The sequence below is a fragment of the Salmo salar genome, chromosome ssa01 (assembly GCF_905237065.1).
Source record: "Salmo salar chromosome ssa01, Ssal_v3.1, whole genome shotgun sequence".
NCBI lineage: Eukaryota > Metazoa > Chordata > Actinopteri > Salmoniformes > Salmonidae > Salmo > Salmo salar.
The window spans coordinates 87,816,940-87,928,328 of NC_059442.1; the positions used below are offsets into that span (position 1 = coordinate 87,816,940).

At 43.3% G+C, this 111,389-nt stretch overlaps 4 protein-coding genes and 1 non-coding gene across 10 annotated transcripts; 2 read left to right on the forward strand and 3 right to left on the reverse strand.

Annotated features, from left to right (window-relative positions):
- Window positions 1-5,655: 5,655 nt before the first annotated feature.
- On the forward strand, window positions 5,656-13,755 carry LOC106609027 (cerebellar degeneration-related protein 2). The gene is made up of 6 exons (XM_014207370.2): window positions 5,656-6,040; window positions 7,668-7,780; window positions 9,856-10,004; window positions 10,262-10,432; window positions 11,501-11,726; window positions 11,865-13,755. Exons 1-6 carry the CDS (start codon window positions 5,959-5,961, stop codon window positions 12,528-12,530), a joined length of 1,407 nt encoding a protein of 468 aa, XP_014062845.1. The 5' UTR covers window positions 5,656-5,958; the 3' UTR covers window positions 12,531-13,755.
- Window positions 13,756-13,843: 88 nt separating this feature from the next.
- Window positions 13,844-30,903, forward strand: LOC123744633 (NACHT, LRR and PYD domains-containing protein 8-like). Of its 3 annotated transcripts, XR_006771030.1 has the most exons (7): window positions 13,844-15,312; window positions 16,676-16,780; window positions 16,897-17,010; window positions 24,991-25,164; window positions 25,262-25,419; window positions 28,270-28,316; window positions 30,130-30,903. XR_006771030.1 is itself a non-coding variant. In XM_045723824.1 (5 exons), the coding sequence occupies exons 2-5, from the start codon at window positions 16,713-16,715 to the stop codon at window positions 25,407-25,409; spliced, it is 504 nt and encodes a 167-aa protein (XP_045579780.1). In that variant the 5' UTR covers window positions 13,844-15,312; window positions 16,676-16,712; the 3' UTR covers window positions 25,410-25,675. The 3 variants fall into 3 exon arrangements, 1 of the variants encoding a protein (XP_045579780.1); XM_045723824.1 differs by lacking the exons at window positions 28,270-28,316; window positions 30,130-30,903 and having other exon boundaries at window positions 25,262-25,675; XR_006771031.1 differs by lacking the exons at window positions 24,991-25,164; window positions 25,262-25,419 and having other exon boundaries at window positions 13,847-15,312.
- A 2,348-nt stretch (window positions 30,904-33,251) lies between these two features.
- On the reverse strand, window positions 33,252-60,538 carry LOC106609017 (RNA polymerase III subunit E). 3 transcript variants are annotated; one of them, XM_014207354.2, is made up of 20 exons: window positions 60,321-60,538; window positions 51,809-51,906; window positions 51,619-51,669; window positions 51,430-51,507; window positions 48,711-48,826; window positions 46,658-46,740; window positions 46,364-46,521; window positions 46,100-46,219; window positions 45,919-46,004; window positions 44,427-44,471; window positions 44,246-44,337; window positions 43,942-44,062; window positions 43,654-43,735; window positions 43,407-43,466; window positions 41,274-41,431; window positions 41,099-41,160; window positions 40,532-41,013; window positions 38,632-38,709; window positions 34,906-35,031; window positions 33,252-34,666 (listed from the first exon to the last, which is right to left on the reverse strand). In XM_014207354.2, the coding sequence occupies exons 2-20, from the start codon at window positions 51,845-51,847 to the stop codon at window positions 34,610-34,612; spliced, it is 2,094 nt and encodes a 697-aa protein (XP_014062829.2). In that variant the 5' UTR covers window positions 51,848-51,906; window positions 60,321-60,538; the 3' UTR covers window positions 33,252-34,609. The 3 variants fall into 3 exon arrangements, with proteins under 3 accessions (XP_014062829.2, XP_014062821.2, XP_014062836.2); XM_014207346.2 differs by lacking the exon at window positions 60,321-60,538 and adding an exon at window positions 60,012-60,294; XM_014207361.2 differs by lacking the exon at window positions 60,321-60,538 and adding an exon at window positions 60,012-60,244 and having other exon boundaries at window positions 51,809-51,901.
- Window positions 60,368-60,449, reverse strand: trnal-aag (transfer RNA leucine (anticodon AAG)). The gene has a single exon. It is a non-coding gene; the product is annotated as a tRNA-Leu (tRNA).
- Window positions 60,539-76,680: 16,142 nt separating the features above from the next.
- On the reverse strand, window positions 76,681-103,489 carry LOC106609006 (eukaryotic elongation factor 2 kinase). 2 transcript variants are annotated; one of them, XM_014207336.2, is made up of 18 exons: window positions 102,519-103,489; window positions 101,726-102,009; window positions 101,118-101,186; window positions 95,659-95,759; window positions 88,680-88,740; window positions 88,464-88,501; window positions 87,540-87,711; window positions 81,336-81,485; window positions 80,952-81,084; window positions 80,701-80,828; window positions 80,226-80,448; window positions 79,829-79,893; window positions 79,615-79,728; window positions 78,415-78,549; window positions 78,149-78,337; window positions 77,927-78,051; window positions 77,537-77,715; window positions 76,681-77,417 (listed from the first exon to the last, which is right to left on the reverse strand). In XM_014207336.2, exons 2-18 carry the CDS (start codon window positions 101,972-101,974, stop codon window positions 77,308-77,310), a joined length of 2,241 nt encoding a protein of 746 aa, XP_014062811.1. In that variant the 5' UTR covers window positions 101,975-102,009; window positions 102,519-103,489; the 3' UTR covers window positions 76,681-77,307. The 2 variants fall into 2 exon arrangements, with proteins under 2 accessions (XP_014062811.1, XP_014062806.1); XM_014207331.2 differs by having other exon boundaries at window positions 102,470-103,488.
- Window positions 103,490-111,389: the final 7,900 nt, after the last annotated feature.

Sequence of the window (111,389 nt, forward strand, 5' to 3'; positions counted from 1 at the left end):
AGATTAGGGCCCAATATATTCATTTCAATTGACTGATGTCCTTATATGAACTGTAACTCAGTAAAATCTTTGAAATTGTTGCATGCTACATTTGTATTTTTCTAGAGTATATATTTATTTTCCGGGCTCTGACATTGCTCGTTCTAATATTATTGAATTCCTTTCTTTGTATTGTTAGGTATTACTGCAGTGTTGGAACTAGAAACATAAGCATTTCGCTACACCTGCGATAACAAATAGAAAATGTGTATGCGACCAATTAAATGTTATTTGATTTCACTTTTGCTGGATCTTAACTGAAATATTGTTGTTCGCTGTCTAAAGGCGCCTACACATCGCACTGAATGTGGGTCTAGCGTTCGTCTGTTCAGCGCGATGTGTTTTTAGGGACCACCAGCTGTAGATGTCCCATTGCCAACATCGGTGCGCAAATTACGTTTAGAGGTGCTAAGTACTATCGGCCAGCAAACGCTGTTGGTTTGTTTGAGCCCAAACAATAAATGATCTAAGAAACAATAGAACATTTCTGGGAATAGGTATCCCTGCGATGCGTTTAGGGACAAGAGTTGAAAATAATACAAGCTATAAACACTCCGATGCAGCGAATCGGATGGTGATTTAGTCAACGTATTTGTTTTTATCTATCCTCATTCAAATAAAACCATGTGTATTTTGCTGCAGATCCCTATTCACCGCTGGAGGGAGTCGGTAATCTTTCTCAATCATCCATTCACCCACATTTCACTGAATGTAAGTGGATGGGAACATGATTTTGGAACATACTGTACCTTGTTTTTGTCAGTCAGTCAGAATAAATTGTACATTCTGAAACGTATGGTGAAAACGATATTTCCATTTATTTATTTTGGGGGTTTTGTATGTTAGAGAAAATGGAGAGAAAATGAGGGCAGCGTCTGTTATTGAACAGTGATTGTCAGCAGCATCACATCACAAATGTGGCGTTCAAAGTTCAAGATGTTCAGGGGTTAGTAAGATAAGGCTCTAGCACTGTATTATATATAGGCTACTGTCAGATAGATACTAGACTAGTATAGGTATGCTATAGTGTAGTATATTCTACAATGGAATTGTTTTTTCCGCCAATCACACCCAAAACATTTTGTGCTATAATTGGTCCCTATGAGAGCCCCGGGCCTGTTCTCATGCATATGACCCACATAGACATCAATTAAATAATCATGTGCACTTGTTTTCACAGACCCTACAAAATGTGTATAGTCCAGTAGTCTGCAAGGATGACACAACTATTCATACTCCATAGTCCTCTTATAAATCATCCAATAGCGAAAAGGTATTTATCTTGGCTACCTACGCCACATCAAATCATTAGCAAGTGTAAAAGGGAGTGTGCGGTGTGAGTACACTGACGGTGCAGGTGTGGTAACACAGTGCCACCGACGCGGCCGCTACCAAGGACTGTTGGCTCTCCTTCTCCGTGGCCGACGTGAGTAAGACATTTAAGTGTGTTAACCCTCGCAAGGCTGCCAGCCCAGACAGCATCCATAGCTGCGTCCTTAGAGCATGCGCAGACCAGACCAGTGTTTACGAACATATTCAATCTCTCCCTATCCAGTCTGCTGACCCCACGTGCTTCAAGATATCCACCGTTGTTCCTGTACCCAAGAAAGGAAAGGTAACTTAACTAAATGACTATCGCCGTAGCACTCACTTCTGTCATCATCAAGTGCTTTGAGAGATTAGTCAAGGATCATATCACATCGACCTTACCTGACACCCTAGACCCAGTTCTATTTGCTTACCACCCCAATAGATCCACAGATGATGCAATCGCCATTGCACTGCACACCGCCCTATCCCATCTGGACAAGAGGAATACCTATGTAAGAATGCTGTTCATTGACTAGCTTCAGCATTCAACACCATAGTACCCTCCAAGCTCATCATTAAGCTCGGGGGCCCTGGGTCTGAACCCCGCCCTGTGCAACTGGGTCCTGGACTTCCTGACGGGCCGCCGCCAGGTGGTGAAGGTAGGAAACAACACCTCCACTTTGCTGACCCAACTCAATCATCAAGTTTGCAGATGACACAACAGTAGTAGGCCTGATTACCAACAATGATGAGACAGCATATAGGGAGGAGGTGAGGGCCCTGGGAGTGTGGTCCCAGGAAAATAACCTCTCACTCAACATCAACAAAACAAAGGAGCTGATCGTGGAATTCAGGAAACAGCAGAGGGAGCACCCCCCCATCCACATCGAAGGGACCGCAGTGGAGAATATGGAAAGCTTCAAGTTCCTTGGCGTACACATCATAGACAAACTGAAATGGTCCACCCGCACACACAGTGTGGTGAAGAAGGCGCAACAGCACCTCTTCAACCTCAAGAGGCTGAAGAAATTTGGCTTGACATCTAAAACCCTCACAAACCTTTACAGCTGCACAATTGAGAGCATCCTGTTGGGCTGTATCACCACCTGGTACGGCAACTGCACCGCCCGCAACCGCAGGGCTCTCCAGAGGGTGGTGCGGTCTGCCCAACGCATCACCGGGAGAAAACGACCAGCCCTCCAGGACACCTGCAGTACCCGATGTCACAGGAAGGCCAAAAAGATCATCAAGGACAACAATCACCCGAGCCACTGCCTTTTCACCCCGTTATCATCCAGAAGGCGAAGTCAGTACAGGTGCATCAAAGCTGGGACCGAGAGACTGAAAAACAGCTTCTATCTTTTTTTATTTTTTTATTCACCTTTATTTAACCAGGTAGGCTAGTTGAGAACAAGTTCTCATTTACAACTGCGACCTGGCCAAGATAAAACACAGCAGTTCGACACATACAACAACACAGAGTTACACATGGAATAAAACATACAGTCAATAATACAGTAGAAAAAAAGAAAAGTCTATATACAGTGAGTGCAAATGAGGTAAGATAAGGGAGGTAAGGCAATAAATAGGCTATGGTGGTGAAGTAATTACAATATAGCAATTAAACACTGGAATGGTAGATGTGCAGAAGATGAATGTGCAAATAGAGATACTGGGGTGCAAAGAGCAAGATAAATAAATAAATACAGTATGGGGATGAGGTAGTTGGATGGGCTGTTTACAGATGGGCTATGTACAGGAGCTGTGATCTGTGAGCTGCTCTGACAGCTGGTGCTTAAAGCTAGTGAGGGAGATATGAGTCTCCAGCTTCAGAGATTTTTGCAGTTCGTTCCAGTCATTGGCAGCAGAGAACTGGAAGGAAAGGCGGCCAAAGTAGAAATTGGCTTTGGGGGTGACCAGTGAGATATACCTGCTGGAGCGCGTGCTACGGGTGGGTGCTGCTATGGTGACCAGTGAGCTGAGATAAGGCGGGGCTTTACCTAGCAGAGACTTGTAGATGATCTGGAGCCAGTGGGTTTGGCAACGAGTATGAAGCGAGGGCCAGCCAACGAGCGCGTACAGGTCGCAGTGGTGGGTAATATATGGGGCTTTGGTGACAAAATGGATGGCACTGTGATAGACTGCATCCAATTTGTTGAGTAGAGTGTTGGAGGATATTTTATAAATGACATCGCCGAAGTCGAGGATCGGTAGGATGGTCAGTTTTACGAGGGTATGTTTGGCAGCATGAGTGGAGGATGCTTTGTTGCGGAATAGGAAGCCGATTCTAGATTTCATTTTGGATTGGAGATGCTTAATGTGAGTCTGGAAGGAGAGTTTACAGTCTAGCCAGACACCTAGGTATTTGTAGTTGTCCACATATTCTAAGTCAGAACCGTCCAGAGTAGTGATGCTGGACGGGCGGGCAGGTGCGGGCAATGATCGGTTGAAGAGCATGCATTTAGTTTTACTTGCATTTAAGAGCAGTTGGAGGCCACGTAAGGAGAGTTGTATGCCATCTCAAGGCCATCAGACTATTAAATAGCTATCACTAGGACCTAAGAGGCTGCTGCCATATGTACATAGACTTGAAATCACTGGCCACTTTAATAATTAGAACACTAGTCACTTTAATAATGTTTACATTATTCCTTAATAATGTTTACAACATTCCTCATCTCATATGTATATACTGTATTTTATTCAACTGTATTTTAGTCTACGCCGCTCCAAAATTGCTTGTCCAAATATTTATATATTCTTAATTCCATGCCAATACATAAAATGTGTGTGTATTGTTGTGATATTGTTAGATATTACTTGTTAGATTATTACTGCACTGTTGGAGCTAGAAACACAAGCATTTCGCTACACCCGCAATAACATCTGCTAAAGATGTGTATGTGACCAATCAAATTTGATTTGGTGAGATAATGCTGCGCTCAAGTGCTAGTCGGAACTTGGAAATGTGATACTTGCTATCTGGTTGTAGTTACACACGTGCCACGTTCAACCAGTTAGCAAGTCGGAAATGTCTAAGTTTCCTAGTTCCGACTAGCACGTGAATGTGGCATAACCCGATCCGATGGAATACGACGATACGAACGCTTATTTCAAAGAGCGCTCAGTAAGCCACGCCCCAGTGGGCAGAGCTAGGCATGTTGCACTGGAACACGTTTTAATACAAATAAAGCCGGAGGAAGCATGGCTCTCGACCTTCGCCTTTACCGAGTCCGTACGGGAGTTGCAGTGATGGGACAACACTGTAACTACCAATTGGATATCACAAGAAAAAGGGGTGAATTTTTTTAAAAATATTAAATGTTTCATTTTACTATGTGTCTGTCCATAGCTACTCCTGCCTCCATGTAGTTTAATAGACGTTTGGATACTGTATATCAGGATTTTGTGGCCATTTACACAGATGGTCCAAAACAAACTAATTACAGATCACCTGGCTGTATATACGGTGGAGCTGATGGCCGTACTGTTGGCCTTGCAGTGGGTGGAGGAAGTCAAGCTAGACAGAGTAGCTACACCACGTAACCAAAAGTACGTGGACACCTGCTCATTGAACATCTCCTTCCAAAATCATGGGCATTAACATGGAGTTGGTCCCCCCTTGGCTGCTATAACAGCTCTTCTGGGAAGGCTTTCCTATAGATGTTGGAACATTGCTGCGATGACTTGCTTCCATTAATCCACAAGAGCATTAGTGAGGTCGAGCACTGATATTGGGCGATTCGGCCTGGCTCGCAGTCGGCATTCCAATTCATCCCAAAGGTGTTCGATGGGGTTGAGGTCAAGGCTCTGTGCAGGCCAGTCAAGTTCTTCCACACCGATCTCAACAAACCATTTCTGTATGGACCTCGCTTTGTGCACGAGCCTTGTCATGCTGAAACAGGAAAGGGCCTTCCCCAAACTGTTGCCACAAAGTTGGAAGCACAGAATTGTCTACACTTTAAAAAGGAAACGTTCCTTAAGGCACCTTTAGGGATTCCTCAGATTGCAACACAGGCAGAACCCACTAAAGGTGCCTCCAGGAACCTTTTGCTTGAAGCACCTTAAAATATATATATCTATATATAGATTGCGAACTGTCTGGGACTCGTTGTTTCCCTGTTTACTAATCAAATATATTTTACTTATTGAGTCAAAGACGAAAATTAACTGTAATACATTGGTCTCAAATATATTAGCATAACTAGGCAACACAGAACCACCGTGGACACATTTTAAAATGAGAGGCTTTTCTCCCTATTTAAACGTGTCCCAGTTGAACATGCCTAGCTCTGCCCACTAAGGCGTGGCTTACGGAGCTTTCTTTGAAACAAACGCTCGTATCGTCATGTTCCGAAAGACAGAGATGTTTCACCACACCGAGTGGTAATATGTGCTGTGGGATGGTTAGGCAGTTTCATGATACTGTAGTTGTAGCCGGTGAGTAGACATCGGCTTTGGACAGCGCCAGCTGATGAGGGGAAACGCACTTGGTGTATTCTTTGTTGCAAACTTGAACACCTCAAAGGCAGATTAATGCATTTTCCGCTAAAATAGCCTCCTATTCCAGTGAAAGCTATTGATGTCGGTGAGTTATTGTGAACGAAGATGCTTACAGATATGATTGAGGTTGAAGAATTCGAAATCAAGGAGGAAGAACCTTGGTATGACAACCAGGACCTTGAGCATGGTAAATATTATTATTCTATCCATGATGACCGAGACTGTGAAAGCGCGGACTCACCTGTGCTGTGCGTATCAAATGACAGCTACAACCTGGCAGTGACCACAATTTGACACTCCGGCAGCGTTAGGCTAATAAATTATTTTCTAGCAGGTGTGGAATCAATGAGCGCCTGGTGCACCCCTTTTTTCATAGGGCAGGTGCAGGTGTCACTAACGAATGTATTTTACAGGACACATTGGTAGGTTTAACTCTAGGCTACTGTACTGCGGCAGAAAACACTGTCGGACTTCAGCCAAATATTTCAAGGTTATCTCAAGCAGAATTGGAACACCCGAGGCTACCATTCCACTGCCACGGATGTAACCAACCATTTGAAACAATGCATCCTTTGTCTTAAATGTTCTACAGATTTTCAATGTTCTTCTCTGCATGTAATCTCCCGTGGGCAGATTCTGCATGTAGACCATGCGTACGTGCTATCCGGGACCCATGGGACGTCCCTACCCTATTGCAGTTGAAATGTTAAATGGTTTAGGGTAGGGACATCCCAATGATTCCGTATAGCACTGACCGTATACCAAGGGAGTTAATTATGCACTTGACCAAATTATGCGAGATTTTACTTCTAGGTTACCGCCATAGAGAATGATAAAGGCATCTAGTGGCCAAAATGCCATATTTGCATGGGCAGCACCATTGAGGGCTTCCACCATTTTATTGTAGTCAACTGGTTGGGACTTCCAACTTCATTGACTGATCCCTCCTGGTGACCATGTTGGAGATGGACCACTGGGTCATCAGGAGGGATAAGACAAGCGTGAAGAAAATTGACTACTTCAAAATGAAGATTGCCTCAATGGTGCTGTCACAGGCACTATAATGGCACAGATCCAAAGATGAGTCCTATCATTTATGGTTAACACACCACACCCTTAGCGGCGTTGCCAGCAACCTGATGCATCCGGTTTTCAAGGCAGCTAGTTTCAACCTACAGTAGCTTTCTTTTCCCGCTGAAAACCAGATGTGGGCAGACTCTTTTACGCATGCTGCAGAGATTACTCTGCATATAATAAGGTTTTGTTCCACTAATTTGCATAGTTCAAGATCTTTTATTGACCATTTATTAACAAATTCTGGAATAGAAATCTAAGGAAAGGAAATCGGGGCATATATACTGGTGCTCTCTAGATTAGAAGATATTCAATTTATATTTCATGCTTAGAGAGAAACTCCCCGGCACACATCCTGTAAATGAGAGACCATTTCACAACGCATGAATTAGGCCACAGTGATTAAGGTATAATTATTTTTTTACCTTTCTGACATATCTCAAATATATTAGAGGTGCGCTTGATTTATCCCTTTTGGGATCATGTTCCATTGTAAGCAAACTACTGTTAATCAAGGACAGCACAAGTAACATGTATTTGACCCACAAATGCAGGTAGGATGTCTGCAAGATCGGTTTGCCCACCTGACATTGAGAATTGAGGCACATGCACAGACACAGCCGTAGATGCACTAGATGTCTCTGCAGGTCTTGTCACACTAATGGCTTCATCTTTCCCCAACCTTTAATTTGAAGTTATTTATAGAGCCTCTTCTGTGATCTCTCTTTCCTCCCATGCAGACCTCCACCTGGCTGCTGAGCTGGGGAAGACCCTGCTGGACAAGAACAGAGAGCTGGAGCAGGGTCATCAGCAGATGTACTCCACCAATCAGGAACAGCAACAGGAGATAGAGGTAAGAGTTTTAACCAATCAAGCTGTAACTAACTACCAGGGTAGCGGTAACTCGGTTTGACCAATCAGAAGTATGTGGACACACAGTCCCTAACTGCAGCTAAAGGCACTTTCGGGGAGCTATTGTAGTGTTTGCAGGCTTTTGTTCCAGCCCAGCAGTAGCACACAATATCCACTAGTTGGCAAACCTGAGGCCTTTCCGTTAGGCATCAGTGTGTTCCTTGCATGTTGAAAACAAGAGAAACTCACCTCAGATTTGTGCTCCTTTAATTCCTAAATAAAATTCCTAAAAAAAATTAAGTGTTCCAGATTTACAAAAGACAGGCTTCCATTTTTTGTTTTACCTTTATTGAACTAGGCAAGTCAGTTAAGAACAAATTCTTATTTTCAATGACGGCCTAGGAACAGTGTTCAGGGGCAGAATGACAGATTTTTACCTTGTCAGCTCAGGGATTCGATCTTCAACCTTTAGGTTACTAGTCCAACACTCTAACCACTAGGCTACCTGCCACCCCATTAACTTCCTTTTGAAGAAGAGATTAGTGGGTCGGATCCTGATGAATTACTTAATCTCTCTGCTGGACGTGTTGCTTACCATGGGTCCATGTAGGGTATGACCCTAGAAGCACAAAGGTAATGGAATAGAACGTGAAATGTATAATGCAGACGTTTTGACTGAAACACTTTTGTCAAGACTGCAAAATCTATATACGAATCCTAGTCTTTCGATACTGTAAAGCCCCAGGGAATAAGTATTTTGTTTTTCCATGTACAGGATTACAACACCACCATTATCAAACAGTAGAGGAGCAGTGGGGATCTCACTCCTTTGAAAACAACATACTTCATTGCTTTTCACCTTGTCCAGTGAACTTTCAGAGGACCAGGAAAGATAAAGATGGCCCATATCAGTTGTCCTCTTTTTTGGGGGGGGGCATACCTTTGACACACTCACATAGCCACCATTGAATTGTTGTGATTTATAGTAACTAGAGATTAAATAGCCTCTCAATGCTAGAGAATCTAAATATTTAACCAGTTGTATTTAAATATCACATTCAGACTTTGTGGTTTCTCTGTTATATCACCAGTGAAACCATCTTGTATGGTCAGCAGCAGCCACTCACTTCCATATGAGCTCTGGATTTAATTTCCTTGAGTAGGGTCAATTCCTAAATCCTTCCCCTCATCTTTGAAACGGCTGACTGACAGAATGAATCTCTCTAACGTCGCCATCCATTTCATGACCTGACTGCATGTAGAAACAGCACAGGAGGAAGCTGATGCTGTAAATTATAATGTTATCTTGTCTTTAGGAGAACATTGACCTCTCTCACTCTAGGAAAAAACACTATAGATAATTGCCACTTTTTTATAATTGTATGATTAACATGCAGAATTCCAAAGAATACGTTGTTCTGTAACTGAATAGCATTGCAAGATAAGGTACAGCTCCCATTTAGTGAGTAGTATTGGTTTGAATTGGTGTTTTTAGTTTAACTTTCTGTGACTGATCAGGATCTTAATGAGCTTAAGGTTCACAGCGTTCTCCATTGATAGAACAGTTATATTGTCTATGGCATTCTCCCTGTTTTACCCTGATAAGATTGCCCTTTTCCATTGAGAACAGGTTGAGCGAGAGAAGAGAGGGATAGATGGAAAGAAAGTGATGTTATCCCAGCACCACTGTGCTCGTGTATTTAGCACCTCAGTCTGAATCAACTTGTCTTAATAAGACAACTTTGTGTTGGTGCTGTTCTATATTCCTCACCAGAGGTGTTGCGCTCTTACAAATACTAATTTGGCCCTGCAGAGGCTAGTACAGACAGGTTGCTATCAAAGCAATAATAGTCGCCCAGACAGGAGGTACTTGTCATTGATTCTTGCAAGTTTGATCTCGTTCATGGTTCGATAAGCAACCAAAATAAATCATGTGTATGCCTTGGCTTAAAACTAATCATATTGACTTGAACAAGTACAATGGAGTAATCTAGATTCAATGTCAAATTGTGAAGTTGAAGGTGGGTTATGTGATGATATTGAGTTCTGGTTTTCTACTCCATCTTCCTTCTCCAGTACCTGACTAAGCAGATGGACCTCCTGAGGCATGTGAATGACCAGCATGCTAAGGTCTACGAGCAGCTTGACCAGTCTTCCAGAGAGCTGGAGCAGAGCAACACCCGCCTGGTACAGGACAACAGGGTCGCCCAGCACAAGATCCAGGGGTAAGCCTGTTGTTGGGTTTAAAGCCTGAGGCTGTGTCCCAGTTCTTCACCCTTCTCACACACTTTTCTCACATGGATCTAACAATGGTGGAAACTCCCTCCAGCAAATGCTTATGCTAATCCTATTCATCTAAATCCATGTCGGTTTGGAGAATCGGGACGCAGTCATTCTCCAGATAATTAGAGATGGAATGGAAAACAACGTGTGTTGGTGAGAGGAGAGCTAAATGTGTGAGGATTATTTTCTCTCTCTTCAGGCTGACTGAGATGATCGAAGCTCTACAGACCCAGGTGGAGGATCTTCAATGTCAGGTAGAGGATCTGAAGACCGCCCCTGCCAATCCCCATATGAAACCCCTTACAGAGGCATGTCGGCCCTACGGGGCGCAGAGTGTGTACTTCCTGAATGACCTGCAACCCACACAGAGGTGAGATCACTGCACTCATGAAATACAAACATAACTCAACGCACAGATGTTAATATCTGGACAATCTGTATTGTTCCTTGAGCTGGAATTGACCCATACTTTAACAAGTGGGCCAGCACTGGTCTGTCGAAGATAGAATCTGTGCTATCCTCTTACTGGAGCTGGTGTCTGGCTGCTCTCTATTACTTCCTGTCTGAACTGTCCTCTACACCCTCTCCTTCACCTAATCTTCTGACGTAATATAAAGCTATATAGATCAGTCAGGTCTGCATGGGGTTAAATAGACATGGCACAATAAGGTCAGATTCATCAAATGGAAAAGGATGCTAAATTGATTAACATTTTATGCATTTAGAACTCAATAGCTTGTGCATTATTGATTGTTTTTAAGCTGTAGGTAAAACATGTTTTTTGTTGAAAATGCATAGAGAAGACTAGCCCACCCGAAGTTGCCATTAGTTCTGTTCTAGATGGCCTAAGGCCCTAAACCCTACTCTAGATGGCATTCATTCAATTCCACTTTGACTTCCAACAGTCCCTCTTGGCCCTGCTCTAGTGGTGTGATTTGGCTCTCTCTGTGTGTTACCTCTCTTGCCGTTCACACTGGTTAAGGAGACTAGTACTACTGCTAGTACTCTAGCCTTCTTCCTGCCCTCTGAGGCCATAGCACTTCAGACTGTGTAATCCAGTTAGGGTTTGGCCCCTCCTTTTAATCCAGGCCAAAGCTCGTAGGTCACTGATCAAAACACATGCCAAGCAGACTATAGTACTCTCTCCCTACTGACTTCACTGAAACGTGGTCACAGTTGTCACCCAAAGGTCATAGTCCACTCGTAAGGACACTAATCTCTGCCCTGCACGAAAGATCACTTCTGATTAGTCTGTTTGATACAGGATGTCTTGCTACCAATTCATCAAACGCATGCTTGAATAACTTGTTGACAGTTTATCAGTAACTTAATAAGACTAATTAGGTGTGTAAGTGCTGGTCTGGACTGAAACAAAAGTTGTTTCCCAATACTTAAAAAAAATATATATAAAGTTAGATTTTCCTCTGACCCCTCTCAGGTACTCGAGTTACAACTCTGGCGACCAATCTGATGACTGCTGGTCTCCCTCTGACCTCTCGTTGCTAGAGGAGGAGCAGGAGTCGCTACGGCAATCGCTCCGCTCTCTACAGACCCAGCTGGCCAATGAACGTGCTCGGAGGGAGGGGGCGGAGCGAGATGCAGACCTGCTAGCCAATGACAATGTGGTGCTGGAGCAGCGCTTGGGAATGATGGCGGGGTGCCAGGTGAGGAAGAGGAGCAACTCACACAGAGCATAATTTTAAGCCAATGCAATCTGTTTTCTCCTCCTATGTAGTGAAATGGTAGTTAAGAGTTACATTACTGAATCCTCTCTGTCTCTCTCTGACTCTGACTCTGTCTAGGCCAGACTAGCGGAGCTGGAGTGTGAGGCTGAGGAGCTTCGTCAGCTGTGGAGAGCCAACAATGCCACCAAAGCTTGGAGGTCAAGGGTCAGCCTGACAATGCTGCCCAATACCCTCTTCTTCCCCCTGAACCAGGAGAGTGGGATGGGGGAGGATGGCGAGAGCGAGGAAGACGTGATGGACGTCAGCTTCCTTTCCAACCCGAAAGGTTGTGTCATCTTGAAGAGATGCAACAGCGAGAAGCAGCTGAGGTCACCGCGGGGTGATGGGTCAGAGGTAGACGAGAGCCAAGAGCGTTCGTGCGTCCGCCATTCAGAGGTGGTGAAGCAGCGTGGGATCTCCCTCCTCAACGAGGTTGACGCTCAGTACAGTGCCCTGCAGGTAAAATATGATGCGCTGCTGCGACTCTGCCACCAGGGGGAGCTGTACCCAAACCAGCAGCACAACCACAAGGAGGTCCAGACACCCATCGTAGCCCCCTCGGACTGCCCACAAAGCCCAGCCCCAGCCTCCATTCGCAAGGCTGCAGGCACAGACATGAAGGGCCAGGAGGATGAACTTAACCAGCCTGAGTACAAGGCCCTGTTCAAGGAAATATTTAACTGCATCCAGAAAACAAAAGAGGACCTGAGTGAGAACAGAAGAAAACCCTGGCAGTTGGCGTAGTATGGCTTTCGTAGTAAACAAGCAAAAATGGCTCTGCTTTTGCGCTGGACATGCAGTTGTTTCTTGTTGGAGGTGAACATGCTAGCTATTAAGCAAGCACCTTACAAATTGTTTGTAAGGCCTGGTAACTGATGTACTGTGTCTGTATCTGGTGGAACTGCAGCTGAATCGATTACCATCTCTAAGGGCTCATCTCTATCTATGGATGCTGGAGCAGCCAGAGAAAGGCAACATCAGCTGATACACCAGGTCTTTGGCATGGAACGAACAGTGCCTAACATTCAGTCTACATCATTCTGCCTCAATCAACCAGCCCTACTCGATCTTTGTTGCCCTTAGATTAGCGTCTAGGGGCAATGTTCTTCTACTCTCAGGAACCAAGAACCTCTGGAAACTTTCTGTGGATTAGTGCTTTTCCATGGTACCTCTATGCACTGTTCAATCAAAAGCTACATATCCTTTTAAAGTGACAGTCTGAGCCTGAAGGTCAAAACGGTAACTTTGTATCATCTTTGTGCCTCAAACGCCACTGTTTCTTACTCTTGGTGATGAGTAAAGACAAATTATGTGAATTTACATCTCAGAATTGTACTGTATGTCTTCAAAAAAGTTAGCATGATCCTAAAATTTAAACACGAAAGTATTTGGGTATGAAGACTGAGTTGTATGTACAGGATTGATGTTGTAGTTAGCAATATAATCTAATGAGGCTATACCAGAACTCGGCTATGTGTTATGATATTACTGTGCTTTCCAAATACAATGATGACATTTCACAAAGTAACTGTTTTTCCGATGGTTTGTCAAACGGTCCCGTTAATTGTTTTTGCTGCCTAACTCATGCTATCCTAATGTACCATGATAAACACCCCCTTAGTTGACATCACTGTAAAATCACATTGTAATGAGATGCACTTTAGACTTGCACAGGGATGTTATTTTCTGACACTTTATGTAGCTAGCCACTGTACTGTATAAGAAGTGCTGTTAATAATTCCTGTTCAATGTATTAGATGTAGTACCAGTCAAAAGTTTGGACACCTACTCATTCAAGGGTTTTTCTTTATTTGTAAAACATTTTTTTTTTACAGTGTAGAATAATATTGAAGACATCAAAACTACGAAATAACACATACGGAATCAAGTAGTAACTAAAAAGTGTTAAACTTACATTTGAGGTTCTTCAAAGTAGCCACCCTTTGCCTTGATGACAGCTTTGCACACTCTTGGCATTCTCTGACCCAGCTTCATGAGGTAGTCACCTGGAATGCGTTTCAATTAACAGGTATGCCTTGTTCATTTGTGGAATTTCTTTCCTTCTTAATGCGTTTGAGCCAATCAGTTGTGTTGTGACAAGGTAGGGGTGGTATACAGAAGATAGCTCTATTTGGTAAAAGACCAAGTCCATATTATGGCAAGAACAGCTCAAATAAGCAAAGAGTAATGACAGTCCATCATTACGTTAAGACATGAAGGTCAGTCAATGCGGAAAACATCAAGAACTTAAAAGTTCAAGTGCAGTCGCAAAAACCATTGAGTGCTATGATGAAACTGGCTCTCATGAGGACCGCCACAGGAAAGGAAGACCCAGAGGATAAATTCGTTAGAGTAAACTGCACCTCCGATTGCAGCCCAAATAAATGCTTTACCGAATTCAAGTAACAGACACATCTCAACACGAACTGTTCAGAGGAGACTGTGAATTAGGCCATGGTCAAATTGCTGCAAATAAACAACTAAAGGACACCAATAAGAAGACGATACTTGCTTAGGCCAAGAAACACGAGCAATGGACATTAGACCAGTGGAAATCTGTCATTTGGTCTGATGAGGCCAAATTTTAGATTATTGGTTCCAACCTACGCAAAGACGCAGAGTACAGAAAGTGAATGGATGATCTCTGCATGTGTTGTTTGCACCAGGAAGCATGGAGGAGGAGGAGGAGGTGTGACGTTGTGGGGGTGCTTTGCTGGTGACACTGTCAGTGATTTATTTAGAAATCGAGGCACACTTAACCAGCATTGCCAACACAGCATTCTGCTGTGATTCCCCATCCCATTGGGTTTATGCTTTGTGGGCCTATCAGTTGTTTTTCAACAGGACAATGACCCAACATACCTCCAGGCTGTGTAAAGGCTATTTGACCAAGAAGGAGTGATGGAGTGCTGCATCAGATGACCTGGCCTCCACAATCACCCGACCTCAACCCAATTGAGATGGTTTGGGATGAGTTGGACCGCAGAGTGAAGGAAAAGCAGCCAACAAGTGCTCAGCATATGGGAACTCCCTGTTGGAAAAGCATTCCTCATGAAGCTGGTTGAGAGACTGCCAAGAGTGTGCAAAGCTGTCATCAAGGCAAAGGGTGGCTACTTTGGAGAATCTAAAATATATTTTGATTTATTGAACACTTTTTGGTTACTACATGATTCCGTATGTGTTATTTCATAGTTTTGATGTCCACTATTATTCTACAATGTAGAGAATAGTAAAAATAAACACTTGACTGAGTAGGTGTGTCCAAACTTTGGATTGGTACTGTAAATACACACAGTACATGTGTAATCTTTGTGATAAATGCAAACTCAGAGGATTCCGTGTCTCTATTGGTCCATTATTCTAACTGCAAAGTCACGTGGTTTGTCAAGGTGGTAGCTGTTATTATCTATGTAATCTGAACAAAGCGGTTCATACAGGGTCCTAGGAGCATCATCATCACAAGACCGGGAGACAATACTCACTTTGCGACAGGGACATAATGGAGAGCACAGCAGGGTGGGAGACAGTAAGTTTTTGTTTGTATGTGTGTTTTTGTCTACATATTAGTGACTGATTCACAGGTTAGGCACCTTATACAAGTACTTATCATTGTTTGATGGCATAGGCCTACAAACAACCACACAAAGCAATCATCCTCTGTCTAAAAATGCTATTACGAATTGAATTTACACTTAGATTTCTACCAGTACATAAATATGGTAATTAGTCTTCCCTGTGGCGCAGTTGGTAGAGCATGGTGTGTGTAACACCAGGGTTGTGGGTTCGATTCCCACGGGGGGCCAGTACCCAAAAAAAATGCATGAAATGAAATGTATGCATTCACTACTGTGAGTCGCTCTGGATAAGAGCGTCTGCTAAATGACTAAAATGTAGTCTTCTTGAGAGTGGGGGATGGGGTTCAAGGTAAATTCAAGGAAACTGGACTTACACTAATACAAAGGTATTTCCTCATGGTGTCATGTTTTTTTTTTATGCTTACTAATGATGGGACTGAATGGAATGTTGACAAACTTGTTGGTGAACAAGATACGGTTTCTCTCTGAGAAATCAACTGCATGAAAAAAAAAAAGTATTTTATTTAACTAGGCAAGTCATTTAAGAACAAATTCTTATTTACAATGACAGCCTAGGAACAGTGGGTAAACTGCCTTGTTCAGGTGCAGAACGACTGATTTTTACATTGTCAGCTCAGGGATTCGATCTAGCAACCTTTCGGTTACTGGCCCAACGCTCTAACCACTAGGCTACCTGCCACCCCATTTGCACCATATTTGATAAGCAAATTTGGTGCAAATAAACAAATGGTGAACTTCAGAGTGTCACTTTTTGCTTAAGGAGTGAAATATGACTGCAGGTTAACTTTCTGGAAAACCATTCATTGACTTTTTAGTCTTCATGTTTGTACTCATGTGCTTACTGTAGGCTGCTAATAGCAGGAGTCTCTCTGGGGGAGGAGAGGAGAGAAACCCTGCCTCCAAAATGAGTATTTCTGGGGAGAACAACTCTCATAAACCCATGGGGGAGAGGAGTGTTTTTGATTGTGATGAATCATAAATGCTGGATTCAATTGAGTTTATAGCATGTTTTCTATGCATTAATAACATCCCCAAGTACCCTATCCTTCACTATTTATCATCATGGGAAATACATTTGTGATCAATAGGGTTTCTGTGTTGTATCAAAGCAAAATCCAACCAGAGAGACCAGACTCACCTGAGAGAACCTATAGAATTTAGACCATTCACTCCTAAAAATGGGAAAGTAGTTTGGTTTGGAAACATTTTAATACCCTGTATTTTCTCGTTTTTATTTTGTTGATATTTTGTAGCTTGATTGCTGAACAGATATCGATATTATGCTTTTGACAGGGATCGATCCAACTCCCCTGTACCTAGCTGTGTTTCCATGAAGAGTAACCAGTCCATTAGAGAACCTATAGAATTCAGAGAAGGACCTTTTCAAACTGACCAAAGGTAAGTGCTTCAGGACCAGGTTGTCTCTCTCAAAATGTTGACATACTAACACAGACCCGTTTAAAAAGTAAGTCTACTGTCTCCTGATTGGAGATGTCTGTTCTGGTGTTTAACAGGGTCCAGCAGGAGAGACCAGACTCCACTGTACCCAGTGGTATATCCATGAAGAGTGAACAGTCAAAGAGAGAGCCTATAGAATTCCGGAGTGAAGACTTTCCTCCAAAACAAGAGTAAGAAGTCTTGTGTTGTCATTTTAAGAAATCTGAGTGTGATTTCCAGAGAAAAAAAGCTTAGCAATGGTACTTGCCTTGTTCCTACACAGAGTTCCCAGAGACCAATATGAGAAATCAGTCAGAAATTCCAAATGGTTAGTCTGCCCCAAGTCATGAAATGGACCTGTTCTCCATATTTAAGGTGGGCTGTCTTAATTTGCTCGTGCTGGAAAATGGCTTTGAAACCTCGATTCTTACCTCCAAGACTATTGCGACTTAGTTCTCTATGTCCTTTTGAATTGTTTGTTGCAGTTGCTTGAATGCAATGTCATCACTTTTGTGAAGAATGAATTGAAGAGGTTCCAGAGGATTCTTTGTAAAGATTACACAGATAAACATACTGAGAATGAGAAGCAGGAGAGCAGCGCCAGAGAAGGGGCTCTGAAGATCACACTGCACATTCTGAGGAACATGAACCAGAAGGAGCTGGCTGACTCCTCGCTGGAGAAACGTAACGATTCAAGTCTTTGTTGCTTGGAGGCTAGATCCTCTTTACCTACAGCAGAACATCTGATGCATCTGCGGTTCTTCCCTTGAGGCAGTTAACCCCCAACAACAACTGCTCCTCTGGCGCCGATGACGTGAACGTAGATTAAGGCAGCCCCCGCACCTCTGATTCAGAGGGGTTGTATTTGTATTTATTATGGATTCCCATTAGCTGCTGCCAAGGCATCAGCTACTCTTCCTGGGGTCCAACAAAATTAAGGCAGTTACACAATTTTAAAAACATTACAATACATTAACAACAGATATCACAACACATTAAGTGTGTTCCCTCAGGCCACTAATGTTACTCTACTACCACATATTTACAACACAAAATCCATGTGTGTATAGTGCATATGTTTTCATGTGTGTATATGCATGTGTCTGTGCCTATGTTTGTGTTGTTTCACAGTCCGCTGTTCCATACATTTAAAAACAAATGTTTTTTGTTGTATGATTTTACTGCTTGCATTAGTTACTTAATGTGGAATAGAGTTCTGTGTAGTCATGGCTCTATGTAGCACTCTGCGCCTCCCATAGTCTGTTCTGGACTTGGACAGTGAAGAGATCTCTGGTGGCATGTCTTGTGGGGTATGCCTGAGTGTCTGAGCTGTGTGCTAGTAGTTTAAACAGACAGCTCGGTGCATTTAACAAGTCAAAACCTCTCACAAATACAAGTAGTGATGAAGTCAATCTCTCCTCTACTTTGAGCCAGGTGAGATTGATAATGTTAGCTCTCCCTGTACATTTTAGGGCCAGCCGTGCTGCCCTGTTCTGGGCCAATTGGAATTTTCCTAAATCCCTCTTTGTGGCACCTGACCACACGACTGGACAGTAGTCCAGGTGCGACCAAACTAAGGCCTTTAGGACCTTCCTTGTTTATAGCGTTGTTAAGAAGGCAAGAGTAGTGCTTTATTATGGACAAACCTTTCCCCATCTTCGCTACTGTTACATCTGACCATGTCAGTTTACAATCCATGGTTATGCATAAGAAGTTCAGTCTCCTCAACTTGCTCAATTTCCACATTATTAATTACTCGATTTATTTGAGGTTTAATGTTTTAGTGAATGATTTGTCCCAAATACAATGCTTTTAGTTTTTGAAATAATTAGGACCAACTATACTGAACAAAAATCTAAACTTAATATGTAACAATTTAAAAGATTTTACTGAGTTACAGTTCATATGAGGAAATCAGCCAAATCAATTCATTAGGCCCTAATCTATGGATTTCACATGACTGGGAATATAGATAGCATCTGTTGGTCATAGACACCTTTAAAAAATCGGCCTCACAATGGGCTTCAGGATGTCGTCACAGTATTTATGTGCATTCAAATTGCTATCAATAAAATGCAATTGTGTTCGTTGTCCGTAGTTTATGCCTGCCCATACCATAACCCCACCGCCACCATGGGGGACTCTGTTCACAACGTTGACATCAGCAAACCACTTGCCCACACAATGCCATGCAGTACACTTGGTCTGCGGTTGTCATGTCCTGACCGTAGTAAGATGTTATTTTTTATGGTAGAGTAGGTCAGGGCGTGACAGGGGGTGTTTTGTGTTTTTCTATCAATGTTTAGTTCTAGTTTTCTATTTCTATGTTGTTTTTTTGGGATGATCTCCAATTAGAGGCAGCTGGTCCTCATTGTCTCTAATTGGAGATCATACTTAAGTAGGGTTTTTTTCCACCTGTATTTGTGGGTAGTTGTATTCTGTTTAGTCTATGTACCTGACAGAACTGTGCGCTTTCGTTTTACTCTTTGTTATTTTGTCTTTAGTGTTTTTGAGTTAAAATAAATTTCATCATGAGCACTCAACACGCTGCGCTTTGGTCCCCTCTCTTTACAGTGGTTGTGAGGCCGGTTGGACGTACTGCCAAATTGTCATGCTGTTTAATCAGCTTCTTGATATGCCATACCTGTCAGGTGGATAGATTATATTAGAAAAGGAGAAATGGTCACTAAGAGGGATGTAAACTAATTTGTTCACAAAATTTGAGAAAAATACGCTTTTTGTGCATATGGAACATTTCTGGGATCTTTTATTTCAGCTCATGAAACATGGGACCAACACTTTACATGCTGCGTTGATATTTTTCTTCAGTGTAAATCTTGCCACCCATTCTGAAACTGACTGCATCTCTTTGTTAGGTGTTGCAGTGATTTCACTTGCTGTGGTAGCTGACATGAATAGTGTTGAGTCATCAGCATACAAAGACACACAGGCTTTATTCAGAGCCAGTGGCAGGTCATTAGTAAAGATTGAAAAAAGTAAGGGGCTTAGACAGCTGCCCTGGAGAATGCCTGACTCTACCTGGATTATGTTGGAGAGTCTTCCATTAAAGAATACCATCTGTAACTCTCAATCCACAATATAGCAGGGGATGTAAAGCCATAACACATACATTTTTCCAGCAGCAGATTATGATCAATAATGCCAAAAGCTACACTGAAGTCAAACACAATAGCTTCCACAATGTTTTTATTACACATTTTTCTCAGACAATCATCAGTCATTTGTGTAAGTGCTGTACATGTTGATGTACATGTTGAATGCCCTTCCCTATAAGCATGCTGAAAATCTGTTAATTTGTTTACTGTGAAATAACATTGTATCTGGTCAAACACATTTTTTTCCACAGTTTACTAAGGGTTGGTAACAGGCTGATTGGTCAGCTGTTCAAGACAGTAAAGGGTGCTTTGCTATTCTTGGGTAGAATAATGACTTTTGCTGCCCTTAAGGCCTGAGGGAACACACTTTCTTGTATGCTTAAATTGAAGAGATGGCATATAGGAGTGGCAATATCATCCGCTATCATCCTCAGTAATTTTCCATCCAAGTTGTCAGACCCAGGTGTTTTGTTATTGTTGATAGACAACAATAAATGTTTCACCTCTTCCACACTCACCTTCCTGAATTCCAAATTACAATACTTGTCTTTCATAATTTGGTCAGTTATGCATGGTTGAGTGGGTTCAGAATTTGTTGTTGGCATGTCATGCCTAAGTGAGCTAACCTTGCCAATCATTAAAGTAGTTGGCATCAGTGGGTTAAGTGATGAATGAGCCACCTCCAATTATAATTGTATTTTAAAAAATTTTGGGGACATTGTTCTGCGGGCCAACAAAAGGGCTTACAGTGCATTCGGAAAGTATTCAGACCCCTTGACTTTTTCCACATTTTGTTACGTTACAGCCTTATTCTAAAATGAATTTAAAAAAAAATTCCCCTCATCAATCTACACACAATACCCCATAATGATAAAGCAAAAACAGGTTTTTAGAAATGTTTGCAAATGTATTACACATAAAAAAACTGAAATATCACATTTATATAGGTATTCAGACCCTTTACTCAGTACTTTGTTGAAGCACCTTTGGCAGCAATTACAGCCTTGAGTCTTATTGGGTATGACGTTACAAGCTTGGCACACCTGTATTTGGGGAGTTTCTCCCATTCTTCTCTGCAGATCCTCTCAAGCTCTCAGGTCTGATGGCAAGCATCGCTGCACAGCTATTTTCAGGTCTCTCCAGAGGTGTTCGATCGAGTTCAAGTCCAGGCTCTGGCTGGGCCACTCAAGGACATGCAGAGACTTGTCCCGAAGCCACTCCTGCGTTGTCTTGGCTGTTTGCTTAGGGATGTTGTCCTGTTGGAAGGTGAACCTTCTTCCCAGTCTGAGGTCCTGAGCACTCTGGAGCAGGTTTTCATAAAGGATCTCTCTGCACTTTGCTCCGTTCATCTTTCCCTCGATCCTGACTAGTCTCCCAGTCCCTGCCGCTGAAAAACATCCCCACAGCATGATGCTGCCACCACCATGTGAAACCGATGTGAAATGGCTAGTTAGTTAGCGGTGGTGCGCGCTAATAGCGTTTCAATCAGTGACGTCACTCGCTCTGAGACTTGAAGTAGGGTTTCCCCTTGCGTTGCAAGGGCCGTGGCTTTTGTGGCGCGATGGGTAACGATGCTTCGTGGGTGACTGTTGTCGATGTGTGCAAGGGTCCCTGGTTCGAGCCCAGGTTGGGGCGAAGAGAGGGACGGAACCTACACTGTTACACATGCTTCACTGTAGGGATGGTGCCAGGTTTCTTCCAGAAGTGACGCTTGGCATTCAGGCCAAAGAGTTCAATCTTGGTTCCATCAGACCAGAGAACCTTGTTTCTCATGGTCTGAGAGTCCTTTAGGTGCCTTTTGGCAAACTCTAAGCTGCTGTCATGTGTCTTTTACTGAGGAATGGCTTCCGTCTGGCCACTCTACCATAAATGCCTGATTGGTGGAGTGCTGCAGAGATGGTTGTCCTTCTGGAAGGTTCTCCCATCTCAACAGAGGAACTCTGGAGCTCTGTCAGAGTGACCATCGGGTTCTTGATCACCTCCCTGACCGAGGCCCTTCTCCCCCGATTGCTCAGTTTAGCCGGGCGGCGAGCTCTAGGAAGAGTCTTGGGGGTTCTAAACTTCTTCCATTTAACAATGATGGAGGCCACTGTGTTCTTGGGGACCTTCAATGCTGCAGACATGTTTTGCTAACCTTCTCCAGATCTGTGCCTCGACACAATCCTGTCTCGGAGCTCTACGGACAATTTCTTCGACCTCATGGCTTGGTTTTTGGTCTGACCTGCACTGTCAATTCTGGGACCTTATATAGACAGGTGTGTGCTTTTGCAAATCATATCCAATCAATTGAACTTACCACAGGTGGAATCCAATCAAGTTGTAGAAACATCTCAAGGATGATCAATGGAAACAGGATGCACCTGAGGTCAATTTCGCGTCTTATAGCAAAGGGTCTGAGCATTTATATAAATACAATTTTAGTGTTTTTCATTTTTAACAAATTAGCAACCATTTTCAAAAAAACTACTTTTTTTTAGCCTTTTCATAATGGGGTATTGTGTGTATTTAATCAATTTTAGAATAAGGCTGTAACAAAATGTTAAAAAAGTCAAGGGGTCTGAATACATTCCGAAGCACTGTATATGCACAACATAAGCCTGGCTCATGGGATATTGGTATCCACAGTACTCCATACACAACCTTTTTCTTGTAATCACCCAAAAGGTTGTTTTGAACAATATTTTTTTTCTTCCCCATGGCAAAATGTTTATAATTACAAGAAATTAGCATTAAAACTGCAAAATGTTCTCTTCCCCAAGGCAAATTAAGACAATTTCAGGAAATTGTCTTTAAAACTGCAACGTTTTCTTTCTGATTCCAGAGAGGGCCTTGAAAATGTTCTTTACCAGGGCCCGAGACTTGATATGTCCAGACGTGCACCGCAGAAGTCATAGTAAAACTGCTTTTTATCTCACTCTAAAGTAGTTGTGTTTTGATATTATGAGGGGGTCCCTGATGAATTTGCTATCACAAAAGAGGTCCCTGGTGCAAACCAGTTTGGGAACCCCTGACCTTGTCCATGTGGTTCCACAGATGAGAAGAGTTACTAACAGTCGCTATACATCTGTGATTGGAGCAGCCTTAACCACCATATAAAATATCTTTTGACATGTAGCCTAAATGTTTTATGACTTGTTTGTTTATTTAGATGAGCTTGCTATGGTCTGGCGAGAGAAACTAAAATCTACCTTGAAGAAGAAGTTTGAACATGTATTTGAGGGAATCGGGGATCAAGGAAATCCAACAAGACGTCTCAACCAGATCTACACAGACCTCTACATCACAGAGGGTGAAAGTGGAGAGGTCAACAGTGAACATGAAGTGAGACAGATCGAGACAACATCCAGGAGACCAGCAACACAAGAGACAACAATGAAATACAACAATATCTTTAAATCGTTACCCGGACAAGACACACCAATCAGACGTGTGATGACCAAGGGAGTAGCTTGCATTGGAAAAAGTCTCTGTGCAGAAGTTCATTCTGGACTGGGCTGAAGGAAAAGCAAATCAAGACATCCAGTTCATATTCCCGTTCCCTTTTCGGGAGCTGAATTTGATGAAAGGAAACAAGCAGTTTGATTGAGCTTCTTGGTCATTTTATCATGGGGATGAAAAGCGTTGATTCCTCTGACTATGGCAAGTGCAAAGTTTTGTTTGTCTTAGATGGTGTGGATGAGTGCAGACTTCCTCTAGACTTCCAGAACAATAAGAGCTGTTGTGACGTCACAGTCCACCTCGGTAGACGTGCTGCTTACAAACCTCAAGGGGAATCTGCTTCCTTTTGCTCTTATGTGGATAACCTCCCGACCTGCAGCAGTCAATCAGATCCATTCTCAGTATATTGACCTGCTGACAGAGGTACGAAGATTCAACAACCCTCAGAAGGAGGAGTACTTCCGGAAGAGAATCAATGATGAGAACCTGGCCAATAGAGTCATCACTCACATGAAGTCATTAAGGAGCCTTTTTATCATGTGCCACATACCAGTGTTCTGTTGGATCTCTGCCACAGTTCTAGAGAGAATTTTGGATGAAGCAGTGAGTGCCGACATCCCCAAAACTCTGACTCAAATGTGCACGCACTTCCTGATTTTTCAGACCAAACAATGGAATCAGAAGTACGTTGGAGAGCGAAGTGGAGATCCTCTGCGGATAAGAGAGAGCATCCTGTCGCTGGGAAAACTGCCATTCCAGCAACTAGAGAAAGGCAATCTAATATTCTACGAGGAAGATCTAAACGAGTGTGGAATTGATATCAGAGAAGCATCAATCTACTCAGGATTGTGCACACAGATCTTCAGAGAGGAGTCTGGACTGTACCAGGGGAAGGTGTACTGCTTTGTGCATTTGAGCATCCAGGAGTTGCTTGCTGCTCTGTATGTGTTTCTCACTTTCAAGAATGGCGACAAAAGTCCACCGGTCCAACAGAAATCCTTATCCAGTAAACTCAGAAAATCATCATTTGGACACAAAACTTTGACCAACTTACACAGGAGTGCAGTTGATCAGGCCTTACAGAGTGAGAATGGAGATATGGACCTATTCCTCCACTTCCTTCTTGGCCTCTCGCTGGAGTCTAATCAGACTATCCTATGCGGTCTACTGACAGAATCAGGAAGCAGCTCAACCAGCATGGAGGGAACAGTCAAGTGAATCAAAGAGAAGATCAGAAAGAATCTCTCTCCAGATAGGTACACCAATCAGTTCCACTGTCTAAATGAGCTGAATTACTATTCTCTAGAGGAAGAGATCCAATGCTACCTGAGATCAGGAAGTCTCTCAGAAGGCAAACTCTCACCTGCACAGTGGTCAGCTCTGTTGTTTGTTTTGCTTTCTTCAGAAAGGGAGCTAGATGTGTTTGACCTGAGGTAATACTCTACATCAGAGGAGGGTCTTCTAAGGCTGCTGCCAGTAGTCAAAGCATCCAGAACAGCTCTGAAAGTACCAGATCAAAATCACAGAAAATGAAATGAAATGATACTGGTGTTTTAATTACTTGCTCAGATTGAGTAACCCAATGTGTTTGTTGTTCAACACTATTTTGTATTTTAGTCTGAATCAGTGTAACCTCACAGAGAGATGCTGTGAAGAGCTGGCCTCAGCGCTCAGCTCAAACTCCTCATACCTGAGAGAGCTGGACCTGAGTCACAGTAACCTGCTGGATTCAGGAGTGAAGCTGCTTTGTTTTGGACTGGGGAATCCACACTGTAAACTACAGATACTACGGTCAATATTCATTCAGTTCTGGGATAGATCATTATTTTTACAATATCATGGTCATTTTAACAGTGAAAAACATTTCATCAACTATTTTGTATTTTAGGGTGAATCGATGCTACATCACAGACAGATGCTGTGAAGCGTTGGCCTCAGCTCTCAGCTCAAACTCCTCACACTTGAGAGAGCTGGACCTGAGTCACAATGACCTCAGCTGCTCTCTGCTGGACTGGAAAATCTACACTGTCAACTGAAGACTCTGAGGTCAGCACACACTCTAAGATACACTCTAACTGAGCTGGTCTTGCTTTTAGGGAATATTAGTTTTACAGATTGTTTTACCTCTTGCAGGTTGACATGTTGCAATATTATAGAAGAAGGCTGTACTTTTCTGGCTTCAGCTCTCAATTCAAACCCTTCGCAACTAAGAGAGCTGGACCTGAGCTTCAATTACCCACACACAGAGACGCGTACAAAGCTCTCCCTCGCCCTCCATTTGGTAAATCCGACCACAACTCTATCCTCCTGATTCCTGCTTACAAGCAAAAATGAAAGCAGGAAGCACCAGTGACTCGGTCTATAAAAAAAGTGGTCAGATGAAGCAGATGCTAAACTACAGGACTGTTATTGCTATCACAGACTAGAACATGTTCCGGGATTCATTCCGATGACATTTAGGAATACACCACATCAGTCACTGGCTTTATCAATAAGTGCATCGAGGTCGTCATCCCCAAAGTGACTGTACGTACATACCCCAACCAGAAGCCATGTATTACAGGCAACATTCGCACTGAGCTAAAGGGTAGAGCTGCAGCTTTCAAGGTGCGGTACTCTAACCCGGAAGCTTACAAGAAATCCCGCTATGCCTGTGACGAACCATCAAACAGGCAAAGCGTCAATACAGGGCTAAGATTGAATCATACTACACCGGCTCCAACGCTCGTCGGATGTGGCAGGGCTTGCAAACAATTACAGACGACAAAGGGAAGCACAGCCGCGAACTGCCCAGTGACACGAGCCTACCAGACGAGCTAAATCACTTCTATGCTCGCTTCGAGGCAAGCAACACTGAGGCATGCATGAGACCAGCAGCTGTTCTGGACGACTGTGTGATCACGCTCTCCGTAGCCGACGTGAGTAAGACCTTTAAACAAGTTAACATACACAAGGCTGCGGGGCCAGACGGATTACCCGTACGTGTGCTCCGGGCATGTGCTGACCAACTGGCAGGTGTCTTCACTGACATTTTCAACATGTCCCTGATTGAGTCTGTAATACCAACATGTTTCAAGCATACTACCATAGTCCCTGTGTCCAAGAACACAAAAGCAACCTGCCTAAATGACTACAGACCTGTAGCACTCACGTCCGTAGCCATGAAGTGCTTTGAAAGGCTGGTAATGGCTCACATCAACACCATTATCCCAGAAACCCTAGACCCACTCCAATTTGCATACCGCCCAAACAGATCCACAGATGATGCAATCTCTATTGCACTCCACACTGCCCTTTCCCACCTGGACAAAAGGAACACCTATGTGAGAATTCTATTTATTGACTACAGTTCAGCGTTCAACACCATAGTACCCTCATAGCTTATCACTAAGCTAAGGAACCTGGGACTAAACACCTCCCTCTGCAACTGGATCCTGGACTTCCTGACGGGCCGCCGCCAGGTGGTGAGGGTAGGTCGCAACACATCTGCCACGCTGATCCTCAGCACTGGAGCTCCCCAGGGGTGCGTGCTCAGTCCCCTCCTGAACTCCCTGTTCACTCACGACTGCATGGCCAGGCACGACTCCAACACCATCATTACGTTTGCAGACGACACAACAGTGGTAGACCTGATCGCCGACAACAATGAGACAGCCTGTAGGGAGGAGATCAGAGACCTGGGCGGGTGGTGCCAGAATAACAACCTATCCCTCAACGTAACCAAGACTAAGGAGATGATTGTGGACTACAGGAAAAGGAGCACCGAGCACACCCCCATTCTCATCGATGGGGTTGTAGTGGAGCAGGTTGAGAGCTTCAAGTTCCTTGGTGTCCACATCAACAACAAACTAGAATGGTTCAAACACACCAAGACAGTCGTGAAGAGGGCACGACAAAGCCTATTTCCCCTCAGGAAACTAAAAAGATTTGGCATGGGTCCTGAGATCCTCAAAAGGTTCTACAGCTGCAATATCGAGAGCATCCTGACTGGTTGCATCACTGCCTGGTACGGCAATTGCTCGGCCTCCGACCGCAAGGCACTTCAGAGGGTAGTGCGTACGGCCCAGTACATCACTGGGACCTCTACACCAGGCGGTGTCAGAGGAACGACCTAAAAATTGTCAAAGACCCCAGCCACCCCAGTCATAGACTGTTCTCTCTACTACCGCATGGCAAGTGGTACCTGAGTACCAAGTCTAGGACAAAAAGGCTTCTCAACAGTTTTTACCTCCAAGCCATAAGACTCCTGAACAGGTAATCAAATGGTTACCCGGACTATTTGCATTGTGTGCCCCCCCCCCCCAACCCCTCTTTTTACGCTGCTGCTACTCTCTGTTTACCATATATGCATAGTCACTTTAACTATGCATTCATGTACATACTACCTCAATTGGGCCGACCAACCAGTGCTCCCGCACATTGACTAACCGGGCTATCTGCATTGTGTCTCGTCACCCACCACCCCCTCTTTTTACGCTTCTGCTACTCTCTGTTCATCATATATGCATAGTCACTTTAACAATACCTACATGTACATACTACCTCAATAAGCCTGACTAACTTGTGTCTGTAAATAGCCTTGCTACTGTTATTTTCAAATGTCTTTTTACTGTTTTATTTCTTTACCTACCTACACACACACACATTTTTTTTCGCACTATTGGTTAAGTAAGCATTTCACTGTTGTATTCGGCGCACGTGACAAATAAACTTTGATTTGATTTGAGACTCAGGAGTGAATCTGTTCTCAGCTTTACTGGATAATCCACGCTGTAAACTGGAAAAACTAAAGTAAAAATCAATATGTGGTTGGGTGAATGAATTTGATTTTTGTAACATAATATATTTCCCATTCCGGTTGCATGTGCCAATAAATCATTGTCTGTTTTTCAACAGAATGGACATTGCTGAAGAGAGCAGGCTCAACTTCGGGCTTAGGAAATGTAAGTCATGACTGATGTGGACAATATGGCTGTGAAGTCAGCAAAACAATAGTACAAACAGAACCAATTTGGTTGAATATCAGAAAACTAACATACACTGCTCAAAAAAATAAAGGGAACACTTAAACAACACATCCTAGATCTGAATGAAAGAAATAATCTTATGAAATACTTTTTTCTTTACATAGTTGAATGTGCTGACAACAAAATCACACAAAAATAATCAATGGAAATCCAATTTATCAACCCATGGAGGTCTGGATTTGGAGTCACACTCAAAATTAAAGTGGAAAACCACACTACAGGCTGGTCCAACTTTGATGTAATGTCCTTAAAACAAGTCAAAATGAGGCTCAGTAGTGTGTGTGGCCTCCACGTGCCTGTATGACCTCCCTACAACGCCTGGGCATGCTCCTGATGATGTGGCGGATGGTCTCCTGAGGGATCTCCTCCCAGACCTGGACTAAAGCATCCGCCAACTCCTGGACAGTCTGTGGTGCAACGTGGCGTTGGTGGATGGAGCGAGACATGATGTCCCAGATGTGCTCAATTGGATTCAGGTCTGGGGAACGGGCGGGCCAGTCCATAGCATCAATGCCTTCCTCTTGCAGGAACTGCTGACACACTCCAGCCACATGAGGTCTAGCATTGTCTTGCATTAGGAGGAACCCAGGGCCAACCGCACCAGCATATGGTCTCACAAGGGGTCTGAGGATCTCATCTCGGTACCTAATGGCAGTCAGGCTACCTCTGGCGAGCACATGGAGGGCTGTGCGGCCCCCCAAAGAAATGCCACCCCACACCATGACTGACCCACCGCTAAACCGGTCATGCTGGAGGATGTTGCAGGCAGCAGAATGTTCTCCACGGCGTCTCCAGACTCTGTCACGTCTGTCACATGCTCAGTGTGAACCTGCTTTCATCTGTGAAGAGAACAGGGCGCCAGTGGCGAATTTGCCAATCTTGGTGTTCTCTGGCAAATGCCAAACATCCTGCACGGTGTTGGGCTGTAAGCACAACCCCCACCTGTGGACGTCGGGCCCTCATACCACCCTCATGGAGTCTGTTTCTGACCGTTTGAGCAGAAACATGCACACTTGTGGCCTGCTGGAGGTCATTTTGCAGGGCTCTGGCAGTGCTCCTCCTGCTCCTCCTTGCACAAAGGCGGAGGTAGCGGTCCTGCTGCTGGGTTGTTGCCCTCCTACGGCCTCCTCCACGTCTCCTGATGTACTGGCCTGTCTCCTGGTAGCGCCTCCATGCTCTGGACATTACGCTGACAGACACAGCAAACCTTCTTGCCACAGCTCGCATTGATGTGCCATCCTGGATGAGCTGCACTACCTGAGCCACTTGTGTGGGTTGTAGACTCCGTCTCATGCTACCACTAGAGTGAAAGCACCGCCAGCATTCAAAAGTGACCAAAACATCAGCCAGGAAGCATAGGAATTGAGAAGTGGTCTGTGGTCACCACCTGCTGAACCACTCCTTTATTGGGGGTGTCTTGCTTATTGCCTATAATTTCCACCTGTTGTCTATTTTATTTGCACAACAGCATGTGAAATGTATTGTCAATCAGTGTTGCTTCCTAAGTGGACAGTTTGATTTCACAGAAGTGTGATTGACTTGGAGTTACATTGTTGTTTAAGTGTTCCCTTTATTTTTTTGAGCAGTGTATTTTACAAGACAATTTTTTTCCCCTTGTGGAAAACGATACATATTAGAGTTAACATTCAGTGCAGGGTTGAGTGGAAAAACTGATAGACGTTCTGTGAATGGTGTTTTTTTTCTAAACCAAGTTCATATTTTCAATCAGATCACTGTGAGCTCACACTGGAGCCGAACACAGCACAAAGACTGCTCTTGCTGTCTGAAGGGAACAGAAAGGTGACAAGGGTGAGGGAGGAGAAGCCATATCCTGACCATCCTGAAAGATTTGACCACTCAAAACAAGTGCTGTGTAGAGGGTTTGTTTGGGAGATGCTACTGGGAGGCAGACTGGAGTAGGGAATGGGTCGGTATAGGAGTGGCATACAAAGGAATCAATAGAAAATACAAGTTTGATGTCAGCTGGCATGGATGCAATGCCAAGTCCTGGAGACTGAACTGCTCTCATTACAACTACATTGCCTGCCATGGCGATGAGTGCACTAGCATACATGTCCTCTCCTCTCTCTCTAAAAGAATAGGAGTATATCTTGACTGGCTGGCTGGCACTCTGTCCTTCTACAGAGTTGTCTCTGCTGGATTGACCCACCTGTACACCTTCCGTACCACATTTGCTGAGCCGCTCTAGCCCGTATTTACTCTTTGGGATGGCTCCTCTGTGTCCCTGTGCTCCAGGTGAAACAGCCTTTAGTGTCTTGGAACACCCTTCAGGTTTCACATGCTTTACTGTTGTTAATCCATCCTTGTGTGGAACATGGCTTCTCAAATAGCTAGACACTTTTGTGTATATAAAGTGCTATTGAAGCAGTAGCTTAAATCTAAATAATGTGCAATGTTTATGATTAATGCTATTCTGTAGATGATTAACTTCTGTTTTATATTGCCTTTGCTGTAGTTTTCCATATCTTGAATTAATATTAAAACTGGGTTTGTCTGAACAACAACCATCATTGTGTTGGACTCTCAATTCTTATGGTGTAAAACTCCATCATCACACTTTGGATCTTTGAGTGAAGATTAGAAGCTGTTGTATTTAAAAATACTTTGGCTGGCACAGGTTGTTGATAAGGCTTGTACACGTTGGTTTACATTACATAATGCTTTTTATCTATCAAGTATAGTATAAACTGGGGGCTGCCATGGCACCGCTCCTGTCCCGCTGACTCACCTCTGACCCCCCCCCCCCAAAAAAAAGAACTGACCTTAGACCAGTGTCAACTTTATTCAGGTCAAAGGTCTTTAATCGTGCAGGTCTAAAAATGGAACTGGCCACAGAAAGACAGAATGGTAGATGAGAGGTGCTGTGGTCTCTCCATTTGTAACATGGGTGGTTCAGTGAATTATTGATCACAGGTGTAAGATCCTGTTTCCCTCTGATGTCCTGTTTGTCTATGCCGTTTCTCATTAAAACATGCGTCTCATGTCACATCAATATCTGTACATCAATGGGCATGTAATCCTGACATAAGTTCATCCACTCGTGTGTTTGTGACAAATCAGCCAGAACAGGTTTTCCATTATTGCAATCTTCATTGAGCAATACAACAACCACAAAAAATAACTGATGTCCAAATAAAGTCCTCTTGAGATGATTGATAAAATATATTCACCTGAAAATCCTGAACATTGTATGGCCAGAAAGTAGTGGAATTCTTCAGAGATGGTTACACTGATTGTTCAAGTCTTCATGAAATGCCAAATGGCTCTTTTCAACATCAACAAAAGCATCTGTCAGAAAAACATAACTTTTGTCTAATTTGGCCTGTTATACTACACTGAACAGTAAGCTATAAAAACAGAGTAGCACACTCCATATATATAACCTCAACAGTAATTTACTGGGTAAAAAACCACCGTCACTGACGTTTCGGTGAACCTGAAGACAGTGATGCCTAAACATTTCATTTTTACACAATAAATTACTGGGAGGTTATATATGGAGTGTGCGACTGTTTTTGTAGCTTACAGTTTATTCACCGTTAGAGAAAATTATTTTGTGTAGAAGTGCTGACTATGTATGCGCCAGCTCATACTTTTTATTATACTACACTGAACAAAAATATAAAAGGAAAATGTAAATTGTTGGTCCCATGTTTCATGTGCTGAAATAAAAGATTCCATATGCACAAAAAGTATATTTTTCTCATTTTGTGCACACATTTGTATACATTCCTGTTAGTGAGCATTTCTCCTTTGCCAAGATAATCCATCCACTTGACAGGTGTGTGATGTCAAGAAGCGGATTAAACAGCATGATCGTTACACAGGTGTACCTTGCGCTGGGGGCAATGAAAGGCCACACTAAAATGTGCAGTTTTGTCACACAACGCCACAGATGTAAAAAGTGTGCAATTGGCATGCTGACTGCAGGAATGTCTGCCAGAGCTGTTGCCATAGAATTTAATGTTAATTTCTTTACCATAATTTCGTTGTAGAGAATTTGGCAGTACGTACAACCGGCCTCACAACCGCACACTGTAACCACGCCAGCCCAGGACCTCCAGATCCGGCTTCTTCACCTGCGGGATCATCTGAGACCAGCCACCTGGACAAATGATGAAACTGTGGGTTTGCACAACCAAAACATTTCTGCGGAAACTGTCAAAAAACATCAGGGAAGCTCATCTGCGTGTTTGTCATCCTCACCAGGGTCTTGACTTGACTGCTGTTCCGCGTTGTAACCTACTTCAGTGGGCATATGCTCACCTTCGATGGCACGCTGGAGAAGTGTGCTCTTCACGGATGAATCCCGGTTTTAACTGTACTGGGCAGATAGCTTCATGTGGGCGAGCAGTTTGCTGATGTCAACATTGTGAACAGTGCGCCCCATGGTGGCAGCGGGGTTATGGTACGGGCAGGCATAAGCTACGGACAATGAACATAATTTTAATTCAGAGATACCGTGATGAGATCCTGAGGACCATTGTTGTGCCATTCATCCACCACCATCATGTTTCAGCATAACTTAAATGCATTTAATAAATAAAGATCTTTAGGATTACGGTATATTTTGGAGTGTTATACATTTTCATAAACAATGTGGGATGGCAGTATCAAATGTATGTGAACCGGAGAATATTTACACAAATAAATATTGTCCAGTTGAAGGCTACGGTGTGAAACTGAAGTTTGAGTTTCAGCTTTGATTTAGGCTACAGAAAGAACAATCCAGCAATCATGTCGCAAGGATCCGTACACAATTTCTGGAATATCCAGCAACTTCGCACAGCCATTGAAGAGTAGGACAACATTCCACAGCCAGAAACTATGTCCAACATTTTAACTTTTATTGTATTAGCATCCTTTGAATTCAACAAAACTTAAAATTAATTCATCTCCCAGACATTCAATAACCGCAAACCAATCATTCTCAATAGTTTTTATTCACATTTTCCATGAGGTTCCACTTCCAAGTGCTTCTCTGCAACTCGAAACAGGCCTTATCCGCCCTGACTGTCTAGTTTTCAACTGTATCAAATATAAAATGAAAGTGTGAAAGTAAAATGTGGTAAAACTTTGGGTTAACAGTTTCAAGGATTTGCACAAAAAACCTCAGGTCAAAACAGTTGTTTTAAATGATTGCGATCACTTCAACATCAATTCACTCCTGTATTGTAATAACCCTCAGCAAACTCCTGCTTTTAGTTCCCTCACAACAGTAGTTTAAAGTGTTTAACGTGCCTGTAGCTATATAGGTTGATCCAGCTATTGATTGATCGCTGTGAAACACAAGCTGTTAAATAACCTTCAACACGATGTGGTGTTGTCCTGCTCTGTATGGCCTTTATCAGTGACAGAGCGTGGAGTGAATATCAAACCAAAGTTATCATTCCTCCCTTCTCCCTGAATGAAAGTCAAGAAAAGAGGAACAAGAATAGAAAAAACTCAACTCAAACTAGCAATGTGCTACCCTAGTTTTAAGGCCTTAAACTGAATGGTAAAAGGACTCAAATGTGTTTATTTTTTCCCCCCCAAAGGCCACCGTCAGGATAAAACTATAGGACTGAACTCTTTAGACGAACACTACCCTCAGTCTGGTAAAATAAATGTAATTCAAAAACCTAAATAAAGCGTCAGTTTATGAATTCAAAATATAGTCTAGTTCTCAATGGCATAGTACAGTGTTCCCTAATCCATTCTTTGAGTACCTCCAGGACTGCACATTTGTGCTCAGCCCTTAACCAGCCCACCCACATTAGTTGAATCAAGTTTACCTGTTCTGGGCGAGAGCACAATGAGCTGTTCTTGGGGTACTAAAGTACAGATTGGGAAATAATAGCATAGTAAATCTATTTTTTCAGTATTGTCTCACTTGAATACACAGACATCTGTGCTCCAGCTCCAGCCCTTGTGAATATGGAAGGTCTCCTGTCCACCAGGCCGCCTCCATTTGGACCATGCTCAAGTGACTTATTCAGCAACAATAACAACAAGCATTATGTTCTGACAGGAGCAGATGATGGACGTCTCAGTCCTCCAATCCCGGTCCTGAGAGCTGGGGGCAGGAGGGCTGCGATTGGTTCTTGTGTCCGACTGCCCTGCCTCCCCGTACAGAGCCCTCCCACTAGGCTCTGGGGGAGTGGGTTTGGTTGGGTGATGGTGGCCACAGGGGCGTGTCCTCAATGATGTCAGGACTGTAGGGTACCCTTGAGGTACCACATCCCTCCTAAGCTCACACAGCACTCCTAATAAGACAGGACCAAACAGACAGGTTAACATTACCACATCTGATTCTTCAGACAGTTCTAAATTGTGTTCCTACAGCCCACTCAGCTACTCAATGCCAGCTCTAGAGCAGATTCCAGAACCCGTTCTGAAGATGGTTCCAGAACCTATTCTAAAGTTGGTTAACAGACCATTCTAAAGCCAGTTCTAGATACTGTTCAGCAGTCTGTTCTACACTTTGTTCTGAGGCCTGTCGTACCTTGAGCAGGCGGTCCATGTCGGCCTTGGTAGTCTGGTCTCCCAGCTCCTGCGTCAGCCTGGTCTGGATCACGTTCCTCCTTACCCGGTAGTTCTTCATGAAGATCTCATACAGGACCTGACGGTGCTGGGGGGGATAACGCAACAATATGAAGATCTTTTAAAATGTAGAGGCAGAAAAACGAAAAGGGAGCTCAAATACATCCACATTTCTGAAACTAAGTAAGGGAAGGCATACAGTGTCTTGCAAACGTATTCATCCCCTTGGCGTTTTTCCAATTTTTTATTTTTAAAAAGAGTAAAAAAATAATAAAATGCCTAGTTAAATAAAGGTAAGTCAGTTAAGAACAAATTCTTATTTACAATGATGGCCTACCCCGGCCAAACCCGGACGACGCTAGGCCAATTGCGCGCCACCCTATGGGACTCCCAATCATGGCCGGATGTGATACAGCCTGGATTCGAACCAGGTACTGCAGTGACGCCTCTTGCACTGAGATGCAGTGTCTTGCGCCACTCGGGAGCCCATTTTGTTGCATTACAACCTGTAATTTAAATTGATTTTTATTCTCGATTTCACGTAACGGACATGTCCAAATTGGTGTGCAATCTAAGTGTCACATGATCTCTAAATATACACACACCTGTTCTGAAAGGCCCCAGAGTCTGCAACACAACTAAGCAAGCGACACCATGAAGACCAAGGAGCTCTCCAAACAGGTCAGGGACAAAGTTGTAGAGAAGTACAGATCAGGGTTGGGTTATAAAAAAATATCAGAAACTTTTAAACATCCCACGGAGCACCGTTAAATCCATTATTAAAAAATGGAAAGAATATGGCACCACAACACACCTGCCAAGAGAGGGCCGCCCAACAAAACTCACAGACCAGGCAAGGAAGGCATTAATCAGAGGCAACAAAGAGACAAAAGATATTGTCTAATACGTAGGTGACGGATCCAATGTCTCATTATGTTTATTTTAATAATTTTTATTATGACTTATTTATTGGTATTTTTGTATATATAATTTTTTAAATGCTCGTCTGTTACTGTCACTTTTACATATTGTTGTCTAATATCTTTTCATTTTTGATTTGAATGTTCTTAATTGGAAAATGCAAAATAAAACAAAAAAATAAAAAAAGACCAAAGACAACCCTGAAGGAGCTGCAAAGCTCCAAAGCGGAGATTGGAGTATCTGTCCATAGAACCACTAAGCCGTACACTCCACAGAGCTGGGTTTCACGGAAGAGTGGCCAGAAAAAAGCCATTGCTTAACCTGTTGGTGCTAGGGGGCAGTATTTGCACGGCCGGATAAAAAAACGTACCGATTTAAACTGGTTACTACTCCTGCCTAGAAACTAGAATATGCATATAATTATTAGCTTTGGATAGAAAACACTCCAAAGTTTCTAAAACTGTTTGAATGGTGTCTGTGAGTATAACAGAACTCATATGGCAGGCCAAAACCTGAGAAGATTCCATACAGGAAGTGCCCTGTCTGACAATGTGTTATCCTTCTGTTGCATTTCTATCGAAAATACAGCATCTCTGCTGTAACATGACATTTAAGGCTCCCATTGGCTCTCAGAAGGCGCCAGAAAGTGGAATGACGTGTCTCCTGTCTCTGGGCGAAGAACAGCAGGAGATTTTGTGAGTGGTCAGGCTGGGAACAGTGACACTGGAGATGCACGTTCATGAGAATTCTCAATTTTTTTCTTTCAGCCTTTGAATGAATACAACGTCGCCTGGTTGGAATATTATCGCTATTTTACGAGAAAAATAGCATAAACATTGATTTTAAACAGCGTTTGACATGCTTCGAAGTACAGTAATGGAATATTTTGAAATTTTTTGTCACAAAATGCGCTCGCGTGTCACCCTTCAGATAGTGACTTGAACGCACAAACAAAACAGAGCTATTTGGATATAACTATGGATTATTTGGAACCAAAACAACATTTGTTGTTTAAGTAGAAGTCCTGGGAGTGCATTCTGACAAAGAACAGCAAAGGTAATCCAATTTTTCTTATAGTAAATCCGAGTTTGGTGAGGGCCAAACTTGGTGGGTGTCAAATTAGCTAGCCATGATGGCCGGGCTATGTAGTCAGAATATTGCAGAATGTGCTTTCGCTGAAAAGCTATTTTAAAATCTGACACCGCGATTGCATAAAGGAGTTCTGTATCTATAATTCTTAAAATAATTATGTATTTTGTGAACGTTAATCATGAGTAATTTAGTAAATTCACCGGAAGTTTGCGGTGGGTATGCTAGTTCTGAACATCACATGCTAATGTAAAAAGCTGGGTTTTGATATAAATATGAACTTGATTGAACAAAACATGCATGTATTGTATAACATAATGTCCTAGGAGTGTCATCTGATGAAGATTAAAGGTTAGTGCTGCATTTAGCTGTGGTTTTGTTTTTTGTGACATTATATGCTTGCTTTGAAAATGGCTGTGTGATTATTTTTGGCAGGGTACTCTCCTGACAATCTAATGTTTTGCTTTCGCTGTAAAGCCTTTTTGAAATCGGACAATGTGGTTAGATTAACGAGAGTCTTGTCTTTAAAATGGTGTAAAATAGTCATATGTTTGAGAAATTGAAGTTATAGCATTTTTGAGGTATTTGTATTTCGCGCCACGCGATTCCACTGGCTGTTGACTAGGGTGGGACGCTTGCAGTTAAAGAAAAAAATAAGTAAACACGTTTGGTGTTCGCCAAAAGACATGTGGGAGACTCCCCAAACATATGGAAGAAGGTACTCTGGTCAGAATAGACTACAATTGAGCTTTTTGGCCATCAAGGAAAATGCTGTCTGGCGCAAACCCAACACCTCTCGTCACCCAGAGATCACCATCCCCACAGTGAAGCATGGTGGTGGCAGCATCATGCTGTGGGGCTGTTTTTCCATCAGCAGGGACTGGGAAACTGGTCAGAACTGAATGATGGATGGGGTTAAATACAGGGAAATTCTTGAAGGAAACCTGTTTCAGTCTTCCAGAGATTTGAGACTAGGACAGAGGTTCACCTTCCAGCAGGACAATGACCCTAAGCATACTGCAAAAGCAACACTTGAGTGGTTTAAGGGGAAACATTTAAATGTCTTGGAATGGCCTAGTAAAAGCCCAGACCTCAATCCAGCTGAGAATCTGTGGTATGCCTTAAAGATTGCTGTACACAAGCGGAACCAATCCAACTTGAAGGAGCTGGAGCAGTTTTGCCTTGAAGAATGGGCAAAAATCCCAGTGACTAGATGTGCCAAGCTTATAGAGACATACAGCTATAATTGCTGCAAAAGGTGGCTCTACAAAGTATTGATTTTGGAGGGGGTGAATAGTTATGCGAACAAGTTCAGTTTGTCTTATTTCTTGTTTGTTTCAGAATAAAAAAATATTTTGCATCTTCAAAGTGGTAGGCATGTTGTGTAAATCAAATGATACAAACCCCCCACCCCCCAAATACAATTTTATTCCAGGTTGTAAGGCAACAAAATAGGAAAAATGCCAAGGGGGTGAATATTTTTGCAAGCCACTGTACAGGCCCAGACATGCAGACTTGTTGTGATCAGAGTATTTCTGCATGATTTCAAAACACAGGTTACATACACACTCCAAGTGATCCAGTGGGTGCAGTGGGCATGTGGAATGATGAGTGAAAAGGAAAACAAAATTATTACAGACTTGACTAGAAGAAGAACCCTGACCCCAGGTGTTGTTACCTTGTCGAAGGTCTCTCCTGTCTCCCACGCAACAAACACCTTCTGCTCATCCGCAGCTGCCGTGCTCTGGGCTGGAAACTACAGGGAAAAAGAGAGACCAAACCGATGAAATGACATGAAGAGAAAGACAACTGATGAAACTGCAGGAGAGGGGACAGGAGTGAAACTACTGCAGTGACCCAGAGTCTTATAGTACTGGGCTTTACATACACAGGATACCTTATATTACAAGAAACTACACTTTGGATTAAGTTATTCCCAATCTCAACAAAACAAAACAGGCGTGCTGTGATAAGAAGATGACTAAGTCACTCTTGATAAGAGCATCTGCTAAATGACCAACATGTAAATGTAACGGGATCTCTAATCCATCCCAAGACCATTAAGTAAATCCCTGATTCAACCCTCTCCACTCCCAGAAAGCATTAACCTCTGCTGGGATAGGATAAAGTTGCCCCTCGAAGCTGATCCAAAGTCAGTTTTGCGTTCATCTGACTATTGTTTAGTCAGTATTTGGGGAGTGGGATCTGATCCTAGATGTGTGTGTACAGGCAAATTCTACACAGGGCTTAATGGTTAACTCCTCCAGGAACGGTAATAGGCTTTGTGCTCACAGCCAATAATAGAAGCTATTTAACAGTGGACAGTTTCCTCCGTCCAACCCCTCCTCATACCTCCCTACCTCATTCCTCCTTCCAGGATCTAAATCCTACAACATCCCGAGGAGCGCAAGGTGGGATAAGAACCTAAGCCAGGTTAAAAAGGGGATTTGATACTCAGAGGGAGGAGACTAGCTCCTTATCCACACAATAGGTAGCAGTGTCTCAGACCTGAATACAATAGGTAGCAGTGTCTCAGACCTGAATACAATAGGTAGCAGTGTCTCAGACCTGAATACAATAGGTAGCAGTGTCTCAGACCTGAATACAATAGGTAGCAGTGTCTCAGACCTGAATACAATAGGTAGCAGTGTCTCAGACCTGAATACAATAGGTAGCAGTGTCTCAGACCTGAATACAATAGGTAGCAGTGTCTCAGACCTGAATACAATAGGTAGCAGTGTCTCAGACCTGAATACAATAGGTAGCAGTGTCTCAGACCTGAATACAATAGGTAGCAGTGTCTCAGACCTGAATACAATAGGTAGCAGTGTCTCAGACCTGAATACAATAGGTAGCAGTGTCTCAGACCTGAATACAATAGGTAGCAGTGTCATGGGTATTAATGCTAACAATGTTCATTCAACTACTTCTCTGATGCGTACTATGGCATTAAGACAACCATGAGAGCAACGTTTAAAAGAGCCACACCTCATAGGAAAATGTAGGCTTCACCTAAGGTACAGTGCAGGCTGGTGGGGTGTAATAGAATTGAACAGTTAGATTCTACAATCACACAGCCATCAGGCTCTATTCAGAGAGCTGAACCTGAGAAGGCCAATCCTCCATCGCCTCACTGCTCTCACTCTACTTCCTACTTCCTACCCTCAAGAGTAAAGCCGGTGTGCTGCTACAGGGACAGATCACACAAAAAAAACACCGTTAGTTTGTTGTTCTGTTTAGGAAAGGTGATAGCATCCCTCCTGAGTCAAGCAAGAGACCATCATTGCAGTGGAGAAGAGAACCCGGGCAGGCTGAATTTAATCTGGCCGGGAGCCAAAAGCTGATCTCTTTAGTCCAAGGAGAGGATCTTTATCTGTGGATATCCAGACTTACTCACCGGGTGGAAGAATGGGCCGGTCTTTAACTGAAATTCTCCAGTACCACAGGGGGTTGTCTGTTTTCCAGGGGAACTGACCCCAACCCCCTATCCCCATCTCATGCCAGTTTCAAAACCCAAAACCCAAGGGTGGCCCTGGTGGGACGGTAGTCATGCAGCAGGGATAGGGTCTAATACTCACAGGCACCAGTATCTGTTTGCATTGGCTCATCAGTATAGTATCCTGTAGCAGGCGGTCTGAGATAGAGTGGAACAGGCTGTGTCCGGGAGGCAGGGAGGCCAGGTGGAGGTTGAACAGCCTCTTGACTTCGCTCAGCGTCAGCACGTGCTGCTTCTTGAACGTGTTCCACACAAAGTCCCTCAGCTCAGGGGACGGTGAGGGAGTGGGGGTCCCGCCGTGCCCGTTATGAGGGTTCGAGGCGGGGCAGGTAGCGGAGGATGAGGGGTAACCGTTAACCAAACCATTAGGGTGCACGGATGAGCACGAGTCCATGGGTTCATCTTCACTGACGGGTTCTTCTTTGACCCGAACCCCAGTTTCGCCACTCGCCCCGGCTCCACCCTGTCGACGAGCACTCAGGTCCTTCTCTAGAGAGGGCTGGTTATGCCGTGCACGTTCATGGGCAGCCTTCAGCCGCTGCTCGCCACTCACGTGCACAGTTTCTGTAACGGACAGAGAAACAGTTTTCAGCTAGAGACAATTATAAAACACATTATGCCAGAAAGACGCTGCTACAAGCACACAAACCTGTTTCTAGGTCCTTTTTGGATACCAGGTCATCCTTAGAGAAGTTGAAGACCTTCTCCAATCTGCAAAAAAACAAAACATGAAAAAAATAAAATCAACCGTCTCTGTCCTTGTTACCTTACCAAGGCAAACAGTGAGTGATAATGTGTGTGTGTTTGCGTATGTCATGTCTTACTTGCTCTGTATCCCCATCCACAGCATGTGCTGCCGCTGGGCCACGTCAGGGTGCTTCTTGATGAAGGCACCGTCGCTTAGCAACAGGAACTCCCAGCCACGGTTGATACGAGGCACCGCCATATGTTCCAGGAAGTCCTTCACGTCCTCCGGGGGGAGCTGGAAATAACAGGGAGGACAAATAGTTAGCAACACCCTCTGGAGCAGAGGAGGCTGGTGGGAGGAGCTATAGGAGGACAGTCTCATTGTAATGGTGGAGTGGAATAAATGGAACAAAGCCAAACATGTGGTTTCCATGTGTTTGATACCGTTCCATAATTCCATTCCAGCCATTACAATGAGCCCATCCCCTATAGCTCCTCCCACCAGCTTCAACTGCTCTGGAGAAACTTATTGGGGGGGGGGGGCAGACTTTTAGTAACACCCTCTGGAGGTAACTTATTGGGGGGGGACAGACGTTTAGTAACACCCTCTGGAGGTAACTTATTGGGGGGGGACAGACGTTTAGTAACACCCTCTGGAGGTAACTTATTGGGGGGGACAGACGTTTAGTAACACCCTCTGGAGGTAACTTATTGAGGGGGGGACAGACGTTTAGTAACACCCTCTGGAGGTAACTTATTGAGGGGGGGACAGACGTTTAGTAACACCCTCTGGAGGTAACTTATTGAGGGGGGGACAGACGTTTAGTAACACCCTCTGGAGGTAACTTATTGGGGGGGACAGACGTTTGGTAACACCCTCTGGAGGTAACTTATTGAGGGGGGGGACGGGGACGTTTAGTAACACCCTCTGGAGGTAACTTATTGGGGGGGGGGGACGTTTAGTAACACCCTCTGGAGGTAACTTATTGAGGGGGGGACAGACGTTTAGTAACACCCTCTGGAGGTAACTTATTGAGGGGGGGACAGACGTTTAGTAACACCCTCTGGAGGTAACTTATTGAGGGGGGGACAGACATTTAAGTAACACCCTCTGGTGGTAACTGTTAGTGAGGGGAGGAACAAACTTAAACTTGAGTGGGTTGAGTCCCTGACGTGATCTTCCTGTCCGGGTTGGCAACTCCCCTTGGGTTGTGCCGTGGCGGAGATCTTTGTGGGCTATACTCGGCCTTGTCTCAGGATGGTAAGTTGGTGGTTGAAGATATCCCTCTAGTGGTGTGGGGGCTGTGCTTTGGCAAAGTGGGTGGGGTTATATCCTGCCTGTTTGGCCCTGTCCGGGGGTTTCGTCAGACGGGGCCACAGTGTCTCCCGACCCCTCCTGTCTCAGCCTCCAGTATTTATGCTGCAGTAGTTTATGTCTCGGGGGGCTAGGGTCAGTCTGTTATATCTGGAGTATTTCTCCTGTCTTATCCGGTTTCCTGTGTGAATTTAAGTATGCTCTCTCTAATTCTTTCTTTCTCTCTCTCGGAGGACCTGTGCACTAGGACCATGCCTCAGGACTACCTGGCCTGATGACTCCTTGCTGTCCCCAGTCCACCTGGCCGTGCTGCTGCTCCAGTTTCAACTGTTCTACCTGTGGCTATGGAACCCTGACCTGTTCACCGGACGTGCTACCTGTCCCAGACTTACTGTTTTCAACTCTCTAGAGACAGCAGGAGCGGTAGAGATACTCTGAATGATCGGCTATGAAAAGCCAACTAACATTTACTCCTGAGGTGCTGACCTGTTGCACCCTTGACAACCACTGTGATTATTATTATTTGACCCTGCTGGTCATCTATGAACATTTGAACATCTTGGCCATGTTCTGTTATAATCTCCACCCGGCACAGCCAAAAGAGGACTGGCCACCCCTCATAGCCTGGTTCCTCTCTAGGTTTCTTCCTAGGTTTTGGCCTTTCTAGGGAGTTTTTCCTAGCCACCATGCTTCTTCACCTGCATTGCTTGCTGTTTGAGGTTTTAGGCTGGGTTTCTGAACAGCACTTTGTGACATAAGCTGATGTAAGAAGGGCTTTATAAATACATTTGATTGATTGACTTAGAGGAACACTTGTGAAGTGTGTTACACCATATAGTTTAAATAAAGTGGTATTTGAATAGGGCATCTTTGGCCAGGTGTGAGACACTACAGGTGGCTTCAGTAGCACTTCCTGGTGCAGTGAACTGTTTAAACAGTTGATGTTGATGATTACCTTGATGATGGCTGCAATCTCCTTCCTCATCACCGAGCGATCCTGAGTGAATCTCCACATCTGAGAAGAGAAACAAGAACATAAAACACACATATATATACAAAACATGTTTTTATTCCTGTTTAAATTTCACCATGAAGTCTTGAAATTTGGAACCTCTTGTCAATGAACATGCACAATTGTACTGTGGACCTGTGCAGGAAGATCTCCTCGGAGATATGGTAGGGGTATAAAAAGTGTGACTCACCACAAAGTCTCTTCCTCGACACAGCACCTCAGCAGGCACACCACTGTGGGGACTACAGCTGTTCTTAGGATACAGTACGTCACTGAGGGAACAAAAGAGTGTTCAACTGCTTTCAGGGACATGACCTGAAATATTTCATTTTTTTTAAGTATCCAAGCATAATCTTTGTTCATGAAATCACACATTTAGATCTTGAATAATTAAACCAGAAGTAAGAAGACTTTTTTGGATCTATTTCATCTGGATCTGTGAACCTGGTCTGCCACAATACTACTCCGCTTGTCTCACCTTTTGACCACCCAGTTGCCCTGCACCAGTAGCGCCACCTGCTGGATGCAGCGCAGCACTGCAGTGGAGTCTGTCCCAGGGGTCAGCAAACCCATCAGGTTGGCAAACGGCATCACCTTAACTAGAGGGGAAGAGAGAAATGATGGAAAGAATAATATGTAGTACATGGGCTCGTAAGCAACAATTTCACAGTTATGTCTACACCAGTTGTATTCGGCACATGTGACAAATAAATTTGATTTGAAAACATTTCCCTTGGGAAAAATGAAGATTTATTGGAGCAAAAGTAAAAAGGTTAGTGTACCGTTCTTCATCAGGGTCTTGATCTGGTCACCGAGCGGCAGCGTCCGGAGCTGAGCCATGGACAGCATGTTACTGGGACCTACGGGCCTCACACTGATACACACACAAAGGACTCATCAGTTTCATACCTGAAATGTTACAACATGGCTTAATACATTACACACCATGCAGGTTTGACTTACATCTTCTCCTCTGCGACAGGAGGCATGAGCATTGCCAGGTACTCCCTGGGGGGAGAAAAGAGGGAGAGGGATGAATAAAGGGAGCAGGAGAAAAGAGAGGGATGAATAAAGGGAGCAGGAGAAAAGAGAGGGATGAATAAAGGGAGCAGGAGAAAAGAGAGGGATGAATAAAGGGAGCAGGAGAAAAGAGAGGGATGAATAAAGGGAGGGAGAAGGAAGAGACAGAAGGAATGACACAAAAGCAACCCGACAATCCAAAAAAACAAAACAGAAATCGGCACAAAAATGAAACAGAAGAAGCCACTTTCAAATAGGGACACTACCTGTTAGTACTCACTTTCAAATAGGGACACTACCTGTTAGTACTCACTTTCAAATAGGGACACTACCTGTTAGTACTCACTTTCAAATAGGGACACTACCTGTTAGTACTCACTTTCAAATAGGGACACTACCTGTTAGTACTCACTTTCAAATAGGGACACTACCTGTTAGTACTCACTTTCAAATAGGGACACTACCTGTTAGTACTCACTTTCAAATAGGGACACTACCTGTTAGTACTCACTTTCAAATAGGGACACTACCTGTTAGTGCTCAATTTCAAATAGGGACACTACCTGTTAGTGCTCACTTTCAAATAGGGACACTACCTGTTAGTGCTCACTTTCAAATAGGGACACTACCTGTTAGTGCTCACTTTCAAATAGGGACACTACCTGTTAGTGCTCACTTTCAAAAAGGGACACTACCTGTTAGTACTCACTTTCAAATAGGGACACTACCTGTTAGTACTCACTTTCAAATAGGGACACTACGTGTTAGTACTCACTTTCAAATAGGGACACTACGTGTTAGTACTCACTTTCAAATAGGGACACTACCTGTTAGTACTCACTTTCAAATAGGGACACTACGTGTTAGTGCTCACTTTCAAATAGGGACACTACGTGTTAGTGCTCACTTTCAAATAGGGACACTACCTGTTAGTGCTCACTTTCAAATAGGGACACTACGTGTTAGTACTCACTTTCAAATAGGGACACTACCTGTTAGTACTCACTTTCAAATAGGGACACTACCTGTTAGTACTCACTTTCAAATAGGGACACTACCTGTTAGTACTCACTTTCAAATAGGGACACTACGTGTTAGTACTCACTTTCAAATAGGGACACTACGTGTTAGTACTCACTTTCAAATAGGGACACTACCTGTTAGTACTCACTTTCAAATAGGGACACTACGTGTTAGTACTCACTTTCAAATAGGGACACTACCTGTTAGTACTCACTTTCAAATAGGGACACTACCTGTTAGTACTCACTTTCAAATAGGGACACTACGTGTTAGTACTCACTTTCAAATAGGGACACTACCTGTTAGTACTCACTTTCAAATAGGGACACTACCTGTTAGTACTCACTTTCAAATAGGGACACTACGTGTTAGTACTCACTTTCAAATAGGGACACTACGTGTTAGTACTCACTTTGGAGTTTTCACCAGTTCTGTGTTCTCGGAACCTCCCATAGCCTGGCAGTACAGGTATTGCCTCTCGTGGTCCGAACGCCCATCCTAAACACACACACAAAGTAGGTGTTGAGTTGAGATTGGCTGTGACTTGGATGAACAGAGGTCACATAAAACAGTGTGTGAGAGCGCCCCCTTACATTGAGGCCGTGGTAGTGCAGGTAGACCCAGGATTCCTCTGCCTGTTTCTTCTGAAGGAAGTCATACGACTGGATACGCCTCTGACGAGCCTGCTCCGACTCAGGACGGGAAAACCTCACCTAGAGGAAAGAGACAGGTTTAATTCGACCATCCCAATACTGACAAAGAAAACAGAGCTCAACAATTGATTTACGACGGCCATTTTGTGTGAACTGTGATTTGTGTGTGTGTGTGTGTGTGTGTGTGTGTGTGTGTTTCCTTACAGTGACGGCCTTGACATCTTCCTCTGCCTCATCCTGAGAGGAGTCTCCCCCCTCGTTAGCGGCCTCCCGCTCTCTGTGTTTGCAGTCAGCCTTGTCCAGATAGGAGAAGCTGGGTCGCATCTGGAGGATGCCCTGCAGCGGCGTGATATGGAGCTCACCTGATGACATCATCAACACCCGTCAGTGACATCACACCGAGTCAGAGACAAACATTTAAATATCAAGACTAACATGAACACAAGCAGGAGAGCAATGACAGTGCTGATGGATATGAATGTACAGAAACACAGCTACCTTTCCTGAAGATGGCAGCAGCGTATCTGGAGGTGTTGGTCGTGGACTGGATGGATGTGAACGTCTGCTTGTCCATCATCTTCCTGCAAGGAGATTGATCAATGACCAGCGTGTCACAGACACAGCATATGACAGATGACATACACAAATGAGACTAACACAGAGTACTGAGAAGTGGACCAACACAAAGTGTACAAAGTCGCCTTCCCTGTGGCTCAGTTGGTAGCGCATGGTGTTTGCAACGCCAGCATGGTGTGTGCAACGCCAGGGTTGTGGGTTCGATACCCACGGGGGGCCAGTACAAAACATTTTTTTTTAAATGCATGAAATGAAAATGAAATGTATGTATTCACTACTGTAAAGTCGCTCTGGATAAGAGCGTCTGCTAAATGACTAAAATGTAAATCTAAATCATGGGTGGGCAGCATATGAGCCAATTCAATCTGGCCCGCGGGAGATTTACATTTATATACATAGTATATGGGACTGATAAGAAATTTTGCTTAATTCATTTGATTAATATTATGTTGTTTCTACTCCAAGAAAAACGAAAAACCCTCTGGGTTTCCGTTAGGATGGAACATAAAATATGGTGCTGTACAACGTGATGGTCGGGAGTAGGCTACAGTGCTGGGCTATTGAGCTAAATGATCCCTGTGTCATGCGGGAGACCGGGGTTCTATTCCCTGGCAGTGAGGAAGGGCTAGGCTGTCCTTCTAAATAAGAATTTGTTCTTAACTGACTTGCCTAGTTAAATAAAGGTTACACTAAGAGCATAACATTTATACACCATCATTTTAGTCTAACCAACACCCAAACGGAGATTCAGACAAAATAAAAATCTAATTGATTTATCAAGACCCGTCCCCATGCTCGTCTCAGAGCAGCGCGAAACGGTGATAAAACAGTTGTAGGCTATTGCTTCTAACTTCAATATACTCGTTAAATAAATACGACCGACACCACTTTTAACAGCACATTACTCAACACTAGCGAGACTCATGTCACCTACAGTAGGCCTACAGTAGGCCTACAGTATATTGAAAAATATGACGTGACTCTCCGCCAATAATTACATATAGAGGATTGGAGGATTCTAAATTAAAACGAAAAGCCGCCTCATGGGTCTCCCAGTGGCGGCCGGCACGGGTATCTGTAGCAGTAGAGGCCCCATCCACAAAGTATCAAAATACAGAGAGGTGTTGGTAAAGGTACATTGTCCTTCTAATAGCCCATAACGGGCTATTATAATACTGTACATGGTGTCCAGGTCAGGATAACCATAACATGCATTTATTAAAGACTATCAGAAAGAATGTCGGGACTTATTCTCAGAAGCCATGACCAATATATATTGTCCTGCTAATACCAGAGTTAATAATGTATCTGTGAGAATATCCAACAGGCTTTTAGATAATTCTAAATGAATAATGAATCGCTTTGTTTAAAAAACGTATATTTTGGAGATGATTTTATTTTCAAATAACGTAAAATGAGCGAGAAAAATGCCATTCTTGAACATAACAGTTTGTTATTTAGAATGATTCATTTCTGTTTTTAGAGGGAGAGAAACCAAAAACCTACAGTCATCTCATGGGTCTCCCAGTCGAGGCCGGCACAGGTATTGAACCAGCATCTGTAGCAACACAGCTTGCACTGCTATGTTGTGTCTTAGACCGTTGCACCACTCAGGTGCTGTATAACGTGACCGGTCGGGAGTGGTCTACAGTACTACAGTAAGAACAAAATAATAATAAAAAACCTTATTATTTGTATTACCTTGTTACCTTAGTGTAACAACAGTTTTTAGTAAGTAATACTGAAGTTGTGCACAATTATCAGTTTCTATTTAGGTTTATATCGCCCATTCATTGTCAGTTAGAGACACAGTAGGACCCAAAAGCATATTCAGTGCTCCAACTCCCCCTTGTGCTGGTCTGGAGCAATGAAGTGGTGACGCAGGGTACCGTACTAAACCACAAATTACCTCTTAAGTACCACAGCATAATTGCAAAACTTTCAGTGGAGCAACCACTGTATGTAGTGCACTCACACAGAGTAGGTGTTGGAGTCCTCTGAGGTGGTTCCGTCCACATTGAGGGCGATCTGCTCGCCTTTACTTCGACAGTAGTTAGGACTCAGAGTGTTGATGGCTATCTCCAACTCCACCTACACAAAGACACAAATGATAAACTGAGAATATTGTTTAATAATAGGACAGGCTAGGGAAGATGGATAATATGGTTTGTCCTTTATACAGTACCAATCAAAAGTTTGAACACCTACTAATTCAAGGGTTTTTCTTTATTTTTACTATTTTCTACAGTGTACAATAATAGTGAAGACATCAAAAACTATGAAACAACACATGGAATTATGTAGTAACCAAAAAAGTGTTAAACAAATCAAAATATATTTTTGATTTTAGATTCTTCAAAGTAGCCACCATTTGCCTTGATGACAGATTTGCACTCTCTTGGCATTCTGTCAACCAGCTTCACCTGGAATGCTTTTCCAACAGCCTTGAAGGAGTTCCCACATATGCTGAGCACTTGTTGGCTGCTTTTCCTTCACTCTGCAGTCCAACACATCCCAAACCATTTCAATTGGGTTGAGGCCAGATCATCTGATGCAGCACTCCATCACTCTTGGTCAAATAGCCCTTACACAGTCTGGAGGTGTTGGGTCATTGTCCTGTTGAAAAACAAATTATAATTCCACTAAGCGGAAACCAGATGAGATGGCGTATCGCTGAAAAATGCTGTGGTCACCATGCTGGTTATGTGTGCCTTGAATTCTAAATAAATCACTGACAGTGTCATCAGCAAAGCACCACCACACCTCCTCCTCCATGCTTCACAGTGGGAACCACACATGCAGCGATCATCCGTTCACCTACTCTGCGTCTCACAAAGACACGGTGGTTGGAACCAAAAATCTCACATTTGAACTCATCAGACTAAACCCCCCTTGGGTTGTGCCGTGGCGGAGATCTTTGTGGGCTATACTCGGCCTTGTCTTAGGACAGTAAGTTGGTGGTTGGAGACATCCCTCTAGTGGTGTGGGGGCTGTGCTTTGGCAAAGTGGGTGGGGTTATATCCTGCCTGTTTGGCCCTGTCCGGGGGTATCATCGGATGGGGCCACAGTGTCTTCTGATCCCTCCTGTCTCAGCCTCCAGTATTTATGCTGCAGTAGTTTATGTGTCGGGGGGCTAGGGTCAGTCTGTTACATCTGGAGTATTTCTCTTGTCTTATCCGGTGTCCTGTGTGAATTTAAATATGCTCTCTCTAATTCTCTCTTTCTCTCTCTCGGAGGACCTGAGCCCTAGGACCATGCCTCAGGACTACCTGGCATGATGACTCCTTGCTGTTCCCAGTCCACCTGGCCGTGCTGCTGCTCCAGTTTCAACTGTTCTGCCTGCGGCTATGGAACCCTGACCTGTTCACCGGACATGCTTGTTGCACCCTCGACAACTGCTATGATTATTATTATTTGACCATGCTGGTCATTTATGAACATTTTAACATCTTGACCATGTTCTGTTATAATATCCACCCGGCACAGCCAGAAGAGGACTGGCCACCCCTCATAGCCTGGTTCCTCTCTAGGTTTCTTCCTAGGGAGTTTTTCCTAGGGAGTTTTTCCTAGCCACCGTGCTTCTTTCACATGCATTGCTTGCTGTTTGGGGTTTTAGGCTGGGTTTCTGTACAGCACTTTGAGATATCAGCTGATGTACGAAGGGCTATATAAATAAATTTGATTTCACTAAAGGACAGATTTCCACCGGTCTAATGCCCATTGCTCATGTTTCATGGCCCAAGCAAATCTTCTTATCGGTGTCCTTTAGTCATGGTTTCTTTGCAGCAATTCGACCATGAAGGCCTGGTTCCCGCAGTCTCCTCTGAACAATTAATGTTGAGATGTGTCTGTTACTTGAACTCTGAAGCATTTATTTGGGCTGCAATTTCTGAGGCTGGTAACTCTAATGAACTTATCCTCTGCAGCAGAGGTAACTCTGGGTCTTCCTTTCCTGTGGCGGTCCTCATGAGATCCAGTTTCATCATAGCGCTTGATGGTTTTTGCTACTGAACTTCAAGAAACTTTCAAAGTTCTTACATTTTCCTCATTGACTGACCTTCATGTCATAAAGTAATGATGGACTGTCGTTTCTCTTTGCTTATTTGGGGCAGCAGGTAGCCTATTGGTTAGAGTGTTGGGAGTAACCGAAAGGTTGCTGGATTGAATCACCGAGCTGACAAGGTAAAAATCTGTCGTTCTGGCCCTGAACAAGGCCCACTGTTCCCCGGTAGGCTGTCATTGTAAATAAGAATTTGTTCTTAACTGACTAGCCTAGTTAAATAAAAGGTTAAATAAAAAAAGAAGAAATTATAATCATTTGAGACGTTCTTGCCATAAAATGGACTTGGTCTTTTACCAACAACTGATTGGCTCAAACGCATTGAAAATGTACTTTTAACAAGGCACACCTGTTAATTGAAATGTCTACCTCATGAAGCTGGTTGACAAAGCGGTCATCAAGGGGGGCTACTTTGAAGAATCTCAAATAGAAAATACATTTAGATTTGTTTAACACTTTTTTGGTAACTACATGACTCCATGTGTTATTTCATAATGTTGATGTCTTCACTATTATTCTACAATGTAGAAAATAGTAAAAATGAAGAAAAACAACTGGAATGAGTAGGTGTGTCCAAATGAGATGGATATCCATATGAGATGGAAATCTCTTAAACAAGGGATCCCCGTCACACCTTCTGCTGCTTGGGCTTGATCTTGGCAGACAGATGAGTGATATCATCATAGGTCATAGAGGAAGGGCGTACTGGATACTATGAAGGAGAGAAAAAACAAGAGAAATGAAGATTAGATAACTGTACAAAATCTTAACCAGGAACATATCAAATCCATACAGCTTGTTGCAGAGTAGATGCAGAACTTACCTGGAACAGATAGAGCTTGTCCGCAAGGCTTTTGGCCAGGTATACATCAATCTAAAAGACACAGAAAGAGAGAGGAATCTTGGGTTCATATTCTTTCCATCACTCATCTCTTTCTCGCAAAGACGATAAAACCTAGGTTTGGGAAGAAACACACCGGTAAACAAGAGTGCTGGAGAAACTGGTCACTCACCTCTTGTATGATGGGGTCATCGTCCTCCCCACTGGCCATGGTGAGGGGGCTGGGGGAGATGTCACAGAAGAGCAGCAGGAGACCTCCGGAGAGCTAACCTAGGATAACAGTGATGCTGAGTGACCGACAAACTAACAGGGGTAGAAAATTAACAACGTAATACAGTGTCACTACCCATTACTATGGCTGTGTTGAGCCAGGTTGCCCAATTCTGAGCAATTATTCACTACTTGGTCTTTTGACCAATCACATCAGCCTACGTACCTCACACACAGCTCGTTTTTATAACTCTGCTTGTGACTATTGTCTGATGTGAGTGTGTGACCGAGTGATGCTGCCAAAATATGGTGACCTAATAGGACAGTAAGTAAATCTAACGTTAAAGGAATGGATAATAGCTAACGTTACATGAGCCAGAAACAGTGACACTGGGTATCGAGCTAGCAGTCAATACATCATTCAAAACTCCGACATTCCAGTACCATCGAGCTCGTTAGACAGACACATCACATCAGAAACATGGCTATTTTAGCCATCTAGCTTGCTAGCTAAAACTTGTGCAATGATGTAACGTGTATAAGTGGTGGGCCGAAGCTGAAAAACGTATAGTTGATCGAACCCCGTCAAGGGAGGAGCACATTTTGTTGGTATATGACAGTAAAACATTCTTATGATGACTATACAATTTGTTGGCACCTTAAATTCTTGCACATAAAGTATATTTCAACACTGTCTGCTCAGGCAAATTTGCCTAACAGCTAAACTTGGAACCAATCATAAATCCTGTACATACACCCCGGGATGAAGGCAGCCAATAGCCTGCTTCAATCTAAAACGTAAACAGCTTCTTCTGAAAACGCAAGCTGCTGTCTGATGAAGAGGAAGCTCCCAGACTGAAATAAGATAAATATCTGTTTGAGTGCACTTGAAATATGCAGCATGCAATACAAATTGTCTTGACCACTTAGCCAATTTATTGAAAGCTAGCAAAAAGTCAGTTTGACTAGCCTAGCCAGCTATGGTAAATGTCAATGTGTTTCATTAGCCATCTCTGTCAGTAAATTACATTTTTGAATCATGGTTCTGTTGAGGCAAAGATCTGGGGAAGGGTACCAAACAAATGTCTGCAGCATTGAAGGCCCAGAAGAACACAGTGGCCTCCATCATTCTTATATGGAAGACGTCTGGAACCACCAAGACTCCTAGAGCAATCGGGGGAGAAGGGTCTTGGTCAGGCTGGTGACCAAGAACCCGAAGGTCACTGACAGAGCTCCTGAGGACCTCTGTGGACATTCGAGAACCTTGTAGAAACCTCAGCAGCACTCAACCAATCAGGCCTTTGAATACTTATGTAAAAAACATTTTTTTTGCTTTGTCATTATAGGGCATTGTGTTTAGTTTGACGAAGAAAAAAAACCATTTAATCCATTTAGAACAGAATTTGGAAAAAGGGGTCTGAAAATTTTCCGAATGAACTGTACCAGCAGGCTTAAAGAAACATTCAATCATATACAGTGCCTTCAGAAAGTATTCAGACCCGTTGACTTCTTCCACATTTTGTTACGTTACAGCCTCAATCTAAAATGTATTCAATTGTTTTCCCCCCATCAATCCACACACACTACCCCGTAATGACAAAGCAAAAACAGGTTTTTAGAAATTCTTCCAAATTTATTTAAAATAAAAAACTGAAATATCACATTTACATAAGAATTCAGAGCCTTTACTCAGTACTTTGTTGAAGCACCTTTGGCAGTGATTACAGCATCAGAGTCCTCTTGGGTATTGCGCTACAAGCTTGGCACACCTGTATTTGGGGAGTTTCTCCCATTCTTCTCTGGAGATCCTATCAAACTCTGTCAGGTTGGATGGGGAGCGTCTACGCACAGCCATTTTCAGGTCTCTCCAGAGATGTTCAATCAGGTTTAAGTCCAGGCTCTGGCTGGGCCACTCAAGGACATGCATGGACTTGTCCTGAAGCCACTCCTGCATTGTCTTGGCTGTTTGCTTAGGGTTGTTGTCCTGTTGGAAGGTGAACCTTCACCCCAGTCTGAGGTCCTGAGCGCTCTGGGGCAGGTTTTCATAAAGGATCTCTCTGTACTTTGCTCGGTTCTTCTTTGCCTCAATCCTGACATGTCTTCCAGTTCATGCAGATGAAAAACATCCCCACAGCATGATACTGCCACCAACATGCTTCACAGTAGGGATGGTGCCAGGTTTCCTCCAGACATGACGCTTGGCATTCAGGCCAAAGAGTTCAATCTTGGTTCCATCAGACCAGAGAATCTTGTTTCTCATGGTCTGAGAGTCCTTTAGGTGCCTTTTGGCAAACTCCAAGCTGCTGTCATGTGTCTTTTACTGAGGAGTGGCTTCTGTCTGGCCACTTTACCATAAAGGCCTGATTGGTGGAGTGCTGCAGAGATGGTTGTCCTCCTAGAAGGTTCTCCCATCTCCAGAGGAACTCTGGAGCTCTGTCAGAGTGACCATCAGGTTCTTGGTCACCTCCCTGACTAAGGCCCTTCTCCCCTGATTGCTCAGTTTGGCCTGACAGCCAGCTCTAGGAAGAGTCTAGGTGGTTCCAATCTTCTTCCATTTAAGGATGATGGAGGCCAATGTGTTCTTGGGGACCTTAAATGCTGCAAAAATGTTTTGCTACCCTTCCCCAGATCTGTGCCTCGACACAATCATGTCTCGCTGCTCTACGGACAAATCATTCGACCTCATGACTTGGTTTTTGCTCTGACAACTGTGAGACCTTATATAGACAGGTGTGTTCCTTTCCAAATCATGTCCAATCAATTGAATTTACCACACATGAACTCCAATCAAGTTATAGAAACATCAAGGATGATCAATGGAAACAGGATCCACCTGAGCTCAATTATCATAGCAAAGGATCTGAATACTTATGTAAATAAGGTATGTTAATTTTTATTACATTTGCGAAAATTAAATAAACTTTTGGCTTTGTGATTATGGGGTATTGTGTGGAGATTGCTGAGGATTTGTATTTATTTAATCCATTTTAGAATAAGGCTGTCAACGTAACAACATGTGGAAAAAGGTCAAGGGGCCTGATTACTTTCCGAAGACACTGTACTTTTCATAGAAACCCAAATAAATGCATGTAGATAGAAAGGGGGGGGTGTCATGTGCATATTAGCCAATACAGATGGCATAGCCTACACATATAGCATACCTTGCAATATAAACTTCTCTAAAAACAGTTGTACAAAGTGCTCTGTAATAAGATAATGAGTGTTCTAAACCAGATGAGTGGCATGCATAATGTTGGATGCACTGGAATATAAGGTATGGGGAATAATAAAGAGCCTGTAGGATTATAGAAAAAGCAGTTGGGAAAGGAATGTGAAATACTAAATGCTAAATGTGAGTATATTTAAGTGTTTAAATTATTAACTTTCCTACTAACCTAAAAGTTGTCAGTGCCAAAGTCTTGCCAATCCATTCATTATTCTACTAATCATGACAGTGTGAGACAGGTTTTCCATCATGTACGTTTCATGCATATGAATTCAAACAAATAACACCACCATCACCATCAGAAAGACAAATAGCAAAGGTGTCTCAGGCAGTATTTTAAATATCGAAATATAGTGAACCTAATATTAAGTTGCACCCCTTTTGCCCTCAGAACAGCCTCAATTTGTCGGGGCATGGACTCTTCAAGGTGACAAAAGTTGGCCCATGTTGACTCCAACGCTTCCCAGTTTTGTCAAGTTGGATGGATGTCCTTTAGGTGGTGGAACATTCTTGATACACACAGGAAACGGTTGAGCATGACAACCCAGCAGTGTTGCAGTTCTTGACAAACAAACCGGTGCGCTTGTCACCTACTACAATATCCCATTCAATGGCACTTAAATCTGTTGTTTTGCCCATTTACCCTCTGAATGGCACACATACACAAGCCATGTCTCAATTGTCTCAAGGCTTTAAAATCCTTCTTTAAACTGTCTCCTCCCCTACATCTACACTGATTGAAGTGGATTTAACAAGTGGCATCAATAATCAACTGGATTCACCTGGTCAGTCTGTCATGGAGAGAGCAGGTGTTCATGTTTGTACACTCAGTGTATATCAAGTGCCATGGGAGGCACAATCTTACAATACTGCAGTCCATAAATGAGCGCTTTACAATCTACGCCAAAAGCCTGGACTTCTGATGGAGACCATCAAACTGTCATCAACTCATGCAACCCTTTCTCTCCAGGAGCATGTTGTGTGCCCAGGCCCCAAAGGCGTATCGGAAGGATCCCCCCTGGTCACTAATGTAACTGACCGATGTAGAGAGCGACAAGTGCCCTAGCAGAATGCAATCTAAGCCGTGTGTGGTCCAGAGACGAGAACTCTCATCTATGGCCCATGTCAAACTCATTCCATGGAGGGCTGAGTGTCTGTGGGTTTTCGCTCCTCCCTTGATGAATTAAGGTCACTAATTAATAAAGAACTCCCCTCGCCTGGTTGTCTAGGTCTTAATTGAAAACAAAAACACACAGATACTAGGCCCTCTGTGGAATGAGTTTTACACTCCTGATCTATTTCAAAAGCCTGGGCTCCTGACAGGAACAATAGAATTCTCTCCACTGCATGTTACAATAGTAAAATAATCTGTCACCTGCTAAACTGATTCAATAATGAATTTAGTCTTTGAGATGCTCAAACAAGCACGTATATTTGTAGTTGGAGTTATTCAACTCTAAAATGCATTAGACTGTCTAAAACTAAACGCACAAACAAAAGACAACAGGCAAATGCATATATGGTCTCAATGTCTAATGATGGAAAGCCTAGTTCAAAATGCAGTAGGATGGTTCTCACATGCGAGTGAACCAGCCCAAGCTTGGTGAACAGCACTTGGTTGATCTCTGGGAGCAGGACACATGGAAGCTGAATAGATCATGTGAGACAAAAGTGCAAGACAAGAATGAATAAAAGAAATCACAGAAAAGGAATGTAAATTGTGAGCTAGAAATTGAACCTCCTGACAGTCTGAGGCAGGGTGCTCCGCAATCATCCTACTCCAACTATTGACAGGGATAATGTGTCATTTCTTATTTGTCAGTCTGAATTAAATGAGTGGGTCCTGCCTTGATGACTATGAGATTTACACTACTTGTCCATTAGATTTTTGTAGTCCTAAATTATTACTTGGAATACACTGATAGCTAAAACGCTCCTTGCCCCAGAATGACATTAGCTAGTGATACAGCCATCTGCTCCTGCTTGCAAGCAACTGATATACTTGTTGGAACTAGCTAGTTAAGTAGCAAGCTAGCTAAATAACTACGGTTGCTGTGTTCTAAATTGGGAGTGATTTTATAGCTTGCATTGATGGTATCAATATCATAACCGCCATCGATAAGAGACAATACTGTGCAGCCGTCTTCATCGACCTGGCCAAGGCTTTCGACTCTGTCAATCACTGCATTCTTATCCGCAGACTCAACAGCCTTGGTTTCTCAAATGACTGCCTCGCCTGGTTCACCAACTACTTCTCAGACAGAGTTCAGTGTGTCAAATCGGAGGGCCTGTTGTCCGGACCTCTGGCAGTCTCTATGGGGGTGCCAAAGGGTTCAATTCTCGGGCCAACTCTCTTCTCTGTATACGTCAATGATGTCGCTCTTGCTGCGGGTGATTCGATACACCTCTACGCAGACGACACCATTCTGTATACATCTGGCCCTTCTTTGGACACTGTGTTAACAAACCTCCAGACGAGCTTCAACGCCATACAACACTCCTTCCGTGGCCTCCAACTGCTCTTAAATGCTAGTAAAATGAAATGCATGCTCTTCAACCGATCGCTGCCCGCCCCGCCCGACTAGCATCACTACTCTGGACGGTTCTGACTTAGAATATGTGGACGACTACAAATACCTAGGTGTCTGGCTAGACTGTAAACTCTCCTTCCAGACTCATATTAAGCATCTCCAATCCAAAAATTATATCTAGAATCGGCTTCCTATTTTGCAACAAAGCCTCCTTCACTCACGCCTGCAAACATACCTTCGTAAAACTGAATATCCTACCGATCCTTGACTTTGGCGATGTCATTTACAAAATAACCTCCCAACACACTACTCAGCAAACTGGATGCAGTCTATCACAATGCCATCCGTTTGTCACCAAAGCCCCATATACTACCCACCACTGCGACCTGTATGCTCTCGTTGGCTGGTCCTCGCTACGTATTCGTCGCCAAACCCACTGGCTCCAGGTCATCTATAAGTCTTTGCTAGGTAAAGCTCCACCTTATCTCAGCTCACTGGTCACCATAGCAGCACCCACCCATAGCACGAGCTCCAGCAGGTATATTTCACTGGTTATCCCCAAAGCCAACACCTCCTTTGGCCACCTTTCCTTCCAGTTCTCTGCTGCCAATGACTGGAACGAATTGCAAAATTAAAAAAATAATAATAATTGCTGAAGTTGGAGACATATCTCCCTCTCTAACTTTAAGAATCAGCTATCTGAGCAGCTTACCGATCGCTGCAGCTGTACAGAGCCCATCCAATCAACTACCTACCTACCTCATCCCCATATTTGTTTTTCTGCTCTTTTGCACATCAGTATTTCTACTTGCACATTCTCATCTGCATATCTATCACTCCAGTGTTAATTGCTAAATTGTAATTACTTCACCACTATTGGCCTATTTATTGCCTTACTTCCTTACCTCATTTGCACACACTGTATACAGATTTTTTTAATTGTGTTATTGACTGTACTTTTGTTTATCCCAAGTGTAACTCTGTGTTGTTTTTGTCACACTGCTTTGCTTTATCTTGGCCAGGTCGCAGTTGTAAATGAGAACTTGCTCTCAATTGGCCTACCTGGTTAAATAAAGGTGACATTTAAAAAAAAAAATATAAGTTTCTGTAACTAAATAGTTAGTATTTTTCTTGTTGTAATCTAATTGATAACAGTTTGTCTGACGTAGATCTGTCTACTACCTAAATACGGATAACGTGATTGGCAGATGTGATCAGCAGAACTAATACCAAAGATGTGTCATACTTAAGCCAAGAGACCCCAGCCCGTTGTTCCAAATGGGTCATTTGAGTCATAGTTGGTAGACCAAGCAAGGTGGGCAGAGCCAAGCATGAGCTAGCAAGATCCTATTTGCGCATTCTACAACTATTTGCATATTTATGTTATGGAACGCCTACTCTGAAGTGAGCGTGTGCAATAACTAACTCAATTTGCCTTGGTACTCCTAAACACATTTTTTTAAACTTTGACAAATGGTAAAGTCCATTCTGTTCGTAACATATTATAGTTTTGGGAACAGAAAACTGTAGATCAAATGTTTCATCGGTGAGAAAATGTGCAGAATGTTGGCCAAAATCCATCTCTTCCATCTTCTCCCATATTTGGTAGCGAATGGAAACGCCAAGCGGATGCTTCACAATTATACATCCGGTGAAATCTGTCTCTCTGTTCTATCTGTGATAGTAACGTACCATGAAATTACGAGTTGGTCGGTTTTACAGTTTAGTACTCTGCGGCGTTTGCCTGTCCAACTAGCGAAAATAAAAGTAAGTATTTTGAAAAAATGTAAATATTGACATTGCCAACAAACTGATATGTTTATAAGAAATACATATGCACAAAATGTAAAAAACAACTCCTCTCTCTGATCGATCGTCTTGAAGAAAGCTTACGTTATCATTCATGTAACAGCCCACAACCAAGTAATACATTTTATCATCGTGAGTAGTCATCGCAGTTCATTGTAAGTTTAAGGTCGCTAAATTAACTAGCAACCATACATTAGTTAGCTAATTTACATTGACAACATGACAAGTCATCTGCTTGAGGCTACTAATAGGTAACTACTTAGCATAGCGGCTGTGTTGGTGAGCTACTCATTCGATCAAACCGTTTGAGCCAAACCATCACTAAAAACAAAAATAATCCGTAAAATAATCAGTAACAGGTAAAATATCTATAACGTTAAGTAATTATGGCTAACTAGCTATATCAAGATATGGCTAACCAGCTACATCTTTAGATATGGCTGTTTACTTAAGTACTGGCTAGCAATTTACCCCGGTTGTGTTGGCTAACGTATGCTCGAAACTCTAGCTTGCAAGCTATCAAATATAATTGGAAGTCATTTGCCAGGCCTCGATTTGGTGAGTTTTCCCGTTATTTCAATAAAAGGGCTAGATCTCACCTGCACACTTCACCGTTCCCCTCAGTTTATTTCATTGACGTATGTTAATGGTTTTGCTATGTTGAAATACTTCAGGTGATCGAGCTTTAAAGAAGTGAGTAGCGGTGGCTATCTGAGCGCTGCCATGTCGTTGCTTGGCTCCACAGAGACACGTGGGGAGGAGCTGCTATTTGGATTCCCACAATGCAAAGCGATAAAAGGTTTTCGTTTTAGCCTACAAATGTCGCAAAAGCGTTTAACATGAGATTTTGTTAAAATGTTTCATATAATCCATAAAGATTTATGCCCTTGTCGCGATTTCCAACTCACTGGACTGGATTGCCAAAGTAGATAGCCCGCGATCCGAAAAATGTTCCTGACAGCGGTGGGATTCGAACCCACGCCCCCGAAGAGACTGGAGCCTTAATCCAGCGCCTTAGACCGCTCGGCCACGCTATCATGTACCAGTAATTCTGAATATGACAAGATTCATAAATGTTGTAAAATGACTTCGAGTCAGCAGTTCCAAAGATGTGACATGACACATCGCATCAGTCCGCTAAGTATGGTTATGGTATTTAAGTGATACTGCCGGAAAAGCATGTGTTTGGAGGATGTATTGGCACCGGTCGATGGCCGGGTTGTGCCGAAAAGCTCCCCCTGCAAGAACCCCGCCCCCTTTCGCGTGAACGCGCACGCACTCAAATTTCTGAACACGTTAGCCTGCGTTTCATTTAATTATTTATGTCGGTTTGATCGCGGGGAGGCACCGGTAATGTCTGAGGTTTTCGATTTGGCTATTTGTTTCAAGTGTATTAGTATAAATAAATATCTTTGCTAAAATTCGTCATCTTCCATGTCTTATTCGACTAGAAGTTGTTCTGAAATGTTTATTGCTTGCCTACATTTTACTCCCTCTTCTATGTTTAATATAAAGTTAAACTAGTAATATCATCAACCATGTGTATTTAACTAGTGATTATGTTAAGATTGATTGTTTTTTTATAACATAAGTTTAATACTCGCTAGCAACTTACCATGGCTCCTTGCTGCCTGCACTCACGTAACAGGTGGTCAGCCTGCCGCACAGTCTCCTCGTGGATTGCAATATAATCGGCCATAATCGGGGCCAAAAATGCAGATTACCGATTGTTATGAAAACTAGAAATCGGCCCTAATTAAATCGGCCCTAAAACCCACCGTCGCTGGACCAGACAGGACTGGCAAAAAGTGCTCTTCACCGACGAGTAGCGGTTTTGTCTCACCAGTGGTGATGGTCGGATTCGCGTTTATCGTCGAAGGAATGAGCATTACACCGAAGCCTGTACTCTGGAGCAGGATCGATTTGGAGGATGGCTGGTGTGTTTACGGACATATTCAACCAATCCCTATCCAGTCTGTTGTCTCCACATGCTTCAAGATGGCCACCATTGTTCCTGTTCACAAGAAAGCTAAGGTAACTGAACTAAATGACTATCGCCCTAATGCACTCACTTCTGTCATCATGAAGTGCTTTGAGAGACTAGTCAAGGATCATATCAACTCCACCCTACCTGATACCCTAGACCCACTCCAATTTGTTTACCGCCCCAATAGGTCCACTGACGATGCAATCGCCATCACACTGCACACTCCCCTATCCCATCTGGACAAGAGGAATACCTATGTAAGAATGCTGTTCATTGACTACAGCTCAGCATTTAACACCATAGTACCCTCCAAGCTCATCATTAAGCTCGGGGGCCCTGGGTCTCGACCCCGCACTGTGCAACTGGGTCCTGGACCTTCTGACGGGCTGCCCCGAGGTGGTGAAGGTAGGAAACCGCATCTCCATCCCGCTGATCCTCAACACTGGGGCCCCGCAAGGGTGCATTCTCAGCCCTCTCCTGTACTCCCTGTTCACCCATGACTGCGTGGCCATGCACGCTTCCAACTCAATCATCAAGTTTGCAGACAACTCTACAGTGGTAGGCCTGATTACCAATAATGACGAGACGGTCTACAGGGAGGAGGTGACGGCCCTCGGAGTGTGGTGTCAGGAAAATAACCTCTCACTCAACGTCAACAAAACAAAGGAGATGATCGTGGACTACAGGAAACAGCAGCGTGAGCACCCCCCATCCACATCGACAGTAGTGGAGGAGGTGGAAAGTTTAAGTTTCTCGGCGTACACATCACGGACAAACTGAAATGGTCCACCCACACAGACAGTCTGGTGAAGAAGGCGCAACAGTGGCTCTTCAACCTCAGGAGGCTGAAGAAATTTGGCTTGTCATCTAAAACACTCACAAACTTTTACAGTTGCACAATCGAGAGCATCCTGTCGGGCTGTATCACCACCTGGTACTGCAATTGCAAGGCTCTCCAGAGGGTAGTGCGGTCTGCACAACGCATCACCGGGGGCAAACTACCTGCCCTCCAGGACACCTACAGCACCCGATGTCACAGGAAGGCCAAAAAGATCATCAAGGACAACAACCACCCGTGCCACTGCCTGTTCACCCCTCTATCATCCAGAAGGCGAGGTCAGTATAGGTGCATCAAGCTGGGACCAAGAGACTGAAAAACAGCTTCTATCTCAAGGCCATGAGACTGTTAAACAGCCATCACTAACATAGAGAGGCTGCTGCCAACATACAGACTCAAATCTCTGGCCACTTAAATAAATGGACTTAATAAAGGTACCACTAGTCACTTTTAATAACGCCACTTTAATAATGTTTACGTATCCTACATTACTCATCCCATATGTGTATATACTGTATTCTATACCATCTACTGCATCTTGCCTATGCCACACGCCATCGCTCATCCATATATTTATATGTACGTATTCTATTCATCCCTTTACATTTGTGTATTTTGGTAGTTGTTGTGAATTTGTTAGATTACTTGTTAGATATTACTGCATAGTCGGAACTAGAAGCACAAGCATTTCGCTACACTCACATTAACATCTGCTAACCATGTGTATGTGACCAATAAAATTGGATTTGATTTGAGGTGGAGGGCCCGTCATGGTCTGGGGCGGTGTGTCACAGCATCATCGGACTGAGCTTGTTGTCATTGCAGGCAATCTCAACGCTGTGCGTTACAGGGAAGACATCCTCCTCCCTCATGTGGTACCCTTCCTGCAGGCTCATCCTGACATGACCCTCCAGCATGACAATGCCACCAACCATACTGCTCGTTCTGTGCGTGATTTCCTGCAAGACAGGAATGTCAGTGTTCTGCCATGGCCAGCGAAGAGCCTGGATCTCAAGCCCATTGAGCACGTCTGGGACCTGTTGAATCGGAGGGTGAGGGCTAGGGTCATTCCCCCCAGAAATGTCTGGGAACTTGCAGGTGCCTTGGTGGAAGAGTGGGGTAACATCTCACAGCAAGAACTGGCAAATCTGGTGCAGTCCATGAGGAGTAGATGCACTGCAGTACTTAATGCAGCTGGTGGCCACACCAGATACTGACTGTTACTTTTGATTTTGACCCCTCCTTTGTTCAGGGACACATTATTCAATTTATGTTAGTCACATGTCTGTGGAACTTGTTCAGTTTACGTCTCAATTGTTGAATCTTGTTATGTTCATACAAATATTTACACATGTTAAGTTTGTTGAAAATAAACACATTTGACAGTGAGAGGCCGTTTATTTTTTTGCTGAGTATGTATTTTGATAGATACAAATTATGCTGATTCATTATTGACTGGCTGAGAAAAGCTGCCTGTCTGTCTGGCAGGATTTCCCAAAGGTTTTTTGTCTTAGCACTACACAGCTGATTCAAATAACCAACTCATCAAGAGAGGCAGACAGCAAGGTTTATACAAATCTCCACTATTAAAAACCAATTGCTAGTCTAAAAGTGTATCACTACAGTGTGGCACTATAGTCCCTGGTTCGAATCCAGGCTGTATCAGGACCTAGGATCAAGGGAGCCATTAAAGTGTTTTAGTGCTATATCTCTTGACACAATGATGAAAATAATCATGGCCTCTAAACCTTCAAGCTGCATACTGGACCCTATTCCAACTAAACTACTGAAAGAGCTGCTTTCTGTGCTTGGCCCTCCTATGTTGAACATAATAAACGGCTCTCTATCCACCGGATGTGTATCAAACTCACTAAAAGTGGCAGTAATAAAGCCTCTCTTGAAAAAGCCAAATCTTGACCCATAAATTATAAAAAACTATATTGAATCTTCCATTCTTCTCAAAAATGTTAGAAAAGGCTGTTGCGCAGCAACTCACTGCCTTCCTGAAGACAAACAATGTATACGAAACGCTTCAGTCTGGTTTTAGACCCCATCATAGCACTGAGACTGCACTTGTGAAGGTGGTAAATGACCTTTTAATGGCGTCTGACCTAGTGCTGCTTTTGATACCATCGATCACCACATTCTTTTGGAGAGATTGGAAACACAAATTGGTCTACATGGACAAGTTCTGGCCTGGTTTAGGTCTTATCTGTCGGAAAGATATCAGTTTGTCTCTGTGAATGGTTTGTCCTCTGACAAATCAACTGTAAATTTCGGTGTTCCTCAAGGTTCCGTTTTAGGACCACTATTGTTTTCACTATATATTTTACCTCTTGGGGATGTCATTCGAAAACATAATGTTAAATTTCACTGCTATGCGGATGACACACAGCTGTACATTTCAAAGAAACATGGTGAAGCCCCAAAATTGCCCTCGCTAGAAGCCTGTGTCTCAAAAATAAGGAAGTGGATGGCTGCAAACTTTCTACTTTTAAACTCGGACAAAACAGAGATGCTTGTTCTAGGTCCCAAGAAACAAAGAGATCTTCTGTTGAATCTGACAATTAATCTGGATGGTTGTACAGTCGTCTCAAATAAAACTGTGAAGGACCTCGGCGTTACTCTGGACCCTGATCTCTCTTTTGAAGAACATATCAAAACTGTTTCAAGGACAGCTTTTTTCCATCTACGTAACATTGCAAAAATCAGAAACTTTCTGTCCAAAAATGACGCAGAAAAATTAATCCATGCCTTTGTTACTTCTAGGTTGGACTACTGCAATGCTCTACTTTCCGGCTACCCGGATAAAGTACTAAATAAACTTCAGTTAGTGCTAAATACGGCTGCTAGAATCCTGACTAGAACCAAAAAATTTGATCATATTACTCCAGTGCTAGCCTCCCTACACTGGCTTCCTGTTAAGGCAAGGGCTGATTTCAAGGTTTTACTGCTAACCTACAAAGCATTACATGGGCTTGCTCCTACCTATCTTTCTGATTTGGTCCTGCCGTACATACCTACACGTACGCTACGGTCACAAGACGCGGGCCTCCTAATTGTTCCTAGAATTTCTAAGCAAACAGCTGGAGGCAGGGCTTTCTCCTATAGAGCTCCATTTTATGGAATAGTCTGCCTACCCATGTGAGAGACGCAGACTCCGTCTCAACCTTTAAGTCTTTACTGAAGACACATCTTTTCAGTAGGTCCTATGATTAAGTGTAGTCTGGCCCAGGGGTGTGAAGGTGAACGGAAAGGCTGGAGCAACGAACCGCCCTTGCTGTCTCTGCCTGGCCGGTTTCCCCTCTTTCCACTGGGATTCTCTGCCTCTACCCCTATTACGGGGGCTGAGTCACTGGCTTACTGGTGTTCTTCCATGCCGTCCCTGGGAGGGGTGCGTCACTTGAGTGGGTTGAGTCACTGACGTGGTCTTCCTGTCTGGGTTGGCGCCCCCCCTTGGGTTGTGCCATGGCGGAGATCTTTGTGGGCTATACTCGGCCTTGTCCCGGGATGGTATGTTGGTGGTTGGAGATATCCCTCCAGTGGTGTGGAGGCTGTGCTTTGGCAAAGTGGGTGGGGTTATATCCTACCTGTTTGGCCCTGTCCGGGGGTTTCATCGGATGGGGCCACAGTGTCTCCTGACCCCTCCTGTCTCAGCCTCCAGTATTTATGCTGCAGTAGTTTATGTGTCGGGGGGCTAGGGTCAGTCTGTCACATCTGGAGTATTTCTGTTGTCTTTTCCGGTGTCCTGTGTGAATTTAAATATGCTCTCTCTAATTCTCTCTTTCTCTCTTTCTTTCTTTCTCTCTCTCGGAGGACCTGAGCCCTAGGACCATGCCTCAGGACTACCTGGCTTGATGAGTCCTTGCTATCCCCAGTTCACCTGGCCGTGCTGCTGCTCCAGTTCCAACTGTTCTGCCTGCAGCTATGGAACCCTGACCTGTTCACCGGACGTGCTACCTGTCCCAGACCTGCTGTCCCAGACCTGCTGGAACCCTGACCTGTTCACCGGACGTGCTACCTGTCCCAGACCTGCTGTTTTCAACTCTCTAGAGACAGCAGGAGTGGTAGAGATACTCTCAAAGATCGGCTATGAAAAAGCCAACTGACACTTACTCTTGTGTTACTGACTTGTTGCACCCTCGACAACTACTATGATTATTATTATTTGACCATGCTGGTCATTTATGAACATTTGAACATCTTGGCCATGTGCTGTTATAATCTCCACCTGGCACAGCCAGAAGAGGACTGGCCACCCCTCATAGCCTGGTTCCTCTCTAGGTTTCTTCCTAGGTTTTGGCCTTTCTAGGGAGTTTTTCCTAGCCACCGTGCTTCTACACCTGCATTGCTTGCTGTTTGGGGTTTTAGGCTGGGTTTTTGTACAGCACTTTGAGATATCAGCTGATGTAAGAAGGGCTATATAAATACATTTGTTTTGATTTGATATCTCATCCGGCCGTGATTGGGAGTCCCATAGGGCGGCGTACAATTGGCCCAGCGTCGTCCGGGTTTGGCCGGGGTAGGCCATCATTGTAATTAAGAATTTGTTCTTAACTGCCTTGCCTAGTTCAATAATGGTTAAATAAAAAATAAAAGAAATAGGAGATAATGTCTAGATGCTTTTTACAGTGGAGATTAAGTTTATACATTGTCTGGCTAGGTTGATGATACTGGATAGCACAGTGAGATGGAACAGAGTAAATAGGAATTTAGCAGGTAATTTGTGGAATAGACACCGGCTGGAATGCAGTTTTAACCAATCAGCGTCCAGGATTAGACCCACCTGTGTATAATTAAGCAATAAGGCCTGAGGAGGTGTGGTATTTTTTTAATACATATCAGTTTGCAAACAATGTAAAAAAACAAACAATATTGAGTTAATAAAGCCGCATACAAGTATGGTCTCTTTTTTTGCTTTCTTGAGTAAGGCATCTCCAAAATGCAGGTGTTTCAGCCTAGATCAGTGCTTTCTGTGGTGGGGCAGCCAGCGGAAATACACAGTGTACGGGTTGGTAATGTTCTCTAGTTGCGCCGTGATTGGTTCAGTGTTCTGTTACTCATGGGGACACTACGTCACCACAAAATCTACGGGAAGAGCTTGAAAATTCAAGCCCCTTGGGTGCTGCCATAGAGTTACATTAGAAGTGCCCATACAAGAAGGCTCAAAGTCATTGGCCACAGATAAAATGACATATCTACAGTAGCTTTGATTGGACTGATCATGTAAGCATTATACTTTCAAAATCTTAGCTAGCAAGCTAGCAGTGATCATCATGAATCAAGTTGACAATCTACTAGCAAATCCGTTTCAATCCTTGTCATATGAAGAGAAATTAGAGATAAAATGTCTCTGTGCTCATCGGCCATTGGACATAAACATTACACAAGTCGGAAATTGCAAATTCAAACATGAGTGGTTTGGAAGGAAGAAGTGGCTAACTGCAAGTATCTCAAAGCAATCACTATTTTGCTTCCCCTACCTGCTATTCAGTGGAGAGGGTGTGTGGTTTAAGTCTGGGTTTAAGGATTTAATAGAGCTGTGGAAAGGGTCTCAAAGCATGAGAATTGTGCTTTAGCTAAAGCTATAGCAAAGGAGGTGTCTGAGACTCCTTTTGTATCTGTACAGCAGACAAGACCACTGACGTCTCCTGTAAATCACACATGGTAATAGTGCTGCGCTACATGTTACCAGAACACAGTGTGTGTGAGAGGTTTTTGTGGAGGTGAAGGACAAAACTGGTGTTGGCCTCTCCAACACCATCAAACAAGTCCTAGTGCCACTGAATATCAAAAAGAAGCTGGTTGCACAAACCTTCGACAGGGTAGCGGTGTTGAGTGGTAATGTATGTGGTGTCCAGACGCTACTGAAGGATTCCTTTCCGACCACAGGACTCCAGTGTGCTACCAAGCTATGACCTGTGGGCAACCAAGAGAAGTTGAAAAGGGAGCTGTTCACTGGCTACCGGCATCCTGAGCTGCACACTGGAAAGATAGCACTTTCTTTATTGAAATCACTATACGAGAACAACCTGCAGGAGGCCTTGTCTGAGATGGTCTCTCTTCTCAAAATCATCATCACCACTCCGATGACAACCGTCGAGTCAGAGAGAAACTTTTCCACCCTTAAAAGGATAAAAATCTTCATACGCAACTCTATGGGCTAGAAAAAGTTAAATGCATTGGCCTTGCTGTCAATCCAGCATGACTTCATCCAGAGAATGCCAGACTTTGATGACAAAGTGATTGAGAAGTTTGCCCACAAGAAGGACCGCCGTGCCAACTTCCTGTTCAAGTGAGCACAGCATAACAAATAGGTCTAGTATGCTGCTGCATAAGTGATGTAATATGCCAGGGAGATATGTATACTGTAGGTAAGAAAGTAATACTAAGTGTATGTTGGGTGGTATTTGGTATTTTATTAGGATCCCCATTAGCTGTTGCAAAAGCAGCAGCTACTCTTTCTGGGGTCCACACAAAACATGAAACATAATACAGAATGACATAATACAGAACATCATTAGACAAGAACAGCTCAAGGACAGAACTACATACATTTTTAAAAAGACACGTAGCCTACATATCAATGCATACACACAAACTAGGTCAAATAAGGGAGAGGCGTTGTGCCACGAGGTGTTGCTTTATCTGTTTTTTGAAACCAGGTTTGCTGTTTATTTGAGCAATACTGTATGTTTTCTTGAATTTGTTCTGGATTTGGGGACTGTGAGAAGACCCCTTGTGGCATGTCTGGTGGGGTAAGTGTGTGTGTCAGAGCTGTGTGTAAGTTGACTATGCAAACAATTTGGGATTTTCAACACAATAATGTTTTTTATAAAAAGAAGTGCTGCAGTCAGTCTCTCCTCAACTCTTAGCCAAGAGAGACTGGCATGCATAGTATTTATATCAGCCCTCTGATTACAATTAAGAGCAAAATGTGCCGCTCTGTTCTGGGCCAGCTGAAGCTTAACTAGGTCTTTCCTTGCAGCACTGGACCACACGACTGCACAATAATCAAGATTAGACAAAACTAGAGCCTGCAGAACTTGCTTTTTGGAGTGTGGTGGTTCGAGCCCTCAATGCTGATTGGCTGACAGTCATGGTATATCAGACCGTATACCAAAGGTATGATAAAACATTTACTTTTACTGCTCTACTTACATTGATAACCAGTTTACAATAGCAATAAGGTACCTCGGCGGTTTGTGATGTATGGCAGATATACCACAGCTAAGGGTTATGTCCAGGCACTCCGCGTTGCACCTTCGAACAGCTCTTAGCTGTGGCCATATACCATTGGCCATATACCATACCTCCTTGGGCTTTATTGCTTAAATAGTCCAGGCTACTCTGGCCCATTCATAACCCCAGTGTTCATTCCCCTCCATCGTCATTCAGTAGCCTTGGCAGCCGATAGTGAACTCTGGATCTGCACTATCTAGCGGTTGCTACTGGCTGCCTAGGCTAGTCATTAAGGAGATTTGATCTTCCATGAATCTGGCACACAATACTAATATATATTATAAAAAATATACAGTACCAGTCAAAAGTTTAGACACACCTACTCATTCAACGGTTTTTCAACATTGTAGAATAATAGTTAAGACATCAAAACTATGAAATAACACATGGAATGGTGTAGTCACCAAAAAAGTGTTAAATAAATCAAAATATATTTAATATTTGAGATTCTTCAAAGTAGCCACCCTTTTTATTTGTATTTTTTTATTTCACCTTTATTTAACCAGGTAGGCTAGTTGAGAACAAGTTTTCATTTACAACTGCGACCTGGCCAAGATAAAGCAAAGCAGTGCGACACAAACAACACAGAGATACACATGGAATAAACAAACATATAGTCAATAATACAATAGAAAAAGTCTATATACAGTGTGTGCAATTGAGGTAGGATAAGGTAAGGCAATAAATAGGCCACAGTGGTGAAATAATTACAATATAGCAATTAAACACAGGAGTGATAGATGTGCAGAAGATGGATGTGCAAGTAGAGATACTGGGGTGCAAAGGAGCCAAATAAATAAATAACAGTATGGGGATGAGGTAGTTGGATGGGCTATTTACAGATGGGCTATGTGCAGTGATCTGTGAGCTGCTCTGACAGCTGGTGCTTAAAGTTAGTGAGGGAGATATGAGTTTCCAGCTTCAGTGATTTTTGCAGTTCGTTCCAGTCATTGGCAGCAGAGAACTGGAAGGAAAGGCGGCCAAAGGAGGAATTGGCTTTGGGGGTGACCAGTGAAATATACCTGCTGGAGCGCGTGCTACGGGTGGGTGCTGCTATGGTGACCAGGAGCTGAGATAAGGCAGGGCTTTACCTAGCAAAGATTTATAGATGACCTGGAGCCAGTGGGTTTGGCGACGAATATGAAGTGAGGGCCAACGAGAGCTAACGAGAGCATACAGGTTGCAGTGGTGGGTAATAAATGGGGCTTTGGTGACAAAACGGATGGCACTGTGATAGACTGCATCCAATTTGCTGAGTAGAGTGTTGGAGGCTATTTTGTAAAACACAGCGCCAAAGTCAACGATCGGTAGGATAGTCAGTTTCATGAGGGTATGTTTGGCAGCATGAGTGAAGGATACTTTGTTGCGGAATAGGAAGCCAATTCTAGATTTAATTTTGGATTGGAGATGCTTAATGTGAGTCTGGAAGGAGAGTTTACAGTCTAGCCAGACACCTAGGTATTTGTAGTTGTCCACATATTCTAAGTCAGAACCGTCCAGAGTAGTGATGCTGGACGGGCGGGTAGGTGCGGGCAGTGATCGGTTGAAGAGCATGCATTTCGCTTTTACTAGTATTTAAGAGCAGTTGGAGGCCACGGAAGGAGAGTTGTATGGCATTGAAGCTCGTCTGGAGGTTAGTTAACACAGTGTCCAAAGAAGGGCAAGAAGTATACAGAATGGTGTCATCTGCGTAGAGGTGGATCAGAGAATCAACAGCAGCAAGAGCGACATCATTGATGTATACAGAGAAGAGAGTCTGTCCGAGAATTGAACCCTGTGGCACCCCCATAGAGACTGCCAGAGGTCCGGACAACAGGCCCTCCGATTTGACACACTGAACTCTGTCTGAGAAGTAGTTGGTGAACCAGGCGAGGCACTCATTTGAGAAACCATGGCTGTTGAGTCTGCCGATAAGAATGCGGTAATTGACAGAGTCGAAAGCCTTGGCCAGGTCGATGAATACAGCTGCACAGTATTGTCTCTTATCGATGGCGGTTATGATATCGTTTAGGTCCTTGAGCGTGGCTGAGGTGCACCCATGACCAGCTCGGAAACCAGATTGCATAGCGGAGAAGGTACGGTGGGATTCGAAATAGTCGGTGACATGTTTGTTCACTTGGCTTTCGAAGACCTTAGAAAGGCAGGGTAGGATAGATATAGGTCTGTAGCAGTTTGGGTCTAGAATTTCTCCCCCTTTGAAGAGGAGGATGACCGCGGCAGCTTTACAATCTTTGGGGATCTCAGACGATACGAAAGAAAGGTTGAACAGGCTAGTAATAGGGCTTGCAACAATTTCGGCGGATCATTTTAGAAAGAGAGGGTCCAGATTGTCGAGCCCGGCTGATTTGTAGGGGTCCAGATTTTGCAGCTCTTTCAGAACATCAGCTATCTGGATTTGGGTGAAGGAGAAATGGGGAAGGCTTGGGCAAGTTGCTGTGGGGGGTGCAGGGCTGTTGACCGGGGTAGGGGTAGCCAGGTGGAAAGCATGGCCAGCCGTAGAGAAATGCTTCTTGAAATTCTCAATTATCGTGGATTTATCGGTGGTGACATTGTTTCCTAGCCTCAGTGCAATGGGCAGCTGGGAGGAGGTGCTCTTATTCTCCATGGACTTTACAGTGTCCCAGAAGTTTTTGGAGTTTGTGCTACAGGATGCAAATTTCTGTTTGTAAAAGCTAGCCTTTGCTTTCCTAACTGCCTGTGTATATTGCTTCCTAACTTCCCTGAAAAGTTGCATATCGCGAGGTGTATTCGATGCTAATGCAGTACGCCACAGGATGTTTTTGTGCTGGTCAAGGGCAGTCAGGTCTGGATTGAACCAAGGGCTATATCTGTTCCTGGTTCAACATTTTTTGAATGGGGCATGCTTATTTAAGATGGTGAGGAAAGCACTTTTAAAGAATAACCAGGCGTCCGCTACTGATGGAATGAGATCAATATCCTTCCAGGATACCTTGGCCAGGTCGATTAGAAAGGCATGCTCGCTGAAGTGTTTTAGGGAGCATTTGACAGTGATGAGGGGTGGTTGTTTGACCGCAGACCCATTACGGACGCAGGCAATGAGGCAGTGATCGCTGAGATCCTGGTTGCAGACAGCAGAAGTGTATTTGGAGGGCAGGTTGTTTAGGATGATATCTATGAGGGTGCCCGTGTTTACGGATTTGGGGTTGTACCTGGTAGGTTCATTGATAATTTGTGTGAGATGGAGGGATTCAAGCTTAGATTGTAGGATGGCTGGGGTGTTAAGCATGTCCCAGTTTAGGTCACCTAACAGCACGAGCTCTGAAGGGGGGCAATCAATTCACATATGGTGTCCAGGGCACAGCTGGGGCAGAAGGTGGTCTATAGCAAGCGGCAATGGTGAGAGACTTGTTTCTGGAAAGGTGGATTTTTAAAAGTAGAAGCTCAAATTATTTGAGCACAGACCTGGATAATAAGACAGAACTCTGCCGGCTATCTCTGCAGTAATTTGCAACTCCGCCCCCCTTGGCAGTTCTATCTTGTCGGAAAATGTTACGGTTAGGGATGGACATTTCTGGGGTTTTGGTGGTCTTCCTAAGCCAGGATTCAGACGCGGCTAGGACATTCGGGTTGGCAGAGTGTGCTAAAGCAGTGACTAAAACAAACTTAGGGAGGAGGCTTCTAATGTTAACATGCATGAAACCAAGGCTTTTACAGTTACAGAAGTCAACAAATGAGAGCGCCTGGGGAATGGGAGTGGAGCTAGGCACTGCTGGGCCTGGATTAACCTCTACATCACCAGAGGAACAGAGGAGGAGTAGGATAAGGGTATGGCTAAAGGCTATAAGAACTGGTCGTCTAGTACGTTCGGAACAGAGAGTAAAAGGAGCAGGTTTCTCGGCATGGTAGAATAGATTCAAGGCATAATGTACAGACAAAGGTATGGTAGGATGTGAATACAGTGGAGGTAAACCTAGGCATTGAGTGATGATGAGAGAGATATTGTCTCTAGAAACTTCATTTAAACCAAGTGAGGTCACCGCATGTGTGGGAGGTGGAACTAAAGGGTTAGCTAAGGCATATTGAGCAGGGCTAGAGGCTCGACAGTGAAATAAGACAATAATCACTAACCAAAACAGCAATGGACAAGGCATATTGACATTAGGGAGAGGCATGCGTAGCCGAGTGATCATAGGGGTCCAGTGAGTAGCTAGGCGGGCTGGAGACACGGCGATTCAGACAGCTAGCGGGCCGGGGATAGCAAGTGCAGTTACGTCGGCAGACCAGTCGTGATGGTTCAGCAGGGCTCCGTGTAGTAAAAGGGGTCCAGGCCAATTGGCAAAATAGGTATAGTGTCCAAAGAAAATGGCTGATGGTCCTCTTAAGCTAACAGTCCGATATGCTGTAGACAGATAGCAGGCCACGGCTAGCAGGCTAGCAGATGGCCATTCAGGTGACGTCGCCACGGAGGAGCCTGTTGAAAAACCCCCTCGGGCAGATTACGTCCAGTCGTGATGGATCGGCGAGGCTCCGTATCGGCAGTAAAAGGGGTCCAGGCCAACTGGCAATTTGCCTTGATGACAGCTTTACACATGCTTGGCATTCTTTCAACCAGCTTCACGATGTAGTCACCTGGAATGCATTTCAATTAACAGGTGTGCCTTGTTAAAAGTTAATTTGTGGAATTTCTTTCCTTCTTTATGCATTTCAGACAATCAGTTGTGTTGTGATAAGGTAGGTGTGGTATACAGAAGATAGCCCTATTCGGTAGAAGACCAAGTCTATATTATGGCAAGAACAACTCAAATAAGCTAAGAGAAATGACAGTCCATCATTACTTTAAAGACATGAAAGTCAGTCAATCTGGAAAATGTCAAGAACTTTGAAAGTTTCTTCAAGTGCAGTTGCAAAAACCATCAAGCGCTATGATGAAACTGGCTCTCATGAGGACCGCCACAGGAAAGGAAGACCCAGAGTTACCTCTCCTGCAGAGGATAAGTTCATTAGAGTTAACTGCCCCTCAGATTGCAGCCCAAATAAATGCTTCACAGAGTTCAAGAAACAGACACATCTCAACATACGTAAGCATTTCGCTACACTCACAATAACATCTGCTAACCATGTGTATGTGACCAATAAAATGTGATTTGATCAACTGTTCAGAGGAGACTGTGTGAATCAGGCCTTCATGGTCGAATTGCTGCAAAGAAACCACTACTAAATGACACCAATAAGAAGAGACTTGCTTGGGCCAAGAAACACAAGCAATGGCCATTAGACCAGTGGAAATCTGTCCTTTGGTCTGATGAGTCCAAATTAGACATTTTTGGTTCCAACGCCGTGTCTTTGTGAGATGGAGAGTAGGTGAACGGATGATATCGGCATGTGTGATTCCCACCGTGAAGCATGGAGGTGTGATAGTGTGGGGGTGCTTTGCTGATGACACTGTCAGTGGTTTATTTAGTATTCAAGGCACACTTAACCAGCATGGCTACCGCAGCGATACACCATCCCATCTGGTTTGTGCTTAGTGGGACTGTCATTTGTTTTTCAACAGGACAATGACCCAAAACACACCTCCAGGCTGTGTAAGGGATATTTGACCAAGGAGAGTGATGAAGTGCTGAATCAGATGACTTGGCCTCCACAATCCCCCGACCTCAATCCAATTGAGATGGTTTGGGATGAGTTGGACTGCAGAGTGAAGTAAAAGCAACCAACAAGTGCTCAGCATGTGGGAACTCCTTCAAGACTGTTGGAAAATCATTCCTCATGAAGCTGGTTGAGAGAATGCCAAGAGTGTGCAAAGTTGTCGTCAAGGCAAAGGGTGGCTACTTTGAAGAATCTAAAATATATTTACACTTTTTTTGGGGGGTTACTACATGATTCCATATGTGTTATTTCATAGTGAAGATATCAAAACTATTATTCTACAATGTAGAAAATAGTAAAAGTAAAGAAACCCTTGAATGGGGAGGTGTCCTAACTTTTCACTGGTACTGTATATTCTCAAATTTACAATGCAATAGACGTTTATTTATTCCAAAGATACATTTACATATAGCTACTTCCATGCATTAATTTATACACAAGCATGCAAACAATGCAACAAGTGCACTCAATAAGTCTATTACTAACATACAGAAGTGTTAGGCAAAACCAACAAAGTCAACAAAAACAATTTGTTCATGAAATGTTCATTTTACAAATCAAACTTCAAATAGCTTCTTTTTTTCAGTTTGGTAATTTGTTTCTAAATTGTAACCACATTCATACAGTGTATTCAGAAAGTATTCAGACTCCTTGACTTAACACATTTTGTTACAACCTTATTCTAAAATGCATTGTTTTTCCTCATCTATGTCCACACAATACCCCATAATGACAAAGTGAAAAAAGGTTTTCAGAATTGTTTGCAAATGTGTGTATGTATATATATATATAAAAACGTATTTACATAAGTATTCAGACCCTTTGCTATGAGACTCTGGAATTGAGCTCAGGTGCATCCTGTTTACATTGATCATCCTTGATGTTTCTACAACTTGATTGGAGTCCACCTGTGGTAAATTCAATTGATTTGACATGGCACATACCTGTCTACATAAGGTCCCACAGTTGACAGTACATGTCAGAGCAAGGCATGAGGTCGAAGGAATTGTCCTTAGAGCTCCGGGACAGGATTGTGTCCAGGCACAGATCTGGGGAAGGGTACCTTGGTCAGGGAGTGCATTCTGATGAAGATCATCAAAGGTAAGTGAATATTTATAATGCTATTTCTGACTATTGTTGACTCCAACATGGCGGATATTGTATGGCATGTTTTTGTGTCTGAGTGCCGTACTCAGATTATTGCATGGTGTGCTTTTTCAATAAAGCTTTTTTGAAATCTGACACAGCGGTTCATTAAGGAGAAGTTTATCTAAAGTTCCATGCATAACACTTGATAAATACAACATTTATGAGTATTTCTGTAAATTGATGTGGCTCTCTGCAAAATCACCAGATGGTTTGGAGGCAAAACATTACTGAACATAACACACCAATGTAAACAGATTTTTGGATATAAATATGAACTTTATCAAACAAAACATAGATGTATTGTGTAACATGAAGTCCTATGAGTGTCATCTGATGATCATCAAAGGTTAGTGATTAGTTTTCTCTATTTCTGCTTTTTGTGACTCCCCTCTTTCGCTGGAAAATGGCTGTTTTTTTTGTGTATAGGCGCTGACCTAACAATCATATGGTTTGCTTTCGCCGTAAAGCTTTAAAATGGTGTATAATACTTGTATGTTTGAGGAATTTTAATTATGAGATTGTTGTTGTTTTGAATTTGGCGCCCTGCACTTTCACTGGCTGTTGTCATATCTATCCCGCTAATGGGATTCAAGCCATAAGAAGTTAATGTGATAATTCAATTTTAAATTTTTTATAAATTTGAAAAAAAAAATCTAAACCTGTTTATGCTTTGTTATTATGGGGTTGTATGTAGATTGATGAGAAGATACAAATAAAATAATACATTTTAGAATAAGGCTGTAACGTAACAAAATGTGGAAAAAGTCAAGATGTCTGAATACACTGTATATCCAAAAGGGCAATGGGGACAGGAATAGAAAAGGGGAAAATGGATGAAAAGACAAAGACCAGCTTCAAACAGAAAGAGTGTAAAATAAAGACAATTCCTTCGGTTATCACCAAGAAACATAGCTAGGCCAGAGGACAGCTGCATAAATGGTCACACACAGATCATGCATTTAGGACATAACAGTAAAAGTGTCTGTAAACTTTAAAACATTAAGGAGAAGTATCCATCACTACATTAGCAGATTCCTTTGGCCTTGCAGAGTGAGGTCCCGTCTGTCTCCTACTCCTCCATCATGCCCCAGGCCTCCTCTGCTTTCATATAGTACTGGTTGGCCAGTCGGCCTTTCATTGCTTCCATGGCTGCATCTGCTGCCTGTGTGAACAGATCACCTGGGCCAGAGAGAGAGAGTCTGTGGTTAGTTACTCTAAGTACAACAGAGGTTATCACACTGAGGGCTCAAGTTAGGGTTCTAGTTTAAGTTCAGCTGTGTTTCTCTCTGCTGTCTTGCCTGCTCTCTGTGGGTCTCGGTCCAGGCCATGGCCCCCCTCCTGGTACATCTCAGCCTCTCTGGCCAGCAGCAGGTAGGGAGGCTTGTCCTGCATGCCGTCAAACTCGCCCCCCTCGTCATAGTCCGTCATGTTCAGGGCACAGTCGTACCAGCTCACCGCCTCCTTCCAGTCCTGGGACCTAAGAACCACAGAGGTTTTTTTTATTTATTTTTTATTTTTTATGAAGAAGCGCTTTTCATTTAACATCCATTTCACAGTCCTGATATAGTCTGTCTTGGACTGCTCTTTATTAGTTTTATTTGTGTAATCTGTATAGTTCTGGGTTGATAGCTTCTCATCATAGATGGTCCCATCATTAGTTGATATCTTATGTCCCCCCAGTCTCTGACCTCTCTGGTGAGAGGTTGATGCCGGTGTCGAAGGCCCTGGCCACCAGGATCATACAGGGTCTGTCTCCTGCCTCAGCAGCCTGCAGCAGGAACTTAAAACCCTTCATACGGTTCCCTGAGTTGTCCTGATCACAAGAAAACAACATACAGCATGGAATTAGAACATAGAGGAGTCAAAAGACACATTGTGTATTAGAGAGGTAGAGAGATAGAAAGAGATACCTCTAGCTCCATCTCTGACAGTATATGGTGTGGCAGCTGTAGGTAACACTGTCCCAGGGCAACGATAGCCTCTAGTTCCCCACACATGGCTGCTGTCTCCAGGTGGTACATGGCTGAGTCCTGGTCCCACTGCTCCTCCTTTTCACAGAACCGACCACCCTCGTGGTAATTCACCATCGCCATGTGGACCTGGGGAAGAGACAAAAGGAGATTTGTGTGTTTTTAGTGTGTACGCACGTGTGTGTGTGTGTGTTCCAGCCACTCACTTTCCCCAGGATGGACTTCCCGATCTTCCTCTCCAGGATCATAGAGTCGAGTCTCTCCATCTCCACAGCAACACAGGATGGCCGGTGGACGTGAGAACGAGAAGAGTGGTAGACACTCCATTTCTCATCTGTCAGCTAGACAGACAGAGAGCATAGAAAAGGTCAATGAAGCACTGTATGTATGCATGTTCATAGTACTCAAGCCTCAACTTGTACATATCTGATTTAACACTAATGCTAATCATACTCCAGGTATGCAGTGAGAGACGGAACAGGCAGTTCGACTTATTGATTGGTTAGGTGATTTGATCAGGGAGGGGGCAGGTGAACATGTTGACATGGAGGCCAAACAAGGTCACACATAAAATAAGACCAAAACACAGGGCGGCTGCTGAGTTTGCATTCCTTTTCTTGGGTGCAATAAAACTTTTGCCCCTACTAAGCATACATCCCTAGAAAACAAAGCATGTGTCAAATCATCAGCTGACACAGTGCAACATCAGTGCTGGGTTAGACCCCTTCATGCAGAGGCCAGGGCTGTTGGCTGTTGGAGACATTTACAGCAAGAGAATTTAGGTTTGGGTTAAGGGAGGATCTGCTAGGAACCTTTCTCTAGCAAGGAGACAGACACAGCAGCAAAAACCCAGTTAGCTGTCAGTTATCCCATGGAATGGAGCCATAGATTAGACAGCAGGAACACTGCACTAGTGAGCAAAGGATATTGGGTGACAGAGATGAGCAAGGGGTTATTTGATTATAGTGAAGGTGGCTTTGATGATGGTCATTTATTTTGTTTACCCATCCGACTGCTGTAGAGGTGGGGCGGGTCTACACAGTGACATAAACGGAGCTAAAGAGAAGGCCAGGTTCACACTCACATGGCTACACAGAGAGTAATAGTTTAATAGCTTTTGATGTTGGGGCGTCAGAATCCATGTCATGGTGGTCCAGTGTGGCTCAGTTGGTAGAGCAAGGCACTTCCAATGCCAGGGTTATGGGTTCGATTCCCATGGGGGACCAGTATGAAAATGTATGCACTCACTACTGTAAGTCGCTCTGGATAAGAGCGTCTGCTCAATTACTAAAATGTAAATGGTGAGCAAAAATTAACAATAACTTTGGTGTCAGCTATAAACAATACAAGACTAAAGAGGAAGTAGTTGACTGTTTCCATAAAGTATTTATGACTGACAGGCTCACCAAAACTGAGTGTTGGTGTAGAGAAGAGTAATGTCCCCCGTCTGCATGGTCGTTGGGGTCCCCTTCACTCTTCCTCTCACTTGGACACCCACTGTCTTCTCCATTCTCTGAGTCCTACAGAAAACAAGCACAGGCCTCAGTTTATGTCAACCACAACTAATGTCATTCTTGTGATCAGGATCGTCAGAGCCATTTCCACAAAGCATTCACTGACCTTGTGTTCTGGGCTGTGGCTGTTGTGTTTCTCCCATTCATCCATCTCATTTACGAAAGACCAACCTGAGTGTGGGAAACCAGATGTTAGATTAGAAGAATGGCAGATTTTTTTTTTTTAAATTTAAGAGTTGAAGTAGTTCAACTATATCTCAAACGGAGCCCTTGTTCATTCAACCTCAATCTAGGGTATCAAATAACAACACCGTTTAGTTTGTTTTTATGGGGCTTTAGGCATGCTATTTGGAATGTCATGCTAATGCTGGGCTGCAGCTAATAAAACAAACCCAGATGTTGGGTCACTGACTTTACAGGCCCACAGATAACCTTCTAGATTATCATAAAATTAGACAAATGTGTTATTTGGGTGAACTATAACCTCTAAGCTCTGTTCCTACCCAGAGGAGACTTGCCCATGGAGCCCATAGAGAAGTGCTGTCCTAGGGGGGAGCCAGGGAAGGCGAGGGGCGAGCAGGTGATGGAGTCACTTATAGTGTTGTCCCCAGTCGAGGTCTCTGACAGACGGGAGAGAAGTGGGGGCGCACGGCCCACTGAGATGGTACGAACACGAGCTGAACCACACTGTTCCTCACTACCCCTCAGTACCGTCTGGGCCGACCTCTGATTGGAGGGGAGGGTTGAAAATATTGTTATATATGAGGACTAAAAGACAATTCTAAATAGCTGCATAAAAGTTGCATGATGTCTTGGGCCTGTGTTGAAGTAATTTCCGAGGTCAAATCCTGTCTGATGTGCTAATATAATTTCTGTGGTAATACGATGCCTGTGGCTACAACTAGGATGATATGTGATGCTATGTGTCATCGGTCTCACACACTTTGATTCTACTTCAATATATTTCTATGGTCTCACCAGCAGTCTGTTGGTGCAGTCCAGCTGGCTTTTCTCTGCAGTGGAGAGGTCAAAGTCTGTGAGGCCCATACTCTTACAGATCTTATTACACAGGTGGGAGTGGAAGAACAGCGCCATGCCCCGCACACCTGTAATACACACACAAGTATGTTGCAATCTATTTGAAAGTCTTTCGCTAGGTGGGTCACAACTGAAAATGTCAGTCTACCTTTGTTTTGCTAACAGTGTGACTGTGTGAGAGAAAGCCGTACCCAGGTTTCCGTTTCCGAAGTCTTTGCCCTTCTCTGTGTGGATCTGGGGGTCCGTGTAGAGGTCCCCCACCCCCTGGATGTCCACCACGATCAGCTGGTGGGCCGAACGCTCAAACGAGAAGTGACTAAATGCCTGCAGGCAGACAGAAAATCACTAGTTACCAGCAGACAACGAGAATATGGTGGTTTACAGGAATTTTGATAGGTTGGAAGTTCACACACAGAACAAAGAAAAAGGATTAAATTGAAAAATCTAGCATCTTCAATTCATAATAAAGATGAAGATGCATTGTTGGGTTCTGCAGCTCAGGAGTAATCCATGAAGTTGGCCAACACATTTACAGCAGTAACAGCCTGATGTTGTCGTCCTTGACGAAGAAGTACCTGTGGAGTGAGCCTGATGTTGTCGTCCTTGACGAAGCCGGAGTTAGAGTTGTATTTGGTGTACTTCCCCTCGATGTAGTGTTCCAGGTGGTACAGAGGTTTACCTGGACGCTGCATCATCTCAATCACACACATCTGCATGATGTCCACCTGGGAGAGAGTGGGAATGGTTAGTTTTAATTGTTAGAAAATCGTGGAAAATCCACAATCAATCATCTAATCCAGGGGTTCTTAAACTTTTTCAGCCTGGGACCCAAATGAGAAATTCTGTATTTTCCTGGGAGCCCCTCTTGACACCTGCAACTATACATAAATATCAGTACTTTTCATTGCCCTTATGCCTCAAACAAATGCAATATAGACAAATAACAATGAAATATAATATAAATAGCTATTCATGTTTATTTTACCTCATTAAAAACACTCTTACAGTGCATTTGGAAAGTATTCAGACACCTTGACTTTTTCCACATTGTTACATTACAGCCTTATTCTAAAATGGATTAAATAGGTTTTTTTCTCTCTCATCAATCTACACACAATACCCCATAATGACAAAGCACTAATAGGCTTTTAGAAATGTTTGCAAATGTCAAATTAACAAACATTCAGACCCTTTACTCAGTACTTCATTGAAGCACCTTTGGCAGCGATTACAGCCTTGAGTCTTCTTGTGTATGACGCTACAAGCTTGGCACGCCTGTATTTGGGGAGTTTCTCCCATTCTTCTCTGCAGATCCTCTCAAGCTCTGTCAGGTTGGATGGGGAGCGTCGCTGCACCGCTATTTTCAGGTCTCTCCAGAGATGTTCGATCAGGTTCAAGTCAGGGCTCTGGCTGGGCCACGCAAGGACATTCAGAGACTTGTACCGAAGCCACTCCTGCGTTGTCTTGGCTGTGTGCTTAGGGTCGTTGTCTTGTTGGAAGGTGAACCTTGGCCCCAGTCTGAGGTCCTGAGCGCTCTGGAGTAGGTTTTCATCAAGGATCTCTGCACTTTGCTTTGTTCATCTTTGCCTCAATCCTGACTAGTCTCACAGTCCCTTCCACTGAAAAACAGAGTGTTGTTTCTCATGGTCTGAGAAACCTTTAGGTGCCTTTAGGCAAACTCCAAGCGGGATGTCATGTGCAATTTACCAAGGAGTGCCTTCCATCTGGCCACTCTACCATAAAGGCCTGATTGGTGGAGAGCAGGGGCGGAAATCCCGGGGGGACGGGGGACACACACGACCCCCCCCCATCCTGGGAAAAATATGATTTGTCCCCCCCAATATATCACTGAAACATAACTATGTAATTTAAATAATATTAATAATACGCAATGAAAGCAATTGTGCTGATTATAGACACTTAATAGCACGTTTTTAAGTTTCAAAAGATTGCAACCCCCCCCACCCTTTGCCTCAATGGTTTGATCCACTGCCAGTTCCTTAGTTGGCAAGGTAACAGAGGGGTCGTGTCTACTGTCTGAAAGGCACTCAATGAAAGTAACTGACGTGAGGTTAATCTAGTCAATCGCGCACACACACTAGCTGAATATGCAGAGCTAGCGCGCAAATATTAACTATTAAGCTAGCTAGACCTATTCCATTTATGTGGCGTCGTCAAAGATGGAATCAGCATGCAGATGATGTAAGTTAGTGCTTCAAAGTCCCTGTGATAAGGTTAGCGATAAACTGAAGTACAAACTGAACTACACTCTCTTCTACCATTGTCTTAAATATATTTAATGGTCTCGTTGCAAAAGTTAAATTGTCGCAAGGGAACTTTTATTTATTTTATTTCACCTTTATTTAACCCGGGTAGCAAAGATTATAGCAAACACCACTGAAATGGAATTGGTGCTCGCTAGCTTTGCAAATTCAGCTATTGTTGGAAGCCAGCCAATATGAAAGAAACTATTAAAATTACAAAAGGTTGCAGCATATGTTGTGTAAATGGTGAACTCATACAGCTGTCAACTCTTGTCATTTTAATCCGTTTCACATTTGCTAGCTACCTTTTAGATCGAAGCCCAAATAGAATGATAAAAGATAAGATGATAGAAGCCCATCTCCTACTGTAAATAACCTACACACTGTGTGTGTGTGTAGCCAGCCAGCCAGGTAGAAAAATGGCAGAAAAATAAAAGACGGACATCAGAGTATTTTTCAGTACACCAAAACGCATAGTAAGAACCCTAGTAGCCTAATATCTCAAAGACTAGTTGATAAAATGTTCATAAGAAAGAAATTTAATTCTAATGGAAATGTTTCACAATGATGTCATTAGGCAGAGCAGGCAACAGATGGCACACAGACAGCAGAGTTGGGGACAGATATGCAGGGACAGACTGGCAGAGACATGGAGTCTCAGGTAAGTTTGTTGAGTCTTTGTTTGGCAACATTATGAAAGGTTCTCCATTTTTTTTACTTGTAAAATAGGAACATCATTGGAAAATGCCATGGATACCTCCACTCTCAACTTAAACTGGTGACTGAACTAAGATTTGTTAAAGGCAATGGTATTGCTGTTGTGATTAGTTGTGTAGTTTTGGGTACCGGTAGTTAGGAGTACGGCAAACACCTTATTTCTTTGGTTCCTCAATATACATTTACCATATTACAATGTAGGCTATGTGTTACAGCACTACTTTTGGTGTCCCCCTCAGGAATTGCTCGAGAAAATTTCACGTAATTGTCCCCTCCAAAGTTGATATCAGATTTTCGCCCCTGGTGGAGAGCTGCAGAGATAGTTGTCCTTCTGGAAGGTTCTCCCGTCTCCACAGAGAAACTCTGAAGCTCTGTCAGTGATCATCGGGTTCTTGTTCACCTCCCTGACCAAAGCCCTTCTCCCCCGTTTGGTCGGGTGGCCAGCTCTAGGAAGAGTCTTGGTGGTTCCAAGCTTCTTCCATTTAAGAATGATGGAGGCCAATGTGTTCTTGGGGACCTTCACTGCTGCAAAAATGTTTTGCTACCCTTCCCCAGATCTGTGCCTCGACACAATCCTGTCTCGGAGCTCTACGGACAATTCCTTTGACCTCGTGGCTTGGTTTTTGCTCTGACATGCACTGTAGGACGTTTTATAGACAGGTGTGTGCCTTTCCAAATCATGTCCAATCAATTGAATTTTAAAGGAGAGCCGCACACTCTAGGAGCTCAGATGCAATAAATTAATTGAATAACCTAATATCCAACGTTTCGACAGACAAACTCCCAAGAGTGTGCGGCTCTCCTTTAAATTTTTCAAGTGTTCTACTCCGCTAGCCAGCACCTCGCCTAAATAAGTGTGCATTTCTTTCGCCTCTCAATCAATCAATCAATTGAATTTACCACAGGTGGACTCCAAGTTGTAGAAACATCCTAAGGATGATCAGTGGAAACAGGATGCACCTGAGCTCAATTTCGAGTCTCATAGAAAAGGGTCTGAATACTTACGCAAATAAGGTATTTCCATTTTTTGCAAACATTTATAAAAACCTGTATTTGCTTTGTAATTATGGGGTATTGTGTATAGATTGATGATGTTTATTTTTTTTTAAATCCAGGCTCCCGAGTGGCGCAGCTGTCTAAGCACTGCATCTTAGTGCTAGTGGTGTCACTACAGACAGTCTGGTTCGATTCCAGGCTGTATCACAACCGGCCGTGATTGGGAGTCCCATAGGGCGGCGTACAATTGGCCCAGCGTCGTCCAGGTTTGGCCGTCATTGTAAAGAAACATTTGTTCTTAAAATGACTTGCCTAGTTAAATAAAGGTTCAATAAAAAATAAAAAGACTAACGTAACAAAATGTGGGAAAAGGGAAGGGGTCTCAATACTTTATGAATGCATTGTACTCATCTGCCTAGGTTGGAACTGTTGCTGTTATAATAAGAAAACATTTTCATTCTAAACTGGAATAAGCTGACTGATCACATCACACAGAAGTAGACCAGAAAGCACACAGAAGTAGACCAGAAAGCACACAGAAGTAGACCAGAAAGCACACAGAAGTAGACCAGAAAGCACACAGAAGTAGACCAGAAAGCACACAGAAGTAGACCAGAAAGCACACAGAAGTAGACCAGAAAGCACACAGAAGTAGACCAGAAAGCACACAGAAGTAGACCAGAAAGCACACAGAAGTAGACCAGAAAGCACACAGAAGTAGACCAGAAAGCACACAGAAGTAGACCAGAAAGCACACAGAAGTAGACCAGAAAGCACACAGAAGTAGACCAGAAAGCACACAGAAGTAGACCAGAAAGCACACAGAAGTAGACCAGAAAGCACACAGAAGTAGACCAGAAAGCACACAGAAGTAGACCAGAAAGCACACACACAGGCTCAGTTTTTGATAGAGCAACCCTAAGTAACAGTACAGAAGAAACATGATCAGGCCTACTGTACATCTTACTGTATAAACTATTATTGAAAAAAAATCTAAGTTGGAACTGTGGTTAAAATACAATAAATAATTTGCATTCTGAATTGGAATACACTGATTGAGCACATCACACAGATGTAGACCAGAAAACACAGTGCTTATGAGGTGTGTGGCTGGTTGAAGCTTTCAACAAGTGTAACAGTGTAGGTTCCGTCCCTCTCTTCGCCCCAACCCGGGCTCGAACCAGGGACCCTTGCACACATCAACAACTGAGACCCACGAAGCATCGTTACCCATCGCGACACAAAAGCCACGGCCCTTGCCGAGCAAGGGGAACAACCACTTCAGGTCTCAGAGCGAGTGACGTCACTGATTGAAACGCTATTAGCGCGCACTACCGCTAACTAACTAGCCATTTCACATCGGTTACACAAGCATTTATATTCTGGGCTCAGTTTTAACAGTACAAACCAGAGGTCATGCTCAGCATGGAGTCTGTTTCTGTACTTGTTTTTTTAAGTACGCCAGAGTTGAGAACCCTGACTCATAGGTATGTGGTGCCAAACTGGATCAGAACATCTACTGCTTTCTCAGCCAGGCAGGAGACCGCTTCCTGCTGTAGATGAGCAACCCAGAACTATGTGTGGGTTTGCCTCAAAAAGCATCTTGCTTCAGTCAGTTTATTCCAGTTCAGAATAAAAATTATTACTTGTATTTTAACAGCAACAGTTCCAACCTAAACTTGTTTTCAACAATCCTTTCTACAGTAAGATGTACAGTAGGCCTGATCATTTTATCTTCATATGTACTGTAACTTAGTGTTGCAATATCAGTAGCTAGCTTGCTTGGGCTAATATTAGCAATCTAACTAACGTTAATAGCGGTGTACAAGGGAATTGTATGAAAGAGAAACTCACATCTACTTTGAGAGATAGTATTCCCTTATTTATGCTTATCACCTGTTATAAAATCATAACAATGCCTTGCTAGTTGACTTACTCACTGTTTCCTGAAGCATTCTGCCCTGTTCTGAAAAAACTCCCTGGGTTTACCGTCATGCTGTGGATGTTGGTCAGAATGTGTTGTTTTAATTTGTTTGTTTTGATATTTACATTTAGTCATTTAGCAGACACTCTTATCCAGAGCAACTTACAGTAGTGAACACATACATTTCATTTCATGCATTTTTTTGTTTTGTTTTTTGTACTGGTCCCCCGTGGGAATCGAACCCACAACCCTGGCGTTGCACACACCATGCTGGCATTGCAAACACCATGCTCTACCAACTGAGCCACAGGGAAGGCGAGACTCATTACTAAGCACTTCCCCGCACCAAATACATTGTGGGCGCCCCTCGTTATTTCTCAAAGTTTGTATTAAACCAAGAGAGAGAAACTCATCGCTGTATTTGCGTTTCATGACGATTGAGCTGTCAGAACTTGTGGCAAACGTGACTCCATTTGATGACATCGCTGAGTTAAGGCGAGTGAGAATGACAAGTCATTGGCTGACAGCGCATCATCTGCTGCTAAACGACAGCGCTGCGTCGTGTGGGTCGCAGAGTGATCTTCAAGAAAACTGCAGAAAAAAGATCCGGTAAACTGCGAAGCACACGGGCATCTCCTCCCACTCACGCAGCTGCCAAACTGACACGGCTGCTAAGCACAGAGCGCAATGAATAGAGTCCATTTACACTTGGCCAAATAAATTCCAGTAATGAATGAAATCACACTTTTACTCTAACACGTTGCGACCCACCATTAACAGGTCCGCGACCCACCCATACTTTAAGAAAGGCTGATCTAATCAATCAATTGACCAATCAACTGGATGACTCATTGGTTAATTAAATGTTCCATCCATACCTGTTTGGGTGGCCTGTGGCGGTTGTACTCTTCTCCCCAGAGTTTGGCCTCCATCTGCAGCCTGACATCCTCAAAGTACACATCCCTGTCCACAGGCTCCATGTAGCGCTTCGTCACATAGTTACACGCACTCTTCCAGTTACTACTGTGGGAGAAGTTAGACAGCTTCTTCCTGCAGAAAGATGGAAAGGAAATATGGAAAAATGACAAAGATTAGAAGAATGGCATTGTACTAAAATGACAGGAACATTTAAATGAGTAAATCCAGAAGAATGTTAGTTGAGTATCAGAATGACAAACTAAGGTGAAATACTCCTAAGGGTTTGAGTGGCGTATCTCTTGGGAATTGTGTATTTTTGCTGATAAACCATAAACATGTTTTCTATGGTGAGAACCTGTGTGTGAGCTTGTTAGTGGGTGAGGGTTTATTTATTGGACTGCCAGTGGTCTGATATAGACAGGATGGATGCCTCATTGCCTCCCCTACACTGTTCCCACAGAAAGAGATCGCATCATAATAACATCACAATATTAATAATATCCCAGTTGTGAACATCAGGCTAGACCAGAGTAATTTCCTATATACAGAGTTCAGCAAACTCAGTTTGAGATAGAGAACTCCACTTGGTGCCATGTTGTCATGAAAAGTTTGAGAATTGAGAATGTGAATTAGAATGTTGTAGTCATGGAATGTTTGTTTCTGTCTAGGGATCTATCTATGGCTCTAAACTGGACTAAATGGGTCAGAGAGATATTTGTGGAATGTGGATTGGGGACCTGAGCAGCTCGTACCGTCTTGTCATTTTGTTTACACTGCATGAAGAGGAAAGATCACACAGCTCTGAAACTAGCAAGACACAAAAGGCCAATAAGAGACCAGGCCGTATGGAGAACATTATTAAAGATAGGGTGTGTGACACTTACGTTCTGAAGCATTCCCTCATGGCACCGCGTCCAAAAGGCTGTGAGAAACCAAAAAGACAAATCAATAATTGCTGAGAAACTCAACTCACCAAGCTTTTGAAAACTTTCACATTCATGTAAACAGTGTTACTACATTCCACATACATATCCACAAGTCCAACAATGCTCTGATGAATAACAACATAGATTACTGCTGATTTAGGAGCTGAGGCATACCTGGCCAGACATCTTGATGTGCACTGTGTCTTGAGACCACTCCGCCGTGATAGCCTTGTACCTGTGGAGAATAGCAGCATAGATCAAGCAAATAACATTCACCAAACATTGATCAAACATTATTATTCCATTCTATATGGGCCAGAATTCTGGACTTGTTTTAGCAATATGGTGATGACTAGAAAGTAGAAAATGTAACATTGGCCACAATGCTCCATATACTGAAGGGGTCGGGGTTAGTACAAGGGGACTGAAAACAAAAACTGACAAACATTAGAGTACTTGGATTTGTTCTAACCAGGACCCACTCTGCTTATCCTCAAATAGTCCAAATATAGTCATCCATAACCTGAAAATAGTCTAATCTATGATGTCACGTCCCCCAGGATTAAAAAGGGTTGTGAGATATTCCCTTGGTTTGGTGATGTTCAATGTCAGAGCCCAGACCCAAAGACCATGTGGGAATGCATTTATCACCCATGTGAACTTGACATTACATGTCACAATCAATTCTCACCATTGGGACCATTAACAGTTTGTAGGGTTCCTTCTCTACGCTGGATCCGATCCTAGGGGGAGAATTTCAAACACACTGTATGTACAGATTATGAATGCTTGGCTGGTCTGAGACGGTCAGCCATACACACTGATAAGACATATAGCAGACCCAGAGGCAAAATATTTACACAGTCTGTTCTGCCAAGCATATGTCTCTGCCTAGAACTCTGTGTACCAGGGTTTTTATTCCAGTCAGGAGTCAGCCACTGCTATTGGGGGCATGGGACAAGAAGATGGCACCATGCCATTGGCTAAGAGACCAGAGAGGCTTAGGTAGAGTGAGGTTACGACTAGAGTTGTCCGGCAGCCACGAGTCATGGCCACAACCAAATTTCACATGACCGTTTCTGTCCATGGTAACTAGGCTTCTCCAAAACTGTGCTCTGATGCCGCTGATGGTCATTAGTAGCCTACCAAACTTTCTAATGGCCTGGTACTCAGTGCCCTACTGTCCCTCTAATCCCTCTACCAAATCAAACACTACATGAGAGCCCTGGAGTTTGAGCAGAATAGGATCACCTTTGGCACAACGACTTCGGCGATGTCATTAACAAAATAGCCTCCAACACTCTACTCAGCAAATTGGATGCAGTCTATCACAGTGCCATCCGTTTTGTCACCAAAGCCCCATATACTACCCCACCACTGCGACCTGTATGCACTAGTTGGCTGGCCCTCGCTTCAAATTCGTCGCCAAACCCACTGGCTCCAGGTCATCTATAGGGCTTTGCTAGGTAAAGCTCCGCCTTAGCTCACTGGTCACCATAGCAGCACCCACCCTTGGCACTGGCAACCCCCAAAGCCTATTCCTCCTTTGGCCGCAGTTCTCTGCTGCCAATGACCGGAACTAATTGCAAAATTCACTGAAGCTGGAGACTCATATCTTTAAGCATCATAATAACTTTAAGCATCAGCTGTCAGAGCAGCTCACAGATCACTGTATCTGTACATAGCCCATCTGTAAATAGCCTATCCAACTACCTCATCCCCATATTGTTATTTATGTTTTGCTCCTTTTCACCCCAGTAACTCTACTTGCACATTCATATTCTGCACATCTATCACTCCAGTGTTTAATTGTTAAATTGTAATTCTCTCCACTGGGATTCTCTGCCTCTAACCCTATTACAGGGGCTGAGTCACTGGCTTACTGGTGCTCTTCCATGCCGTCCCTAGGAGGGGTGAGTCACTTGAGTGGGTTGAGTCACTGACGTGATCTTCCTGTCTGGGTTGGCGCCCCCCCCCCATGGGTTGTGCCGTGGCGGAGATCTTTGTGGGCTATACTCGGCCTTGTCTCAGGATGGTGAGTTGGTGGTTGAAATTATCCCTCTAGTGGTGTGGGGGCTGTGCTTTGACAAAGTGGGTGGGGTTATATCCTGCCTATTTGACCCTGTCCGGGGGAGTCCTCGGACGGGGCCACAGTGTCTCCCAACCCCTCCCGTCTCAGCCTCCAGTATGTATGCTGCAGTAGTTTATGTTCGGGGGGATAGGGTCAGTCTGTTATATCTGGAGTATTTCTCCTGTCTTATCCGGTTTCCTGTGTGAATTTAAGTATGCTCTCTCTAATTCTTTATTTCTCTCTCTCTCTCGGAGGACCTGAGCCCTAGGACCATGCCTCAGGACTACCTGGCTTGATGACTCCTTGCTGTCCCCAGTTCACCTGGCCGTGCTGCTGCTCCAGTTCCAACTGTTCTGCCTGCAGCTATGGAACCCTGACCTGTTCACCGGACGTGCTACCTGTCCCAGACCTACTGTTTTCAACTCTCTAGAGACAGCAGGAGCGGTAGAGATACTCTGAATGATCGGCTATGAAAAGCCAACTAACATTTAGTCCTGAGGTACTAACCTGTTGCACCCTTGACAACCACTCTGATTATTATTATTATTATTATTATTATTTGACCCGGCTGGTCATCTATGAACATTTGAACATCTTGGACATGTTCTGTTATAATCTCCACCCGGCACAGCCAGAAGAGGACTGGCCACCCCTCATAGCCTGGTTCCTCTCTCGATTTCTTCCTAGGTTCTGGCCTTTCTAGGGAGTTTTTCCTAGCCACCGTGCTTCGACACCTGCATTGCTTGCTGTTTGGGGTTTTAGGCTGTGTTTCTGTACAGCACTGAGATATCAGCTGATGTAAGAACGGCTTTATAAATACATTTGATTTAATTACTTTTCCACTACGGCCTATTTATTGCCTTACCTCCCTAATCTTACCTCATTTGCACACACTGTATATAGATTTTTTCCCCTATTGTGTTATTGACTGTACGTTTGTTTATTCCATGTGTAACTCTGTGTTGTTTTTGTCGCACTGCTTTGCTTTATCTTGGCCAGGCTGCAGTTGTAAATGAGAACTTGTTCTCAACTGGCCCATCTGGTTAAATAAAGGTGAAATAAATGAAATATGAAATAAGTGTTTTGATAGCCTCTAAAAATGAGGAGGATCCATCAGCTTTCTATAGGCTAGGCCTACTACAGTGAGGGAAAAAAGTATTTGATCCCCTGCTGATTTTGAACATTTGCCCACTGACAAAGAAATGATGAGTCTATAATTTTAATGGTAGGTTTATTTGAACAGTGAGAGACAGAATAACAACAAAAATATCCAGAAAAAACGTTATAAATTGATTTGCATTTTAATGAGGGAAATAAGTATTTGACCCCCTCTCAATCAGAAAGATTTCTGGCTCCCAGGTGTCTTTTATACAGGTAACGAGCTGAGATTAGGAGCACACTCTTAAAGGGAGTGCTCCTAATCTCAGCTTGTTACCTGTATAAAAGACTCCTGTCCACAGAAGCAATCAATCAATCAGATTCCAAACTCTCCACCATGGCCAAGACCAAAGAGCTCTCCAAGGATGTCAGGGACAAGATTGTAGACCTACACAAGGCTGGAATGGGCTACAAGACCATCGCCAAGCAGCTTGGTGAGAAGGTGACAACAGTTTGTGCGATTATTCGCAAATGGAAGAAACACAAAAGAACTGTCAATATCCCTCGGCCTGGGGCTCCATGCAAGATCTCACCTCGTGGAGTTGCAATGATCATGACAACGTTGAGGAATCAGCCCAGAACTACACGGGAGGATCTTGTCAATGATCTCAAGGCAGCTGGGACCATAGTCACCAAGAAAATAATTGGTAACACACTATGCCATGAAGGACTGAAATCCTGCAGCGCCCGCAACATCCCCCTGCTCAAGAAAGCACATATACATGCCCGTCTGAAGTTTGCCAATGAACATTGAATGATTCAGAGGACAACTGGGTGAAAGTGTTGTGGTCAGATGAGACCAAAATGGAGCTCTTTGGCATCAACTCAACTCGCCGTGTTTGGAGGAGGAGGAATGCTGCCTATGACCCCAAGAACACCATCTCCACCGTCAAACATGTATGTGGAAACATTATGCTTTGGGGGTGTTTTTCTGCTAAGGGGACAGGACAACTTCACCGCATCAAAGGGACGATGGACGGGGCCATGTACCGTCAAATCTTGGGTGAGAACCTCCTTCCCTCAGCCAGGGCATTGAAAATGGGTCGTGGATGGGTATTCCAGCATGACAATGACCCAAAACACACGGCCAAGGCAACAAAGTAGTGGCTCAAGAAGTAGCACATTAGGTCCTAGAGTGGCCTAGCCAGTCTCCAGACCTTAATCCCATAGAAAATCTGTGGAGGGAGCTGAAGGTTCGAGTTGCCAAACGTCAGCCTCGAAACCTTAATGACTTGGAGAAGATCTGCAAAGAGGAGTGGGACAAAATCCCTTCTGAGATGTGTGCAAACCTGTTGGCCAACTACAAGAAACGTCTGACCTCTGATTGCCAACAAGGGTTTTGCCACCAAGTACTAAGTCATGTTTTGCAGAGGGGTCAAATACTTATTTCCCTCATTAAATCGGATGGGGCCACAGTGTCTCCTGACCCCTCCTGTCTCAGCCTGCAGTATTTATGCTGCAGTAGTTTGTGTCGGGGGGCTAGGGTCAGTCTGTTACATCTGGAGTATTTCTCGTCTTAGCCGGTGTCCTGTGTGAATTTAAATATGCCCTCTCTAATTCTCTCTTCTTTCTTTCTCTCGGAGGACCTGAGCCCTAGGACCATGCCTCAGGACTACCTGGCATGATGACTCCTTGCTGTCCCCAGTCAACCTGGCCGTGCTGCTGCTCCAGTTTCAACTGTTCTGCCTACGGCTATGGAACCCTGACCTGTTCACCGGACGTGCTACCTGTCCCCGACCTGCTGTTCTCAACTCTCTAGAGACAGCAGGAGCGGTAGAGATACTCTCAAAGATCGGCTATGAAAAAGCCAACTGACAGTTACTCTTGAGTTGCTGACTTGTTGCACCTTCGACAACTACTATGATTATTATTATTTGACCATGCTGGTCATTTATGAACATTTTAACATCTTGACCATGTTCTGTTATAATATCCACCCGGCACAGCCAGAAGAGGACTGGCCACCCCTCATAGCCTGGTTCCTCTCTAGGTTTCTTCCTAGGGAGTTTTTCCTAGCCACCGTGCTTCTTTCACATGCATTGCTTGCTGTTTGGGGTTTTAGGCTGGGTTTCTGTACAGCACTTTGAGATATCAGCTGATGTACGAAGGGCTATATAAATACATTTGATTTGATTTTGATTAAAATGCAAATCATTTTATAAAATTTTTGACATGCGTTTTTCTGGATTTTTTTGTTGTTATTCTGTCTCACTGTTCAAATAAACCTACCATTAAAATTATAGACTGATCATTTCTTTGTCAGTGGGCAAACGTACAAAATCAGCAGGGGATCTAGTACTTTTTCCCCCTCACTGTATATTTATTTCTCAACTTCCCTAATATTAAGCACATTTACAACAGGAGTAGCCTACCTGGTTGGCATGAAAATGAACCGCGGGAAAATAGTCCCTTATTCGCTATTCAAGTGCATACGGATGACATATCTTTTCCCCCCTGCCCCTGTTCTGACAGATGCATGATAATGGTCCATTCTAAATCAAAACTATTTTCACACATATATGATTTAGAATATGTAAAGACAAGATTCAATTGAGAATAGTCTGATGGGTGAGAGAATATTCTAAGGCAAGAAACAGCACATGCATTTTTTTGTTGCAACTATTTCAAATCATAGTCACATTCATCATGTCTTGCCCATAGGCCTATATGTCTTGATAAGGTTTAAATCACAACTAATGTGGCCAAATAACTAAGTTTAGCCTATAGGCCTAGGACCCCTGGAACAGGATTGGAGAGCCTATAGCCTACAGAGAGCCTAGTGAAACATATGTTCCTTATAAACCTAGTCACTTGGCAATCGCAGAGTTTTGGCTGGCCAGTTGGCAGTTTTTAAAAGAGGATCCCATCTTTCTGGTGCTGCTATATTCATTGCTCAATTCTTAAAATTAAGCACATGGATCCGCTTTACAACCGGTAGAGACTACCTGGCATAATAAAAACGTAACCGCGGGAAGCGCATCCTCCATTCGCTATTCAAGCGCAGGCTACGGATGATGTTCTTTTTTTGGGCTATTCTAAATAAAACATTACTCACACACATTATCAGGCTATATGTAAAGACCAGATTAAATTGAGAATACTCTGATGGGTGAGAATATTATCAAGGGGTTGTCAAATTGTGAATGACTGATGAAGAGTGTGCAGCCTGCACAAGAAACAGAGCCGAGTACATGACTTTCATGTGACTTTTCTCAAATCATCATTCGTCACATCATCCAGCCTTAGAATGTATTAGAAATCAAAACACAGCTTAAGGTTTGTATCACTGCTAAAATTGCATGAATAACTAAATTAACCATATAGGGGGACCTGTTTCAAATTATCACCTTGTTAACCGCTCAATACAGAAGAGCCGCAAGTGTACACTCCCTCAGAAATCATTTGGGAAAAATATCCTTTCTATTTTATTTTCTAACTGTAAAATAATGTAACAGGAATGATGAGCAAATCTTGTCTGCTAAATGAACTAGTGTAGCTCACAGCCAGCCAGATCAGAATATGCTATTCTGTTCTTCTGAAATGGGCTACATTTTCTTCAAATCATGTTTCCTTAGACCTGCCTAAAATAAATAGTAATGTTCATGAGCTGAAATAAAAAAAATCCAGAAATGTTCCAAATGTACAAAAAGCTTAATTCTCTCAAATTTTGTGCACAAATTTGTTTACATCCCTTTTGGCTTCAGCCTAAGTGTTTTGGCGTGAGCAGGCAGACAGCCCAGATATCTGCCACAAGGGAAATTTGTGCACAGGCCAAGAAAAACTTGTAAGGGCCATAGGAAATGCAGTGATGTTTATATAAATATAAATGTACTGTACCTACAGAAAGGGCAGGGGTGTGGGGATGATGTGTATTTGTCAACAACTGACACACACACACACACACACACACACACGAATATGTACCTGTATCGTATGCATGGCTCTGTCTTGACTTCCTCCAGGTGAAACTCAGCCCAGAGATCAGGCATGGCCTTGGCCTTCTCTAAGGCTCTATTCCATGCCGCCTGGGACAATGGGAAACAAGACTTATCTTTTAGATAACTATCACATTGTATCACAGCTTATGCTAAGGGAAGCTACAGACACTGGGGATACATAAATTAAACACATAGATTAGGGATGTGACAGTCATGGAATTCTGGTTGATTTATTGGTCAGCCCAAAAAAACAAAAACAAATCATTTGTATTTTTTTTTAAGGCGCACATTTTCTCCTCTCCTCCGCTCCAGACTGCATGTGCTGCAGGGAGTCGGACACTAATGTGGTTTTCCGACAGCAAGGCTCAGATCAACATGGCAACGTTGCCATTGTTTATACGTTTTTTCTTTATAATTTATACATGAATTGCAGGAAAGTTGGTTCCTGTTTCAGTCATGTCTTTGGTTACGTTCGCATGGGTCAAACAAAAACACCCTAAATATTGGTTGACAATAGATCTTCTTACAATGCAGGCGATGGCTGCAGAATGAAGTTGGTAAAGAGCAGTCGACTAGTCCATTTCCTGTTTGCTAAAATTCTAATAGTTTGCCTAATTTCAGTTTGTGACAAAACAAGCTGTCATTGTGTAGAGAATCATTGTACCATCTAAACCCCTGTGAAATATATTTTCCATAACCCAAAATATTGAATTTCCAGCGGTTTGAAGCTGGTGAACAAAACCCAAAGTAAAAGACGCTAAAACAAAACCTAATGGGAAGCATAGAAATAGCACACATAGCTTCTTAGACTTTCTTTCAATGAGAATGACAGATCTACACAACTCACATTTCTATGCGAATTTGGTCAGGTAGCACAGAAAGTTACATATTGCAGCTTTAAGGTTAGGATAGGAACGTCCCAAGGATCTCGGATAGCAGTGACCCACGTGGGAGAGCACCATCACAGATAGAACAATGAACCAGATATTTCCCTGATGCATCTGGTTGGCGTTTCCACTCACTACCAAATATGGTGATGAGAGGAAGCCCAGTGGCCGGCAGCGGGAGAAGATGGAGCGAGATGGATTTTGGCCGACATTATGCACATTTTCTAAACGATAAATTGTTTAATCTCAATACAGTTTTCAGTTCCCAAAACTAGAATTTGTTGCGAACAGAGTGGACTGTTATGTAGAATTTACCCATTGCCAAAGTTAAAAAAAAAAAGCATTGTTTAGAAGGCGTGCAAGGGCAAATTGAGTTATTGCACACGCACACTTCAGAGTAGGCGTTTTCTTGCGGAAATATGCTAATATAGTGCATTCGGAAAGTATTCAGACCCCTTCACTTTTTCCACATTTTGTTATTTTACAGCCTTATTGTAAAATTGATTAAATAAAACATTTTCCTAATCAATCTACACACAATACCCCATAATGATACAGCGAAAACAGGTTATTAGAAATGTTTGCAAATGTATTAAAAATGAAAAACCTAAATACCTTATTTACATAATTATTCAGACCCTTTGCTATGAGACTCGAAATGGAGCTCAAGTACATCCTGTTTCCATTGATCATCCTTGAGATGTTTCTACAACTTGATTGGAGTCCACTTGTGGTAAATCCAATTGATTGGACATGATTTGGAAAGGCACACACCTGTCTATATAAAGTTCAACAGTTGACAGTGCATGTCAGAGAAAAAACTAAGCAATGAGGTCGAAGGAATTGTCCGTAGAGCTCCGAGACAAGATTGTGTCGAGGCACAGATCTGAGTAAGGGTACCAGAAAATGTATGCAGCATTGAAGGTCCCAAAGAACACAGTGGCCTCTATCATTCTTAAAATGGAAGAAGTTGGGAACCACCAAGAATCTTCCTAGAGCTGGCCGGCCCAGCCTAACTGAGCAATCGGGGGAGAAGGGCCTTGGTCATGGTGGTGACCAAGAACCCGATGGTCACTGACAGAGCTCCAGAGATCCTCTGTGGAGATGGGAGAACCTTCCAGAAGGACAGCCATCTCTGCAGCACTCTACCAATCAGGCCTTTAAGGTAGAGTGGCCAGACGGAAGCCACTCCTCAGTAAAAGGCACGACAGCCCGCTTGGAGTTTGCCATAAAGCACCTAAAGAACTCTGACCATGAGAAACAAAATTCTCAGGTCTGATGAAACCAAGAATGAACTCTTTGGCCGAATGCCAAGCGTCGTGTCTGGAGGAAACCAGGCACCGCTCATCACCTGGCCAATACCATCCCTACGGTGAAGCATGGTGGTGGCAGCATCATGCTGTGGGGATGTTTTTCAGCGGCAGGGACTGCGAGACTAGTCAGGGTCGAGGGAACGATGAACAGAGCAAAGTACAGAGAGATCCTTGATGAAAACCTGCTCGTGTAAATGTGTAAATCGCTCTCAGACAAGGTGACCTTCATCAATATTAGCCTGTATTTACCCCCCCAAAAAATTAAATGCTAAATTAGCTGCTAATGTGGCTATCATACAGAACTACAAATTTCTGTCTCAAGATTCACATCACTCACCAAGGCCATGATGATCTGGACAGGACAGGCATGTTAATGTTAGCTACATGTTATGTTAATATTAGCTACATTTAGTAATTAATAAATTGGCTAAAGTTGTTTAAATTGACAATTCTGTGTACTGTCCGTGGGCAAGTTCTAAATTGAAAATGCATGTTATCTAGCTAGCTAGCTCATGGCTAGCTAGTTAACAACATTAGCCTGGCTAGATGGCTACATTTGCTGTCTATTTGTCTAGTCATTTAAATGCATGAAAAATGTATAAAAACAAGTTTAGCTTTCTTTGGCTTTTATAAACCAACAGTCTAGCTTGCTAACTTAGATGGTGAAGCTAGGACTAGGCATTCTTGATAATGTTTGTTTGTGTCTGTGGGTGAGTAGCCTACTTCACTTGTAGCTACCCCAGCTAGCTGTATTATTTTAGTCTGGCTTTTTGAGGTTTCAGAGAAGGACTGATTAGCATTCTCTCCAGTCAGTGTGCTTACTTTACTGCGGGAAAACAATATGTTTGCTGTTACCCTCTGGACAGCAGATCATTAGTATAGCTAGTAGGCCAGGTTACAGTGTGTAACCTTAATAAGTCCTACCTGCTATGGTGGGTCTTTAAATTCATTGGTATTCACACGTTTGTTTTTTTTTAGGTAGAAAAACTGTCATGTTATTGATGCCAAATTGCAAACCTTATTTTCACCTTTTGTTTTCCAGAACCATTGGGAGTGCCCAAATCTTATCACCTCTCAACTAGGTACACTGTTTCAACCTGGAACATTATTCTCCTGCTTTGGCCTGTTTCAGTCATTGCAGGAAGTCATGAAGAGCAGGAGTGTGTAAAGGGGTTTGTCCTAGCCCAGCTCAAACACCTTACTTAAATAATCAATATAGCGAATCACAGTGATAGGCTATGATTTGTAATGGTCCACTCTCAAGTTGAAGTTGAACTTGTTGACTGATGCCAAGGCAGCGGCTGCTAAGACGGGAGCAGCTGCGAACGAGAAGACTGCAGCACTGATGCACACCTGCCCTGTCTGTCAGGTGAGTAGGTATGGTTAACTGTATGTGCTCAAAATCCCTCTTTTGAATTGATAGAGGAAAACAATACAGGGAGAGATATGACAAGCAGACAAATCAACAGAGGATCATGAGAAGTTTGCTTCAGGAACTTTCAGCAAAAGATAATCGTCATGAATCTTGAGATATGATGCAGGGCCAAGAGTTTTTCCTGACCACATTACCTGACCATGGAAAACTCTTGGCCCTATGATATATAAGTATCAATGTAGAAATAGGAGTCTTTCTATTGACCTACTAGGAGGATAAAACGTCTCACATTAGCTGTCCTATCTGAAAGTCACCCAAGAGCCCTACATTGCACAATAACATAGATCATTAACGTGCTGTCACCAGATGGCAACGCAGACGCTCGTTGGAGCGCGCGAGCAGTGTGGGTGCAATAATTGAATAATATAGAATTCTAAATTTATTTTGCAACACTCGCGCACGCGTCGCAAGCAGTGTAGTCAGCCGGTCATGTCCACCAGTTCCCTCGGAACGCAATGAGTTTGTCGCAAGTCATTCATTGTCAATGGAGCAGTCCGCACCGCTGCGTTGGGGATGTCGCACTAGGCTGCAGTCCGTTCTGTGTATCACGTGTTCAATATTTTCAACTCGTGTGTTGGTAAATTACAAAGATAAAGTCATAAACAGTCAAGCTGGTTAGCTAGCTATCAAACTACAAAGCAATCACTTTGCTAGATAGCTTAGCTAAGAAATTGCCAGCACCTAACTTCCACTTTCCAGCGAATTATTTCACCTTCAACTGACCAGGTAATCCAATCGTATTGGCAATGTGTCTAGATGCAGATTTTTTTGCATGGAGGTCCCGGTAACAATCGGCGCTTTGGTCGAACACGGCAGGGAACCAAGAGACAGCGAAAATGACCTCCATGCTGAAACCTTTCTGCAGGCTTGCAAAGCACATGTGCGTCAAGTACAGCAAATCCGACTAGACATCTGCTAAAACAACATGGAAAGACGAAAGAGTATTTAGTGGATTTACGGCGTGACCTACTCACTCTGCCACACACACTCTGCAATTTAGATAAAATATATCGTTACTCTAAGAGATGGAAATGTATCTTCTGCTTTTAATCCAACCGCCCACCCCAGATATACACACACATTAGGTTGTAGAAGCTGGAGCTGAGGGCAACCATAATGCAGCGCCTAATAAGCAGTACGTGGCAATTGACATCCATCAAGCCTAGTGTATATTTATTTAGCCTGAACTATTTACATTGATATACGAAGGTCATGTTTTTAACAGGCAGAAAGCCACGTCTGGTTGGTGAGAAACACACACCGGGCATTGCACGTCAGTCCCTGGTCACCTGCAGTTTGTGTCCCTTCACACGTCCCCAATGACACTATATACAGCATAGCTGTGGTTGTACCCTCAATGATATCATATACAGTACATCTGTGGTTGTACCCTTGTGATCAGACACTATCTTCTCACAAAACTGCACCACCAGATATAAGACACGGTAGTGGTAAGCTATGGTACAGTATAAACAGCCTGTCGCTTTTCTCAAACAGTTTGCACCGCAGTAGAGCTGAAAATTACATTTAGAATAAGAAACAATACCCTGTTTCAACCATTATCATCATGTGCTTATTAGATTTGCATTAGCCTAACTGTTGATATATTCCTGAGGACTCCTGCACGGGTTAGGGAAGATAAAATTACAACTAAGGAATTAATAGTCTAGATTAAACAGGTCATGCAAGTACAATGGAAGGAAGAAAGAAATGATTTAAAGATTGAATTAATGACAGGAAGGTGAGGAAAAAGGAGGCAGTCACTGATGCAAAAAGAGGGGGAAATGAAACAACGTGGTGAGTAACGTACCCGTGCATTGTCAGATAACGCCCCAAACTCGACCGACCGTTGTTGTGGAGCTTCTTTCTCGGTTTCATTCTATGTGGAGAGGTAGAGAAATTAACTGCTTAATATTAGCAACTTAACCATATATGAGGAGCAGAGCAAAAGATATGCGATTGGTTGACTATGTCGGTGTTGAACATTCCATGAAAACTTGCTTCCAACATTGCGACCCATAAATTCTACATCTCAAACAGTCTGCCGAACTCTGAGGGAGGGCTATTAATTACTCCCCACTCTACAGGCTGGCCTACTGGATCAAAAGGCCAAAGGTTGCGACTCGTGCTGTGAAAGGGTTGTTTACATATGACGACATCATGTGAGGTGAGAGCTGCTCTCTGGGTACTTTCTGTTCTGAGAGTAGAGACGAGAGGGAGCTGACCTGCTGTCAGCCACAGCAATGCGCACACACACACAGAGAGGGCATTCTCCTTTCTAGCAGTGTGAGCAAGAGCTCAGCATTTTGCATACTGACAGAGCAATACAGTACATGGCAACATGTTGCCAGTCAGCTGGTACTTAAAGAATCTTCTGAACCCTGGTAATATTGCACCTACACTACTGCTGCTGCTCACCTTGTACATGAAGGAGTTTTGGGGGGAGTTGGACAACTGATTGCTGTGGACCAGGTTCTTCAGATAGACACAGATGTCTTTGGCCTGGCTGACAGGGTCGTCTGTGATGGGACAGATGTAGTAGTCGTCCTCACCGCTATCATTAGCTTCGCTAAGGGATGGAGCACGTTGACCTGGGGTCCTCTGTTTCCCTGAGTTATGCTGAGCACTGCCCACCTCCTCCATACTAAACATCAGGTCATCCTCCATGGTGGCTTGTAGGGGTGTGTGTGATGAGTACTGGGCTGGGGAAATGCAACAGAAACACAAAGATGCGAATATGCATGTGCACACAGAGCTAGACCAACAGATGGCTGTATTGCCTAGTTAAATAAAGGTTCAATAAAAAACAAAAAATAATGATAATCTAGCTGTGTTTAATTGTGGCCTATTCAATCAATCACAAATGCAACCAACTCACATGTGGATGACAGTATTTGGTTTAGTATTACATTGCATACAGGAACACTTGTTCAGACATCCAACTAGTACAACTATTTTATAAAGTAATAATTATTACTACACGTATTACCATTGAGCAACAACTGCAGCTTAACAGTAGTGAGGAAGGCTCATGGCTCACCCATCAATTCACCTTTTCAATGTTTTGTAAAGAGTTGGGGGCTTACAAAAAACATTTTCTGCAGTGCATTTACAGGACATGAGTGTAGACAAAGACAAACAGACAGTTCTGCGGCTATTTACCTAATCTGATCAAGGGTGTACAGACACTACTTTATGAAAATATGCATGCCTTGATAATCCTCCAACAACTTCCTCTGTCTGGCGGTATATGCAACGTTTTCAAGGAGTTGAGTTGCCTTGCTAGCTAGCTTGATAGCTGTTATTCCAAGTCAGAGGGTCGCTGCTGGACTGTGGTGGATTCTGACTCTCCGAGGTGGCCAGAAGGTCCACGGCGAGTCCCTCTTCTCTCTGTAGTTTTGTATGTTCCCTGGTTCACCCGTCCAGGTTGGCGGCGTACACGTATCGTTTACAGTCTCGGACAGCCGCACCCCTTTAGGCAGCGAGCCAAAAAAAATACTGTGCATATGTATATGTATGGCCACTGTGAGTGGTCACAAACACTAAAATGAAATTAGTACAGTTTGTCACTTTTGCATGAAAAATACAGACGATGCCACGTGGTGAAAGTTCAGGTCCAAAATCTAGCAAACTGTTGAAAGTCACTCTCAAGCAGGTAGCAGTGCGACAGATGAAACGGTTAGTGCTACTCGGGCTCATTGGGACGTCCCTACCCTAACCAGCAACTCAATATAGACTGTGTTGCAACCAAAAAAAGCTTCAGAGTCCGCATGCTTCCCATCCGGAAGAGTTCGTGCACATATCATGACGACATTTTGTGAAGTTTTGGAAATCTGTGAGGGCACACGGGATTTTTTCGAGAGGCAAGGCGAAGTTCGGAGCCGAAGTCTACGCCCCTTCGTCGCTGATTGGTCAAGAGTAGGGATTCTTCTGTGAAGTATTTGTTGTCGTTCAACGAGAGAAGACTCGTATCAAGCAAATGTTTTCCTTTTGAAATACTGCACCAAACATATTAGCTAGATGTAAAATTGCGGGACTAAGATATCCTAGGCAAAAACGTCAAAATTAATGACAGATTTCTTGAGTTATGTTTAAATTAATTCTGACTGGAGGAAGTGTATACTAACTATGGCGTATCGAAATAGACAAACAGTACTATTAACGCTTTTTTTTTTTTTTTTTTCTTCTTCTTCTTCTTCTTCTTCTTCTTCTTCTTCTTCTTCTATGATATAATGGCTGTCCGCAAACCAACTTTAAAGGTGCATGCCGCCACCTACTGTGCTGGAGTGTATAGTCAATCACAGTTTACAACATTTTTAAATCCTCATATCTAACTCAGTACTTCTGAGAATATAAAAGAGCCCTACTAACTTCTAATAGACCCTCCCCCATCCCCCAAATCCCTTCCAACCCCCCCCCAACCAGTCCAACCTCAATGACCCTATACTTCAATCTTTCCCTCTCTTCAACATACTTACAACAATATAACAACACATGCTCCACCATTTCATCGACCACACACTCCAGACACAAACCATTCACATGCTTGCCAACCAGATGTAATGACAAGTTAAATGTACAATGTATAATTTATGGGCTGCAGGTAGCCTAATGGTTAGAGCGTTGGGCCAGTAACTGAAAGGTTGCTGGATTGATCACGTTGAGGGAGAAGTTGTTGTCGGTCTCTGACCTCCTCCCTATAGGCTGTCTCATTGTTGTTGGTGATCAGGCCTACTACTGTTGTGTCATCGGCAAACTTGATGGTGTTGGAGTCGTGTTTGGCCATGCAGTCATGAGTGAACAGGGAGTAGAGGAGGAAACTGAGCACGCACCCCTGAGGGGCCCCCATGTTGAGGATCAGCGTGGCAGATGTGTTGTTACCTACCCTTACCACCTGGGGTCGGCCCATCAGGAAGTCTAGGATCCAGTTGCAGAGGGAGGTGTTTAGTCCCAGGGTCCTTAGCTTAGTGAGGAGCTTTGAGGGCACTGTGGTGTTGAATGCTGATCTCTAGTCAATGAACAGCATTCTCACATAGGTGTTCCTTTTGTTCAGGTGGGAAAGGGCAGTGTTGAGTGCAATAGAGATTGCATCACCTATGGATCTGTTGGGGCGGTATGCAAATTAGGTGGGTCTAGGGTTTCTGGGATAATGGTGTTGATGTGAGCCATGACCAGCCTTTCAAAGCCCTTCATGGCTACAGATGTGAGTGCTACGGGTCTGTAGTCATTTAGGCACGTTACCTTAGTGTTCTTGGGCACAGGGACTATGGTGGTCTGCTTGAAACATGTTGGTATTACAGAAAGTCAGGGACAGGTTGAAAATGTCAGTGAAGACACTTGCCAGTTGGTCAGCCCATGCTCGGAATACACGTCCTGGTAATCCATCTGGCCCTGCGGCCTTGTGAATGTTGACCTGTTTAAAGGTCTTACTCATATCGGCTACGGAGAGCGTGATCACACAGTCGTCCGGAACAACTGATGCTCTCATGCATGCTTCAGTGTTACTTTCCTCGAAGCGAGCATAGAAGTAATTTAGCTCATCTGGTAGGCTCGTGTCACTGGGCAGCTCTGGGCTGTGCTTCCCTTTGGAGTCTGTAGTAGTTTGCAAGCCCTGCCACATCCGATGAGCGTCGGAGCCAGTGTTGTATGATTCAATCTTAGTCCTGTATTGACACTATGCCTGTTTGATGGTTCGTCGAAGGGTATAGCGGGATTTCTTATAAACTTCCGGGTTAGAGTCCCATTCCTTGAAAACAGCAGTTCTACCCTTTAGCTCAGTGCGGATGTTGCCTTTAATCCATGGCTTCTGGTTGAGGTATGTACGTATGGTCACTGTGGGGACTACCTCATCGATGCACTTATTGGTGTCTGATGTGGTGTACTCCTCCATGTCATCAGAAGAATCCCTGAACATATTCCAGTCTGTGCTAGCAAAACAGTCCTGTAGCTTAGCATCTGCTTCATCTGACCACTTTCTTATTGACCGAGTCGCTGGTGCTTTCTGCTTTAGTTTTTGCTTGTTAACAGGAATCAGGAGGATAGAATTATGGTCAGATTTGCCAAATGGAGGGCGAGGGAAAGCTTTGTACGCGTCTCTGTGTGTGGAGTAAAAGTGGTCTAGAGTTTTTTTCCCTCTGGTTGCACATTTAACATGCTGGTAGAAATGAGGTAAAACGGATTTGAGTTTCCCTCATTAAAGTCCCTGGCCACTAGGAGCGCTGCCTCTGGATGAGCGTTTTCCTGTTTGCTTATGGCCGTATACAGCTCATTGAGTGCTGTCTTAGTGCCAGCATTGGTTTGTGGTTGTATACAGACAGCTACACAAAATACAGATGAAAACTCTCTTGGTAAATAGTGTGGTCTACAGCTTATCATGAGATACTCTATCTCAGGCGAGCAAAACCTCAAGACTTCCTTAGATTTCGTGCTGTCCTGAAATCTAGAAGCTCTTTTCGGTCATAAGACAAAGGTGGCAGAAACATTATGTACAAAATAAGTTACAAGTAATGTGAAAAAACATACACAATAGCACAATTGGTTACGGGATCGTAAAACGGCAGCCATCTTCTTCGGCGCCATTCAGGTTTATTATAGCACATACTATGTGAAACGTTGCTGCCCTGCTATTATCGCCAACAGTTAATCTGTTAGTCTTCTGCACATCAAATTCAGAAACGTAAACACCTGCTCCTGTGCCTTGGATCCATCTGTGAAAAGCGGTAAAAAAAGCATAAAAACTTCTACCAATGTAATTGTCAACCAGTTTCCCGATATCACTGACTTCTGACCAATCTTTCCTTTTCTCTACAAAGGTTAGATAAAGAACAGGATCTGGGACTAACCATGGAGGAACATCCCCTATCACCACAGAAGGGCAAACCTCTAACTCCCTCAAACCACTCTCATCAGCAAGCTTTCCAACTGTCCAACCAAAATCATTGCCTTGTCTACTAGTATATTCCCAACAGTCATCTAGAACAGTAGTAGTGGGATGCTCAACCTCACAGCTTTTCAACCTAACCCAATAAGATAATGATTTTTTTTTATAGGTTATATCCAAAGGCATCTCACCTGCCTCCACTAGTAAGGCACATACAGATGTTGATTTAAATGCATCAATACATATCCTTAAAGCTTTATACTGGATTCTGTCCAGCTTCTGAAGCCAAGTCTTCGGTGCTGTTGTCACGTCCTGACCAGTATAGGGGTTATTTGTTATTGTAGTTTGGTCAGGACGTGGCAGAGGGTATTTGTTTTATGTGGTTCGGGGTGGTGGTTTGTTTAGAAGGGTGTTTGATTTATTATTTCCGGGTTTTGGGTTATGTTCTATGTTTTTGTATTTCTATGTTCTTTCTAGTTTAGTATTTTCTATGTTAGGTAATTGGGTGTTGGACTCTCAATTGGAGGCAGGTGTTTGTAGTTGCCTTTGATTGAGAGTCCTATATATAGGGATGTGTTTTGTTTGTTAATTGTGGGTAGTTGTATTTCGCACTGCTAGTTGTAGTAGTCTGTGAAACTGTCGTTCGCTTTGTTTATTATTATTATTATTATTATTATTATTATTATTATTATTATTATTTTATTTTTTTTCCCCGTGTTCACATTTATTTAATAAATAATAATGATGAACATGCAACCCTCTGCGCCTTGGTCCTCTCTTCACGAAGAGTGTTCCATAAACTATACACCTGTAATCAATTGTCACCCTGCACAGTCTCATTTAAGATCTTGATCACTTTTCTAGCCTCTCTGGATTAAAACCTAATTATGACAAGTGTACCATATCATGTATTGGAACGTTAAAAAATACAGTGTTTACACTACCTTGTAGTTTACCAATAAAATGGGCAGATGGTGAGGTAGACATACTTGGTATTCACATCACAAAAAATATAAATTAACTTACCACAATCAATTTCAATAGTAAGTTAGCAAAAATAGATAAGATTCTGCAACAATGGAGAGGTAAATACTTGCCTATTTATGGAAAAATCACATTGATTAACTCTTTGGTCCTATCACAGTTTACTTACTTACTAATGGCACTGCCTACTAAATCATATGAGCAAAAAATATTTCATTTTATTTGGAATGCTAAGCCTATTTATATAATGAATATGAGTTTGGGGGGGCTAAAATTATAAAATATTAAAGCTAACAAACTCACACTAAAAGCTTCACTCATACATAAATTATACTTAAACCCAAAATGGTTCTCCAGTAGATTAAGAAAGGCTCATCCGTTGTTCAAAAATGGCCCTTTTGCCTTTATACAGATTACAACTTCTCATTTCCGACTAATTGAAAAGGAAATGTTGTTTAAAGTATCGTCCTTTCTTAAACAAGCCATACAAAGCTGGTTACAATTTCAGTTTTATCCTCCAGAAAATATAGAACAAATATTACAACAAATGTTATGGTTGAACTCAAATATACTGATTAATTAAAAAAAAATTATGGAAAAAAATGTTTTAAAATTGTATTATATTTATTAATGATATTATTTATAGAAACGGAGGACTTATGTCACATATGCAGCTATCGAAAATATATGGTTATATCTGCTCAAGCCAAACCTACAACCAACTGATTGCAGCATTACCACACAAATGGAATAGGCAAGTGGAAAAGGGAGAAAGTAGGGAACTTTTTTGCGTGCCATATATTAAAGATACTAATTGGCTGAAAGGAACTGCCATAATTTGTGGCGGCAGGTAGCCTAGTGTTGGACTAGTAACCGAAAGGTTGCAAAATCAAATCCGCGAGCTGACAAGGTAAAAATCTGTCGTTCTGCCCCTGAACAAGGCAGTTTACCCACTGTTCCTAGGCTGTCATTGAAGATAAGAATTTGTTCTTAACTGACTTGCCTAGTTAAATAAAGGTTAAAGAAATTTGAGGATGAAAATGTTGACAGCTGTGCTGTACAGGTTGCAAAATAAATGGGAAGAGATTTTTGATGTACCAATTCCATGGCACATGGTTTATGAACTGGTACAAAAAACTACACTTGATTCAACACTTAGTTTTTCAATTTAAATTATTATATCAAATTCTTGCCACTAACAGAATGCTATATATATGGGGCATACAACAATCTCAGCGCTGTCGATTTTGCTGCGAAGAGACAGAATCATTAGATCATTTGTTCTGGTATTGGCCCTATGTAGCTTGTTTCTAGTCACAGGTTCAGCAATGGTTAAAAATCACAACATACACTTAAAATGAACCTTACGAATAGCAGTGTTGGGCGATTTGGAAAGCCATAGTCAGTCAATCAATAATATAATAATACTCGTAGGAAAGGTTTTCATCTTTAGCTCACAATCTGTGGATACTATACGATTAGAAAGGTTAAAAAATGATGTAAAACATCACAGCACAATTGAAAAATATATGGCACATGGAAACGAAACGAGGGTGGTCTATGGTGATAGGTGGGATGGGCTGAGAATGGCTGAGGGTTGGGATTAAAGAGTTTATGTTTGGGAATGTATTATTGTTATGTGACTGTTTTATATAAAAGTAACATGTCATCAGCATCAGCATCATCAGCATATAGGGAAGCCTCAATACCCCTACCTACATTCAAAAACACATCGTTATTCACAATGTTGAACAAAATAGGACTGATAGCGCTGCCTTGAAGAATACCATTGTCAAATCCATAGGCATCAGATAAAATGGATCCTATTTTAACTCAAAAAGAGCGATTTAAATAAGAAGGCCAAAACCCAGTTATATAATCTCCCACCAATACCAAGTCTTTCCATCTTAATCAGTAGGCCTTCTCTCCACATAGTGTCACAAGCCTTTTCAATGTCAAAAAATACAATAGCCATTACTTCTTTTATGACCAAAGTTTTTTCAACTTCATTGCTCACCTTTACTAATGCATCCAAAGTAGATCTACCTTTACGGAATCCACTTCGACATTGACTCAATAAACCTCTATGTTCCAGGAAATACAACAATCTATTGACTATCATCTTTTCCATCAGTTTACAAAAGTTAGAGGTCAGTGCTATTGGTCTATAACTATCAGCACATGATGGGTCCTTACCAGGCTTTACAAAAGGTAATATTACTGCACGTTTACAACCAGAAGGTATAACCCCCTCACTCCAAATCTTTTTAAATAATCCCAGGAGAACATGTACTGAATGACCTCATCAGGTAGATGCTTAAACATTTCATAGCACAACTGATCATGACCTGGGGCTGTATATCCATACCTGCGTTGCTTATATACTTCATCCAAAGTAACCCCACTATGTACCCTAGCAAATGTCTTCCCCAACAAGCTTTTTCTTTATCATTTACGGCCATTTCTTGACCCACAATCAAAACTGGAATTCAAGTGGACTTTGTGGTGTATTGAGAAATGTATTATGTGTTAATGAGTTTAAAGTAGTTGCAAATAGCCAATGGGATTTTTATGCAGGGTTTGAGTTATTTGAATTATCAAATGACAATGGAGTTTCCATTCTTGCATTGAAGTGATTGGATTATGAGATGCAAGGGCGGTAAAAGTTCAATGATGTATGGGAGAGTTGGGCTGAAGACACTGTAGAGAGTAGTCGACTGTAATGTGTTAAGGAGAACATTAAATACATCTGTTCCGTTTATTATAAGTACGCCTCGTCACCCTGTGCACGGCTGGATTTTGTCACTGGAGCAAAAGTTGGACTTACGCAATGGGACCATTTTTAAAAAAGTTATTAAAAGTGATTAAAAGTACCCAAATTTGGACTGGTACCCTCTCTGGTGATGGGCTACAGTTACCTGTGGTCGAACCGGACCTAGCCCACCCGGAAGCCCCTCCCCCCCACCCCCAGTACTTTTTTTCATCACCTTCTGACACGATTATCCAATACTGTTTTGATTGCATGGAAATGCGCGTCTTGGCGTGCATCCCGATTGGACTTTTAGTTTTCGAGATATTAACGTTTAAAGATGTACCGAGGGTTGGGGGATTTGTAAAAGTAAAACGTCGTAACAAGGTTTCCATAGGTGAAGGATCATTAACGGGTTGCCAGCCGCCGGCGCGGGGCTGTGCTCCAAAAACAAAAATCTGCTGTGGGCTGGGTAGAGCAGGGGGCTCACGCCCCCGGTTCTCCCTTCCCTCTGCATGGAGTTCTTGGCCGGGAGGGTGGCTTCGGCTCCGACCGGCAACACCCCCCTTTCCCAGCTAGGCACGGCTGCACGGTGCACATGTGGGCAGGTGCATTGGCCGTGTCCGAAGGGGATCAGGGTGAACCGGGTCTTCTGGTATCCAACATCAAGCGCTTAGGTCTCGCCCAGGACACTTGTGTGGCTCCGGGTACCTAGCTAACTGCTCTGCGCCCGGGGGTTTAATGTCTCCACCGCCGCCGTAGCGACACTTTCATTTCATTTCAACCTCAAACCTTTTTGCTCCGTGAACTGTGGCCTCTCGCTCTGGCGAAGGGCGTGTGGAGGAAAGGACAAACTAAAGGGTATGCAATGTGTAGGCCCAATGAGTGTACATTCTGAACCTTGTTTGAGGTCAGTAGGTCACATGACCAAGGAGCTATTGAAATTCTAAAGTTTACAAAATTCATGTGAAATCACCTGAGATGAAAATGGACAAACTAAAAGGTGTGCAATGTGTAGGCCAACTGAGTGTACATTCTGAACCTTGTTTGAGGTCAGTAGGTCAGATGACCAAGGAGCTTTTGAAATTTGAAAGTTTGAAAAATGTATGTAAAATCATGTGAGATGAAAATAGACAAACCAAAGGCTGTGAAATATAGAAGGGTAGTCAGTGAACATTCAGAACCTTGTTTGAGTCCAGTAGGTCACATGACCAAGGAGCTGTTGAAATTAGAACGTTTTAAAAAGTAATGTAAAAATGTGTGAGATGAAAATGGACAAACTAAAGCATGTGCAATGTGTAGGCCCACTAAGTGTACATTCAGAACCTTGTTTGAGTCAAGTAGGTCATATGACCAAGGCGCTATTAAAATGAGAACATTTTTAAAATGTATGTAAAAACCTGTGAGATGAAAATGGACAAACCAAAGGGTGTGCAATATAGAAAGGTAATCAGTGGACATTCCAAACC

Bases quoted from the DNA above. Each gene is read 5' to 3' on its own strand.
- LOC106609027 (XM_014207370.2), top strand. From the start codon at position 5,959: ATGCTTACAGATATGATTGAGGTTGAAGAATTCGAAATCAAGGAGGAA. The intron at 10,433-11,500 runs GTGAGATCACTG...GACCCCTCTCAG, and splicing joins GACCTGCAACCCACACAGAG to GTACTCGAGTTACAACTCTG. The intron at 11,727-11,864 runs GTGAGGAAGAGG...GACTCTGTCTAG, and splicing joins GAATGATGGCGGGGTGCCAG to GCCAGACTAGCGGAGCTGGA.
- LOC123744633 (XM_045723824.1), top strand. From the start codon at position 16,713: ATGAAGAGTAACCAGTCCATTAGAGAACCTATAGAATTCAGAGAAGGA. The intron at 16,781-16,896 runs GTAAGTGCTTCA...GGTGTTTAACAG, and splicing joins CCTTTTCAAACTGACCAAAG to GGTCCAGCAGGAGAGACCAG. The intron at 25,165-25,261 runs GTCAATATTCAT...TTTGTATTTTAG, and splicing joins TGTAAACTACAGATACTACG to GGTGAATCGATGCTACATCA.
- LOC106609017 (XM_014207354.2), bottom strand. From the start codon at position 51,847: ATGGCCAGTGGGGAGGACGATGACCCCATCATACAAGAG. The intron at 51,508-51,618 runs GTAAGTTCTGCA...TCTCCTTCATAG, and splicing joins ACAAGCTCTATCTGTTCCAG to TATCCAGTACGCCCTTCCTC. The intron at 48,827-51,429 runs GTGTGACGGGGA...GTCTTTGTGTAG, and splicing joins TCAAGCCCAAGCAGCAGAAG to GTGGAGTTGGAGATAGCCAT.
- LOC106609006 (XM_014207336.2), bottom strand. From the start codon at position 101,974: ATGGAGGATGACCTGATGTTTAGTATGGAGGAGGTGGGCAGTGCTCAG. The intron at 88,502-88,679 runs GTATGCCTCAGC...GGTTTCTCACAG, and splicing joins ACATCAAGATGTCTGGCCAG to CCTTTTGGACGCGGTGCCAT. The intron at 78,338-78,414 runs GTGAGTGGCTGG...TCTCTTCCCCAG, and splicing joins GGAAGTCCATCCTGGGGAAA to GTCCACATGGCGATGGTGAA.